At 45.5% G+C, this 137,473-nt stretch overlaps 3 protein-coding genes across 7 annotated transcripts; all 3 read left to right on the forward strand.

The window, feature by feature from the left end:
• Positions 1-6,835: 6,835 nt before the first annotated feature.
• Positions 6,836-27,868, forward strand: WDR44 (WD repeat domain 44). Its single transcript, XM_072336243.1, has 20 exons — positions 6,836-7,016; positions 11,119-11,152; positions 13,586-13,660; positions 14,143-14,773; positions 15,369-15,499; positions 15,599-15,691; positions 16,514-16,650; positions 17,268-17,351; positions 17,618-17,724; positions 18,662-18,813; positions 20,222-20,360; positions 20,456-20,520; positions 21,686-21,799; positions 23,209-23,331; positions 23,906-24,097; positions 24,275-24,376; positions 25,033-25,148; positions 25,435-25,562; positions 26,268-26,399; positions 26,791-27,868. The coding sequence occupies exons 1-20, from the start codon at positions 6,940-6,942 to the stop codon at positions 26,883-26,885; spliced, it is 2,727 nt and encodes a 908-aa protein (XP_072192344.1). The 5' UTR covers positions 6,836-6,939; the 3' UTR covers positions 26,886-27,868.
• A 4,063-nt stretch (positions 27,869-31,931) lies between these two features.
• DOCK11 (dedicator of cytokinesis 11) lies at positions 31,932-99,895 on the forward strand. 5 transcript variants are annotated; one of them, XM_072334671.1, is made up of 54 exons: positions 31,932-32,101; positions 46,114-46,230; positions 46,456-46,545; positions 47,181-47,263; positions 47,638-47,707; positions 49,651-49,746; positions 51,516-51,650; positions 52,608-52,785; positions 53,252-53,331; positions 53,606-53,689; positions 55,629-55,769; positions 57,388-57,597; positions 57,887-58,009; positions 58,346-58,428; positions 59,149-59,271; positions 59,444-59,520; positions 60,366-60,550; positions 60,629-60,694; positions 60,875-60,967; positions 61,372-61,495; positions 62,071-62,192; positions 62,531-62,617; positions 63,583-63,672; positions 65,079-65,197; positions 67,194-67,263; positions 67,342-67,467; positions 68,001-68,072; positions 68,162-68,308; positions 68,772-68,855; positions 69,042-69,153; positions 71,948-72,126; positions 74,246-74,362; positions 74,916-74,991; positions 75,124-75,218; positions 77,543-77,654; positions 77,793-77,859; positions 78,193-78,240; positions 79,186-79,328; positions 79,517-79,632; positions 81,048-81,185; positions 85,453-85,635; positions 86,343-86,456; positions 87,825-88,040; positions 88,123-88,180; positions 89,649-89,755; positions 90,721-90,843; positions 91,483-91,596; positions 92,950-93,096; positions 93,709-93,919; positions 94,231-94,421; positions 95,042-95,142; positions 96,612-96,750; positions 99,267-99,279; positions 99,375-99,512. In XM_072334671.1, exons 1-53 carry the CDS (start codon positions 32,000-32,002, stop codon positions 99,270-99,272), a joined length of 6,090 nt encoding a protein of 2,029 aa, XP_072190772.1. In that variant the 5' UTR covers positions 31,932-31,999; the 3' UTR covers positions 99,273-99,279; positions 99,375-99,512. The 5 variants fall into 5 exon arrangements, with proteins under 5 accessions (XP_072190772.1, XP_072190769.1, XP_072190770.1 ...); XM_072334668.1 differs by lacking the exon at positions 99,267-99,279 and having other exon boundaries at positions 99,375-99,895; XM_072334669.1 differs by lacking the exon at positions 99,267-99,279 and having other exon boundaries at positions 75,127-75,218; positions 99,375-99,895.
• A 5,737-nt stretch (positions 99,896-105,632) lies between these two features.
• On the forward strand, positions 105,633-118,495 carry IL13RA1 (interleukin 13 receptor subunit alpha 1). Its single transcript, XM_072335910.1, has 10 exons — positions 105,633-106,271; positions 109,404-109,561; positions 110,909-111,044; positions 111,978-112,098; positions 113,570-113,754; positions 114,107-114,258; positions 115,528-115,660; positions 116,072-116,168; positions 116,650-116,734; positions 117,121-118,495. Exons 1-10 carry the CDS (start codon positions 105,674-105,676, stop codon positions 117,238-117,240), a joined length of 1,785 nt encoding a protein of 594 aa, XP_072192011.1. The 5' UTR covers positions 105,633-105,673; the 3' UTR covers positions 117,241-118,495.
• The last annotated feature ends 18,978 nt before the right edge of the window (positions 118,496-137,473 follow it).

A 137,473-nucleotide genomic window follows, 5' to 3' on the forward strand; every position in this document is an offset into this window, starting at 1 on the left:
CACTTTGTCTCCTTCAATCTTGAGAAAGCTTGGCTTTCTCAAGTGGTGTCATTAAGAAGTATCTCCAGTCTGACGTTCTCTAACATTGCTGCTTTCTGCATCCCCATAAAAGGTTGTTTGTTGTGCGCTGCCAGAGAAGTTTCTGCTCCTCTGTAGCGTAAGCACAATAAATCAGGTTCTTTTTAGCACAGCCTCAAGAGTTCCCTGGGCAGTTTTAGTCCTGCAGGCCCAGGGCAGGACTCAAAACAGCAAATGGATAGCCAGGCTTTCCCAGGCAACCTCTGTTTCTACCCAGAAGTTATTAATGGGTACCATTTGTTTTCAGTTCCATGGTGGTTGGTACTGGAGATCTCCAGCCTCAAGGGTAGCCTCTCTGGGCACAGCTTTGCAAGGCAAGCAGAGGCAGTGCTGGCAGGCTGTAGGATGCAAGAGTTCACGAACAGCACAGGAAGCCTAGGGAGAAAGGAAGTAACCCCACCGGGCTGCAGCAGTTTGGAAGCAGCTCCATGCAGGCAGCTGTTGGGGTGGGAAATGGAGTTTCCCCACTTGGGCTTGCTCAAGCACATTGGTCCCTATGGGCAGGATACAGCTGGGTTTCTGCACTTCCTAAATATCTTTGGGTTTATTATTAGTTTTTAATTGAAACGAAGTTGCAGGAAATTAAGAGAGGTGAGAATGAAAGCGCAGGTGTCAGCAGAGGAGCCGCGTTGCTGTTTCTCATCTCAGCAGGGATCTGGAGCTGCTGCATGAACCTCAACAATATCAACACCAGGTTCTGGGAGCTGCTTCTACAAATGACCAGTGATCTCTGTTAGCTTCCATAGCAGATATCAACACTGTAGAAGGAAAGAGATTTATTCCCACTAATAATGCATTCTCTGCCAGCAATGGAGAATAAGTTAAATAGTGCTTGCTTTGTCTAAGAATAATGGATATAGGGCACATAGTGCCCTTTGGAAGCTCAGAGGTGCTGTTGCTACTAATCTCACTGCTAGCAAAACAGACAGATTGCTCTCCTGGCTGTGAGAGCATGCAACAAGGCTAAACGTGGTGCTCAGCAGATATTAGAGGAAAAGTAAATACTGACTCATTAAGCATAATAGCATATAATAACCTGATATTCATTTACTTAATGCTCATGGCATTAATAGATCATATTGACCCAAATGTCAGAATAACTTTATCCAGCGTTCTATCACCTACCATTAATCCTTATCAGCTTTGTAGTCATGCTTAGAGATCTCCCTTGGGTATGTTTCCTGGAGGCTAGTAAACAAATAAATTGCCTCTGCTGGCTGTAATTAAAGAAATATATCCAGAAGCAAAGTGGGATCCTGCGTTATCCTTCAAGCTAAGTGCAATGGCACTCTCCCTGCTGGCAAGGAAGAAGCAGAAAAGAGAATAAACACAAGAAGGGCTCTGATCTGTCTTGGGCACCTTTGCTTTGCATTGCTGTCATCCCAGCCTTACTTGCACCTCTCTTTGCCACCTTTCATGGACACATGGTACCACCTGGCTGTCCCTGCCCCTCTCTGTCCTCTACCAATGTTGCTCCTTGCACCAGGGAGTGCGGCTCACCTCCAGGACAGCGACAGGTGATTCAGTGAGCAGTTCTTTGGTGGATCCTTTCCAAACACCAGAAAACCCCAAAGGCCCATTTCAGATGGTTCTTCCACATCTGGCCAGGCAAGTTCGCAGATATTCACCATGTGCTGTTTCTGGGCACTGGAGAGAGCAGTAATTTCATTCCCTCTGGGACCTAGAATCCATCAAGACTCCATGAAGTAAATAGTAATTATCATCAAAAGCACAGATATATATAAACTGGGGTTAAAGTAATGCTAAGGTTGAGGCAGAAAACCATGAAACCAGGAGAATTCAAGGCTACCATGGCAACTCCGACTCACCCAATGTGGTTGGGCATTGCAGCGTTTCATGTTCAGCACTTTATGGATGTTTTTGGACAGGTAACAGAGCTGCTGGCCAAGGTAGCCAGTGGAAGAGGATATAAGTTTTGAGGAGAGAACTGGAAACTTGGAGTTGGATGGTATACAAATACAAGTGCTGGAGGACCCAGGCTCTTGAGTTAGGTTCAAATACCTGCACTGGTAGACCAAGGCCCATGAGTTAGATAGCACACAGAGTTCTGAGCCCCCAGCCCCAGCAGGACATGGCACCAGTAGATGAGTCAGGAACAGAAAGCAAAAGTTTTAGTAGTGAAACTTGGAACAATGAAACCCTGGCTGCAAGCCTTCAGTCACAGCCAGCTCCAGCACTGGACCTGCCAACAGAGCTACTGACTTCCCCTTCCCTCTACGACCAGCAGATATCTCTGTGTGACAGGAACAGCTTTATTTTCCTCCAAGCAAAATTGCTCATAGCCATTCCTCTCTTTGTGTGGTTTAGAGTAGGGGTGGCAATTGTTCTGTGGAGGAAAGGAGTCAGATAGAATCCCAATTAAAGAATAGCTTGACTAATTGACAGACTGCCCAGGGAGTGCTGGGATCACCATCACTGGAGGTGCTCTGGAACTCTGGAGGTGTGGCACTGAGGGATGTGGTGATGGGCATGGTAGGGATGGAGATGGGTTGGATTGGGGGATCTTAGTGGTCAGTTCAGACCTTAGCTCTCTTAGTGGTCAGCTCAGACCTTAGCTCTCAGTTGCCATCAAACAACTTGTGGTGTTTTTGTACCTGTCAAAATCTATCTGGCTGAGTTTTTAGTTAGTTAGTTAGTTTGTTTTGATGAGTGCTTGTAGAATGCACTCATTTTGGCTTAAATGTGTCCAATGCAGAAAGTGTACACAATGTACTTCGTTTGCTGCATGTCATTATTTTTTCTGTTCCTACTTTTCCTTTCAAAAGTGACTGTTCTGTACAGCCACGTCAGTAAAAGCTACTTGTAATTTTGGATTCTCTTTTAATCTTCACAAGTTGCTAATTATCCTTTCAAACCTGACAAAATTCAGTTCAAAGGAAGCTGCTCCCAGTTCTTCCTTACAGGAATAGCGAATGCGCTTCTCTTAGCGTGGATTGCTTTCATCGTGACTTTCGGTGAGCTGCAATGAAGAACAAAAGCGGATCTCCAGAGGGAAGCATAACTCATGGCTCCGCAGCACAGTGATGTACCAACTCTGATTCATAAACTAGCAGCACACTCCTAGGCACTCAAAGACGGAACACAGAGCAAACCAAACTGTAACGAATGCGTACGAAGGCACACGCATTCACTGGGCGGCTTCAGGCAAAAATAATACGTGGAAATTTGGAGGATGGAGCATTTGCATTGGCAAAGGCTGAGACGCAATGCATCTGCACAAGCAGCAATTGTCAGTATGCCAGGAAGAATGAATAAAGAGCATGTCTTTGTAATTAAATTGGTTTATTTGCGAGAGCAGATGATGTAGTCCAAGTCAGAGCAGCAGGAGAATTCTGCTGTGCACAGAGAGCTCCAGGAGGGCGCCTCAGGAGGCAGCCAGGGCCCTCTTAAGCCATTTAAGTTGAAGGAGGGAAGATTAGGTTGGATGTCAGGGGGAAGTTCTTTACTATGAGAGTGGTGAGGTGCTGCAAACATGGAGGTGTTCAAGACAAGGTTGGATGGGGCAGCCTTATCTAGTATTCAGGTTGGTGGGCCTGTGTGTGTGGGATGGGGAGAGGGAAAATGTGGAGCTTCATGATCCTTGAGGTCCCTTCCAATCCAATCCAAGCCATTCTATGATTTCTTATCCCACATAGCTCTGCTACCTCCTGTTTCACATTCTGGATCACTCCCCATGAAAATAACAAGGTTATTTCTCTTCCAACAAACCAGCTTGATGCTCTGAGTCTGGAAGCAAGGGGGAACCCTCCCAGACATTGCCAGTGTTGCTCAGTTTCAGGCACCACACCCCCATGCCCATAGGCTGGAAGCAGGGCCCATCCTTAAGCGGGGGAAGTACCCCCTACTGGGTTTCCCCAGGGTGGCACTGGCCTTTCCAAAGGAAAATGAAGCCAACAGCTTCAGCTGCAAATCAAAACTGCCTGCTGAGCATCTTTCAGCTTGGACTGACTGCTCTGCTGTGGTGGTGGCCGGGCTGTGCTGGAATACTGAAGGACCAGACATACTGTGCCACAAAGAAATCTAACATCACACATGCTTCAAGTTCTGCCCTTCAAGCCCATAACTCCTGCAGCCTGTTGCCTCTGGAATATAGGCAGCAAACAGAAGAAAAGTAGCATGGGAGGAGCTGAGTAGGGACAGCCTGCAAGGTGCTGCTCACAGCCTGAACCTCCCAACACCACCAGCTCTGCTGTCAGAGCACCTCTCCCTTTGAATCACAGCTGGAAAAGATGCCATCCATCATGGGATAATATTTTCCAGAGGAACTATACTGCATTTTGCAGTGGTATATTTTCTTTCCTACAGTGTGACTGCTACCGAGCACTTTCCATGCTCCCAAGAAGGAAAGGCACATGTTAGAGTGCTGCAGAGCCCTTGCATGAACACAAACCCGTTCATTGCTGCTGGCATGAACAGCACAGCCATGACATCTACCTGGTGTCACTCAGTGACAAGCAGCCAACAGATGCCTCTGTATGTTTGCTCACCCACCTCAGACAGCAGCATCCACAGCCAGCATCACCACAGCTCTCCCTTGCCCCATCTTCAGCAAACACTGGGTGTGTGATGTATGCCTGTTGGCTGATCTGATTTACTACTGAAGGGGGTTTTGTTGCTGTTGTCACTGGGATTCCTGTCTGGAAGCCCTCGGCTGAGCATGTGTTTCCCAGCACAGGTTTTCTTCTCCTCCATGCCCAAGGGCAGGTATTGGACCATATACCACCAGTTCTCCCCATGTTTGCATTTCTTGTGCTACTCCATCCCTCTCAGGATTATTTGAGTTCTCCTGTCATGTCTGGGCTCTCTGCTTGCTGGCATCCTCCCTCTCTGCTCCTATTTCCCTCAATTCCTCTCTCTGATGAAACTCTCCAAAGCTGTTTCCTGCTTGCCACCCTCCCGCTGCCTCTCCTGGATCCCCAGCACCATTCTGGGTGATGACAGTTTCTGGAGGCTCCACCACAGCTTGCATAAAGCAGGTATGTCAGTGCTCTGGGATGATGGCAGGGAGCAGCACATCCACTGGGACCACAGAGGGGAAAAAGCAAAAGGAAGCAAAAGGAGGTAAAAGTGTTGGAAAGGAAATATACTCCAGCATGCATGTGCAAGGTATTTCTCCTCCTCTTGGGCCAGCAAAGGCTTGGTGCTCAGGACTTTAACCCAAAGAGAATCATCCTCCTTTAACTGACCACTGATGCCACCCCCAAGCCCCAGCACAGTTCCACACAGACATCACCTCTCATCATCTTGTTGCTTGTACTCTTACCAAACACCGTATCCTGGGGAATACAGCCACGCAGACAAGCATGTCAAGCTCTGGAATCAGATGCAGGAGGCCTTGGAGTGAATCTTAGGTCAGCCATATGTTTTGGGTTCAACTTCTACCTCCCCACCCCATGGGTGATGAGAAATCAGCACTTCTCCCCTTGACTCTCCATGCAGTCCTGAGGCAGGCAGGAGATCCCCCACCGGCTGTGGAGGTAACCAGTTCAGAAGACACTTCTCATCCTTAGTTTTTAATGCAATAATAATAATAATAATAATAATAATTCTACTTTAAAAGCCTATGTCCCTAGGTGACTAGATGAATCGGGAGACTGGTAATGTTCAGCTTTAAACCGACACTGTATTGGTCTACAGTGGGTATGTTAAGATTTAGTGGAAGGAAGGCCTATCTGCCAAGGTCAGCACTGCTAGCAAATGAACTAGGAAACAACGGAGAGAGATTCCTGTCATTCCTGGGCCTCCAAACCAGGAAAGCAGGAGCACACTCAGTGAAGCATACACAACTTTTTCAGCTGGAAGGCAGCCTGGCAATGGCCAAAGGCTGGGAACCTTCCAGTGCTGCTCTTGGTAGGATGGTCCTGCTGACACCACGGGGTGCTGGGGACAGGCTGACACGTGAGCCCTGATTCATGGGAGGCCAGGGGAAGTTCACATCTAAGCCAAAGGGAAGAGAATATATCAGCCCCATGTCAGGAGGGGAGCAGGCTTGTGGGGATGCAGCTCGTCAGTGCTGGCAGAATAGCCTCAGTGCTCATCTTTGTCTGCAACATGGGAAAGGCTGTGCCAGCCCTAGCAAGAAAACACTCGGGTCATCTGTAAATCCCGATCAACACATTTATCTTCTGTCCCTGAAAACTTTGTCCCTATTACATTCTCTTGCAGCTCTCCACAAACAGCAAAGACAACAGTGCTCTACAAAGCTCTGTACTGAGCTTGAGCTTTGTTCTTGCATTAGCTTCCAGCCGGCACTGACACCTCCTGCTCAGGTTCTGTCCTGACAAGTGAATTTCCTGATGCTTGGAGGAGCTTCACAACATTCTATTTGCCTCCATGGACAAAGCAGTTGGGCTGTACCACAGTAAGCTGTGGTTGCAATGCTCCTGCTCTGGAGGAGCTCTTTGGCTCTGATACAAAAGGCTTTAGGAGCATGAAGGTCAAGCCCACTGCAGTTAGGCTGCACTAACAGCTACACAGACCTGATTAAATCCCTGAGTTTTTTTATTTTAGATTCCTTAATTCTGCAGCTATATCATTTCCTCTGTGTAACAAAACACGAAGTCATGCAGCTGATAGCAGTTACTGAGGCCAGCAGGACGGCCGGGTTGGGGCAGCCCTCCATGCTGTGCTACCCCCATCATCTCCTCCAGGGGGCGCCTGCCGTCACGCGGCTTCCGCCCCCCTCCCGTATTTCCGCCCGGCAGGGGGCGGTGCCGCTTTTGCTCTCGCGAGAGTTTCTCGGCCCCCGCCTGCCCGTCCCGTCCTGCCCGGACGTGGCCGCGGCCCCGCGGCGCTGCGCTGCTGGCGGCTCGGCCCAGCCCGGTGCGGCCCGGCCCCGCTATGGCCTCCGACAGCGACACCGAGGAGTTTTACGATGCGTCCGAAGATGTTCACCTGGCGGCCGCCTCCCCCGCGCCGTGAGTCTCGTGCGGCCGCCGCCCTCCCCTGCCCTGCCTTCCCTTCCCCTCCCTCGGCCCGGCTCTGGGGGAGGCGGCCGCCCCCGCCGTCCCGGAGCTGGCGGGGAGCTGAGCGGGCCCGAACCCGCGTCCCCGCGTCCCTCCGCAGCGGGTGGTGGGGCAGCGCGGTGGGTGGGGGAGAGCCGAAGCCGAGAGGCTGCGGGGTGATGGGGCGGCTGGGCGGGCTGGCATCGCCGTTATCCTGCCGGGGTGAGATGAGCCTTTATCGGGAGGGAGGGAAGCGGGTCTCGGGAAGGATGTGCGATCCGGGCTGGTAACGCAAATCCCCTTTATTTGGGGACGGGAAGGTCTGATTTTTCTGGTGCAGAAGAAGCGAGCGGATCGCTTCTGCACCGGGCTCGCTGTTGCTGCGTGTTAAACAACTTCAGGTGCACTCTGCCGTACGTTTCTAATGGCGTTGCCTGGATGTTAAGTATGATTCCGTGCAGTGAGTTCTGAACAGCGTGTTACAGCGCGGCTCCCTGCACCTGTTAGCTCAAAGCTGCCTCGCTGTATTGTTGCCATTAACCGAACACACTCCCTCTTCTTAAACGGTAATTATCTTCCTGGCTCTATGCTCAGCGGGTTGTATCAGCTCTGGGTTTTTCACACAGTCTGAACCAAACCTTCTCCACGGTTTGACCTTGCAGGATGAGGTGCCACGTAGCTCCTTTGAAGAGCAACGAGATATGGGTTGTGGAATCCATCCGTTGGAGCTTTAATAATTGACCAGGGGTTTGTTTTAACCTGTGTCAGTGGCCATCGCATGCTTTGAACAAGGGAAAGGCTGGACTTGCATTCTCATGCATCCCGTAGCAAAGCTGTTCTTAATCTTAGCTTTTTACATAGCCTGGTGGAAAAAAATGGATCCTGGCACACAGTTCTGCAAGGTGTAGTGAGACCGAGTTAGCAGCATGTTGTTAAAGAAATGTGGTTATGCTCCAGCTTCTTACCTTGCCCAGGTGCTAGTGGTCACCAAACCCTTCTGAGCTGTTTTAACTCGGTGACTGAAAGCAGCTGAAAACAAGGCACAGCAAAACCTCCTCAGTGAGTTAAAACAGCTGCGGCCTGAGAGGATGGAGACAGGGCAGGGTGAAGGTGTGGGATTTGTGGCTGAAAACACAAGTGGGAAGCAGGAAACTTCCATCCTTCAATTGAAGTGAGCCATTAAATCTGTTCCAGCTCCATATCTTGCCTTTTATTTGCTTCAAATAATGCTGTCTGTCCAGACTTGCAGGTTTCCCCCACCTATATTAAGTAGGGCTTGCTATGGAATAAATTAAAACCGAAGTTCCTTTAGGTTTCCTATTGCTCTTCCTATGCATCGCTGGCTCAGATTGATGGCATCAAGTAAGGAGGTGATCTCAGAGGGCTTAGTTTGCAATAAAGGTACTGAATCTGTCATTCGGTCTGATATTCAATCTGTGTGAACAACACAGACAGAGTATTTTCTCTGAATAAGCTTTGGGATTTCCTGAGAGCTAATTTCACGTTTACGTTGGTGCTTCTTGGAAGCAGGCTTGTAGGATTGCAGTTCTGACACCTATATGTGTATAACAGCACCGAGTTGGGACCCATAAAGTAGCAAAAGCCTTGTGAGAGGAAGGGCAACTGAAAAGCGTGTGTTACCGTTTGCGTTTTGAGTTATTTCCTTACACATTCATGTTCTGATTATCAGCAAAAACACGTAGGAATATATATACGTATTTTCAGCATGTGCTATAAAGAGCTTTTTGCAATGATTTGCCTTCATTAAAAGTGTGAGTTGTGTAGTTTCCTCCCCCACTGCTCTGCATGGGGAAGTTCAGTAATGGCTCATATAGAAGTTCTGAAGTGGTGACTTTGCGCTTTGGCTGTTTTACTCATTATTGCTGTGATGTGTGAGAGTGGAATTGTTGTGTGGAAGCTGCCAGGTCCCACTCATAAGTCAGTATCTACCAATGATCAGATCCCTCTCCCAAGGAAAGCACCGTATCCTTAAGTACGTGTACAAGCGGTACTTCTTAAGGATGAATTAGCAAAAATGACAGAATTAGTTACAAAATGTCATGTGATAATTGGCTGAGATGGCTCTCCTGGACTGATGATGCGTGTAAGGTGTGCTGAAATAAAATGACTGCACATTTCTGTATTGCCTGTGGCGAGGCCTACGTCCTTCCCTTCTGCTGCAGGTCTTTTGATGTGTAACTCTGCTTTTGGTATGATGTATGGGCATCTTGTTGTTTACTAGGTCCAAAGCAACGTCTGTTTCTGTAAGCATTTCAGGAAAGGAGATCTAGGTGCCCATGTAGGCAGTCAGTGATGGCATCTGTTGGTCCTGTGGTTAGTGGAGTGGGGGGGGAGAGGCAGCAAGGCAGAAAACATCCTGATTTAACCTCTGTCACCCTGCTGCCAAAAGGCTGTAACTGAAAAAAGGTCAAGGAAAAAAAAAATCTCAGCAATGATTCTAGGCAGGATCAGGAGGATGTCGGTTGGGAGAGAAGGACATGAAGTAAGGCACACTTGTTTGGATGCAGGTACATGACCTACTTTATTTCTTATGAAGAAACACAGTTCACCTACTCTGTAACGAGGAGTTGCTAAATACTATTGTTTGAGTGGGTACTGCACTAGAGCTACTAGTGGGAGAGTGGCCTTCTTTAGGTTGGTCAGTACTGGGATGAGTTCTGCAGTTAAATAACTACAGAGATCTTCAAGTGTTTACTTGGCATTTGCGTTAATCAAACCTGTGCTGTGTTTATGCAGGTGAGATAGGAATTTTCTTCCACTGTTGCCCAATCTATGTAGGTAACTTTTAACTCCTCTCTTTGTTAAACTGGTGTTACTGGTGGTGTCACATAAGGATGCTGAAGTTAGAGGCATTTTACTTGAAATGTAGTCTGCAAAACCTATTACAGAACATTGTAGTGGAAATGCTAAGTCTCTGCTTGAAGCAGTGATGGAGCACCTGGTAGAAGGCAGGGCCAACCCAGGGGAGTTCAGGTGTATGTAATGCACCTGAGTATGTAATCCACCCCTTCCCAGCCATAAGGGTTGGCAGTGGAGGTGAGGGTGTCTTGCTGGAGATCCCTGCATGCCTGAGGCTTTCTGAAGTTAAGTGGCTTCTTTCCATTGTTTCTGTGCCCACAGCTGTAGCATTTGAGCAAATCCTCACTAACTGAAGCCCTGGACCTCGCTGCTCTGCTGTCGTTGCTGTGCTTTCCATCATGTTACAAATACGTAATCCCATCATCTACTGAGCAGTCCTGCATGAAAACGAAACTAAGTTTTTGTGCTCTTCTGTGTTGTGTCAGTAAAGCATCAGAGTGGGATGCTTCTTTGTTGAGTGCAGATTTTCCACCAAGCAAAGTATTTAGGAGTTAAGGAATTTGGGAAGGGCAGCTGCATTGTTTGAACCTCTCACTTGTGCGTTACTATTGAGGGAGTGATCTGCCTGCAGCAGAAGGGAGCGTGCTGGTAGCTGGCAAGTGTTGTGATAGGAAACGGTACAATCTTGTCATCAAAACAAGACTTGGTGTTTAAATAACAGCATTCTGAGAATCTTGCTGAGACCGCAGGTTTGGGATGTAGTAAAAGTTGACAGTTCACTGATTGGTTTGCATGGTGACCTGAAGAGAAGTAATTACGTGATGCCAGTCCCCAGAGATACCTCCTCCTTTTGTGTAATTAGTGAAACGAGGGGTTGTCTCTGAGTGGATGCTAATGCAACTTGGCTGTATCAGAGTACGCATTACTTGTAATGGGAAATGGTCTTAAATGTGTGCTTCGAGTAATATCAGTGCATTAGAAAATGATGATTGAAATATGGTTTCTAGGAGCTGGAGCTGAGGAACTGAGATTAGAGAATCTCCGGTGGGTTTGTGTGCCCTAGATAGTAGGACTCTTAACTCTCTTTGGAGTGTTTTGTGTAAAGGAGCAGTGTGTCAGAAGCATTCACTGCTTGTCTGAATCATTAAGTATACCTCATTATAAGGAAAGACCATTAGAAACAGTTTAATATGAAGCTCGCTGTTGAGATTGCTTTCCTGGAGCTCTGCATAAGTCTGTTTTCTCTTTCTAACAGGTCACCATCAAAAGTTGGATCCTTGGTATTGAAGGTGAGTTTCTTAAAATGAATCAGATGTAAGCATTTCTACTTAACGTGGGTGTGCTGTGGCACTCCTGACATCTCCTTGAGGAACGGTAGGCTTTCCTTGCTGTAGGGAGCAAATGTTCTGCTTGCGTCTCTTGACATTCCAGCTTTGCTTTTAAGGAACATTAACGTGTCTTGAAGCTAATTTTATTCTAAAAAATTAAATTTGCAAATTAATTGAGCTGCACTTGACTGCTAGACAACTGTCTTCTTTCAGGTGATTTGTGAATAGGAGGCACGTTTCCAGGGGACTTGGCTTTTTCGGTCCTGATTTATCTGAAAGACTGACTTTATTCCCTTCAGCCTTCAAAATAAGTAAAATCTGTGCGTGTACTTTGGGTGACGTGAAAATACAACACTATATTTAGCTGATGGAGATGGCGTTGCCTCTTCCTACACAAGTAATTGGTGTGCTGTATCTGTGCACAGCGCAGCTGAATGTGACACCTGTTAAGTAGGTAAGGAGTTGAATATTGTACACATAGACTGATTTGCTGGTCTCCTAAGAGCCAGCAGTGATACTTGTGCAACACTTAGATGGAGTAAAGAAGGCTCAATAGTTTGTCCTGACAAATCAAGTGCTACGTTGGTCAGCACTGTTAGAAAGCAGGTGATATCTTCTTCTCTTCAGCTGCCAGTGAATCAGTCATCTTTTTACAGTGATACCAGCTCCTGTGGCATCTCTTGTGGAGCAGATATCTCTTATTCTGTGTTCTACTTAATTCTTTAGACACATAACATCCCTTTGTTAAACCTTTCAAGAACTGTAGCTGTTGTTCTGACTAAGCTCAGTGCAGCCAAACTAACTTGAATGTCTTGTTGGCTGAAATGTAGGGGATTTTCATTATCGGGTTTTACATGTTGCTTACAGCTCTTTCTTTTTTGTAAGCATCTGCCTAAGTCACTGTTTCTGAAGCTGAAACACTGTTCTCCCTCTGCCTGGTACCCTATCAGTTCTCTGAATGTGTGACTAATAGCATAGTTTGTCTTGGAGCAGGTAAGAAAGACTCCCGCAGTCCAAAGTCTAACAGGTGTGTGAGATTAAATCAACAATATTAGAAATTAATGTAATGGGTTACTGTAGGCACCGATTGCACTCCAGTTCTTAAGCCGTGTCTTTGAAGATAAATGTTTGGTGATTAAAAACAAAAAGAGAACTTCTATTTAGAATACAAACAAAAATGTATGGAAGGTGGAGGAGGAGTGAACAGAGAGGAATAAGATTTTAATAATTACAGCTGTCTCTGCATGGTAGGGAGGAGGACAGTAATCCTGTATCTCTGTTCAGGGATATTTTCAGTCCTGTGTTATGCCTCTATATAGATACATGTACTCTGATGTACCCAGTGTCTGTTGTTTCTGGGGCTACTAATGCATACGTATGATTGATTCAATATTACGCAATGCTTAAGACTCTTACGAGGACTTAAGAAATTATTTTGGCACAAAACTCACTTTTACTGAATTATTCCTTGTTTAACAGGCTGTGCCAAAGCGTTGTTGCTGTTTGTACATTTCTAAACTACACTTGAATTGCAAACTAACTTTGCATTGCTAGCGTAATATCCTAGTCATGTTGATGACGTATATCTAAACTAAATAGTATACCAAACTTGGAATATTCGTGCAGCTTTTCATCCAAATGTTCTGAAAATATTCTTGTGTTTTTGTTTTTGTTTTTTACTGAAGTCCAGTAATTCCATTTGTTCTGCTGCAGTTAATTTAGATTGCAGAAGGATCCACGGGAAGATGACTGATAGTAAAAATAGACAGTGCTAGATGTAGTTGTTGTAGTTGAAGGTAAGGCTCCATCTCAGAACCACAAAGGCATCCTTATGACCACGTGATAGATTTGAACCTGATTGTTTCTAATAATGTTTCTGTGATAAATGGTGACCAAACAGTTCTTGCATCCTTTCCCACAACCTGCTGAAGAGCAAAATATGTTTATGTATCTCTTCTTTGCTCCAGATTCTTGAATGTGTATGTTTCTCTAATCCTCATACTGCCTTCAGTTTTATTTCAGTTGAGGCTGGAATCTCTTAAAGACACAGAACTTACATCATTTATAAAATCCATGGTTTTCCAAGTAAGACATGTTTGTCTTGGAGTCTTTCAACAGACTTCTGTGCATTGCAACAGAAACAAGCAGAAGGTGAAATACCAAATGCCAAATGAATGGCCTTTTGTTTAGTAATGTACACACTGATTTTGTGTGTGCCAGTGTGAAATACTCTTCATGTGTACTGTGCATTACTTCTGCCAGATAGATGCTTATTCCATAATGGCTGAATATGTGGCTGCATTATTTTTCTTTAAGCTTAATTCAGTTTGTTCAAGCTATACGTAAACTTAGTCAAGAACTTCTCAGCACCATCTTCCTATGCCTTTTTTATAGGATGTGGACAGCAAGCTGCACAAAGCTGGAAATGAAACCCTTGTACAAGAAATGAAGCAAGATGATTCAAAAGAGGTTAGTTATGCTGCTTTATGCTTCCATCCTCACACTGGAAATGTGAAATAACACTGAGTTGCCATCCAGAAACTAACAGAATGTGCGACTTTTGTTAGTGAGAATACTCATCTAAAGCAAACATCAAGCAAAAGTATTCTAAAAATGCATTTAAGATGTGATAGCATTGAATTATTTAATATATGGGATCTTATATACTGGTATGTGAAATCTCAAACAGCTGAACAACATTTGATGCAGAGATAGCTATCTCTCAAACTAAAGAGGAAAGAAAATAGTTCATTTTGTTTCATCATTCAGACTCACCTATTCTTGCATGGAGGTTCTGGTCTCCAGAATTTTTAGTCAGAATATGTTTTATATACAAGGTAACTCCTCAATGAAGAGTTTTTCTGGTTACTGTACAAACTGAGTGGTAAGTGTTCCCTGGAAGCACCTACTGTTTAACAGTACAGTGTTGGTTTCTTTTTTTTTTTCCTTAGATTATTGACAGTATTATTGAAGAAAGCCAGAAGGTACAGCAACTAGATGATGATTCTTTGGCTTCTAGAGGGAAAGGACTGTCTGTTCCAACTTCAGGTGCAAATGCTTGGATTGCTGGAGCAGGTATCATCAATAGTGTTCCAGAAGTACCAGCAGCTAAAGCTTCATTACGAGAAAATCCAAGTGAACCGGTGCATCAGAGTGTGTGTGAGGATGCTGAGTTGGAATCTGGGAAGCCTTTATTTACTTCTGAGGAACAGGAATCTGATAAACTAACAAAAGTAACAAATACAACTGACCATAAAAAGGATGAAACTGAAGCACAAGAAGAAACATCAAAAGATGAGGACGTAACAGACAAGAAAGAGGCAAATACTTTAGAACAAGTGACTTCAGATTTATCTACCAAAGACCTTCTTACAACAGAAGAAATGCCTCCGGCAAAACCACCGAGGCAGCTTACTGTGGAACCTGATATAGTTGCTAGCACCAAGAAGCCTGTTCCAGCACGGCCACCACCTCCAACAAATGTTCCTCCTCCAAGACCACCACCTCCTGCACGGCCCGCTCCACCACCCCGGAAAAAAAAGAGTGAACTGGATTTTGAAGTACAAAAACCTGTTTTAGAAGGCAAGTCATTTATTTAACTGGCTTCTGCTAGTTTTGATTTCTGAGTGAAGGATTGTTTGATGTTTTGTTTTCAGCTTAGTTGACCTGTAAGCAAAGAAAAGCTTTAACAGTTCCAACTTCTTACAGTGTAAAAAAATATGTAGCCTTTTGCATTACAAATGCTTCTGACTCTTTTGCAAACTAACATGTTTTACCAAAAGAGCTACTTCTGCAGCAAGGAGAATTGGCCATGTCAGTGCAGAAACTAAGGGGGAAAAAAAAAGAGGCTTCAAATAAAGTATTTGTAATCTGTTAGCTTAGAAATACAAGTCAAAGTGTAGGCTGAGGGCTCATGAAAATGAGCATCCTGGGTTAATAGGAAAATAACCAAGAGAGGAAAAACAATTTGTTAGCAAAACTGAATATGACCAAGTGTGAAATCATGCCTATGTCTCCAGCTGTATATGAAATATATGGCTGTTAGGACAGATTTAGTGATGGATGATGTAAAACTAATGAACAGAAAGTTATTAGATAATGTCAGGACTCGAGTAATCTCTGTAGCCTGTCCGTGGCTCTTGTTATGCTCTGTTTACTGATACAAATCTCTTTGCAGTTCCTCGAGAGAATTTCACAGCTGGTGGTCTTTTAACTCCAAGTGCAGTGTCAGAGGTCATGCCCAAGGATTCTCAGCCTTCTTTGGATTTGGCAAGTGCAACTAGCGGCGATAAAATAGTCACTGCACAGGTATTGGGAAATGGCTTCAAGTCTGAGAATCACAGTAACATTTTCTGTCATTTCATTGTCACAATAGAGATTATGTATCTTTTGTCTGCAAATTTTCAGGAAAATGGAAAAGCAGCTGATGGCCAAACAACAAATGAAGTACTTGGACCACAAAGACCCAGATCTAATTCTGGAAGAGAACTCACAGATGAGGTATTAATAAGAGTGGTCTGTACGCAGTACTTTTTTGTGCTTGCTTTTTCCAGTCTGCTGAGTTAATCGCAGTATTCATACCTTGCTCTTGCCCTCTGACCAATTATAAGCTGCGGTCAGAGGCTCAGATAGAAGGGATGGCATACTGGCTTTGTCCATGTAAGGACTTTGTGGTTCTTGAGTCGTGTAGTAATGTTTTGAAGCATCACTTGTAATGGGTCTGGGGTGCTGTGAATTTGTGCTTGTAGCTGTGCAAACACTTTGCAAGGTTGGTGTGAGGGAACGTTAGCAGAGTTGATAATATTTTCAAGCACAGAAAACAGGAAGAAGTCAGCAGCAAGAACTTCAGTTTATCCCAGTGATGTTATCAAACTGTTGTCAGCTTACTATTTCTCAATGGGTGTATGTGCTCAAAAAAACCTTTTCTATAGTACTCAATAGGTTTAAATACTCTTTATCTGTAGGCAAAGATTCTTTACTTAAATCTGCTACAATATCTGAAAAGGGGGATGCTTCAGAATAATTCCACTATGTGTGTTTGATCTTAGCATGGCATGTATCAGGTAGTGTCTGATGCTTATATTGCTGCATATCTGGTCTATGAAATCAAAGCTTGTGATGACCTGTAATCATTCGTCTGTGTGTAGTGCTCTGTAACATTTGCACTAACATGCTGACAGCAAGATTAGCTTGAACTTTGTAAAACATAGTGAACAACATGATCTCTCACTACTGTAAGTGATCTGTAAGACCACATGATTTCTGTTTTTCTTTTGATGCCTATTTGAGTCAGCTTGATTTCACACCGTATTTTTTCCATAGGAAATTCTAGCGAGTGTAATGATAAAAAACCTTGACACAGGTGAAGAAATACCGCTGAGTTTGGCAGAAGAAAAGTTGCCGACGGGCATTAATCCTCTCACTTTGCATATCATGAGGAGAACTAAAGAATATGTCAGGTATGAATGATGATGGCTTTAAACTCTAACATTGTTTCTGTCATAATTTTTGCATACAGAGGGCTGCTTGTGCAGAAGTCCCAATCCAGCTGTCTCTAATTTGCATGTTTAATTCCCTGTTCTGTATGAACGAGGTTAGTTATTGAGGCAACAGAATTATTTATGGTACTTTTCTACTGTAACCGAAAGTTGATGATAGTATGACAGTGTGTGCCTGCGGTTGTTGTAGCTACTACTGGGAGGTTTTCCTGCTCTGTTCAGAGCTTTGGGCCTTTCTCATCTTTAAAACTGAATGTTTGTTGTTTTCTAAATTGAATTTTACACTTTTAATGATCAGGAAATTATGTCAACTTAGAAGCTGGGCTTATTTCTAAGGCCTAGATTGATGCATATCATAAAAAAATTAGAATTCTTTTTCTTTTTTGCATTGCTGTTTTATTTCAAAGTTCACTTCCATAGAACTGTTTCTTTGGCATCTAGGACATATATGCAGATTTACTATCGAGATTTCTAAAAAATGGAAGATTGGTTTTATTATTTGGTCCTACTTTACTGGTTTTTTACTGTTTAGATACAGTAAAGATTTCATACTGAACAACAACTTCTGTATTTCCTAGTAACGACGCAGCACAGTCTGATGATGAAGACAAAATGCAGACACAGCAGACAGATACTGATGGAGGGAGGTTAAAGCAGAAAACGTAAGATGCTGTTTCATGCCCCTGTGAATAAATGTCAAGTTTCATTTTAAGCTGAAACTCCCCTTCTTAAATCCAAACAAGTTAAGTGGTATCTGAAATTACCTAAGCCTATTTTTCTGCAGTTAAACTGAAGATTACATGACTGCTGGCAAATTAAATGCTTATTTTTAGAAACAGTAGCAGAAAACAATAATAGCTGCATTGCAAATCAAAGCTACCGGTTCATAACAAAATACTGTGTTGAATAAATGCCCTTGCTTTTTAAGGACGCAGCTGAAAAAGTTCCTTGGCAAATCTGTAAAGCGTGCAAAGCACCTTGCAGAAGAGTATGGAGAACGTGCTGTAAATAAAGTCAAGAGTGTTCGAGATGAAGGTCAGTGACATGATTTCTGTGCATTACCCCCCACCCACCAAGTACGTCTGTTTATCCTTGGGCTTCTCAAATTCAAAGCTGACTGAAGGGGGTCATACAGTGCTACCTGAGTACAGTTGGCTTCTTCAAGTTTGTAGCTTAGTAGGCATTCTGAGGTTACGAGGCTGGTTTCTTCTGTAGCAGCTGTTGAGTTAACTTTCAGCTAAGCCAGTTGAATAGTATGATTTTTACTTTCATATCCAGACAGCTTTCTAACAGTGTAACAGTCTTTCTTGAAGAGTTATTCCAACACAGAAGTTGGGATTTTCTTTATTGCTTTACTAAGGTCACTTGGCCTTCTGGCAATCAGTACTCTATCCTCAGACAGCTGAAGCTCCTGGTAGAAGTGTTTCTGAAAACAACTGAGTTGTCCCTTTGTTTCAGCAGTTTTCTGGACAGGTATCTGGTTCTTAAGTAGGCCAGTCTAACCACAGCCAGAGAGACATAAGTGTGACTGAACTGCTGCACTTGAGGATCCTATGTTGCTACTGGCTTTTTGCCCCAGTTTTTCTGCAGTTCTCTTGCATCATGGGCAGTCCACCAGGCCCTTCCTGCATACTGTCAGAAGAAATCAATACAACTCAATCTGTGGTTTTCAGCATGTGTTAAATTGGCCGAAGTTGCTACATGCAGGATGTGCTGAGTGCAAAACCTGGTGCAAGGGTATGGGGTAGAACAAAAATTCGTGGCAATTACTTTGAGTGTTTGGATGTAGTGCAAACTAAAATTAGTGTAGGTTTATTTTTAGACCTTAATGCAACAGTATTTTTGCTTTAAAATCATACAACTGTCTATCAGAATTTGCTGATTCAAGACTGATCTGCTACCAAAAGGTATCGGCACGTATTCTTGTTAGTAGAAACTGTGCTGCAGTGTTCTGAATTTGTTTTCCTCTCAGTCTTTCATACAGATCAAGATGATCCTTCTTCCAGTGATGATGAAGGGATGCCATATACGAGACCAGTGAAGTTCAAAGCAGCACATGGCTTCAAGGGACCTTATGATTTTGAACAAATTAAAGTTGTTCAGGATCTCAGTGGAGAGCATATGGTATGTCTTAGATTTCCTTTCCATCTGTGGTTCTGTTGAATCTGTTCGTCCTAAAGTTCAACTTTTAGACTTCATCTACTTGATGGCCTTCAGAAATGACTATCATACTTCTTCCTGAAGGGCAGTTCCACTTTGTAAAATTAATATTCCAGCAAGAAATGAAAACTTGACTGGTTTGATCAGATTTTTTAGGGATGAGGGTAATCACATAATTGAGCATGAGAGCTTCTCCAGAAGTTTTCCTCAAAAGAATTTGTGTTGTGTGGTATTTGTTCTCCTGATTTCTCTAACTAGAAATGTAAGCCAAAAATAGGCTATGATCCACTAACAGAAGTGAGCGCAGAGCAGCAAGTTTGACCCAGTCAGCAGAAAATGAACTTATGTGCTGGTGAGAAATATAAACATAATTAATGAACCGAAATACTGGATGAGTTCTGCAGGCAAAAATGGGAAGAGATTAATGGGATGTGTGAACTGGAATGATAAGGAGGGAAGAGGCAACTGTGGAGGGTAGGCAGCAAAACCTCCCATCCATCACAGTTTGTAGGGCTGCATGCTCACCTGTGGAGTCTGAAATTCATTCATTCTAGTATTTGACTCCCCAGGTACTTCTGCTGACAGCAGCTGTGACAACAGTTGAAGCTGTCCCTCATCTTAAAGTGTTAGACTGAGGGTAATGGCATATAGCAGTCGGTTTGACTTGGAGAGTTCAAACCTGTCCTCCAAAACAAACGTTTCCAATCCTGAATCTGTGTCAGTTTCTATCAAGCCAGTAGTTCTAAAACCTAGAAAGTTCCTCAAAAGCTTTTTAAAAGGGAGCTAGGTTGGCATGGTTGAATTCCAGGTACCTGTTCATTAAGTAGCAAGGAGAAGATGGAATATTGCTTGCGTGGTACTCTTTGGACTTTGCATTATCTTTGGATAAAGAATTGTCACAAGCTTTACAGAGTCTTTATTTAATGTATGTACGTAGTACTTGTTTAGGGTACCAGAACTGTTGTAAACAAGCATGATTCCTCCAAGGGGAAGGAAAAACTGAAATGATAGCACGGCTTGAGCTGGGATAAACTTCAAGCACAGCTATGAATATTCGCTGCTTTTGCACATCAGCTCTGCCTTGCTGACCATTAGTAAGCTTACCAGTTACACGTAGAACGCTGTGGTGGCACTGAGCTCCCTTAAATCCTCTCTTCTACAGCATTCTGCCCTGTGTGGTCACTCTTTCAAACTTTTTGCAAAGCATGTTACAGGATCCACCAGTTTTGACCATAACCTTTTAGTACCTCAGTCTGCAGTTTGATTTTGTGTGTGTCCTGGATCACATCTGTTGATATTATAGAAAAGCATTTTTTTTGTATGGAAAGGCTACTTTATGCAGTTTGAACCACGATTCTCTTTATTTGAACAGGGTGCTGTTTGGACAATGAAATTCTCTCACTGCGGTCGATTACTTGCATCTGCAGGACAGGACAATGTAGTGAGAATATGGGTTTTAAAAAATGCTTTCGACTACTTCAATAATATGCGGATGAAATACAACACAGAAGGTAACTTTCCATGTACTGCTAGAGTTGTAGAACATCAGAAATTCTAATGATGTAGGAACTTAGTGCTGATGATGAAGCTTCTGCTTCTGTTCTAGGCCGCGTCTCACCTTCCCCGTCTCAAGAGAGTCTCAATTCTTCAAAGTCTGACACTGATGCAGGGGTATGTACACTAGATATTGAGAAAGGAAGACGGGGTTGCACCGTTCAGTAATGCCAGATCTTCCTCATTGCTTTATTCATTTTAAATTGTTCTTGGCTCAAAGCGTAGACAAAATGTTTTGTCAATATTCTTCAGTCAAATACTGTTATCCCACATATCTGGGAAGCAAGCAAGAAACCAAGTCACTAAATGTAATACATTTTGAAGTCTGCATTGCTTCACTGTGGCCTTCTGCAATTTACTTATTTCCCAGAGTAGATTTCTGGAAGAGGTACTAAAGGGGAAAAAACACTATTGAACTACCTGGCATAGTATTTTGCCTTCAGAGCATTACTTACAGTTAACATCCAACTTCATATTCTCCTTTCTGAGAAAGGCCAAGCTGAACAATAGCATACTCATACGGCCGGTAAAGCATGATGTTGTTTACACATCTGCATAGAATATAATGGAATGTTACAGATCAGAAGTGTTAAGACATTGTTACTTATAGAGCGTTCAGATACTTTCCTAATCTTGCCATTAAAATCATTGCGTTCAGGATGTTTCTGTTTTCAGTAGTGTAAGAAACAAATGATAAAACTGGGGTTTAATAAAAGATTTTTAGCAGCAATATTATTTAATGTATGCTTTAGGTGGGGAGGGGGAATCTGCCCTTACCCTTGGGTAAGTGAATGTGCCGTGTACATCAGTGGTGTTTTAAATCTGCTTTTACGTGAGCTTTTGTATGGGAAATTCTAGTTTCTGTTTTGCCACCTGTGTGTGCTGAAAGGCCCTTTTGTTAGGAAGCCAGCATTCTTGATGTGTGTTAAACTTTGAGTTAAGCTTCAGTGTTTTATTTTCTACATTAAAATACACTTTTCAAATTTGGTGCGCTTGATTCCAGAAGATTCTTTGAACATTTGCTTAAACTGCTGTCAAGTTGATCCCATTGAATAAAAGCTGTATTGCTGGACAGCATGGAGCTACTTGGTTTCGGCATTTCAAGGCGATGTTTCACAGTCTTTGTGCTTTAAAGCTACTGTGTTTATTAGTGCAACATTATTTTGTATAATGTAAGAGTTCTTCAAACTGTTACGGGCCCTATGCTTCATGTAAGCAGTGACTGCTTCCTTTAAGTTTTCCAGCTAACATCTTCTCGTGTTTCCTTACCTTTTTCTGACAGATTTGCAGTGGAGTTGATGAAGACCCAGATGATAAAAATGCCCCATTTCGTCAACGGCCATTTTGCAAATACAAAGGGCATACAGCAGATCTTCTTGATCTTTCCTGGTCTAAAGTAAGGCACCTTAATACAGGCTGCACAGTTCTCCTGTGTTTTCATTGTTCTCTTATATCGAATGCCATTGGAGCTATGTATCTGAACATTAAGAAACAATAATTGAATGTAAGAAATTTGCAGAAACATCACTCCGTCTGGAATAGCTGCAATAAAAGGAACCAACTTCCTGAACTTCTCTAAATAAGGTTTTTAAATAAACAAGCTGGTAATACAGTTACAATTTTGTATCATTTTTTGGTACTGAAGTAAAATGTTTAGAGTTGGAGGAAAGGAGTTTTTACTGAGCTATTTTGTCGTTTCTGATTTATGGTGTTAATGGCTTTTCTTGCCTTCTGTATGCTTCACTGTTTTTATGCATAGCATACAGATTCTTAACTATCAAAATCTTTCACGCAGTCCTCATTTGGGTAATTCTCCACCTTGGAAGACTGTTGCCATTTTGTTGAAGGGTGCAGTCTGGTTGAAGGATCTTAGGAGAGGCTCTCAGCCCTTCTCTGGAACTTGTGCTGTTTTTCTCGTGACTGCTTTTCTAAGTACTCATTTCCACCGAGATTCCTCCAGAAAGAGTTTTATAACTGTGCTTTGGTGTTCTGGGCTTAAGGAAAGCACCACTCAATAATGGGAATTTGGATAAAACATTTCTATCTGAAAGAATAAAATGTTGAATTTTGTGGAAAGGGAGGAATTGATGAGACCTGTTTCCATCTCTGTGTTTCACCCAGTGGGTGGTGACGCACTGGAACAGGTTGCCCAAGGAGGTTGTGGATGCCCCATCCCTGCAGGCATTCAAGGCCAGGCTGGATGTGGCTCTGGGCAGCCTGGTCTGGTGGTTGGCAACCCTGCATATGGCGGGGAGGTTGGAACTGGATGATCATTGTGGTCCTTTTCGACCTAGGCCATTCTATGATTAGCATTTAGGATACCACATTAAAAGAAACTTGATTTCTGAAGAGTTGCCTTTCCTGCAATGTGTTGTGAATAGATGGTTTTTCTTGTATTTGCCTGTGAGAGTAGGCAGTCCTGATGGCATGCTGCTGTTGCAGGAGCTTCAAAAATCTTCCCTGCAGTCCCACCCAAGTTTGTTCTGTCGTGGGGGGTGGGGAGCCTGTTAACGTTTGTGTTGTAGTGCATTACAGTTACAGTCAGTGCCCTAGAAATGTTGTGCTTAAGAGAAATGGCAGCATCTCAGCAAGTTACATAATTTAGTGAAACTGTGTTAAATGAAAACTGGTAAATATATTCATCAATGATCAGCCCAACAAAGCTTTTGTTTGCTGCTTTTTGCAGTTGCAAGAAAGCTGTGTAAAGCATTATAATTCAAGCAAAAATGCACAGTATCAGTTTGCTTCTGTATTTTCTGTTACTTCTGTGCCCATTAGTAACCATGGAATTTTCCTGTTCCACAGAATTACTTCTTGCTTTCTTCTTCTATGGACAAAACTGTTCGTTTATGGCACATATCAAGAAGAGAATGTCTGTGTTGTTTCCAGCATATAGACTTTGTTACTGCTATAGCCTTCCATCCAAGGGTAAGTGTAATCCTCTTGTTTCTTCTAAAGGCAGAATTTGAGATTCTTACCCCTTTATTGATAACTTTAAAAACACTTTGAATAATAGTTTGTGTGGTTTAAAAGTATCCCATTTAATAATATTCCAGAACAGTGTTTTCATGTTCAGTGAATGTAACCAGGAGTTGTCCACGTTTCACCATTTGTAGGAGTAAGATGGAAAGTGAACTGTCTGTAGGCTAACAGCATCTCAGCTGGATTGCTTTTGAATAACTCAGCTGACAGGGTTAGCTTTTCTGCAGCTTGTGCTTGGAAGAAAAGATGTAATTGTTGTAACAGTGAGCAGTGCTCCAGATTGAGGTGCTTTGTTCTGAAGGCTGCTTATGTGTAATATTGTAAAAAATCTAAGAAATTTAACTTGATTTTCCTGTAACTTTAATACCATCTTTTCAGTCATCGTAAACTTCATAATCAACACATTCAGGGGATTCTGCAAAGAAGTCTGGAAATTATGTGGGATGGGTTTAAGGAAATATGAATGCTCATAGGCCTTGCTTATAGCACAAGCAGAGATTAATGCAGTGTGTTTTCTCAGGACGACAGGTACTTCTTAAGTGGCTCATTGGATGGGAAACTCCGACTCTGGAACATTCCTGACAAAAAAGTGGCATTATGGAATGAAGTGGATGGGCAGACAAAACTGATTACAGCTGCCAACTTCTGTCAGAATGGCAAATATGCAGTAATAGGCACATATGATGGAAGGTGCATCTTCTATGACACAGAGGCAAGAAAGCTTTTAGATTGTTTTCTCATCTTAAGCAATAAACAGATTTATAAAAGTCACGCTTGTTATTTAAGTATCAAGAGACAAAGCCTGTTAGAACCTGAAGCAAAATAGTGTTTTAAATTGAAGTTTTCACCAAATAATTTGAAATAAGCATAAATTTTAATTTCTTTTCAGCACTTGAAGTACCATACTCAAATACATGTGCGTTCTACCAGAGGCCGAAATAGAGTTGGAAGGAAAATTACTGGCATTGAACCCTTGCCTGGAGAAAATAAGGTACTGTCTTTCAGTAAAAGCTTGACTCAATATTGGAGTCTTGCATTTGTATCTAATGCTCATTAAGTTTGTTTTGTTTGCCATAACCAACTTAAATCGGGATTCTATTTATACTCTTAAAATGAAATTGCTCTTGCCCCTGTTATGCTGTAGAATACTGACTGGTGGTGAAATATGTTTAGTTATATTCTGTTCTGATTAATGTAAAGCTGACAAAATGTTTATTGATCAAATGGCTTTCAGCCAATATTTCTTTGGCATAACTAATGTCTCCAAATTTAATATTCACTTGGAAACATTCTTCATTCTTCACCCTGGAGGTGTTCAAGGCCAGTTTGGATGGGGCCCTGGGCAGCCTGGTCTGGTATTATATGTGGAGGTTGGCAGCCCTGCCTGTGGTGGGCCGGGGGGGGTTGGCAATCATGATCCTTGAGGTCTCTTCCAACCCAAGCTGTTCTGTGATTCATACAGAAGCTGAAAAAATACTGAAAGCTCAAGGTAGATAGTCAGAAAAGTGTACGCTATTCTTTGGAATCAGTCCTTCTGCTTGGCTTTGCTCTGAAGTCTTGTGTCGAAAGGTAGAGAATGAGCTCTGTTGCTCCTTCGTGGACACGCTAATTACTTCCACTTCTAATTTTTCTTTCATTTCTTTCTAGATACTGGTGACGTCTAATGATTCCAGAATTAGATTGTACGACCTAAGAGATCTGTCTTTGTCTATGAAATACAAAGGTTACGTCAACAGCAGCAGCCAAATCAAAGCCAGCTTTAGGTAAGACAGTAATAGGGCAAGGCTGTTGTTGAATTTTGGTGGTACAGTGGATGAAGTACAGAGGCTTTTGTTTGAATAGTTTGTATACCTTGGTACAAATCTGAGCCTCTGAAATGTCTTACAGCTCGGAATACAAAGGTAACTGAAGGCTGTAATTCTACAGTAAGATTCTGTGAACTGTGAACTTAATCTGACTGCACTTGCAAAGCTGCATGTGATCTGAAGAGCCACTGTAACACTTGAGCATCCAATGAAAGTCATTCTTTTTCCTTCTTTCTATCTTAAGCCATGACTTTACGTACATTGTAAGCGGTTCAGAAGATAAATATGTTTATATTTGGAGTACCTACCATGACTTGAGCAAGTTTACATCTGTAAGAAGAGACCGTAATGACTTCTGGGAAGGCATTAAAGGTAAAAAGTCTTTTTTTTTTATTAAAGATTAAAAAATAAAAAAACTGGAAGACAAATATTTTTCTGAGCAGGACTGTTCATTTAGTTTGAATCAATTATTTACATTTTAAAAGCAAGGTGCATTGTAATTTTGGGGTTCTTAATAAGTGAACTCAAAAACCTGATCCTCAGGAGACTGATATGTGTGATTAGGATGAATGGTTGGGATGGCAAGTGATGATGTAGCTTGGAGCTTTTCCAGCTTCAGTCAGATTCTGAATGAATATCATGTTTCACTGGCAGAGCTGAGTTGTGTAAGTATATAATCAAAACACTTATCAGCCCTTAGATCCCCTATGGAAAAGTGACTTTGAAAACAAATGCAAACATTTATTTACTTCTTTCTTTTTTGTGTGTCATGTAATGAAAGAAAAAGAGCGGCTCTTCTGTTTATCATCATCATTACGCAGGGTTATTGGGAAATGCAGGACAGTGTTTATACTGAATGTGCCCTGGAGCTCTTGCCAATTAGTTGTGGGCTCTTAGAGGAGCTTCAGAGGAGCCTCAACATTGTAAGATAATGATAATCGTTCCTTGAATTATGAATGTACTCAATGCAGCTAACACTGGCATTCTTGGGTGCTTGCTAAAATGTACGCCTGCTGATCTTGTCAAATGAGCAGTCTCTTGAAACAAGGTAATCAAAATCGGATTGTCTTTCTGAAGCTCACAATGCAGTGGTCACCTCTGCAATTTTTGCTCCCAATCCTGGCTTGATGGTGTCACTGGAAACTTCTGATAAGCAAGAAGCTGAAAGTAAAGGAGAAGATTCTGAAACAGCAGACACCATTCCCTCCGGTAAGTGTTCAAGGTGGCCTCTGATTGATGCCATAATACAAGAAGAATACTTTCAGTTTGGGAGGGATGCATCTTTGGAAGAGGAGTTCTGCAAAGGGCAGAATGTTCTGGATGTCTGTACTGCTATTACACTGTTAAAATCCCAGGACAGGAAGTGATGGTTGTAGTTGTTGCCCTGTGTATTTTGGCAGTGTTTTTGTTAACTTGAGCTGTCAGGAGGTCCAGCTCTAGCTTGTCTATAATACGAAAGTCCCTTTCTTAGAAATGTGGATGTTTCTTGAAGAAATGGATAGATAATAAGAGTGTGCTGGAGAAGGAGGAGCGTCAGCAATTCTTTCAATGAGGGCTTGATTTATTTTTAAGAAATAACAGATTATTCTCTTTCCTTAAGGAGCACTGAAGACAGATCACACAGAAGTGCTTTTATCGGCTGACTTCACTGGAGCAATCAAAGTCTTCATTAACAAAAAGAAATGTGTACCTTAATTGTTTTGCAACTGACAGTATAAAACCATGGTACTGTGGGGTTAAAATTCCATAAACAATGCAGGTGAAAGCAGAGTATCTAATATAATAATGTTACAGGCTGATTTATTTTGAAAATCTTTATTTTATGGCTACTCCAATATTGGATTCATGGAAAGCAGCGTCTACCTAATTAACGCTTTGGCTTGTAGAATAGAAGGGAGTGTGTAAGAATAATGCTGCCAAACGTTAGACTCTAAACTTTATGAAAGGAAGTATTTTGCGATATCGTTGTGAACCTGCACAGGTTTCTGCACGAAAACATCTCCACATCTGTGTGTGCCTTTTGGTTCCGTGCACGAAGCTGAAAATCCATTGGAGATGTTGGCGGCTCTTGTGGCCACCAGGTGTTGGGAGTGGTGAAGGTGGAGGAATGGCTGCGAAAATGCCGAATGATTCGGTCTGATCTTTGCACAAAACCCCATTTGAGAAAGTTCTTGAATCTGTAGTAGCCGTTGTTCAGAGTTTTAAGTTATGCAAGTCTTTTTGATGGGTCAGCAACAACGTGTAAATGTTTTTATAAATTTCTCAACTTCAGGACGTGAACTTTTTTTGTTGTCTTTTAAGTGTTGTGGACTTTAGATTCCTTTCTTATATATAATTTTTTGCACACTGGAGCACAATACTTGTGTAAAGAATCCTCTCATTCCTTGTTCACGGGCACCAGAAATACGTTCACCTTCCAGATTAAAATTAAGCTGCATTAGCAAACTTCTTCTATTTTACAACTGTGTAAAATAAACTGTTTACATTTTTTAAGCATTGTAGCTTAAAGTTTTAAGTTCTTGTTTGTTTGTTTAGTGCCACTGAATTTTGGAAGTCTTTGTAAATATTCATATAAAACACCTATGAAGTAACATTCTGGGCACCGTAACCCATGCAATGTTATTGATGGTCAAGTGTTTCAGAGAAAAAAATGTCATTAAACTTGGTCACACACTTGGAAAGTGTTGCTTCTTTTCCATTTTGATACCTGAATTTGCCGTTTGTCTTAATTCTGTTGGCTGCTTTATGAGATCATTGGTCTTGCATGCTTGTTTTTCTTTTTAGTTCCGTTTTGTCCCATCCTGTCACTTTTTAACAGCTATGTCATGGGAAATGGAGTACTGGGACCTGCTATGGAGCAGAATGAAAGCTGTTGACATCCATGTAATCCAGAATCCACTTATAGTTGACAATTTCCAGGAGACAGAAGTAAGGATACGTATGAATTAAGGCAAGCGCTTCCCAGGAATCCACTGCGTGAGCTGTCTGTAATATCAAAAACGATACAAATGCTTCCCTTTAAGACCTAATTTCTACTGTAGCTGGCTCCTGTCACTGTTTATTCTGGCAGCAAGCAGCTATGACTGGAAACAGAGTTGTTTCTCTGCTACCTGAGTCTCTGAGACACTTTGTCTCATCAAGCTGGTGCATGTGCAGAGAACAGAAACAACAGTATCTAGAGCTGCTCTGAGAAAGAAGGCAGCTGACTGCATCGGATTCTGTTGTGACAGGATGTGGAGGAATGGCCCCAAACTAAAACAGGCAAGATTTAGAATTGGCTACAAGGGAAAAGTTGGTTATGCTGAGTGTAGTTAAGCTCTGGAACAGGTTGCCCAGAGGTGGTGGTGGTGGGTTTCCTGTTGCTGGATGCAGGGCTGGATGGGGGCTCTGAGCAATCAGATTGAGGTCTATGTCCTGTTCATTGCAGGGGAGTTGGGATGGATGGCCCTTAAAGGTCCCTTCCAACTCAAATTAATTTGTATTTTGGCAATGTGCATCTTCTACATGTATCTTTTCCCTCTAATTATAGGTAATTATAGATTTATTTATTTTTTTATATCTGCATATAGGCACATTGGTTTTGATTTGTTCTGTGAATATAGGAACAAACTGCATGGCTGTTGGCAGCTGTTGACTGGTTCTTAGTACATGGTGCTGGAGCTGTGCTTCAGGGTTCTTTATGCTAATGGCTACAGCTGCTAACTGCTTTCCTAGTATTTTCCTAATAGTAGTGGCTTGCTACTGGGATTCTAAGGCAGCTTTTCAGTTCTCATGATTAGAAAGTGGCCCTTTTGCTATGTGCGCTTCAATGACAATTCAGGCTTCTGTGTGGAAATGAGATCAGAATATAATGCTATATATGTGGAGCACATAAAACTCATGAATTTTGCCTTCCTTCCCCTCCTCTGCTTGGGGGTACAGAAATCCTGAAGCAATGTGTGGTATTTGTGTTCCTCTTGTCCTTGAGGAGCTGTGGCCGTGCAATCCTGGCTAAGTCAGCAGAGGGCAGCCCTTTAACAGCAAGGAGCTCTTAGCCCAAAGGTAGCATCGATGTGCTGCGACACGGCTGGAATATGCTCCCAGAAATAGTTCAGTGAGGAAAGTGAAGATGTAATGGTACTTATAACTGTTCTTCCCAGCAAAAAGTCATGCCTGGGTCTGGGTCTCTGAATCATGCTGGCTCAGTGCAGGAATGCAGGCCTCTATCCAGTGAAGTGAAGCAACGGGATTAATCACCTACTTACAGTTAATCACTTAGTTAAGTGTTTTTCTGGGATAGGCCCATTGGAAGATGATAAATAGGCACACTAATAACCAGCGAAGGCAGCACAAAAGAGGATTATTAGCACAAAACAGGATTATTTTCTAATGATATTACCTGTCTTTTTTTTTCTACCTTGGTTGGCTTGTGAGAAATGAAGCCCTAAGCCTGCCTCTAATCCTACAGCTTGTTTGAGGGGTTCTCAGTGATGACCTAGGAGCCTTATATGTAGGGTTTCAGATTTTCTGTGGGGGTCAGCTGCAAACTGGTGAACTAGGCAAAAAAAAAGTTGGTTGCTTTAGCTCGTCTTCCATGCTGTGGTGCTACCAATAAGTGGGTAAGGTTTTGCTGTTGGTCTTAATGCAGTGTATTTGCAGAGCTTGTTTTCCTGTAGCCTGTGTTGTCCTGAAGTCAGCCTGAGCTTGCAGCAGGCTGTTCCTTCAGAGCAATGTGTTCACTGTGGTTCCTTTGCTCCCAGGAAGTGCAAATACCTGGGAAAAGGCCCGTGGTTTCTGTCCTTTCCTGGCAACAGAGCAACCCTGGTGGTGCCCTGAGCAGTCCCACAGCACGTCCAGAATCTTGCTGTGTTCTCACGTGTCGCTGCAATGCTTTTATACTATCCCTGACCTTTTTCCCCCCCCTGTGGTAAAGCAGACTACAGCTGCAAGCCTTGCAACCTTGGGCTTCCTCTTGTAGTAATGCTGTGGCTGCTGTTATCTGCCTTAGTGCTTGTTGTGCTTGAGACTTTTATTCTGATGTTCAGCCTTCCTGTGATAGAGCTTTCTGCATGTTGTTCTCATGTCATGTGTCCTCACTGCTTCTATTTTCCTTTTGTTTCCATGCTTAGCTGCACAAAACAGCCTCAGTTTGCTGGCTCTTCCTTGGCTCAGCTGAGTGGGATGGTGACTGGGCACAGCCCCTTGCAGGCACTGCATCAAGCTCGTAACCTCACTGGGAACTTCTTGCTTCTGACTGCATAAACAAGGGGTGGGTACCCAAGGGACCATTTTATTTCCTGTCAAATGACCCATCGTGGTGCTGTTCTCAGAGCTTTCCCTAATCTAACAAACCAAAGGCAGGAAGTAGTACTACAGTGAGTGCTGGTTCCCCATCACTGGTGTTGCACTGGTTCTTGCTCTCCCACAGGGCTCAGGCTGAGTTCTCTCCTGCAGGCAGGGGGTGAGCAGGACAGCCCTGCTGTGGGGCCAGCAGCCACATAGAAACTGGTGCGATCTCTGCAAGAGTGCCTTTGGCAGTAGGGATAAGGAAGTGAACCTCAGTGCTCCGCAGCTGGAATCGCTTGTCACAAAGCTTTCTGCTTCCTTATAACTAGTTTAGACAGATTCTGAAAAGCCTTAAGGAGAGACGTTTGTGCAAATGCTAATGCTCCAGCTATTAAACTTCCTCCTTTTCTGTCCCTCATCGAGATATTTCATAATCAAGTATAAACTGTTAGATTTGTTTTGCCTCTGCTGTGAAAGATCAGAGCGGTGTTTAATATGAAATGGTGTCTGCTGCCCCTTCCATGAACCGCTAAAAAGCAGAACAATAACTGGCTCGTATGCTTTTGGAGTCCTAAATAACAGATTCTGTGGTGTGGATCATAATAGCTGTATTCATTGGCTCTCATAATCTAAACAGTTTCTCTATATGTTGTGTGACTTTACAGCGTGCTGACAATTCCAGCATGGTGCTTGTAAATAGGATTCAATCAGCCATAGCATACAACGTGCAAATTCTATAGGCACATAGAGGGGCCTGGGTTGAAAAGGACCACAATGAGCATCCAGTTCCAACCCCCTGCTATGTGCAGGGTCGCCAACCAGCAGACCAGGCTGCCCAGAGCCACATCCAGCCTGGCCTTGAATACCTGCAGGGATGGAGCATCCACAGCCTCCTTGGGCAACCTGTTCCAGTGTGTCACCACCCTCTGGGTGACGGTAGGGCAGCTCTATCCAGTACAATATCTGCATGTAGTACCATTGCACTATAAAGCAATTTAAAAGTGAGGCATTAAGGTATGGGGAATACATGAAGTGAAACAAAATCAAAGGTTCTCTGCAGTCAAGTCGCCATCCTCGGGACTGTGCACAAAGCTGCGGGGACCAGGAGCAGGCAGTGACTCCTTCCCCACCCTGACTTCTGGCCGAGCAGCTAGGCAGGGAGCTGGGATCGTACGTGCTGTGATCAAGACGCTTTCCTACAACAGGCCCCGTAGACTGGAGATGCTCAGTGGTAAGATCTCGCCCTGTTGGATGCTTAGCTTTACAGGAAGGCAACAGGGGCGCACTTCGGTAAGGGCTGCGTGCGGAGCATCAGCCCTAACGGCACGGAAACGCCCGTAAGCCCGGCTCTTTGCGGCCGGGGAGCGCCCAGCACCTGCTAAAGGGACAAAGCGGGGCCGGGCCGGGGCGGGGGCTGAGCTCGATCCCTCCTTTTCCCCGCCCGCCGCTCAGCGGCTCCGCCCGGCCCGGCCCCGCCCGGCGCTGGGAGGCAGCAGCCCGCGGCGCGGCCCCGCTCGGCTCGGCTCGGCTCGGACCATGTCGCCATGTCGGAAGTGAGGAAGTTCACCAAGCGGCTCAGCAAGCCGGGCACGGCCGCCGAGCTCCGGCAGAGCGTCTCGGAGGCGGTGAGAAGCTCCTTCGTGCTGGTGAGTGGCAAGGCGGGGTAACCCGGTTCGGTGCGGCGCGGCGGTACCTTGGGCAGCTCCCAGCCCGGGGGAGCGGCGGCGGAAGAGGCAGAGATGGGCAGGGGATGCTCAGAGCGGGGAAGGAGGAAAGGGATGGAGGGGGTGGGGAGCGCTGAGCGAGGGATGGAGGGCGCTGGGCTGGGGAGAAGGGCCGGGCAGGGCGCGGCTGAGCCGGGCAGGAGATGGGGGAGGGCGGGGCAGGAGCACGATGCCCTCTTCGGGTGCTCCTTCCCATGGGTTGTGCTGTATTCAGCCCCGCTTGCCGCCTGCCATCGCTGTGCCCACCTGAATATGCTACGGAGGTGTGAGGATCGCAGGAACCGATGCTTCTGTCACCTTGGGTTACTTAGGTGGTACTTGTTTGGTGGGAGCACGAATCAATGATTGGGGGTCAATGAGCAAACAGATACTGGAGCTCATGCTGGTAGGATGCAGGCATGGTGAAGCTGATAAACAAACAGGGTGGGAGTGAAGGGTACAGCCTGGCAGGAGCCACGGGCATTGCTGTGAGCATCCTAGGAACTGTGCCTCAGCATCTGGGATGAAAGCCACGTGCTTTATCGGATGCGTTTCATCCCTCCATGCGGGATGCTGCAGCAGGTTGTCTTTGTTGTGTGCACAGCTGTGCACATGTTGGCTGCGGTACCCCGGGGGGATGCTGGGGGCACTTCAAAGCTTCCCTGAGCTCTGTTGGATGTGTTTCACTGTTGCTCATTGAGTTACTCTAGCGTGCAATCACACTTGACCTTGACTTTGATGGAAGGTTAGGAAACAGGACGCGCAGAAAGTGCAGTGCAAGTTGAGCGAATGAATCCTGTTCATTCTCAAGTAGTGCATTAAGTGGTGTGTGAGACAAATAGATGGAGGGTTTTGAAAAGTTCTTAATGAAATAGAATTTTCGTGTAAATTTACTCATTCCTAAGGCCAAAGTCATGGTGACAATCCAGCCTGGTTTCCTTGTGCCAATGCTGTTGTTTCCTACATCCTTACAAGCTCCCATGGGGTCTGCTTTCACTCTTTTGTCAACAGTACATACAGATAAATGCTTCGTAATAACTGATGGAGCCTCTTGTTTAGAACCTCAAGAGCTTTGGTGTCCTACAGGCAAATGGTGGCACAATGCCTGCGCCGTGTGCCCTCTGTCTGGAGGGATGGGTGGGATTGCAGATGAAAATAAATGAAACCCTGACAGCAGCCTACGGGAGCTGGCAGGGTTCAGCAGCCACTCTCTTTCCGAGCCTCTCCAGGGTTTCATTGCCTGCACCACCTCTGCCAGCTCTCTCTCATTCTCTCTTTGAGAACGGCAAATCCCCAGAGCTGCTGCTCTGCTTGCTGTGTTTGCAGCCAAGCACCAGAGGAGGATAGGGCAGGTGGCTCTGATTCCTGCTCTTGGCAGAGTTTCCTGCTTTTGACAGTTCAGCAGCAAAGGGATAAATCCCAGCACTTCTGCATCCCTAGGAAGAGCCATAGGGTGCTGCAGCCTACGGGGAGTGGGAAAGGAGGTGTGAGCTTAATGGACTGTCTTGGTTAGCACTTCAGAAGCCCTCAGTGATGATGGCTGAGGAGCGTGCTCCTCAAGTTGCTCCAGGGAAAAGGTGGTTCCTCTCCCTCCACCCTTTGTAAGAAAGGGATGGGATTGGTGTCCATGATCTGGCTGTAGCTGAGTCCATAGGAAACTACTAGGGGGAGTATGGATGGGAGCAAAGTGTGGGACACGGATCTGTGTGCACCAGGGCACTCATCTTCCTCCCAAGAGAGAGTGGGTGCCACGAAGCTCCATCACTGTGTGGTGGAGTTCAGCACTTTGAGCACCCAGAGCACTCCCTCAGGAGGAGGAGCTGTCTGGAATAAGAAGCCATTTGCAGTCTGTGGATGAAATACTGCTAAATGAAAACGTCCCTGTGAGGAAAACCTTTAACGTCATGGAAAAGGTCAGTCTGCATGGAGCTGTAATTTGTGCGTTAGAGGAGATGCATCTCCAGGCAGGAACACTGCCATGCTGCAAGGCAGAGAGGCAGCTCCCAAAGCACGGTCCTGCAGGTGCAGTGCAGCTCGTGTTGTGCTCTTTATGTTCCTGGTTCCCCAGTTATACTGGTAGAGCAGAAAGAGAATGTTTATTCTTCTCTTTGGTGTGCAAACCTGGAGTCAAGTCAGTCAGGGCTTGGATGGTAACTTCACTCCTTTGTGTCTGTGAAAGAGATGGGATGAAAAGAGGAATGGAGATCTGTCCCGTGCTTCACTCCAGCCTTCCCCAGGTGCCCTGGGGTACCTGTGTCCCTCCTTTGCACCAGCTACTGGGGTGCAGTCAGTGCTGCTCTTGTTACAAGTGGGGCTGTACTCCTGATCTGTAGCATCCAGCTGTGGCAGGGAGCCCAGAGACACCTCAGTGCCTGTGAATGAAGAAGGATGAAGTGCAGCTTTCACTTGGTGCCCCTCTGTTCCACTTCCCATGCTGCTATTCCCAATGGTGTTCCTGGCTGGCACTCTGGCAGTGTTTGCAGATGAACTGGAACAGGTTGCCCATCCCTGCAGGCATTCAAGGCCAGGCTGGATGTGGCTCTGGGCAGCCTGGGCTGGTGGTTGGCAACCCTGCACATAGCAGGGGTTTGGAACTGGATGAGCATTTGTGGGCCTTTTAACCCAGGCCATTCTATGTTTCTATGGCATGCTGTGTAGAGGAGCTGAAGCTTTTTGGCCTCAGCAGGAATCCTTTGAAAGCACACACAGCCCTACAGAGCAGCACCACAAGAACCCTGATTTTTTTCTGCCCACTCTTCTTTGCGAAGCTGTGGGGCAGATTGTATCAGCTTCAGCTTTGACTGGTCCTTGATGCATGTTACAGGTTATAAATCAACGGATGGAAGTTTGGCGGAATAACCAACAAACAAAGTCGTTGTTTCAGTAGAGAAATTTAGCATTAAATTGGTGGGTGAGATAAATGGCATACAAAGCAATGAAGGAAAGTTTTAAGATTTGGTTAGAGAGAGGAACAGGCCTAAGTGTGGTAATTTAAACCATTCTTAGCCATGAGATTACATCCAGTTTGAACCTTGGGGCAATCAGTAGTAAAATACTGCGTTCAAACTACAAATTCATAGCTACAGTGTTGAATTCCAGGAGAAGGATCCAGGTTGGAGCTTAAGGAGATCAGCCAGAGGACCTTTGGCAGTGAATGGACACTCGTGTTCTTGGCTCAGGTCTTCAACGAAACCTCCTTCCTCCCCTTCTCTCCACACTTGGGATATTACTGACTATTATGGGAGGAGGGTGAGGAGCCCACAGGGAGCTGCCAACCAATGTTGGATTTGTGCAGCCACAGCAGTGCCATGGGATGGAGCTCAGCCTATGCCCTGTGCATGTGGATGTGTGCTCTGTGGTCTGGTGGAGGAATGCCTGCACCTCTCCTTTGTGTTATTTTAGCTTCCCTCATTATTGGGGTGGCACAGAGTTGAGCAGAATGCACATAAATGAGCGCCGTAATCTTGTGGTGCTGCAGCATAGCAAAGGCTCTGCCTTCAGCCTGGGAAGCCAGACCAGCTGCCTGGGGTGACTTGTTTCTTTGGGTGAATCATAGAAACATTAAGGTTGGAAAAGACCACTAAGATCTCCAAGTCCAACCCCAACCCACCCCCACCACGCTCATCACCACGTCCCTCAGTGACCCCACCACTCCCTGGGCAGCTGCAGCACTGCAGCACTGCTCTTTTGGAGAAGAAATTCTACCTAAGATCCAACCTGAGAACATGGAGCTGGGCCTCCCCTCCTCGCCACGCAGTCAGCAGTGGCTGAGGACCAGTGGGAAGGGGTTGTGTTGTGAGCTTTCTGAAGGTGTCATTCTCTGAGTTGTGACAGAGAGATAAAATGCGTGGGAGAGATAAGACCAGAGGGGAAAACATCTGACAAAACACAGCTGGTCCGTTTTCCCACCGTGCTGCCAAAACAATTCATCTGGTGGCAATTTTTGGTCTCTCACAAGCTCTCCGCTTTTCTGTAGATCATTTCTACTCAGGTTAAATGAAGATACCTTCACAGCTTCACCAAAGGGCACGGAATGGGAGCACCATATCTGAGCAGCAGGCTTTCCCCTTGCCGAGTGCTGGCCAGCTCAGTAGCTCTGCTTGGTGATGTGCGTGCCGTGCAGTGAGATGTGGCTGCAGGATTGAGCCCCATGCACCCGGGCACGCTCCCAGCTGCAGTCATGTGTCTGCCAGCACATCGGCTCCCAGCGACTGCAGCGTGGGAGATCATCTGCATGCAAACTGAGCTGATTCTTGCCATCCAGATGTGAGAGCACCTTCTCTCCTGTGTTACACGCTGCTGCTGGCAGCTTTGGCATGAGGCTGTGGGCTGCATGCCAGGAGGAGATGGGTTCTGTTTGATCCGGGCTGGGCTGGGCTTGTATGTACCACTCGGTTTCAGGCAGACACCAAGCAGGAGATAAAAAGCTTCCAAAGAATGATGTTGGGGAGATTTTGACTGGAAGCAAAAAGGTGCTTTGTTCTCTCTGTGTTTTTCTAACAGCTTAATCTATATTATATGCGACTGAATTTATATTCCTGCAGAGGAGATCAGCTTTCTGCATAGAATCCTCCTTTAATGAGCTAAGTTTGCTTTGATCAGTGCCAAGGCTGTTTACGTGCAGTGCTTGTAGTGATCTCAGTGCTCAAGAGAGACACGGAATATATGCATGTTCCCCTTTGGGTGCAGTCGATATGCTGTGTTTGCATAACTTCAGTAGCAAAAGAGACGTATTGGAGACATGGGAGGAAATTCTGCCCTTGCTTCAGTGGGAGTTTTGCCTCTGGAGTGCCACCACCACATGCTCGGGTGACTTCTGTGGAAGTGCTCACAGTGAGGTTGTTACTCAGAGAAGACACTTAAACGCCTTCTTAAAACTAATCACTTGACTTCCTGAGTTGGTGCTCTTGCTGTCAAGGACTGCATTTAGCTCAGTGCTAAATGGCCCCGGGTTGTGCGTGCAGTGCAAGTGGTCAGGGCTGCTCCTGCCTGAGCGCACAGCAGTTGTGCTCTGGGTGAAGAGCATCGCTTTGCAGCAGGCAGCAAGGCCTGCACATCTTGCAGCCACACAGAATTGCTTCCTACACATCTCCAGAGCATCTCCCACTGACACCCAGTCTGGGAGAGAGAACAGTGCCTCCTTATGCTGTGAAATGGGGGCTGTAGAATGAGCCGTGCTCAGTGCAGCCACTTCCTGAGGTTCACGTGGACAGTAAGTCTTATCCTTCCCAAAGCATCCTTGAAGTAGGTTTCCTTGAGCTCATTATAGGAAGGCTCTGAGGATGTGAGCTCTGTGCACGCACCTCTTGCCACATCTTGTGAGCTCTGTGGCTGTGCTTTTTGTGCTCCTTGGGCAAAGCTGAGAGTGGTTGGTTGTGTTCTGGAGGCAGTGCCATGGAGATGCAAGTATCCCTGCACTGACAGCACTGACCTGCTGCCGGCCGAGCCCAGAGCAGATGGTTGTCAGCAGTGCTGGAAGCCGACTGCCAGCAATGCGGATGGAGATTTGGTGTGCTCAAGAATCCAATGAGGGGATGGCTGTGGGGATTTGTTTCAGCCCTTTCCTGGTGATATTTGCAGTGTGCCCCTCTCCCCCCCAAGGACAAGGAGTGTTTGAAGTTGGGCTGCTGGAGTGCGTATTATAGCATCCTTTTATATAGGCGACTTGGTGGCTCTTACGTGATTCCATTTAGCTCTTTGCACACCGATTTATCATCTCTAATGATGTAAAATTAACAAAGCATCTGACATTTCTATGGCCTGAGAATGCAAATCACAATCGCACACAGCAGCTGAAAAGCAACCGGTCTTAGGGCTGTGGTTTTAGGTTTCCCTGCTTAATTGGCCTCCTCACTGCTGTTCTGGCCAAGGAAGAGAAGGATGGGTTTGTGTGCCTTTGTGGGCACTGCTGTCATCTTAGAAATACTGGAGTATGATTCTCTGACACCATCTTCCTCCATCTCTTTCATTCCCTTAAAAACTGCAAATCAAAGCTCTGCCTTGCTGGCTGTTCCCTTCAGTGCAGCCCTGTCTCATCTTTACAGCATTTCTCTGCCTCCCGCTGCTTCTCTAATGGGGTCAGGTCTGCTTGTTCCTAACCCCTTTCTCACCCCTCTCTCCTTTCTTGCTGAAATGCAATTTCTTTCTCTCTCCTATTAATAACTCCTGTCACGGGGCTGTCCTTGGGGAGTGGCTGTGTGGAAGGAGACCACTGCTTGGGTCCAGAGTATCCTTGATCCTTTCTTCTGCCCTGACTCCATACTGAGTGACATCCCCACTGCAGCAGCCTGGCGTCTCTATGCCCTGAGTAGGGACATGGCAAAGGTGCAGCTAGAAGGATGGCTTCTGTCCTGGATAGAATTAGGACTTGGTCATGTTGTGGTGCTATAGCTTTTTAGAGTTGTATTTTGGTGGTGGTTGGGAGCCTGGGATGTAGGTTGGAGCTGTGCTGTGCTAGGAGAGCACAGATGGAGGGCAAGATCACATCTTGCATGCTGAGTGCTTGGGGTGGATAACGATGGCTCAAAGTATAGCAAAAGCTGTGGCTCACCCTTTTCTCAGGTGTTTGGTGAAAGTGGTGAATCCGTGAGTGGTGCATTTTTTTAATGCAGTTCAACCCCATGCATCTGCAGAGCCACTGAGTCGGGAGAGGTGAAAGGAGCCTTCATCTCCTGGAGAAAGGCAGAGGAGGAGGGAGGGCTAAATGCAGCACCAAGTTGGGTTTCAGGAAGGCAAATCCCTCTTCTCCAGGTCACCTCTTCATGCAGTGGTTTGGAAAGTCTTCATTTTGGGGAAGCTTGGACGTATCTCCACCAAGAGCAGCATTTCAACTGGGCTGAAGCACCGCAGTGCCTGCCCAGCAGCTATAGAGCAGACAGCCACACAGAGCTTACCGGGGAGAAAGCCATTTAACTTTGCAGCTACAGCAGGCAGAGCTGAGGTGGGAGCTACACAGATAACTTCCTGAGCTGTTTCAATCACCACTGACGTCTCTGGGGCTTGACTTCACTGTTGTGGCTGTTCACCTTATTGCTAAGGCAACCCAAAACCCGTCTGTGACTTCCTGCTCTGATTCCCCTGCAGTAGTGCTGCAGGGACTGGGGTGAGCCCCCAGCCACAGTTTGCCTGCAGGAGTGGCTGCAGGGCTGGCTTGGCCCAGAGTATGTGGTTTCTTGAGTGAAAAACAAGGAGTTTTGGGAGCAGGCAGGAAAGGGAGGGGTTCTGCTTATGTGCAATTAATCGTTTTAAGATGTTCTGAAGTTGGATCTTCTGGAGCTGGATGCTAAATATAAAACTCGTACTACATAAATAAATGATGAAATAGCAGTGACATCCGAAAATCACTTTGGGGTGCTCCAGTTAAGAGCTTATATAAATAACGAGTGTTATTGTTGTTGTAATTACTAGTTCCCCCTTTTTAGCATGCCTGTGCTTACAGAATGCTTTGAGAATTCACATCTGGCAGAAACTCAGCTGTCCCATGGAAACCAGCAGCTTATTGCCAGTTTCTATTAGTGCTATTATTTTCAGAGGAGAAAATCAGAGCAGCACTGCCTTTCCATCTCTCTCACTCTCTGCAGCAGATGGTCCGCTGGATGCTGATGCAGGGATGCAGTGAGCTCTGTTCTATGGGCAGCAGGGCTGGGTTTGAGCCAGGATGTACCCATGCATGCAAAGAGAAGTGGGATTTTGGGTGTATCTGGGTACTGGGGATGCTGTGGTGTGCCCCAATTACAACCAGCCTCTGGTGTTGCATTTCCTATTTGACTGGGGTGCTGTTTTCAGAGGTGACGTGCACAGGTTGGCTGCAAACCCACCACTGTTAAACAGCTGCTTCCTTTAGTTCAAGTGATTGTGCAAGTTTCTCTGCTTTCAGGAAAAAAGAAACAAACAGCATCTCTGGCCCTTGTGGTTACAGGTCTGAGCTTAAATATGTGATCTCCTAATGACTGTCAAGTGTGGAGTCCACTTCTAAATAAGTGGAAGGAAGATGAAGGTTATCCTGACTTTCTATCATCTCTAGACCAGTCTGAAGGTGCTTTAGACCCTGACTCACTTTTACTTGCCAGGACTGAGCAGTAATAATGGGTAAATGTTTATGTGTCTCTCCTGACATCAACTTGTTAACCATTTTGTCAAGCTTTCTCCAAGCATTTATCTGAAACTGATGCTCTCAAAGACAATGCTGATAGCAAATGTTTCCTTTTTAGTTAAAGAATTGAGCATAACATTGAAAAAGGGGACATCCAAGTCCCAGTCAATGCATGGTTCTGATCTGGGTTCATCAGCTTGGATTCAGTCACAAATGAGTGCAAACTGGCAACATGCAGCAGTCCAGAACCCAGCCTGTGCTGGCCCCAGTGCACACAGCAAGAGGGACCAGAGGTAGTGGGGAGAGGAAAGGTTGCAGTGATTTGATCTGCTGTTTTTTGGGTTTTTTTTAGAGTTGTGTTTTTGTTGTTTGTTTGTTTTGTTTGAGTAATCCATCATGAAAGTCTTTCACTTGGATGCCAAGATCTGCCTCAGAGTGCTCAGCTGAGGCCTCTGCCCTGTGCTTGCTGAGGGAGCGCTGGGGATTGGGGAAGGAAGAGTTTGCTGTACCTGCCTAGACCACAGCTGGGGTATGGCTGTTTGCAGGGTATGAGATGAGCAGCATCAGGTTACCCTGCAGAAGGCATCTCCTAGCATCGCACCAGAGAGCCCACACTGAAAGAGGGAGGACCTGTTTGCTGCTGGGACAGGAGCAAACAGATGAGACGAACCCTTTCCTTCCTCCCTGCTCAGTGCCTCCTGGGCCCTGCTTCTGTCCAACCCCTGTCTCCAGACTCAACTCAGCCTTCCCAAGAGCTTCTCCACAACAGCCATCCCCTCTGCCTGTAACCCCCTCATGTCCTTCATACAAAGCCCTCTCAGGGTTTTGAGCCAAAACTGAGGCCAACTCTTCCTAGGTCACAGGGCTTTGTACTTCCAGCACAGCTAGGATTTCTGTCCGGATATTTGCCTTGTGTTTTTAAACCTCCTTTTCTCTGGACAGTGTAAAAATAGTCTTGGCCAGCTCATACCCAGCCGTGTTGACTGTTTTTCATCCCTGTGGTTTTACCGTAGCCCATGTCTGCCCAGCTCGCCCTGGGCCCTGCAGTTCCATCCAGCTGACAGCCGTGCTTGCAGCACCATCCCATGGGAGCTGCATCTTTGCCTCCCTCCTGGCTCCTCCTCTGAACGTGGCTGTGCTGAGATGCCTGCAAACCACTTGGCAGCAGAGAGGCTGCGCCGTGTTGTGCTTGCTGCCATCTGTGCTGACTAACGCTGCCACCCTGCTTGCCCTTCCTCCCCTGTTGCTCTGCTCCCACCTCTTTCTTCTCTCCTCTGCTTCTGAAGGCATTGGGTCAAAGACACTGTTTGGCGCTGTACTGGGTTACGATGGTTCCAGATGTTAGATAGGCAAGCAAAGTGTTTCTCGCTTTTTGTTGTTCTTCCTTCTGCCCAGGCTCCTGGGATGATGAATTATATATGAATCTGGGCTTTTTTAAACAAGGCACTCCAACCTTCCTGCAAGCAGGAGCTAGAGCCTGCAAACGCGATCAGATGGCAGTGCTGGAGCTGGGGCTGAGAAAGTGAAGAACCACAGATGTGCTACTTAAATTAAAAACTTCTTTAGGGCTACACAGTCTGAAAGTGCCATGACTGGTGGTCTCTGAACCCCCCTGCCTTTGGAAAAGCTTTTCTATGGAGCGAAATCCCTCACTTCCATGTGCCCATGAGGGGTTGCCAAATGGGTTTCTTGGTTCCCAGACTCCATATAAACTTTCCCATGACCTCCAGGTTTCATGAGCAACACCCTAACTGGGGAGTTTTATTCTCTGAGTGGTCTCTCTGCATTTGCAGGTTATGTATTGTGGTAGGAAAGGGTCCCTCCCTGGGCTGATGCTGCTCTCGGAAGCACTGTGTCTGTGGTTGGTATGGTCAAGGGGTGTGTGCTTCCTCTTTTTTGCCTCTTGAACTTTGAATCAATTCCCCATTTTGAATTTGTCTCCAGTTTTCTGTGTATTTCACCCTCTTGGTCCTATGGGATTCATTTTAATACCTGTGCTTTGCTGGGTGTTCCACCTAAGCGTATTACAAGGAAGTAGTAAATGGGCAGTAAAATGCTCACTAGATTTTGGGAACAGTCTGAGACAATACACTGATATGTACGTATGGTCCGTGCTGTTTCCTGTTCTTTCAGACACTTCAGAGTAGCATCGCTTTCAGTATACAGGTCACTTGTGTTTCTGGTGGGTTTGTGGCCCTGGGTCAAGCTTCACTTCTGAGGAAATGAAAACCTACCATGTTGCCAGGTGATGCCAAGCCCTGAAGTGTTTTGGTGGAGGCAGGGATGGCCAAGCATTGTACCCACTGTGGACTACTATAGGGGAGAAGTGAAAGCTGAGAGTGGTGCATTCACTGTGCTCTGGGTTCTTTCGGGGCTGCCTTCTGCTGAGCAGGGGGAAAACTGAGCCGTCAGCCCACGCGGGGCGGGTGTCAATGCAATGAGCAAACTGATTAACGCAGAGCCAAACCAGCTGGGTTTGCCATCAGATTGCTTTCTTCCCTGGATACTGTTTAATTTAAATGAGAGCCAGCCTGAAAGCACTGAAAATACACACGTTTCTGATCGTTTTCCCTAGGCTGCTGTTTTAAAATAACCTCGAATTAACCATTTTCCCTTCAGTTTCTGTACAGTAGTGTCACTGCGGTTTTACCTGTAGCAATTCTGGGAGAGCGCGAGCTCAGAAAAACATTATTCACATCATAAAAACGATACCACATTTGTACAGTTTAAATGCAGGACAGTAGAAGGCAGGTGGCCGCTGTGTTCAGAGCCGTAAAAGTTGAAAATAGAAATGCCCTTTCCAGTTGAATGTGTGAACCCTTGTGTATAAAGCAAACGTAAGGATTTTTATGGCTACAGACAGGGCAGCGAGGCTGGGGACACTTCTATGGGGTTTTCCTGGGGCCTGGCTCTTTGTGCTGCCTTGCGCTGGCGTTTGTGGGCATGTTTCTGTTGAAGCAATTCAATTGAATTTCCTGTTCAAATGCCAGCCAGCTTGCTTCTTAGTGGAGAGTCAATAGTGTAATAGATGGGCTGTTGTTTTGTGTATGCCATTGTCCAAGAGCAGCTCGTGACCCAGCCAGGCCCTGCTCACCACCCATCCCTCATGCAGGACCATGCTTTGGCAGAGCAGCCCCAGAGCAGGCCTGCTTTGGCAGCACTGCACATTGGGTTTGTTGCTAGACTAGTAGCATTTCTTTGCACTTGAATATTGGCTTTCCCTGTGGAGGAATTTGTGGTTTCTCAGACTCTAATTGCTTTAGTTGTAATAGTTCTTCCTCTGCTTTCATAATGGCTTTGGTGGGTGCCATCTGCTGTTGTGACAGCACTGGGCGGCAGGGCCGGGTCTGCTCCAGGCGGTGTGCTTGAACCTTGCTCATCAGAACTAAGACTTCAAAATCTCCTTTTCAGGGCTTAGTGTTTTATCTCCTGCCCTGCTGGGGCCAGTGGGGGAGCAGGGGCTCCCTCCTGCTCTGCAGCTGTTTGCAGGGCCCCGACAGACTGACGGAGATGTCTGTGTTTCCTTGGCAGCAGGCAGAGGCCACACCACATCCTTTCCTCAGCAGTTGCTCTGCTTGCATATGGCTTGACCTACATCCTTTGAGACGTTGCTGTGGTTCCCCTCGTGGCCTGTGACAACTGACTCCGTTATGTCACGCAGTGTGCACTGCATGCAGTGTTGTCTTGCACTCGTGCTGCAAAGGGCCATCACACAGCTGAATTCAGAGTGCCCAAAACCACTGCTTAACACCACAGCAATGCACAGGGAGGAATTTAATTCGCCCTTAACTTAGGGCAGGGTGAGCTGGTGTGAGTTTAAGTAGCTCATGCAGGGGGTGCTGGTGGAATTGCTGTGGGGATGGCAGCAGAGCTGTTGAGATTTAAGGACACCAGACCTTACACCCACAAATGGAAGAGCAGTTTGTGAGCATCCCGATGTGTTAATTCACATTAATGTGCCAAGCTTGGCAAATCCGCAGCAGCGCATGGCGTTGTAATGAAATAAGACTGGTGCTTCAGATGATTAACCAAATTCAATTAAGCATTTAAGGAGTGTGAGGGTAACTGAGGAAAAGCTGGATCCCTTCTCCCCATCTCCCTGCTGGGTTTTAGGGACTCCTGTTTTTCTGGCAGTCCTTTTCTTTTACGTGAGATCCCTGTGCAACTCAGATCTTAGAGCAGAAGCAGTGCTGGGGCTGGCAGCTCTCACATCACAGCGTGGGCTCCCTTTGGGCCCACACTGCCCTTCCCCAGCTGTAACCCAGTTGGCTGCTCCCTGTGATGCTGCAGTGCTGCTCAGTAGGCTATGGAGTTTTCCTTTAGGACTGCATTAGGAGTGAGGTAAAGATTTCCAAAGAGCGATTAAGAGGGAACTGTTTCAACTGAGCAAATCCCTTCTGGATTCCTGCAAGCGTGGAAAATAGTCATTTTGAATGCAAGAATGCCTGAGGCAGGAGGTGTACTTTCCCCAGTCAAAAGTAAGACGTTCTCTGCAGACAGCCAGAAGCGGGATAGAACAGGTGCCCCTGAGACATTGCTCATGTTGGTAACACAGGTTAGATTGCACACAGGCTCCGTGCTGCCCTCCCTCAGCAAGCAGCTGGGATGTCATCTTGCTGCTGGGATGCAGCCCTGAGAAACACGGTATGAGAGGTGCCCTCCTTGCATTTCTGAAGCGTTTTGGGGGAAATATTTGACCTCTTATTTCACTGGGCATATTATGAGCTTGCCAGGTATGTGCCTGGAATGGAGGAACAGCCAGGGAGCTATGGGAACAGTTCATCCAAGTGAAAATATTCGGTTAAGTTTGCTGATGATAAGGAGATTCTGACATTCCTTTTCTAAGAGTGGGCAGCTCCACCTGCAAGGGCATGCTCTGCCGTGGGTACCTGCCAGCCTGGCATCACATGTTAGAACCATCCGTAGCATGGCCAGGCATCAGCAGACTTTTAGCTGGAATTCAAACAGAGGCAAAACTGATGTATTGGAATTTCCTTCCTCTTTTATTGCAACTATATATGTGCGTACGGTGTCACATGTTTGCTTTTGGTGTGCAGAGTAACTTTCACAACTGCAGTGCCTGATTTGTGCTTACAGATGTTGGAGTCTAGGGCTGGAGAGCTGAGATGATGTTTTCCTGCTTTGGAAGTTGCCTTTGTGGGGTGTGTTGTTGTTTTTTCTTAAAGCTTTGTTTTCTGCACTTGCAGCATGAACAGAAGCAATGCAAGAGAAAACGTGCTGGCATTTTCCTAATAGGTTTTATGATGACACCAGGGATTTTGGAGAAGTTCCTCTTGCTGCCCAGAAATGTAAATAAGAGCAAAGCCAGGCTCTAGAGTTTTCCAGCCATGGGTGTGGTTTATGCAGAGGGATCTTCCTTCCACAGAGAGAGATCCCTGTGCTGGAGTTGCAGGTGGCTTGTTCCCATCCTGCCAGCAGCACCTTTCCAAAGACTCTCATCAGCTCATCTAGTGAAACCAGCTTTGTGCAGGAGCCCGCGTTGCTTCTGAGCTGTGCTCATACTGGAAGAAGCTGGAGCTTGCAGCTGTTAAAGCTGCGGCCTGTCCAGGAGGATTTCTTGCTCTATTAAGAAATTAGAGTCTGTGCCTAGGCAAGAGCAGTACAGTACTTGCTTTCTTCCTTTAGTTTATAACCAGACCTGAATAACTTAACCCCTTGTTTCCATCATTGCAAAGCATGCATGCCAGTGCTTCCTTGCATCATGCGTGCATCCAATCGTTGAGTTAATGGGCAATCCACTGGTAATGTGGCTTGAAGACATCTGACTAAATTATGTACAAGGTGTTGGCTACTAGTTATTTTATATATGTGCAATTGTTACTCTCTTCTGTTTTTCCTACAGGAAAAAACCAAAGTGGTTGAACCCTTGGACTATGAGAACGTGATCCTCCAACGCAAAGTTCAGATCTACAGCGATCCCCTCCGGGACCTGCTGATATTTCCGATCGAAGATGTGTCTGTGAGTTCGTGCTGGCTGTTCTTCCTCTTTGAGGCTCATTCATCTCCAGTCCTGCTTACCTTGGAAAACTTCCACTCTTGGCCACACGTTGATTTTGGCTGTGTTACTGACACATACAAGTGAAATGACCCCCTGCTGATTTGGGCCCACTGCGTTTATTCAAAACAAGCATCAAACCCTGGAGACCCAGTTTGCACTGAAACCATTTTCCTCTTTTCCCTGCAGCTCTCAGTCATCAGTCGGCAGAGAAGGACTGTCCAGTCTACAGTGCCAGAAGATGCTCTCAAGAAAGCGCAGAGCCTCTTCGTCAAAGAGGTAGGGGCAAAAGTCCACCCAGTCCCTGCCCACAGCACCTTTTCCCTTAGGCAAGATGTTCTGCTGTAGATGCTGGTCTGCAAGGTTGCAGATTGTTTTTTCCTGCATGGGAAGAGCTGATTGCTGGCACTAGCTAGTTCCCACATGCACCACTTGTGCTTTGCTTCTTCACAGCAGGTTTTGTACTGAGACAAGGTGTGTATTGAGTTGTGAGGGCTAGACAGCACAACATCCTGAGGGCTACAGGTTTGTTCTGCAAAATGCTGCTCTCTAGGACCTTTCCCCTCCAAGAGCAGTGGAAATAAGTGCAAAGTGACAGTCAGCACTGACTGAAAGGCACTGCAGTTCTGAGGGCAGGAAATCGGCTCTTTCTTGGGAGGCAATCGCCACCCAAATCACTGCTCCTTTTCTAAAGTCTTGGAGCTCTGTAGATTCAAAATCAGTAGCTGTTTCCAGGCAGATGCTGTGCGATTTCTGTCTCCGTGCTGAAAAGTTCTATGAAGATCTGTGTGACAGCACAAAATAAGTGAAGCAACCCTGCTTAACTCACGCAGCAGCCCATAACCTTCTGGACTTGTGCATGGTTTTGCTGTGCTTGCTGTAGCTCTCAAAGAGCTCTATTGTTTTCCTTCCAGTGCATTAAAACCTACAGCTCCGACTGGCACGTGGTAAACTACAAATATGAGGAATACTCGGGAGACTTTCGGATGTTGCCATGGTAAGTGTCACGCTCCCTTGGAATACTAATGTGTGGTCACAGGGCCGTGGTTTGATCAGGTTGAGGAGAAACAGTCCAAATAGGTCTGTTCTGAAGAGCCTGCAGGGAAGTGAGGCAGAAAGGGAGCAAAAGTGTTGATCAAATCATATTAAAACTTGTGAATAATCTTGCAGCCTGATCTGGCTTCTCTTTTAGTGAGATGGAAGGCAGATGGGCCTTCTGCATCCCTGTGCTGCGCAAATGCAAGTCAGCAAAATGAGTGGAGGTCTTCTAGCATCTTCTGCAGAACTTGCTAGTGTAACTGGCATGGGATAGCTGGCGTAGAGGATCTGTGTTTCCCAGTCATTAACAATTCCAACGTGTTGTGATTTCAGCAAATCCTTCAGGCCCGACAAGATTCCAAGCCACGTGTTTGAAATCGATGAAGACTTTGAAAAAGATGAGGTAAGGAGAAAATGTTTTACGTATTCCACCCTGTTAAAAAGCTGATTTCAGAAGGCAAAGTCAGAATTCACTTCCCAGCAGTGGTGCTTCGTACTACAGGTATGGGGCCAGAACTGAGTCACTGATGTGATTGAAAGAGGGACGAGATAATCTGCTGGAGCCAAGAGTCTCCTAAATTAGGTGGAAGATGAGCCATCAAGTTTTTCATGGCTTTTCCATTTGATTCAGTGCAGTAATGAAAGAGAAGGGGAAAGAAAAAAGAAGCCAAGTGACAAACTAAGTAAAATTCTTCATGGCCATAATTTAAAGCAGGCAGTTTGGTTTCCAGCCACATGATACACATAGATACAGCTATATCAGGGTTCTCCAAAAGGTTTGTGCTCTGCCTCATCATCTGCAGTTCTTACTTACTGCGTATATCATGTTTTCTGCAGAAGGAGGGTAGCACTTTCCTATGTGAAGTTTTAATTCACACACTTGGCATTAAGAATTCTTAGATTACAGTGTAAGAAGTTTAGTCCAGCTGTTTTAAGATCTGCATGGCACTGAGATGCTGCTGAGGAGCAGATTTAGGAACAGGGGAGTTTCTTTCTTGCAGCGCTGTAGTTCTGGAGCATTATTTCAGCGTGCTTTTAGTAAATGTTATGTATGTCCCAGCACATTTCTTGTCTGGGCTGAGATGGCTTTTTCCTAGATGGAAATGTATTGTCAGATCTGGCTTTAATTCTTTAATCTGGTTGTGTTGGTAGTATGCTGTTCACTTGAGCCGTTACCTCCTTAATAGTATCTACTTTTGGCTGGAGACAGAGCTGTGTGATATCTTATCAGCATGCCCCTGAGAAAGCAAAGAGACCAAGATATGCTATCCAAATGTGGCGATCTTGGTTTCTTCTGATCAGTGTCCCAAATACACAAACAAATGCAGTTACCGATGTTGGTAATGGAAGAGTTTTCCAAGTACCTTGGCAGATATTTTGGCATTTATGTCTTTTGGCTTGGCTGTATCTAAAGGATTCTGTTACAGTTTCCTGACAGAACATTTATGTGAGGATATGCAATGGAAATTCATGTAAAAGAATTCTCTTAATTCTCTGGATGGATAAAAAAAAAGTTGAAGCATTATGAAGGAGAAACTGTGGGTTGTTTTACCCCGGGAAATAAAGCATTAGAAACTTTTCTTTGGAAGTATGGCAAGAAAAGAGTTGAAAAGCAGCTGTTTTGGATGCAGGAGATGATAATAAAGCAGTGCTTTGATAGCTCATTGGCAGATAGTCCAGGTCCACCTTTGCTGCTGAGTCACTGGAATGGACAGGGAAAGTTTCTTTGATCTTATTTCCCTCTGTCCCTGCTGGAGGTCATTGCCAGATGTGGGTGGAGGGCTGCTCTCCCTTTCTGGGAGCACAAGGCAGGACCAAAGGTAGAAATCCCAGCCAGTGTGCCAAGAACAGTGCAGCTGAGTCGCTTGAAACTTTCTGGTTTGACAGACGCGAAACAAGTCAGTCACATTTCAGCTATTTGAGTTTGGCGTTCTTTAGCCTCAGTTGAAAATGGAAAGTTGATTTATGCAAAAGGAAATGATGAAATAAATCCGAAGTGCTGCATTTTGCAACTGTCCAAACAGACCATCTAGAAAACGTCCTACTTCCCCAGCTATTTGAGATACTGCCTAAAGACCAACATGCATTTCCTCACTGCAAAACCCCTGTGCAGCTCTGCCAGCATAGATGTATTTTTACCTTTGAAAGGTGACCCACACTAGCTTGTTTCTTTGTTGGAAAGAGATGACTCTGTACACGTTAAGTGTGCATTCTACACTATGGGGTTAACTATGTCACTGTGGTCAACAGTATTGCTTTCCAGTGCAGACTTGTGTCCCAGGGGGATTTTACATGGGAGGTAATGAAGCTGACCTTCTCTTTTTCTGGTCTTTTTCTCTCTTTCAGGACTCCTCATCACTGTGCTCCCAGAAGGGTGGTGTGATAAAGCAAGGCTGGCTGCACAAAGCAAATGTCAACAGCACAATCACTGTTACCATGAGGGTGAGGCTTATCCTGTGTTAGGTTAATTGTGAACAAGACGCAACCTCTTTTAAGTTCGGATCCCATCTCTAAAGGCAATGGGAGTGCAGGGGTGGTTTCAGGTTTGGGTGTGTCCACACCTCTTGTAGGGCATCCCAAGAAGGGCTGGAAAATGCAGACTGGAAACAGCTTTTGATCCTTCCCTTCTCAGAATTTAATCCCAATGCGCAAGTCCATTCACAACAGGCAAGCTGAGCAAGAAGGCAAAGTGTGCTCAAGTAAGCCAAGATTGTTTTCATAGTAAGCAGCAGAGGCTAGGAAGAGGAAGGCAATTTAAATAACAAACAGCTGCCCTGCAAAGAAGCCTCTGCAAATTGATAGTTTCCTTACTGGTAGGAAATATGTTCAGACAGCAGCTTTAAACTGAAATGACAAGTCTTTGCTCTGAAAGCAGGGATGATGTCACTGAGGAGACAGAGCACTACTGACCTCAAAGCAACAGCTGCCTTGTCTCTTGTTCTCCCTTGCACATAATCTGGCCTGACATTGCTTAGGTTTTGCAGTGGAAATTTTCAATAGCCATGGCAAGAAGCCTGTCTGATGTTCCACCATGCAGCTGCCTTCTTACAGCACAGAGAGAATTCTGTGTAGTTATCCTCAGCTGTGCAGCTGAGGGATGGCTGCAGTGAGGTTCTTTGCTTTGTTGGTAATTACAGTCTCTGCAGTGAGCTACTCATCTAAATGATGCCAGAGGATACCATTCAGAGGGGTTAGGCACAGTGCCATGCCCTTCCAGTTCCATGCAAGTGAGCAAGTGGTTTTATTGAACATGTGATTGTGTCAGTGGTGATGGGGGAACACAATTACTGGTAGTGGGTGAAAAATGTTGTGTTCTTTTGTAGCTATTCCATGTATTCAGAACAATGGGAACACTAAGAGCTTTGCGATGCTGCTCACCCTGAGGTGCTTTGTGGTTCTGCTAAGAGTGATATCCAGCCACTGTGAGACGCACTCTGTGCCTCACATACCTGCCAGCATATGGTGCTGCCTTAACTGCTGCCAAAATGCTCTCCTGAATTATAGTCCGGTGCCTATGAGCTGACAAGTGCAAAGGAAGGTATTCTGAGAGAAAGCTGGAGAGTGTGTTGGCTAATTAATTAATTCAGTCTTCATAACGATAACTCAATACAAATACCCCTCTCAAACCTACTGAATTTGAGGTGAGAACTGAACACGCGAAGCCAAAGCCAGCTCATGGAAATAGATGTGTTAGGAAAAAATGGCAGAGCAAATCCACAATAAATGAAACCACGAGCACTTGCATGGATTGCAGTGTCCTTTGGCTTGCATTTGAGTGCTAGGAATTTCCTCGTGTCTGTCCCAAAGTCTTCTGGAGACTTACTTTGTAATTCTGAGGTCTTCATCAAGAACAAAGCTCTAGAAACACCTGCTGGAGGGCGGGATGAATCAGTTGCACTGATCTGGATTTGCCATGTGCAGATAACTGAGGCTGGAGATGGCTGAGAGAGAAGCTGGAAGCCCTGGGGCTTTGCTTTAGCTGGACAAAGTCATAATAACAACAAAGACATTAAAATTGCAGCAGCAGATGACAAAATCTCTCATTACAAAACCAAGTCATTCTCAGAGGGGTGCATCTACAACACTCAAGGGTCATCAGTGCTTCTTGTTAGTGATATTTTCTCAATGGCGGGAGGGTAGAAACTGAGGCTGTTGCTTGTGATATCCAGCAGAGTGAGTACTTCCACGAGTGAGACGTTGTACCTTTGCAGGTATTCAAGAGGAGATATTTTTACCTGTCACAACTCACGGATGGCTCCTACATTCTTAATTCCTACAAAGATGAGAAAATCTCAAAAGAATCCAAAGGCTGCATTTTCCTGGATGCTTGTAATGACGTTGTCCAGGTAGGTGTGCCTGTAGTTGGGCTATTGCTTTGCGAGCTCAGAGATGGAAACGTTCACTCTGTGACACTGAGAGGTGAAAGAAAGGACTAACCAAATAACCCAAATGTGCAGTGCTTTGGGTGTACCACCCCCAAAGTGCCTGGAAGGTTGTAGAAGAAGGTGTCTGTACTGAACTTGAACTTGGGTTGAGAGCCAACTGCTGTGCCTTCTGCTGTTCCTGTCAGTGCTGAAGCTCCAAGCACCAAGTGTGGCAGAGCTGGTACACGGCAGCTTGAATTACTTTGGCTGTTTGCTTCAGCACAGATGAGTCAGAGCTGTGCATTTCCATTTATCTTTCTGAATACAGCTAACACAGTAGGGAAGATGTCTTGGTGGTGTACAGGATGTACTGCCCAAGCTGCATCAGATTTGCCTGGGTTTCTCATTGGAAATGCTGTTTAAAGACAGAGATCAGAAAATTACATTGAACCACTTTCCTCTAAGATAGATTGCTCTAAATGTGCCACATTACTTACTATGTTGGACAAATCCAGCTCCTAAATGTGCCACATTACTTACTGCGTTGGACAAATCCAGCTCCTAAATGTGCCACATTACTTACTGCGTTGGACAAATCCAGCTCCTGGCTTCTCTGAGTAAATATTAAAGGTCTAATGACGTAGGAGGGAGCTTGCTGCTGTTCCTCAGCGCAATGTCTGTGTTTCATTCTGGCTTAATTCCACTCTCAGAGTAACTCACAGCTGTGGAGCTGTATTGCATGTGATTGCAACCATGCAGCCCTGTGTGATTACTGCAGCAGAGGTGCCGAGGTGGGTCCTCGTGTGGTGAGGTGATTCTTCTTCCTGCCATGGTATTTCAGTTCAGGTTGTTTTTTTCAGAGAGGAGCTTTGCAGAAAGTACTGTGCTGATTTATTGAGGGAGGTGTAACACAAAACTTGCCCTTTCTTCTCTGTTCAGTGCCCCAAAATGCGCCGCTATGCATTTGAACTCAAGACGATAGATAAGTACAGCCACTACCTTGCAGCTGAAACTGAGCAGGAGATGGAAGAGTGGCTGGTGACTCTGAGGAAGATCATTCAGAGCAATACGGAGAGTTTGGTGCAAGAGAAGAAAGATACCATGGAAGCTGCACAAGGTCAGTTTATAAATCAATACCTGCCTTCATCCCTCTCTAACAGGAAGCAAGAATGCCTGCAGAAGCATCCATTTTTCTTTCTGGATTAATAGCAAGAATTGTGGCTGACAAAGGATGTTATGCCAGATGGCTTAGTGTAATGCAGACAATATTCTGCAGGATAAAAGTGGAGAGAAACATGACTCTTGCTCTGGATGGGGAATCCACAGCAATGTTTCCAGACTCCTGGAAAGTTGGATCTGAGCTGAGGTTCTGCTTTGGAAAAACCTAGCAGGCTGTTAATAGTACATTCTGCTATTAGTAACGTATGGAAAAATCTTACATCCAAGTGGAAAAGTCTCCATAAATTATCAGTAAACTATTTTTGTGCTATTGTAAGCAAATATTGCGGGATGCTTTCTGGCAGAGGAAAATAGAATGGTGCTCCTGCAGCCGTTCTGAACATCTGCTTTTCATGTCCTTGCAGATGATGAATCAAGCACGCAGGGAAAATCAGAAAACATCCTGGAAAGCCTGGAGAGAAGCATGCATCCAGAGCTGATGAAGGTATCTTGTTTGCAGGGATCGCTCTCCCAGCCCCATCTCTAGCTCTCCCAACCACATCTATCTCCTGCTTGAACCAGAGTGTAGCTGCCTACTTCCGTCTGCTTTCTCAATTAGAGCTGCGTTGCTTTACTCTGAGTGGTGCTGCTGGATACAGCTGGGAAGCCTTGCACCATCACAAAGGATACCTGAAAAATATTCGTATTATTCCGCTCCCATTCTTTCATTTAATGGATGTGAGGCCGGGCAGTAATATCAATGCTTTTCTTTGTCCTAGTATGGAAGAGAAACAGATCAGCTGAACAAACTGAGCAGAAATGATGGAAGACAAAACCTCTTTTCTTTTGACCCAGAAGTTCAGGTAAACATTCCCCTGTTGGCAAATGTGAGGGTTTGCTCCCTTGGCATCGTGCCTCCCCTATTTCCTTAAACAACCACAGCATTTGCCTGCAGATACAGCATGTTTTTTTGGCAGGTTGGAGAATAGGAGTTCAGCCCACGTCCCTGTCAATGAGGTCTGAACAAATCAATGCTCACCCAATAGCTCAAATAAAAGGAGCACTCGCAGCAGCCCCACACGTGGCCTCCCCCCAGCTTTTCTGGATTCTGCAATGCCTCTTGTTGTTTCTGCATCTCAAACCCATCATTTGGGCCTCTGGGAGGGTCCCACAGTAGGGCAGAAGCAGTAGAAGTGGGATTGCAAGGCGAGCTGCTGTGCTCAGCACGTCTGGAGGAGTGAACAGTGACGCTAGAGGCAGACTGCAGAGTTGTCACATGCAGGGAGGTACAAGCAGAAGAAACTCCACGCACTGTTCTGATGCCCAAAGCAAGGGATTGTGCACTATTTGGTTTGTTTTCTGCTCAGCTTTGACCTCTCTGCTGAGCTCTCTGCCAAGACCCAGCTGTGGGATTTCAGTGGAATGAGATGCAATTGTTAACATGGTTGCAGAGAATCAGAGAATCCTTCCAAGTCCTTTCTTAGTTTCTGGTTCCCTTTCTGGCACGTTTTTGCTTGTTCACACCTGTGAAGAAAAACATCCTGGTTTAACAAGGAAACGTAATTAGGCTTTAAAAAGTTTAATTGTACCAAATTAGCTTGTTTCTTGGCACTCCTTTAAGGTATTTGACAGACAGTCCTGAGGCATCCAGGAGAGATTTGGATGTTTGTTTGTTTTCTTAAGAGAAGCTGTAAGAAGTTTCCTATTATTTAATCAAATAATAAAAATGAAAATATCATTCAGTGTAGAGCACAGAGATTTGCTGCCCACACAGCTCTGCATTGTGGTGTGGGTCAGTCAGATCTGCTCTAAGACAGGACATCCAAAATCACCTCCCCAGTCAGTGCAGTGTGTGCCTGCTGCTGAGGAAACTGGGAGCAGGAATATACACCTCCTCATAGAAGGGAAATGGAGAAAACAATAGGACGAGTTTCTCAGAATCAGGTTAATGATTGCATCCCGTTTTGCACAAATTACTTGACTGTGAGATCTGTGTCCCACGTTGGCAAGCAGGTTCTGCAGAATTTGAGGGAGAAAAAGCAAACAGAACCGTGCCAGATTGGCACTGAGAGATGTGCTGGTGTTTAGGGGGGTTGGTAGCTGTGTCCCTGCTGCTCAGGTCAGTGGGAGTGGTGAAGGTTATGAGCCTTTCTCTGGCTGATGGTGTTTTGATCACATATGTGCCTGCCTTCTGAGAAGGATCGGCAGTGAGGAAGTAACTAGCCATGGGTGTGCTGGGTTTGGAAGGATGTGATTGTAACCAAAGCGGTTTGGATTTCCCAGCCAGCTCTGTGGGCAGCCCTTGTTGCTAAACATACCTCTTATTGCCGTGCATCTCGATATGCCTTCAGTTCAAGATGTTCATGATCCCAAAAGCATGTGCCTTCTCTCTATTTCAGGCACAGGGACCATCTCTTAAACTAGTCAAATCTTCAAAGTGGAAGATACTTTTCTGAGGGTAACGACGGCTTATATTCCGCTTTCTTCCCCAAGCTCTAAATGGTGTTTTGGGAAGATCCCCAGGGTTACAGCAAAGCAGGAAGGAACTGAAATCATTCTGAGGTTTAGTTTTCTGTGCTTTACAAACCAGACTGCTAAAAAATGATACATCCCCATGAATTCATGTCTTGAACACATTTGTGTAACATCACAAAATGGCACCCATTTGTGAACATCTTGTACTACTCGCACCGCTTAAGCAAAAATGGTCAAGGTTGTGCTGGCTGCAGTGTGACCCCTTAACATTATTTGGAGGTATATTTTCTTTTTTAATGAGATTGGATTTGTTTGTTTGCTGTCTAGAGGCTCGACTTCTCAGGGATGGAGCCGGATGTGAAGCCATTTGAAGAGAAGAGCAGCAGGCGCTTCGTGGTCTGCTGCCAAGATTTGTCTCTCAACCTTCTTGCTCAGCTCAGCGACCAGCCAGAGGAAGGACCCACCAATGTAAGGAGAGCTCTGGCATTTCCTGCTTTGTCTTCTGGCAACAAAAACACATGGCAGGTTGATCTGGATGGATAAAGGAGTCCCATCTTGCCATGAGCTATGGTGGGGCCTCGGCAGGTGGTGTCTGTTGGCCCAGGGTCTTTGTGGGGTTTGCCTGCCTTGGTATTCTGGTATATGTCTTGGGATGGAGTTGCCCTAACATACCTTGATCTGCCAGGAACTGGGACTACTAGAAAGCCAGAGGTTCAGATGCATATGGAACAGGGAATGTGTTTGCAATGTTCTGGATCCCCATGAAAGTCCTGTTGGTAAAAAATTAAGCTCCATCCCCAAGCCACCCACTGCTGTGGTTTATTTCATTTCCTCTAATGGCAAGGGATTTCCCTGTTCTGAAATCTCCTGTCTCCCAGACCAACAGTATTTACAGCCACTTTATTATATGCATTTGTTATTGTGCCAAAGCTGTGCCTTAGCCTAAAAAGCTTTTCCTCGTATCTTTCGAGCCTGCAGCTCAGAAAATTATAGTTAGCAATTATATCTCTCCCCTGCCTTTGGTCTGCCAGACTTGAACAGACCAGTCTCCTCCAGTCTCTTCTCTCAAGACATTCTCCCTGTTACCATGTCCTGCATCAGAGTCAGCCCTTGACACAAGGATGCCCAGAGCAGCACATAGTATTGCAGGGCTGAGAGGCAGCAGCACCAGCTGACCAGTCCTTCACTGATGATATCACTGTCCTGGTGGGATCAGCCAACACACCAAACGTGTTCTTCATCCCTCCCAGCAGATGAATGCATTACTGATAACAGTGATATTATTTGATTGATATTATCAGCCCAGTGCTAGACCTAATCAGCATGTTTTTAGTATTGAGGTAATGCCTCCAATTTATGCTGCAACATCTCGGATGTGCTACAGCCTCTCTTCAGGCCTTCGCTTTTACCCTTATGTGGACAACGCCTACTGGGATCATTGAACTAAAAACACATGGAATTGTTGCCTCTTGCATTGTGCTGTCAAGGTCAATAGCTACAGAGCAAGCTGAGCTTGGTGCAAGACAGTCTTCATCTGTAGAGCAGCTCCTGCGATGCAGACTTTGCACATAGAATTCCCAGCCTTGTGCAAGCTCTCCTGGCTGGGAGGTGGTTTGCACCTACTTTGCTTCTGTGCCCTTGTGTGTAGCAGCAAGGGAATGTTCTCAGTGTCTGCAGGTGGGCCATCCAGAGCTGATGGACTTCAGGCAATGTGTGGTGTTCTCTAGCATGTGAACATAAACACTCTTTCTGTCTCATTACCAGGGTTAAACGGCTCTAACTGATCAATTTGGGTATTTTTTTCCCCAAACTTGTAGTTTCTCATTTATAGAAAACCCACTGCAGTTTTCCATGAGAGCCTTTTTTAAAATTCATTAGATCAAAACATAAGATAATGAAGGGGGAAAGTGGATTTATGTATTTAGTAAAGCAAATAAGCATAAATTGGAAGAATCCTGGAAAATTCTGATAGACAAAACTAATGGAACAAGTAGATACAAGAGGCACGCCTGGCAGGGAGAGCAATGCATGTGAATGACCTTCGGTTGGTACCACGCGCTTTTTGACACACGGATTCCATTTGCAGGTTGAGCCCTTTTTCCTCAGCTTGGCATTGTTTGACCTGAAAAACAACTGCAAGATTTCTGCTGACTTCCACGTGGACCTGAACCCTCCATCTGTCCGTGACATGCTGCTGGATACATCAGCTTCCAAGGTGGAGGATGGGAAGGGGCGTTCGCCAGGCGAGAGCCTCGTGCATGGCATCCCTGAGTCCTGCCTGCGCTACATAAAACGGGTAAAGAACTGACTTTGTCCTCTTGTTCTGTGTCTCTGTGAGGCCATGGCTGTTCAGTAGCTTCATGTTTTAGTCATTCTCAGGCTGATTGCTACTATGGGCTCACAGGCACCAGCTAGAGTTCTTCAGGAGCTGACCATTCTCAAGCCTTGAGAGTTCCCATGGCCCATCCATGGCAGCTGCTAGAGCAGGGTCCGTGTCCCCTCTGGGAGGGGACAATCATGGCCAAACCCAATGCTGCAAGTAGGGTATCCCACTTGCTGACAGCCTCCTGTCTTGTCTGTTGTAGGGTGTTTTCTCTGTGACTGACCCACATGCGGAGATCTTCCTGGTGGCCCGAGTAGAAAAGGTGCTGCAGGGCAGCATTACACACTGTGCAGAGCCATACATGAAAAACTCGGACCCAGGGAAGGTGAGATGGGGCTTTGGGGGGGGTCTGCTTAGCGATACCACATGCTGCTGTGGGCAGTAGCGTGGTCTGTAATGTGGGATGTTTCTGCCGCTCTTTAGCTGCTTTCTGGCTAAGTCTGGTCTCCATACATTCTGCTGCCTGTGCTGTAATAGATGTGCATGGTGTGAAGTGACAGGGATTTTCTATCAGCTCCTCAAGCCATGCTATGCTGTGTGTATGCAGCGCTGTGCACTGTGAAATTCAGAGCATCTCCTCCATGGAGAACACAGTCCCCTCTTTTCCAAATGCAGCATGAAAGTAGTGACACATGCTCACCTTCTCTCTTGTGTTTTACAGACAGCCCAGAAGGTCCATAAGGTGGCCAAGCAGGTGTGCAGCCGTCTGGGCCAGTACCGGATGCCCTTTGGCTGGGCTGCCAGGTTAGTGGCCTTGGATCGGGGTTTTGTTGGGTTGGAAGCTGCTGCTGTCAGTGATCTGGGACAGCATCAGGCTGAGTGGGCTAAGGGCCAAGCTGCTGAAGTCAGTGAGGCTGCGTGGAAGCAACAGAGGGCAGAATCTGGCCCTGACTTCTCAGGCAGAATGTAGATTGGCCTGAAATACTCCATCTAGAATTAGAAACAAAATATTAAGTAGTAAACAGTGCTGGGAAGACCGTAACCTTCCTGCTGACCTGCAGCTACTGATTTCAAGGCAGAACATCCCTGTGGCTGGGTAACCCTGTCCTGTGCTGCTGTGAGAACTGGTGCAGAAATTACCCTCTGGCACCATACATTGCCAGGGAGGGGACAAAATTAGACAATCAGCAGATTTATGTCTCTGACTCTGCTTTAATTGATGTTCTTGGGAGCAACTGGACATAGTGGCTGTATTCCATTGCTGTTATTTCAGTGTTAACTCCCTTAAAACTCACGTCAAAAGAAGACCCTACAGGCAAGTTCAGTTCTCTGCCACTGCCTCCTGTAGCTAAATTGCCATTTGGTGCTGACACAAGGGACAGTAATGACATGGGAACACCAGATGACTGTCTTAGTGGACTGGGATTTGGTGGTGTGCAGCTCGCCATGTGTGTTCCAAAGCTTGATCTTCCTGTGCCTGCATCTTTACCATCATTTAGAGAATGTGTCTTTTCTCCTCTGTAGATCCGTGTTCAAAGACTCCCAGGGCACTCTTGATGCTGAAGGAAAATTCTCCCCCTTGTACAAGCAAGACAGTGGCAAACTCTCAAATGAAGATATGCTGAAGCTATTAGCAGAGTATAAGAAGTAAGACTGGTGCAGAGGCCAAACAGGCCTTTTAACATACATTTTTAAGCAGTAGGTGTAAGCATGAGATAACAATTTCTAAAGCACTCAGGAGGTAACTAAAAGCCCTGGTGATGGGTTCAGCCCTTGAACTTTCAAGATTCACCCTCTTGTTCCTTTCTTCCTAATGCAGACCAGAGAAGACTAAACTGCAGATCATTCCAGCCCAGTTAAATATTGTCATCAAAGACATCCCCCTGGACTTCACAAGTAAGGATCTCGGATCTGAAAACAAATGCTGGTGGTGCTAGCCTCAGGAGTTAGTGCTTGTATGGGGAGCTTTTCTGTTTCATTAGCAAGAACAGAATGGGGTTGAAATAAGAAATCAGTAATTAAACACAACCACTGACTTGTTTTTATTTGATGGATTCTGTGGAGAGATGGGATCCAAGTGCAGAGGTTTACCTGAGGGTGTCACATTCTGCTTGGCTGTCACATCCTAAATCTGAAGGAAGCCACCTGTCTGCTTTTGCCATTATTATTACATTAAGTTCAGATAACATTTTCGATCCATAACATTACATGATCAGTTTGATTCTCCACACTTGTGGTGTGCTCAGTGTCACATCACAAGCTCTTCCCATATCCTGTCATGGACTCTGTCATCTGCTTCCCCGTTTAAAGGACTTTTTAGCAGGCTGCCTTTCTTCTCTCTTTCTTCCAACATCATCACTTGAGATAGAGGTGCTGAGTGGATCACCACCCTGCCCAGTGGGAAGATCAGAAGGCCTTTTGGCTTTCTCTAGAGCTTCAGCAAAGTGACATTTCTGCAGTCCCCTCTGGCAAGGAGAGCAGAGCCCTGTAGTTCCTGTGCACCCATCAGTGTTGCTAGTGCAGCTGGGGACCTCAGATGTTACATGATCGAGATTATTTCCCCCTATTTGTTCTTATGGAGTAGGCCATACCTTGCTGCCTGGTCACACATGCGGTCCTCTGGCATGGAGAGAACTGAGTTCTTGGGAGCAATGGCAGTTTCAGACCTGCAAATTTCAGGACATGTGAGCTGTGCTTCCCATGTTTGTGGAGCATGTGCTCATCCTTTCCTTCTCTTTTAGACTGTGTGACAGCTTCTTATATTCCTATAAAGCCTTTTGAGAAGAGCTGTGAGAACATCGCAGTTGAAGTGGAGGAGCTTGTCCCAGAAGTTGCAAAATACTGTTATCCCTTCACTGTCTACAAAAACCACCTGTATGTGTACCCTTTGCATTTGAAGTACGAGAACCAGAAGGTGTTTGCAAAGGTGAGTGGCTCGGTGGGCTCTGGAGTGATGCTGCTGACCTGCAGATGTGGCTCATCCTCTTCTTTTCTTCTAATTCAGGCGAGGAACATTGCTGTCTGCATTGAGTTCAGAGATTCAGATGAAGCTGACGCCAGGCCATTAAAGGTGGGTATCTTTTCTTTCTAGTGACCTGAGGCTGACATTTGTTTGCGGCTTTGTACCATGTGCCAACCAGGCTGAGCAGAACAATAAGAAAACAAGAGTTTCCATGCTCACTGTTTCCATTCGGTCTTCTAATTCAGGGTGGAAGCAACCCTGAATCCAGCTTCTTGTTTGTATTTCCAGTGTATCTACGGCAAACCTGGAGGCCAGCTCCTGACATCCAATGCATATGCAGCTGTGCTGCATCACAACCAGAGCCCAGAGTTCTACGACGAGGTAAAGCAAAATGGTGGGGAAATAAAACTTTCCTGGGTGCTACAAAGCCACGCAGCTTTTCAGGATGTGTCTGTTTCCAGGGATGGGGGAAATACAGGTTAAAAAACAAACATCATCTCTTTGCCCTTCAGTAGAAGAACCCAGCAGAGCCAGAGATTTGATCAATGTTTAATGCCAGTCTGTTTTCTGCTGTCTTTACTGTCACGCTTTGTGCACTCCAATCACACACCACCATTAATAAGTAATGTGCAAATGGGCTGAAAATGTTAGTTGGGAGTTATCTAAGATGGCAGGAGTCTGTCTTGTATAACTGCGTAACATGTGACATTTGTGAAATAAAATAGTACTTACAGGATTATTCCGTGATTAAAAATACAGCCTTACCTATCATGATATCATTTTAGATTAAAATTGAGCTTCCAATTCACCTCCATCAAAAGCATCATTTGCTTTTCACCTTCTATCATGTCAGCTGTGAAATTAATACAAAGGCAACATCGAAAAAACAGGACACCGTTGAAACTCAAGGTATGTTCACTGCTTACATTACTTCTGCTGGAGCATAATATTTGACTACAATACTTGTCTATCTACATTTTCTTTTATGGGAGCACCCTAAGACAAACTATGGGTTTCAGCTGTGTATAGTGAAGCACAAGTTTTGCTGCTGGTACCAAACGTTCATGCATGAATAGGGCAATTGTCAGTCAAGTCAGTAGCAAGCACTTGGCACAAGATCAGGGCCTCAGGGGCTGCTCCTGCCAACCCTGAGCATGTGTAGAAGACTGAAGACCCCTCCTGGTTAGGACTCCTTCCAGCTGATCGTTGGGCAACTAAAGGACCTTTGCCACTTTGCTCAAGGCTTACACATCATTTCTGCTCCTCAAACCCATTCCTGATCTCCGTTGTGCTGAATTTTATTCACTGAGCCAGCAGGTAAAATATGTTTTAGCAAGGCTGATGTGATTGATCCTGGCCTGGCAGGAGCCACTTGCACAACTGTGAGTTGGATTTTTGTCGGGTGAGAAACAGCTCTTTTTGAACTTGAGCTCACCGTATATCACCGTGTGTCTGCTAACTTAGTCCATTGGTTGCGTCTGCAGTGGGATACGCTTGGGTCCCGTTGCTGAAGGATGGACGGATTGTCACCCTGGAACGTCATTTGCCTGTTTCATCCAACCTTCCACCTGGCTACCTGGGTCTCGGGGACACAGAGTCACGAAAGGTAGGGAAGACATTTAAAATGGGCTTAAACATAAAGGGAAGAGGAAAGCTGAGCTTTTGCTGCCCCTGTAGGTTCTGGGCTTGTGCATGGCTGGAAAGATCAGCACAGCAGTGTAGCCCTCAAAACTGGGGGGTTGGACTGGGCTGTTGCACATGGTGCACAGCAGGAGAGTGGACATGTTCTCATGTGGACAACTCTGCCCAGCTGTGGCTGCAGTCATGTCACTTGGGGTCCCCATTCCTCCACCCAATCTTACCTTTAGAACCACTGTCTGCCTGCACACAGCTACCTTCTTCCCACAGTCTGAAGCCAAGTGTCTGAATGTTGTCTGTTCACAGCAGTCCAGCACAGATGCAAAGTGGGTGGATGGAGCAAAGCCACTCTTTAAAATCAGAATCCACTTGGACTCGACCATTTACACCCAGGTAGGCTGAGCATGTCATCCTTGTAGACTACTAACACGAATGCTGAGGAAGCATTTGCTGTATCTCTGCTGCTTCTCTGCTGTTTGCAGAGCAGTGATTATTCTCTAAAAGCAAGTCTGGGATTCATTGCTGGAGTTTGCTGTTTTGTCTGTGTGATGAGACAGCTGTGTGAGTGAATGAGCACTGGGAGGTGCTGGTGTTATCTTGGCCAGTGGCTCTGTAACTAGCAGGACAAGGGAAACATTTGAGTAAACGAGCTGCTTCAATGTTGTGGAAAGGAAAAGAACTGATGGAGATGAAAGAGTTCCTCCAAACATCGGACTCTTCATTGGCATACAAAAAAAGTAGTTTTCTGACTACAGCAGGCACTTTTCACAAGAAAACTAGATTCCTCTTTTCTCTCTGAAACCCCTTTAGGCTGTTTAACCCACTCCTAAAGTGTTCTGCTGACTTACAGTGGTGATGGACTTCCCTAAGCTTCACATGACGTGCAGCAAAGATTCCCAGCAGAAGCTCCAGGGCACCGCCTGTCTGCACTGCTCACAGGGAAATGCCCTTGGCAGGGCTTGTTGTCCTGTGCTGGATGTGGTCAGCTGCATTTACATTCACTGCAACTTGTTTTCAGTATAATCTAAACCTGGTTTAAGGTCTTACTGATTTTGTACAGCACGTTATCTCCACTTCCCTTTAAAATAAATGACCTGGTAATTAATTTTAGCCTGGGAGGAGGAGGGAAAAGAATGGAGAAGCAGCGGCAATCGTGAAGAGTTGCAGCAGTGCTGTAGTCCTGGGGGGAGTATCAGCTGGGGACCAAGAGTGTCAGTGATAATGACAGGGAGCTTGCTATAGATGTAGTCCTATCTTGCTGCTGTGGGTCTGTCAGTGAAGTTTCAGGTGTAAGCTAGAAAGCAGGGACTGACAAAGAATGAGGCTGCTGCACTGAACTTGCTTTTCATCTCTTCCAGGACATGCACTTGCACAAATTCTTCCAGTACTGCCAGCTGGTTCAGGCAGGTGTGAAGGAAGTCCCTGGAGAGCTTGTTAAATACCTGAAGGTGAACAATGCCTGTCAGTGGGCTTTGATTATGTTTTTCTGCATCATCAGTGAATACCCAGAGCCCTGTTCTGTAGGAACACGCACTTGGGCAGTGCTGGGATCGGTTGTGCAAGATCCTTCCTTACCTTTGCTTACTGACGTGACCTTCTGCTGTCTGTGTGCTTCCTGCTGCCTTTCTCAGGAGGTGTAAGAAGTCAGCATCACCCTGCTGACAGCACAGCCTCCTCCCAACAGACTTGTATGTGTCCCCCCTTCTACATCTGATTGAAACTTCTCGTGCTATAGCACGACTCCTCTCTTTCAGGAATAAATCCATTCAAATCAGGGCTTTTTTCAGGCTGAAAAAGATCAGTGAGATTGTAGCTTGGTGAAGTTTGACCATAGATGGGCTGTAACCCCAGACCCAGCTTTTCAGCACTCACTGCAGCATGAGTAAGGTCACCCAGCAAGGCTTCTGAAGGGGTTGTGTTCCTTGGTTCTTCAGCACCCTTGCTTTGTTCCATAGCTGCCTGTGTTTGAGATTGCTGCTGTAGCAACAGCTCCACGTCCAGTGGTGGAGATTTATCATCACAGAGTTACTGGGTGTGTTTCACGTAGCGTACAAATAACCTAAGCAAAAACAGGCAGGTTTGGAAGCCAAGCATTAAAAGAGCAGTTGCTTTGACCTCACTGCAGTCTGCAGACAGGGAGACGTTTCCGTACTGACCACAAGTGGGAGCTTCTTCCTTCTGTGACATCAGTAATTTCAGTCATTTAAATATTTACATACAGATTTAAGATTTAGATTGGCAGTTTAAAAACTGAAAATTAAAGCACTCATGTCTGGTCATGCACTGGACTCATGTCACGATACTCAGGCAAAAGAGGTCTATGTGATGGGTGAATGGTGCATGCACCAGATGATCTTGACCTTCACCAGATCACTTAAATCCAACTTCTGATAGCAAGCTGTGCCCCCTAGAGAAAGGTCTCACTGCAAGCTATCGGGCATCAGATCTCTGCAAAGGTATTTGGGAAAATGGGACTTCATGCCATCAAATGGCAAGAAGAGTCAGCAGCAAAACTTCAGCCTTAGGTTCCGGGTTACTGGGGTCAGCTTATAGCATGTGACCTCTATTTAAGTCACAGCTGCCTTGGCACATCTGAGAGGAAGATTAATACCTGCCAGGAGTGATTCATGCTGCTCCCTGCGGGTATGCAGCTGGGATCCATCAGTTGGAAGCAGGCAGCGAGCACTGCTCAGGGTCTGAGTCCCCCCCCCCGTCCTCTGGCAGGCTGACACCCACACCCAAAAGCATTTTCTAATGCCTGTTGTACTGCCCCAGAAATGTCTGTGGACTGTAAATATTTGACATCTGCAAATTGTTGAACTAAAAGTGTCTGTGTTTTGAACATTTGTTTTAGTGTTTGCACGCCATGGAGATCCAAGTAATGATTCAGTTTCTACCTGTAATTCTTATGCAACTATTTAGAGTCCTTACAAATGTGACCCAGGAAGATGAAGTAGCTGTCAACTGCACCATGTGAGTGTCTAGTAAACCATCTGTCTTTGGTTACGAATGCAAAGCCACAAATTGCAGTGCAAGGCGGGGTGGTTTCCCAGTACAAGGTGTTAAGTGGCAGTGCTGGCTGTCCACTGCTGCCTGGTGGTGTGGTTGTGCACCGAAGCACTCACATGGCACATCCAGGTGGCACAGGGTAGCGTGAGGTCTGGGAGCTGCCTGGGGGAAACGAGTGATCTTAAATAAACTGCCGAGAAGGAGTGGTGGGGACAACGAGGAGGTGAGGGCACACACCTGGGAGCAGGGGTTGGATTAATTGATTGATTGATTTGTGGCTCAGAGGCTACATTGCAGAGGTTTCAGGTCTTCCTCCAGCAGGGTTTGCTATTGGTGTTGTGCGGTGCTGCTCGGCAATGCCTGCAGCCCCCAGGGGGCAGTGCTGCCTTGTGCCCTGCTGCTCCTTCAAGTGGTGCTTGAGCTGCTAGAGCACCTTTCTGTCCTACTCGTGGTCCCTGTGCATGTGAACTGGTGGTGCATTAAACACATACATTTTCCTCCTCTGGCACTTCCTCCATACTGCAGTGCAGAGGGGGATGCTGGATGCCGCTCCATGGAGGTTTTGCTCCAACTCCAGGTCACGTGCAGCTAAAAGCATTTCCCTCCAGTGAATCCAAAGGTCAGAGGCTGAGCCCTGGGTCCCCAGGGACGTAGGGCACGTTGTAGTCACAGTCCTGTGGCATGGGCAGTGGTGGCTCCTCCTGCGAGGAACACACTCCCACTGCTAAGGACAGAGGACCCCTCCTGGCTGATCAGTTCCCACTTGTTCTCAATTTTTTTCAGAGCTTGGCTTGATCCTTTCCCATTTGTCAATAGCTCCCTATTAATGACAACTGTTTTTCTATCTGGGATTTCAGAGTGGAATTTCAAACGCCGCCGTATCTGATAAACGGCTTGTAAACTCTCTGTGGTTTGGCCCGCGGGGTCTGTGACAGTGTGCAACAGTTTGTTGTTCACTCTGACTTGGACTGGAATGTAAATCTCTGATATTGGCTTGGGAAACCAGGCTCTTGCTGCCTCCGTCAGCTACCTGGAGTGCTTCCAGAGGGCTGGCATATTCTCCAGGGGCTTTGTGTCCCCTGTGAACTGTCAGACAACAGCTTGAAAATAATCCAGAGCGTGTAACTAGGATCAAGAGAAGATATATATTCTAGTTCAGTAAAAAAAGAGCTTTCAGAAATAGTAAATTTGGGAGTTCAGGAAGAGTGTAGAGTTTGGGGATTCAGAGTATAACAACCATAGAGAATTTTTCCCCCTTCTCTGCACAGATTTTGTGGGGTTTTTTTGTTTGTTTTGTTTATTTGCATCATGTTTGTTATTATTTATTTGACGTAGTGTTGCAGCTGTAATAGTCATTCATACCATTATTAGGACGGGGCCCACAATGAGGAGAAACTAAGTATGCCATGAAGCATTGAGTGTGGATGAATCTGCAGCATGTGCTTTAGGCAAAATTGGGTTTGTTCTCCTTGTAGCTGCTCTGGAGATGCAGCCACTGTTGGGCAACACCAGCCAAAGAGAACTGGCTGAGAGCAGATGAACTGCATTGTTTTTGTTTTTGACTTACCTAACCCCTCAGTGTTGTTCAGGTGCCCAGTGCTCACTGCAATATGGGTGTAAGTAGCTGCAGGCTTTCATGCTGGCATGCATGAAGAGTAGGACGTGTCCCCCGCAGGGAATCCTCCACCTCACCTCCTTGTGCAGGGAGCACTGAGCACTGAAGGCAGCAGGGCTGGGTGACCCCAAAAGAAGAGGCTTTGAGTGCTCAGTGAGGAGGCTGAGCTATGGCAAGGATGGGGCAGCCACAGGAGCTGTGAGGGACCCTGGCCTGCAAATACTGGCTGAAAAAAAAACAGTGTTGAGGCTTTTGGGTGGAGCAGAATAGGGCACACGTGGTGTCTGCTTTTGTGTGTGGGAGGAACTTGCCCTCACGTTGCATGCTGAACACGTTTCTCCCCAGGGTTCTTCTGCACATCGTGTCCAAGTGCCACGAGGAAGGCCTAGACCACTACTTGCGCTCCTTCATTAAGGTCAGTCACGGCTCGCTGCTCCATGCAGCTCCGTGCTGGAGCAGGCACACTGCTGACACTGTCCTTCTTGCCTCCCAGTATGTCTTCCGAGCTGAGAAACCCAGCGTGACACAAGCAAAGATGACCCATGAAATCCTGGTCCTTTCCATGGCCACGATCTTGAAGCAGTCAGCAGATTTTCTTGCCATCAATAAACTGCTCAAGGTGAAGTATGGGCAGTGCTTGGTTGCCTGAGGTGGAAGGAAGGAAAAGGGGATCTGATACAAAGCCAAACATTTCCATCCATCCAATCCCACCACAGGAACAAAGCTTCCAGAATAGCTCCTTGTATCTGTGCCCATGAGGTTCTCCCCTTACAACAAAGACAAATTCTGGCAGGGAGCTCACTGTGTTAAGTCTCATGGCCAGCCATTACCAAGGGCTTTCCATTTTGCCAATTTTACCTCTTTTCTTCAAGCCAGACAGGGGAGGAAAACTGAGCTGCTGCCCCTCTGGGCATGGCTGGCCCCCCAGATAATGCTGGCTCCTCGCAGGGGTGCTGTGGGATGGAGCTGTTCCTACCCCAGGTAGCAAAGTGTGCTTCCAGGTGCCTTCCCACGCTGAGCTGGCTGCTGTGCACAGCCACGCTTGCAAAATGCCATCTGAATGCAAACTCTCCCTCCCACACTGCTTTTTTTCCCCACGTAGCGTGTTCGATCCTGTTGAGAAAAGTAATAGTATTTTTTTGTTTGTTCCAGTACTCGTGGTTTTTCTTTGAAGCACTGGCAAAGTCCATGGCAATATATCTACTGGAGGAAAACAAAATCAAGGTAAAAACGAGTCTGTTCAATGCTGCAGTACAGAACCATCACAAACAAACCCTCCTGTGAATTTTTTCACCCAACACTTTTGCTTTCAGCTGCCCAGGGCCCAGCGGTTCCCAGACTCCTACCAGCACGCCCTTCACTCGCTGCTGCTTGCCATCATCCCACATGTGACCATACGCTATAATGAAATCCCCGAAGAATCCCGAAATGCCAATTTTAGCTTGGCCAACTTCCTGAAGGTCAGCAGTTTCTTTCATTCTCCCAGGCTTTAATCAGTATTATAGAGAGAGAGAAATAAGTAGCACACAAACATATGTGTCCTTTACTGTCTCATCCCTTACGTTTCTTTGGTGATAAAAACTTCAGGGAGTTTCTTTCTTCCCTAGGAAAGACACTTAATCTTTCTGATAGACTATGGCACTCTATATGCTACGCAGGGCGTTCAGTCCTGCCTAGCAGCTGTTCAAAACCTGAGATGAAATACACATGTTCTCGTTTTACATATTTCTGTTGTCTGCTGGAAATTTAAGTGAGGTCATCTAAATAATCTCGGGGAAAAAAATGGGAGCAAATGAATTTTGGAAAGTCAGCAGCAACCCAGAAGATCAAATCTGGCTGCTGGCAGAGTGGTGGCATGGAGATGATTTAGGGTGATTGCTTTCTCTTTTAATCACTGGTGACGTTCCACTTTGTCTTCTGCAGCGCTGTTTGACCTTTATGGACAGAGGGTTTGTTTTTAACCTGATCAATGATTACATTTCTGGATTCAGCCCTAAAGACCCCAAGGTGAGCGATACATTCCTTGGAAGTTTGTATGTGTCTGCACCAATCAAAGCTCTGCAGTGATTATTTCATGCCATGAAATTCTTGCCATTAATCACAGAGTTGCACTGAATTTGTGCAAGAAACGCAACTAGAAGCAAATAAGCCAAGCTGAAAACATTGCTCGGTTTGATTTCTTTATTTTCTCAGCTGCTGGTCGAATACAAGTTTGAATTTCTTCAAACCATTTGCAATCATGAGCACTACATTCCTCTGAACTTACCGATGACCTTTTCCAAACCCAAGCTGCAGAGAGCTCAAGGTATGTGTTTTCTCAAGGGGCTGGCTAGAAAGCTATGGTGTGTCTTTCTCAATGGCTTCAAAGCAGGCATAACTTGGTTTAGCGTCAAGGAAATGTTATGCCCAGGTTAGCCTGATTGACGTTAATTTCAGGAGAAGATGCTGTTCTGGCAGTGCTGCCTTAGTCAGCTCCAGAATGGTCTGCAATTGGTCTGTACAGTATTTCCTACATTTAAGTTAGCAAAGGATTAACAATACCCAAAAGAAACTGCCCCTATTTCAGTCTGTACAGACTGTGCAAGTCTAATCCTTTGTACCCACAACTGTCAGCGTCAGAAGGGTGTCCCATCAGGCAGAGTCACAGCAAACAGAGGCACAGGAGAACAGACTGCATTCACTGCTCCACTCTCAGCTCTTTTTGTGGCTTTCTGCTTTCGGTTTGAACAGGAGCAGGGCTATGCTCAAGCCTGGGCTAAACGTAGCCAGCAGAAGTCTTGAGCCTGTGCCAATCCTCAATGCATACCATGCTTATACAGTGGCACCGTGCACACCCAGCCCATTTCCACTGTCACACCACACCTCCTCCGCTCCTGGTGTTGTTCTCAGCAGGGCAAACGAGGTTTGCAAAGTACTTAAACTGAAGTGTCGTGCAAATGTGGATGGCTGCAGCCGTGCAACCACTGTGCTGAGTGCAGGACACACCTTAGCAAACTCCTGAGGTTTACATAGACCGAGCTTTATGCTCTCTGGGTCCTGGTTTCTCGCCTGTGCTAGATAAATAGAATGCAGATTGTCAGCCCTGGATGCATGTAGCCTGGCCAAGTACCAGAGAGGAAAGTGAAGTTTGGAATTCCCCATGTGAAAGCCCAGTGGATTTCTTTTGGTGGAGGTGAGGAAATGTCTGGGTGTGCCCCCATGTGCAGCCATGCAAACCGTAGAGTGGTTCCCTTTGCACCCAGGTAGCAGAAGCAGCAATATCTCTCAGGTTTCCTTAATTCTGGTGTGTCTCTGATTGCTCTGAGCTTTCTCTGGGCCAGCTGCTGATCTCTTACATCAGTCTGGCTATTTGATTGGCGCAGTTTAACAAAGTGCACTGCTAGAAATGGCTGAGATAGAGAAAAGCACACAACCATGGTGCCTCCCCTCTGCTTGTTAGCAGCATGTTAACACAAGGGTGCCCTTCCTGGGTTAACATTCACCTTTGTGTTTGCAGTGGTGAAACTGAAAACTGTAGGAGCAGCTCATCTTTCCTCCTCTGTATGACTGTGACTAGGACCTGCCAGTCAAGGTTTTGTATTAAAATATCCTCAGGTATTTGTGCCCTTGTGCTGGTAGCAAAGAACCCAAGAGATTGCAAGGAGTTGGAAGTTAAGGAAGTGCCTTGGGGAAAAAAAGCATGTAAACATGACATAGTGTCCAATTTCTCCAAGCCTGGAGAAACTTTACTTACTCCTGCTTACTTTTGCTGTCTGTATATTTGCTCCTTTTCTTTTTACATGCAAATTAGATATTTTTTCACGTGCTGTGGAGCAGATCACTCCAGTAGGTGGGTCCAGTTTGGATCACTGAGTCCTCTAACGTCCAATTAAATATCCAGTCTGCAGTCAATTAGCTTGTATCCAGCTAATGAAGTAACCATGATGCGTGACACTTGGGCATTTGCTAACATGACTAACAGTGAAAGCGAGATAATACTCCAGATTGCTTTCTCTTTCCTCTGAATCAGATTTTCACAAGCCAGTAAGGGCAATTTATGAATCAGCCAACAATCTGAAAGTATTTTTTTGTGTGGAACATTGCTGTTGGAGCCTTTTGGCCGGGACTTCCAAAGCTGTGTGTGTGCACCACAGGAAAGCTTTCACACCTGTGGGCTTTTCAAGGAGCTGAGCACACGGGGTTTGTACCGTCTGGGGGAGGAACACGCAGCTTTGAGGTTGTCCCTCTGGGAGGCTCAGTGCTGTAATGCAACAGTCAAACAGTGCCTGCTGCGGCTCTGATTAGGCAGATGGGCTGCCTGAAAGAGATAATGGTGTCAGGGCAAGGTCATCCGTAGCAGCCTGAGTGCACATGCAACCCACAATGAAATCTGTGTCTCTGTCGCTTTTCCGCTGCATTATCCGAGCGAGTCAGTGACACTGATGCCTTAACATGTTGCAGCCACCCCTTTGATCACAGCATAGATACGGCCCAAGTCCATGTGAGATGCAGAGTGCGAGTCAGTTCATCAGGATGGTTTGGTACTGAGCTGCTTTTCTCCGTGGAGCTGTGCTCAAGAGTTTGCTGGCAGGGAGCTAACGGAGCCTCACAGCTCCTGGCACACAGCTCTCTGGAACCCTGCCCTGCTTCCCGAGTCCTACAGTGGGGCTGTGTAAACTACTGGAGGTCACTTGGCACCTCGTCTTTGTTTGCATCCCTCACTTCAGCAGTGTTTGCCTCTGCTCTGCGCTCTGACCCTGGTGATAGCACGGGGTTCTTGTAGCTGTGCTGCCTTTCCCTGTTTCCTCCATCTCTGACTTTACAACCGATCCTCAGAGCACTGTGCCTTGCAAAGCATTGCGCTGCACAAATCCTTCCTCTAGCTGCTGCTGAGATGGTGAGGGCTGGAATTAATGCCTCGCCTGAACTGGGAGATGACACATTCTTAGTGGTTGAGAAAGCTGTCATCAGTTCAGGCTTCATTAAAAGATCCCTGCACTGTAGAAGAGAGTGAGATGGACTGTACCCATGAACTGCTGTGACTTACTTGACCATTCTGTTTCAGTCTGAACAGATCTTTGGAACAGTTCCCTTAACCATTGCTTTGCTGTTTCTTTCAGATGTAAATCTTGAATACAGTTTAACTGATGAGTATTGCAGGCATCATTTCCTGGTGGGGATGCTTCTCAGAGAAACCTCTGTTGCCTTGCAGGACAACTATGATATCAGATATATGGCCATCACGGTCTTAAAAAATCTCTTGATAAAGCATGCCTTCGACAACAGATACCAGCACAAGGTCAGGCATATTTTCTTGGCTTTTAAATGTAAAGGTCTCAAATGTTATGGAAAAAATGTCAGTTTTAGGTTATGTATGGTGCACTGAGGGTGCTCTCATTACTGTTCAGGGAGCCGTTTTAAGTTACAGTTGAGGCATTACAGGAATAGCTCTGAGAAATGGTCTAGGAATACAAATAATGTGGTGTGATAACTGCAGAGCTCTTATCCATGCTGAGTATTTACATAATAAAGCCCTGAGCCATTAAAGGACTTGAAAGTGCCCCTAGCCAAGAGGCTGTTCAAAGTTAAGAAACGTCAATGGTCTTCTGGACTTGGACTTAAATTAATATCCTGCATTAATGTACTATAATTAGGAAGCAGGGCTGATCTCTGTTACAAGTCAGCTGCATGTTTTGCCAATTAGTGAGCCAGAAGAGAGGATCTGTGGATTCTCACGAGATGCTGGATTTCCACTGGGGAGTTTTCAGCTTCCTTTGGTCAGAGACTCAGCCTGTGGTATTGCTGAGAGCTTGGAGATGGGCTTGTTTTCTTTCTTGATACTGATCCCTGCTGAAACATACGTCCTTGAAAGTGCTGAGCTACCAGCACAGACACTACGTGTCCTTGCTGTAGGTTGTAAACATGCTTCTGTTTAGAGTTTAGCTCTTCAAATTGCTCCTAGTTTACTACATTCAGGGTTTAACCTTGGAATATGGATAGCATCCAGGACACAAAAGGTGGGAGGCACGACTCAAATGCACGAGGGATTCCTGCCCCTCTGCATGGACTGGAGCCAGCTCCTCTCTTCTTCCTTCTCTGCACCTTCAGCAGCATAACTGGAAGGGCTGAGCAGAAGGTGGTCTTGTTTCTCTCTGCAGCAAGGATCCCCAGTGACTGGCACAGCCTGGAGCAAACCATAACATGCGGTTGTTGCCCAGACTTGGTGAAACAGGAGAGATTTGCCAACTCTCTGTCACAGCTGGGTTAGGGGCAGCCTAACCCAGCTCTTCTGGGTACCCAAAATCCCTTGTGCTAATTCAGAAACTGTTTGCTTCATCAGCATGCAGCACCCTCCCTGCCTCCTCAAAAACCCCAATGTCTTAAAACTGCCCTGTTGCATTCTGGTGTGTGTCCTGCTCTGGGCAGCATGGCCAGGAGCCTGCATGGAGCAAGGGCAGGATGCTCAGCTGGCATCCTAGGAACCAATCCCATTGCAGGCAGCAGACACTGCTGCAGTCTCACTCCAGCCAAGGTAACTTCATCAGTGGCTGAGAGAAGGTTTGCTGAGCCCATGGGCATTATCAAAGTTTCTCATATCTTTTATCATATGGAATCAGAAGAAAATCTTGGGTACTTGTATGAAAACATGCCATTCCATTCACAGCCCTTAGATAACTTCTAATCTTTCTGTCAACTCCAGGATAATCATTTTTTAACAAGAAAAGAACTGGTTGTTGAAGAGCCTTGCATATAGAAAAGGCCAAACAGACTGCTTTTGATCATTTCAAAGCTTTATGAGCAATCTTTAATTCAAGTTAATCCCTTCCTCCAAACTGTTTTAACTAGAAGTGTTTGCTGTGGAGAATTCCCAACTGGAAGCAATAGTCAACACCTCTCAAGAAGCAAATGTTTTTATTTCATTACTGCTGGGTGTTGCACTTCAAAATGGATCTGTGAAGTGCCAGTTAAAGAGTTAGGAAATCCGGGACTGTGTGTCCAGGCCTGGGGCCCTCAGTGCAAGGAAGCCATGGAGCTGTTGGAGCGGGTCCAGAGGGAGCCATGATGATGCTCAGAGGGCTGTAGGTGCCCCATCCCTGGAGGTGCCCAAGGCCATTGATAGGGCTCTGGGCATCCTGAGCTGTGGGTGGCAACCAACCCATGCCAGGAGGGTTGAAACTAGATGATATTTAAGGTCCCATCCAACCTAAGCCATTCTATGATTCATTCTATGATTTGTTTGTCATACTTCCTGTACAACTGGGAATGTCATTCAGCCCCCAGAATCCCTCATTTCGCAGAGCTCGTTGCCAGAAGGGTAATACCCACTGGTAGCATATGCACACTTTGGCTGAAGAGTTTCCTTTTTTCACTTAGTGGAATCCCTGAGCTCTTACCTCTGTTCCTTCCCCCCTTTGTAGAACCAGCAGGCCAAAATAGTCCAGCTCTACCTGCCATTGCTGGGACTGCTGCTGGAAAACATCCAGCGTGTGGCCGGCCGTGACGTGCTCATCTCCTGCACGACTGCCTCCAGCCCTGTGAGTACAGCCCAGCCAAATGGGCTTCTGTTTTCTTCCCCCATCCAGTAATGTGCTTGTTTATTTCGTTTGACCTTTTTCCTGTGACGGTTCTCTATCTGCTGCGTCGCTGTTTTCTTTGCTGTTGTGTTCCTCTATGGCACGCATCGTGCTGTGCGGAGAGGTAAGTCCCTCCAAGTGTGATGAGCTGGAACAGGACTCAGCTCCCATCTGCCTCCCAGATGGGCTCAGGCTTGCAGATGAGGCTTCCCTGTTTGTTTAGGACAAAGCAGCAACAGGAGAAAAAAAAATAAAATAAATAAAGTCTGAATAAAAATAGCATCAATTCAAGTGATGAAAACTGAAAGGGAACAAGCTGCCATCACTTCCTTTAACGTGCCTTGCTGTTCTCTGTTCTACTCCCAAGTGTGTTTGTTTCCTTATTTAGGATGTGAGGAATTTTCACCTGCACTTTAAAAGCTGCTCCAATCTTCCTTCTTATTCCATTATTCTCTTCTATAAAAGAATAGGTGTCATCTTCTGTTAGTCACAAAAACCTCATATTGCTTTGCAGGCATCCAGGGATGAATTCATCTGCAATTTTGCATCCCCCTCAAACAGATCCAGCCTGATTGCGGACAAGGATTCAGGTAAATTCAGTCTTCTACAATTCTACTTTTGCTTTTATTTTCACTGTCGCTACCACCAGTCCTTGGCAGTGTGACGTGTCGAGGAGTGTGGCTGCAAACTGCGTCACTTGGGGTCTGTGCTTTTTTTTTCAGCAGCACTTCCAAATGGCCACGGGATGAAGCGAGAGGACTCAAAAGGATCCTTGAACTCAGAGGGCGCAACTGGTTCCCCGGATCAGAGTGAAAATGTAACGTATCCGGGGTTAGAAAGGACAGCGCTCATTGCACCTGCCTGCGGGCTGTACACAGGCTGTGTTAGATAAGGGAGACAGAAAACGGTTGGCAACAATAACAAAAAGAGTTTGTAAATACCAGGGATACCTCACTGTGGCCTTCCAGTATTTGAAAGGAGAGTATAAACAGGAGTGGGAATATCTCTTTACAAGGGATAGGTGATACAGTGATAGGACAAGGGGGAATGGTTTTAAACTGAGACAGGGGAGGTTCAGGTTGGATATCAGGAGGAAGTTTTTCACCCAGAGGGTGGTGACGCACTGGAACAGGTTGCCCAAGGAGGCTGTGGATGCCCCATCCCTGCAGGCATTCAAGGCCAGGCTGGATGTGGCTCTGGGCAGCCTGGTCTGCTGGTTGGCAACCCTGCACATAGCAGAGGGTTGGAACTGGATGAGCATTGTGTTACTTTTTAACTGATGCCATTCTATGATTCATTTTATGATTCTATGAAATACCTCTGTTTGGAAACAAACAGATTCATAGTAGCAGAAGTTTGGCTTACTGATCTGGTGTGCTTTCCCTCTTCAAAAGTCTCTGAGACAAATATGTTAAGTGTTGGCAAATTATTTATGAATGACAAAATCCACAAGGAAATTCTCTGCTTCCACAGTGCACGTATCCTCACACAGATGTGCTCCCTGTGCTGGGATAGGGCTGAGCCCAGTCAGCACACACTGAGCGGTGCTAGGAACTGGTTTCAACACAGCTGGGAGGCAAAGCACCATGATATGAGAGCTGGTGGCTGCTAATGTGAGAGATGAGATATTGGTAGGAAAATCAGCACAGGGTAATGCCCACAGTCATAAACTTGCAGAAGGTGACACCACACAGAGGTCTGCCCGCAGTATCCAGATGGCGTGTGCTCTCCTTGTTGGCAGATTGCGCTCATGGAAATCAGTATTTGTGCAGACCAGCTCTTGGTTTGCCTTCAGGTGCTCTCCAGATGTGTTGGGTTGGCACGGATCCTTGATGCAGCTTTACAAATATTGGCCTTTCCAATGAGCAAAGCAAAGCGATGCTTATCCGGGCTGCTGCTGGCTGTGTCCTGACACGCTCAGGAGAGGTGGGGCTCCCCCCTGCAAGAATCACAAGGCTACAGAACCAAGCACAGCCAATCGCCTGAGCATCACACTGCTCACATTCAGCAGAGCTCAGAGCATGTGCTTCCACCCTGCTGGCAGCAACACCTGGCTGGGTTTGCAGAAAGCATTTGGCTTTCAGCTCACCTCATCCCCACAGTCAGGCACACTCATCCGTGTCCTTGAAGGTTTATTTTTCAGAGTAGTAGAAAATAACTTCTCTGTCAATGCATATCACTTCCTCGAAGCCCTGTAAGAGCAATGCAGTGTGAAGGAGCACGGCTTTAAGGCTCTGTGTGGGAGCAGACATTGTTTATTGCGGTTCTGTTGGAGTGTGCGCTGTCTGGACAGTTTGGCATGGTCAACAGCACAGTTCTGGTCGTAGCACTGTATCTCCAGCCCTAATCTGAATGTTTAATTCTGTGTTCTTATGAATCACGTCCATAGCCAGCCCCAGAATAAACAACACATACGATCTGCGGGTCCGTTTCCAAACATGTGAGGCACAGCTTTAAGAGAAGCATCCTCCTTAGAGCTTAAATGTATCCGTTTGTCAGAGGATATGACTAGGGCAAGCACAGAGAATGCCAAATGACGTGGTACGACTTTAAAAGTACCCTCTTTCCCATTGCAGAATGCCCAAGCCTTCCCTTCCCTCAAACACTGACAGCAGAGGCTTTCACTTGTGTTTGCCTAACTCTTGAAAGTGGAGGGGGAAAAAGCAAAAGACACTCCCAAAACTCAGGAGGAAAAAACAAAATGGTTCTGAAGTGGGAAGTTCCTGTTTCTTTAGTTACTGACATTTGGGTTTGATGTGTACATATTTAACAAAAAGATTCCTGCTTTAAGCCATAAAAGTGAATGACTTTTGTTTGGCAAAAACTGACTTCAGAAATCTCACAGAGCTCAGATGCTGTAGCGAGCCAGAGCAATAGCAAGGCTGCCACGCACTTTGCTGGATAAGGCATCCTTCTCCACCCAGACGTTTGTTTTCTGGGCAAAGAAAGCTTTGGCTGGATTTCCAGACTGCCCATCCTTAGATGGGATGTGTCCAAGGCATCTCCTGAATGAGTTGCTGTTGAGGACAGGAGGGGAGTGCTGGTGCATCCGGCACATGCCAGATTTGTTGTGTCTGTGCTCAGGCACAGCCCAGATGCCCGTGGCCACTGGGCCTCCACGTGACATTCCTGTCCCATTAGATCCGCAGAAGCTCCACGAGGAGCAGCGTGTCTCACTGCAGCCGCCTGGACCAGTTTGAGATCCGCACGCTCCTGATGTGCTACCTCTACATTGTGAAGATGATCTCTGAAGGTTGGTGGCTCTTGCTCCTTATGGGGTGTACCAGAGGGCAGCCAGAAAGACAAGAAGCCGTCATGGGCTGCTTGGGTCTGTAAGGTCCCTTTTCTGTTCAAAGAAAAGAATCTCAGTGTGTTTCTTTCTCTCTCTCAGATACACTTTTAGCCTACTGGAACAAATTCTCACCCCAAGAACTGATCAACGTCCTTGTGCTTCTGGAGTGAGTATCACAAAGCTTCAGTTCAAACCCTGCACCTCTGCGCTGGCAGCGAGGAAGAAGTGAGTGCAGCTGCCTCTCAGGATGCACAGGGCCCTGCAGAGCACTAGAAGGGTCTGGCCAGGGTGCGAGGAGGTGGCACAGCCGCAGATAGATGGGGAGTCAGCAGTGCACCAGTGAGTTCAGAAGCAAGGGTCTGAGGTCACGCAGCACATGGATATAGACCCCAAACTCTCACGTGTGGAGGAGTGTGTCCACTGACAAGGATCAGGAAGACTTTCAATGTTCTGATTGTTCCTGAATCTGTAACATTTTTCTTTCTTTCTTTCTTTCCAGAGTGTGTTTATTTCACTTCAGATACGTGGGGAAGAGAAATATCGCCAGGTACTGTGCACTTCAATCTGGGGTTGGGGGCCCTCCCCATGCTCCCTGCTGCAGCTCAGGCAGGAAGGGAGTATTCACACCCACACTGGGCAAACCCTAGCAGGCAGGAAGTCTGTGGGGCCATGCTGGGACTCAGCTCAGTGCCATGCAATGAGCAGAGTCCTCTCCTTGTAGCACCCTTTCTCCTTCCCTTCCCTCTAGCTCTTGCACGAGACTCCCAGCCCCAGGCACTCTCAGCTGCCAGCACGGGTTTGCAAAGTACCCTGCAACTGGCTGCAGGTGAGACGTGAGGCATGGCTCCATCCTAGCCCTATGAGCAGCAGCTCTGGTGTTCTTAGCTCTAAGGCAGGTGAGAGTAGTTGAGTCAGTATTGGGATGAGTCACATTAATGCATCAGAGAGAGGACGGGTCTCCAGGTAGGTGCCTCAAGTGTCATAGAATCACAGAATGGCTGAGGTTGGAAGGGGCCTTAAAGATCATTGAGCTCCAAACCCTTGCTGTGGGCTGGGTGCCCCCCACCAGCTCAGGCTGCCCATAGCCCCATCCATGGCCTTGTGCACCTCCAAGGATGGGGCACCCACAGCCTTTCTAGGCAACAGTGTCAGTTCCTGGTGAGTGTCAGTGCCCTCTGAGTAAAAAATGTCTTCCTAACATCTATCCTATGTTTAGTTTAAAGCCATTTCCCCTTATCACTGTTAGACCGTGTAAAAAGTGCTTGCAATCTCTCCTCAAGTACTGAAAGGCCACAATGAGGTCTCCTTGGAGCCTCCTCTTTTCCAAGCTAGTTCCCTCAACTGTTCTTCATGGGAGAGGTGCTCCAGCCTGCTGAGCACCTTTGTAGCCCTCCTCCAGACCTGCTCCAGCAGTTCCATATCCTTCCTGTGCTGGGGCCCCCAGGCCTGGAGCAACCCTTGTCCCATCCCACAGCCTTCCTTCCCCTTGCAGGGTGCACGACGCCTGGGTGTCCAAGCATGTGGCAGCTGATAGGAAATCGCAGACGATGCCAGCCCTTCGCAGCAGAGCTGGGGGGATGCAGGCACGGCTTCAGCACCTGGGCAGCTTGGACACATCCTTCACACTCAACCACAGTATGTACAGCAGAGCAAGGTGTGCCCGTGCCATATTAGCCTGTTGAAAACTGCATGTGTCCATTGGTCACTTGCTCCTTGTTGCCCGGGGATGTGGGAAAGGAAAACCTTCTCTGTAACAGCATTTTGATTTTGTGGGAGCCGGAGTGCTGAGCACCATTTCCTCCTGATTTGCTTTCTATTCACAGACGCAGGCACCTCAGAAGCAGATATTGTGCACCAGGCATTGCTGGAGGGCAACATAGCCACCGAAGTGTGCCTGACAGTCCTGGACACCATCTCTTTTTTCACTCAGAGTTTCAAGGTCAGCTTTGAAATCAAAAGTGCCGTAGAACAGCGTGTTGCGTGCCTGTTGCTTTCAGTGATCCGTTCTTTTAGACTGACAGATTGTGGAGTTGTTTACAGAAGTAAATCATTTGCAGCTTGTTGCGTGGAATGTTTCACGAGCTTGCCAGGCAATTATGCAAGACCTCCTAATTCCTTCGAAAACACAAGACTGGAGAAAACTATGTGGACATTATGTCGTGATTGTACACGTTAGCAAAACAGGCAAAAAGGAAACCACCATATAGAAAGGAGGGATCAGTGGAAAGGGAAATGAAGGTCTGGCATGCTTTGAACAGTCACTGCTTTCTACCATTAATTGCTTAGATTTAGATTTCTGCATATTGCTGTATGTGGTTGTTTCTGGGGCTGAGGCATTCCAGCTGTGCTTGACAGTCCAGATAACACCAGTGCCTCTGGTAGAGGTCTTCCCCTCCATGTAGTGATTCACATTTGTGGCAGTCACTGACATCTGCAAGAATCTGAACCTCTGTGATGGAGAGAAGCCCAGGCAGGCAATCAAGTACTGACATACTGGTCCAGAAAAGCTCTTCCTTGAAGGTGGAGGAACTAGTGAGCAGAGATCCTCCAAAGAGCAGCATGCTTTGCGTGGTGTTGCAAGAACAGCTCTGTATTTCAGAATATGCTCCACCAAGATTTCATCTCCAGATGTACTGAACAACGCGAAGCAAATCGTATCCTCTGCTTCTGTTACAGAGCGAAAAGGCCATCCTGGTGCTTTCATCTGCTCCATAGCAGTTTGGCAGCAGCAGAAGGATTTAGATGCAAGAGTTGAAGCGTGTTTTGTTTTGACAGTTGCCTCTTTTTTAATATAGCTGGACCACAAAACAACGTGATTTTCAAACCACAGGATAGGCTGCATTCCCTTCTGCTTTAATGGGCTTCTGCTTTGCTTTTACGGACATCCAGTGTTACCACACAGAAGTGTGCTGCAGTAAAAGTGCTGATGCTGTTCTTATTGACAGCATAGATAATTTCAATTAAAAACACGTGGATCGTAAATAAAACACTTCTTGAGACTCATAAAGCAAAGTGGAGAAAATGGTGTGCTGTGTTGGTAACTGCCCGCTTCATTTAAAGCGTATCTAGGCCATTGGTGAACACTGGATATAACATTGTCCAAACCCTAACTTGCTTTTGGAATTAATGATGCAGTAGTGACAGTGTGGTTTTATTCTCTTCTCTTAAAGTCGCCTCTGGCCAAATACTGTAAGTTTGTACTGATTGTCACAGTTTCTGGTTATATTTTTACTGAAGGCTCTGTTCCACATCTGGGTTAAGAATTGATATGATTAATGGCGCAATATTATCTCCATCATTTTCACCTTTCGGGCACAACGTTGCTGCAAAGTAAATTCTCTCATTGCTTTCCAGGTCCAGCTCTTAAGCAACGATGGCCACAATCCCCTCATGAAGAAGGTTTTTGATATTCATCTTGCTTTTCTGAAAAACGGGCAGTCAGAAGCAGCTCTTAAGCACGTATTTGCCTCCCTGAGAGCCTTCATCAGCAAGGTACGTAACGCACGCCTGTGGGATTTCTGTAGGCACGGCTGAGGAGACCAATATCTCCCGGCCTTGGCTGCATGTGGGAGAGGGTAGCATGGCTGAACCAATCCCTGCACTTTGCTGAGCTCAGAGCCATGGAGCACAGTGAGGCTGTCCGACTCTCTGAGCTCAAAGCCACAGCTAACCACACCAGAGCAGTGTTTGATGCTATTGCTGGCATTTCCTTCCATGTTTGTCACAAGATGCCACTTCTCGTAAGTACGTTTTCGATACCAGAGGTACACGCAAGCTCCATTGCTTCCAAGCTGCATGGTTATAATAAAATGAATGAAAAGCTGTGGAGCCACTGAACGCAACGCTTTGTTAATGAGGTAAATTTGTGTGGCTTGAGATTGCAGCCAGGCAGCCCAGCATGTGATGGATATGCAGCAATCATTTCCAAAGGAGGTCTTGCACAACTCGCTGAACAAAGTTTGTTACGAGACAGAGACATCTAAAACTGTTTTTCAAAGATGGAAGCAGCCTGTGCTATGAATATTTTCCTGTAACCATACAGCAAAGCTAAGAGCTAATATGAATATGTCTAGGACTGATGTTTGGTTTGTCCTGAGCAGATAGACCAAAAGCAGAAAATGCAGAAGTCTCACTAGCTGGCTGGCTCCAGACAGCACGGTTTCCTACTTGAGGTTTTCCACAGGGCTCCTTACATCCTCCCACACTGGCAGCTGGCACCAGCAGGAATCACTGCATTTTTCTGCAGGGTCTAATTCACGATTATTGCTCTGCCTTTCCCTGTGTCCGTCAAGTTTTCTATGTCTGACTATGATCTGCATAGCCTTAAAATGCAGCCTGCTGCAGATCTACACACAGCCCACATGGACGCAGTCTGCCTGCTCCTCTCTCTTCTTAATTGGCTGAAACTTCATTTAGCCATCAAAAAAAAAGAAATTCTGCCTGTAGCAAATAAGAGATCTTCCTTGCCTTATTGGCAAATTCTCTGTTTAAGTGTGCAGCCAAATCTACACACCTGTTCCATCTGATATCACCATCAGCCTTCACAGCCTGGAGCCCTGTGAGGGTTACATTGCTTGCTTTCCAAAACCAATGGCAGCAGTGCAGGCTGCACTCTGGGCTGCTGCAAGGATGGGGGTCCGTGTGTTTCCTTGGGTTTCTGCCAGCTCAGACCCACAATGGGTATGGCATTTAGGATGGTGAGTCACTGGTCTGGGCTGCCCAGAGCTGGGGGTGCCCCATTGCTGGAGGTGCTCAAGGCCAGGTGGAGTGGGGGGCACTCAGCCCATGGCAGGCATTGGGGTTGGGGTTGGATGGCCTTTATGGAACCTTCCAACCCAAACCAGTCTGTGATTCTGCCATTCTATGATTTTCTGGTCCTGAGATCTGAAAGATTTCTTTCAGTTAATTTCTCACATTTCCCCAATGACAGGACATGGTGTTGCTTCTGTAAAAGCAAGATATGAGCCCAGCAGATGGTATCTATAAGGAAGTGATTTCTTTGCCAACTCCGTAACCACATGGGTCCCAAACTTCCTTTTAAGTCCTCTGAAGGGCTTTTCTAAGACACAAAGTGACGATTAAATAACTGGGAGCGAGGGTTGCATTTTACAGCAAGTGGAAGGATGGCTTGTTTTCCTGCCAGCTTGTTTTGAAACACAGAAATCATGCTGTTTTGTTCCGAGTTGCATATCATGGCTAGCTATAAATTAGTGTTAACTTTGAGAAAGCCAAAGCTGCATTATACCTTTGACACAGCTGGAATAGACAGTTTCCCATTTCTTATGGCCTTCTTCAGCCAATAATTATGATGAAAAGAATCCCCCTTTTATCTCGTGTCACAGCAAATGAATGTTGGAGGGGAAAACTGAGAGCTATTTCACTTCCTAATATCTGTCTTAAAAATACCCTTCCTCCCTCACTAAACCTGGTCATTTGCTGGGCAGGAGGCTTTAAAAAAGATATGTCGCAAGAAAGCAAAGAACAAACAAGGTCTATAATTGTTTGCATGTTTGGTTTTGAGTCTAGAATGAATGCTGCTTGTGTGCATGTGTGCTGGGAATTTGGGAAGGGTGCGCTCTCTTTGCTGGCTATGATAACATGTCGGAGGCATCACCAATCCCAGGCCCTGAAGGAGCAGGGCAGCACAGCCTTGCTCTTTTTCTGCAACAGGTGATTGTATCCAACTACATCAAGTCTTGCTTTCTCTCCCTGTTAGTGCAATCTTACAGCAGGAGGGTGGAAGTTTCACTGTCTTCTAGGCTGGAAAAGGCAGGAGGGAGCATAAACCCTGCTTTAGTGGGGTTTATAATGGCTCCTGGCAGCTGTAACTCAGCAGCTGGCCAGAGCTACAGCAAGCACAAACCCTTTGAGTGCTGCCTGGGTGCCAGGAGTGATAGAATGTGCTCAGGATCAGTCTCTAGCAGGGAGCTGCCTAGGGGTGCAAAGCTCGCTGTGAACAGGACACAGGAGCAACACAGGGAGAAATGCACAGGGAGAAGACTGGGGCTTGTTCTCCAGCAGGTTCCCAGGCAAAGTTTTTCCCCTTAGCACTGGTTTGGAAGTGTCTGATAAGTCTCTGCAGGCAGTCAGCGATTCATGCTGAGAGTCAATGCCAGCTATATTCCTTTTGGTATCCCTGTGCTGCCCATGCACTCCCAATTTCACATCACTTCAGCCAGCTCTGCGCTAATCCAAATTCTGAATGTGACCCCATCTCGCAATGGGGGAAGGACTGAATTACAACAGGCAGCAGTTACTTAATAGCTCCTTGCTCAAGTGCACACTTGATCCTCTTGGCCCCATTTTATTCACTTCTTTTCTCCCTTTTTTCTTTTTTTCCCCCCTGTAATTGTTTTCAGCAAGAGGCAGAGATCACCAAGTACTGGAGCAGTGTCTTCACACTCTTTTAACCTATGTGGCCCTGTCTAATGGTGTACTACACCCAGTGGAATACTCTTGCTAGACACAACTCCTTGTTTCCCATTTTAAAACCTGTTTACCAGCATGCCATGGTGGTGGTCCCCAGCAGCTCGGCTTAGTTTGGAGGGGATCTTTTCTGAATCACATATATTTAGCATAAAAGATAGAGGGCCAAGGTGACAGCTCCAGACTCTGACTTGGAGAATGCGAGTGAATACTTTGGCAGTATTTACTGTCATCTCCTATGAGGAGAAGGTGGTAGAACAGAGAGTTGGCTCGTAGACCATGCCCAGGATGATATGAACTGAGCAGACCTCTCCCCTGCATGGATGAGACCCCCGTGGTTATGGCTGTGCTAGGAAATCAGAGTGCCATCCCGCAGTACCCCAGCAGCCTCCGCTCCCCCAGCAGGCTCTGGTGTCACCCCTTGCGGAGGTGCGGAGGCGGCTGCATGTCAGCACCAAACCCTTCCTTCTTCTGCTTCCCTGTGCCCAGCCCAATGCAGTGGGGGTGGAAGGAAGCAGCGTGCAGTGTCCCCTCCCCACCAACCACCACTCCGACCGCAGGTGGATTGGCGTTCCAGCAAGCCCTGCACAGAGGTCTGCAGCTCTGAAATTGGTGTTTGCTTAGGGAACAGATGTGCTACAAGAGCGTGGGCCATTGGTTTTCCCCTTCCATTGCAAATCCCCAAGCCCTGCTCCCAAATGAGATGACTCGCACTGCAGTTTGGCTTTGTTCTGCTGCTTCCTGGGGCTAGCTCAGTATGGGGGACCAGGTCATGAGTCACCGTGTGTGTTAGGGGCTCTGGGACAAGCGTGTGCCTTGTTTGCATACTGGAACTCCTGAGAGAAGCCATACTTTTAGGTATTTTTTTCTGGGGTGTGTGGAAGTAGTGCTGCAGGCATCCAAGGATGTGTTTGCCAGCGGGCCTGTCGGAGGGCTCTGGCAGATATCTACCACAGCAGCCATTGGTAGGACCTCTCCTCTCTCTCTGACTGCCTATGTTTAGGGCTTTTGTAAGGGCATAAGACAGAATTCTGTCTGTTTGATGTGTTGAGAATCTGCCACCAAACCCAAATATTGTTTGGGATAGGGATAGATGGACATGCACAAGCACATCCCCAAAAAGCATGACAGCTAAGGATGGCAAGGAAATGTGGTTAAAAATAGGCCCTGAATGTATTCCCACAAGTCAGTATTGAGCACAACACTCTGGCAGAAGTTTTGCTTAGGCTTTCCAAGCTTCAGCCCAATGTACCACCCTATGCCCTTGCCCATCTGAGCCCTGTAGGTATAATTTTGTGGCGTATATTTGAATGTTTGCTTGTCTCTTGTGAAGTTTCCCTCAGCGTTTTTCAAGGGAAGGGTGAACATGTGTGCTGCCCTCTGCTACGAGATCCTCAGGTGCTGCACTTCGAAGGTGACCTCCACAAGGAACGAAGCCTCTGCTCTTTTGTATCTGCTGATGAGAAATAACTTTGAGTTCACCAAAAGGAGAACGTTTCTGAGAACACACCTTCAGGTGAGCAGCTGGGGAAAGGAGGGCGGTGGGATGCCTCACCTGTAGTGAATGGGTCTATCAATGTAGCTACGTCTCAGCTCCTGTCTATAGAGGAGCTCGTCCTTTATTTCTAAAGGGAGTGATCTGATATATGGACAAAAAGCTTCTGGATTTCCTGGCTTTGCCTAATCCCTGTTTTCAGTGATTGGCCCTGAGCCCTTTGAGTGCAATAAGATGCCATTAAGCACTCCATGTTGTTGTTTTTATGGAATTCCAGCTACAAGACACACCTCTGCTTTGGGTGCTGGCTGGGGTGGGGTGTGAGGGTGGCATAAGAGACACCTTCAGGGCAAGAGGAGGGATTTTGCTGGAGCTGCTTTTGCAGTGTTACTTTTTTGAAGCAAGTTTAGGTACCTAGAGGTGCAGATGGACGCTGTCTGGATTGCGATAAAACAGGGAAGGTGATGATAACTGGAGTACTTACTTCTGCATCAGCATTTGTATTAAGACTGTTATCTCATTAGTTCTGTCAACTTGCTGTTCAGTAAAGCATTTTGGCCCTCTGATGAGTGTTTGTGCACGGAAGATGAGACAGTGAAGCCACAACAACAGCCCTTGCTTACACTGTGGGAAAGATACGGTGTTTCATATGAGCTTTTTATGTACCTGTGACAATAAAGCTCTTCTACTGGGCTCGTTTAAGTAGTGCCCCTTTGCTGTCCCAACAGATAATAATTGCAGTGAGCCAGTTGATAGCAGATGTGGCACTCAGCGGTGGGACGAGGTTTCAGGACTCCTTGCTCATCATTAACAACTTTGCAAACAGTGACAGGCCTATGAAGGTAGGTTGGAGAAGTCACATCATGTGCTATCGGCCATTAATGCGAGATGGGGGATGTGCTCAAGAAAATCATGTTTAGTGTGAGCCTAATTAGTTCTAACTGTAAAATTTATAAGCCTGCACTGGTAAGTAATATTAATAAAGTCCTCTTTTGTAGACACTGATGGTTGTATTTCTTTGGAAAATAATTGTCTGCCTTTGTGCTGGAATAAACAGCTTCTATCCAATTCACTGAATAATAAATGATCACTACCATTTGCTCTATTGCACCCAGTACAGCTGCCAATGCTGGATTGAGAAAAACAGGAGAAGTTTTACAGCTCTGTGAGCTAAAGGAGTTGTAGCCTCAGTTAGGTGTTGAATTGCGATATAACAAACATCTATTATATATAGCTGAAAGAACCTCTGTTCCCTTCTGCACACAGATGTTGATAGGGGTTTCACTAATCCTCATTTTGCTGATATTATTTTACATTGTGCAACCACTGTTATATCCAGATTATGTACGTACATAGGGGCAAGAGTACGGGAGATTCCAGGACACTGAAGATGGTGCTGTGCACAGACACAGGCATCGCTGAGGAGATGGCACGTGGGCGAAGTGAGCCAGGCTCAGCACAGGGAAGAGAAAGATGAGGGGGCATCCAACTGGAGGTTTTAGAGAAGAGGAAGTCAGACTTGTCCCAGAGGTGTAGAGAGACAGGACAAGAGGCAATAGGCACGAGATGCTACAAGGGAAATTCCAACTTTACATAAAGAAAAATGACTTCCCAGAAATGTTCCCTTTTTGGAACAGGGACCAAAAAGGATGTTAGATATTTTTCCTTGGAGATTATCAAAACTTGGCTGGGCAAGCCTTGATCTAACTCGGTGCTGATCCTGCTTACAGCAGTGGATCAGCTGGAGCCTGTGTTTCTTTAATGCATTCCTGTGGTGAGGATGCCCGTGGGACTTGAGGAATTAAAGAGTGACCACATCAGACACTAACAGTCCAGATGGTGAACTCAGTGGAAAATGCTTCAGAAATGGTTTATGGTTCTGTTCTGTGGCGTTTGCATGCAAGGAGCACTTCTGTCCCACCCTCACCCAGCTTCTCAGCTTGCAGAAGTACCTGCTGCAGTTCAGCATGGGAATAGCCAATGTCCTGTGCATGCCCAGGTGTAAATACTTCTGATTGCATATTAAGGACTGTATTCTGTGTGTACCCTGAGTTCAACAGGTGAAACTGCAGTCAGTGTTATCTCCTATACTTTGCTTTTTAGATTGGCAGTAAGTGGAGTTTTGGCTCATGGGTAACAACAGTCACTGAAAAAGCCTGCCACACCTTTTGCCTCCATGTTTGCTTCTAATTAGATTTGTTTTGTATCAGGCAACTGCTTTTCCTTCGGAAGTCAAAGATTTGACGAAAAGGATTCGTACAGTGCTTATGGCCACTGCCCAAATGAAAGAACATGAAAAGGATCCAGAAATGCTGATAGATCTACAGTACAGCTTAGCTAAATCCTACGCAAGTACCCCAGAGCTACGGAAAACATGGCTGGACAGTATGGCAAAAATACATGTGAAAAATGGAGACTTCTCAGAGGTAATTCACATAATTAAAAACACGGTGCTTAGCAAGACAGATGTGGAGATGACACTTTGATTTTTCCCTTTGTGCTTTGCAGGCAGCCATGTGTTACGTTCACGTTGCAGCCCTCGTTGCAGAGTTTCTGCACAGGAAAAGTAAGTGCTCGCTGTTTGAGAAGCATGTGGCAATGCAGAGATGAGTGACAGTTTGACGAATGGTTATTTGTATATATCTTCTGAACAAGCTAAAAAGGAAGAAAAAAAAACCCTAATGTGTTATGGTGTGATGAAGGTATAAGATGATGAATATTTTCAAAGAAAGTAATCCAGGTGTTACTGAGCTGGTCAGGTCTTCTTAGGTAGTCACGATGGCGCTTCTCTGAGTAAAATAAGAACCAACACATCACATCTTGGTTTAAATGTTTGGATGTGTTTCACACCGGGAAATGTGCTCATGGGGGAAGCCCGTGTTAAAAACTGTCTGCCAGTATGTTCATCAGAAGTATCACTAGAGTCAATATGGGAAACTATAGGAGAAAGTAGTCAAAATTTAGTCAGAAAATGAGGCGATAGCCTAACTATACAAATGTGTAACCTAACTATACAAATATGTAAAGAGCAACCAGGAAAGAAAAAAAAAAGGGTGTGTTGTGGTTTAATGCAAAACAGGAAGCAGGGACAGACTCACGTGTTCTCAAGTGGCAACACAACAATTTTGCAGGTTTTCTTGTAAATATCAATTCTCCGGTTGATACATTGACCACATTTCACATCTCTGTGCGAGGATGTGGTGCTGAGAGGGACTTAGCCTCCCACTGCTTTTCATGTTAGGCTGCACAGAAGAAGACTGCAGGCACTGCCTTGGCAGGAAAAGTCTCTAAGGGCCTTGCTCAGGGGGCTGGAAGTCCCTCCACGTTCTGTACTTCGTGTTGGCTAAGTGGGAAGAATCAGAGCATGCTTATTTGATACGTATACAGACTTCACATGGCTGCAGAGGGGAAAGCATTGAAAGTGGTCATTCTTGATGTGTGCACCAGAGGCTGCCGACCACAACCCCCATGTGATCATAAACACAGAGGAGAACTTGTTTAAAATAAAAGGAACAAGTCAAATGGAACATCAAGTGAATACCTTGAGTTATTTCTGTCACTGACGCTCTTTACGTATATGTATGTGTAAGGCTGGAATTGGTTCAGTACAGGCTGAACTACTCGAAGCTTTGGGGTGCATCAAGAAGTGTGCTTTTACTGCTAGGAGTGCACAGCTCAGTCACTTCCTACCCAGCTTTCCAGTATCTCATCTTCTGTGCAAAAATACATCCTTGTTATTCTCTCCTGGCTTTCAGTCAGTTGCAGGCCATTAGGTTGGTCAAAGGTGACTTTGGGTAGCACGCTGAAAGATCTGTTGTGCTTGGTGTTAATCACATATCAGAAAAGACTCCTGTGGCAAATGGCTGGGGAGATTCTGATGCGTTCAGTCCTATCATAGCAAATGAGCAGCAAAAATGGTAGTCAAGTCCTCTGGTGCTTGTAGGACTTCATTATCAATGGCTTCCTTAGCCATTGGAGTAAGATGTATTTGAAATAAATTAGTCCATGAATCCGTTTGCCTTTGTCTACTACAGAACTCTTCCCCAGTGGATGCACTGCCTTCAGGAAAATCACTCCTAACATTGACGAAGAAGGTGCAATGAAAGAAGATGGCGGGATGATGGACGTACATTACAGTGAGGTGAGGTCACGTAGCACAGACTGCAAGAGTTCTGATAACCAATTAAGATTTAGTTTTAGACTCACCATGAGCTGTAACAAATTATAATTGCACACTGAATTCTGCATAAAAGACTGTTCCGTGGCAATTTCCCAAGGGAAATCTGCACTGGTGGACTTTTTTTGTGTGCAATTCAGATACGTAAATCTGGTATAGCTTTTTGGTTCCTTTGAAAGGCTTTTCTGGCCCTGAGACTGAAAAAGCTATACCACAAACTTTGCTTGCCATGTTATGCAAATGCTAACTCTCTCCAGCACAGGACAGCACAGCATAGTATTTTCAAGGAGGTACAGAAGGTTAGCAGTCAAGCTCTGCTGAGCAGGAAGTCAACTCAGGTTCCCCTTGAGTTAGGGCTGTGCTGCCATGGCAGCAGAACAGTCAGAAACCAAAGCAGGGCACGGGGGAAGTGAGAAGATCCTCCTGTAAGTAATAAAGACTCACAATTGCTTCTGCACCAGCCCTATGCATTGGGTGAGCCGTGTGGCTGAGCAAGGTGGCTCTTGAGTGTGCATTCTGCTTGAATGTCCGTTCATCAGTGCTGGGCCTGGGGATCCCCAGCAGCATATCTCACTGCTCTTGTACACACGTTCCTCAAGCGTGTTTCTTAGACGTGTACCCTCACTCTTCCAACACTGTCACCTCCATATCCTTTCAAAGCTTTGGCATGTTCTTAGGAGGTACCTAAATAACCAAGGGATACTTGCTTACTATTGTGCAAATGAGTTATTAATAATTAAGCTTTTTTAAAATAGGGTGGTTCTATTTTTCCATTCAAAACTTACAGGATACCTTTGAAAAGGCCAGGAACACTCAGTGTTCAGACTTCTGTAGCTCTGGCCACAACATTGGAACTTAGTAAATGATCTGAAGCTCAAATGATCTATCTTCTTTTTGACTTCACATCACCCATTCGGTTGCTCTTGTAGGAAGTCCTAGTGGAGCTGCTGGAGCAATGTGTGGATGGTCTGTGGAAAGCAGAGCGTTACGAAACAATTTCTGAAGTTTCCAAACTGATCATTCCTATTTATGAAAAGCGGCGTGAATTTGAGGTACGCGTTTTGAACTCGTTGGCGTGTGTCGGGTTGTTTCACAGGTTGCTAGGAACAAAGTGAGGAGCTTGTATTTCTGATGTTGGATTAATTGGGACGGCATCAGTGTAGCACACGCTGTGCTTCAGTGCTGGTCATTAAACAAGTCAGTGAAAGATAATACAGTGAAAGGAGTTAAAGCTTTGCTCCTTCCCAGCACCTGGTGTGATCTGTGCTCTGGTAAGGTTCTGCTGCTGAACAGTGCTTCCCTTTCCCTCCCTCTCCCATGACCTATCCACATCAGGACAGCATCCAAATCTGCAACTGAAGTTTGGAGAAGTCTTGATGTATTTTTTTTTTCATCATAAATCTGTTTATAATTAGAAAAAAAGAAAAAAAAAAAGAAAATCACTGAGGAGAATACTGCAAGCTTCTCTACCCTTAAAGGCTTAGTCAGGGAACGTGCTCAGACTGTAGGTCCAGTCTTCTCTCTAGGGACAGCAGTTTTATTACAGTTTGTGGTATCTTTCAGGGCTGAAGCCTGAAATTCTGGTTTGAATCCTCCAGAGGATTGTGTTCAGATATTTCAGTAGCTTCCAGCATTAGTTAGAATTTCCTACTTGAAGTTCTGCTTTAAAAACATCAAATTTTGCTTTCCAGAAACTTACTCAACTGTACAGAACACTTCATGGGGCATATGCTAAGATACTGGAGGTGATGCACACCAGGAAGAGGCTTCTTGGAACCTTTTTCAGAGTGGCATTTTATGGACAAGTAAGTATAGGCACAGGCTCACCAGCTACTGCTCACCTGGCATGCTACCCCATTCAGCTGCTTCTCAGGCAGGTCTTAAGCTGAAAAGCCCGATAGCACCACAGCATGGGCTGCTGCCTTTAGGGTACCTTCCAACCCAAGCCATTCTGTGATTCTGTGATTCTAAGTAACTGGAAAAACTGACATCTAGTGCTTGGAGTCTCAAGGAGTGTGACCTTATCACATCTTCTGAGCCTGAAGGCGGTTTTTCCAACTAGCCTAATGAAGTGTGTTACATCTCATCTCCCACGTGTCTTTGGATGTTCTTCTTCAATTTGTGGCCCCATAACTCTGGGGGAAATGCAGGTCACCTCTCTAAAAAATGCTATATCAATGGAACTAGCCCTGCCTTTCCCAGTTCCTTCTTTTAGAGCAATTGATGTGTACCCCTGAAACCATCCTGGGTTTGTACCTTTGAACACCACTGTCACTTGAAACGCAACATAGCTGATCACAGACTTCTGCTGCAGCAAACATTTGGTTCCAGACTTAGTACTCTCGATACGTGAAACAGATTTAACTGCTAATTTGGTTTTCTAAAATCTACAGAAATACCCGGGTTAAATTACGGTGGCTAACATCATCCTGACAGCCAATACGTGATCCAGTTTTGCACTTTACACCTTTGCCAGCTTTATTTTGTTAGCTGCACCGAGATCCTTTTAGCAGCCTGTCACAACTCCTGACCGAAGCAGCTTGACGAAGCATGAGGCTTTCCCACTGTTTCCGTTACAGGAAGGACTGGTGATGCAGGCACAATCTTTGCTGCAAGTTTTTCTCTACTTACCACAAATATTCAGAGTTCCACTTCCCTGAATACGAGAGAAATCAAAGCAGCGGAAGCACGTTTCTTGATTTATTGCTTGGAGTCCCCGTTGGCTTACACAAAACCCTCTTATTTCCAAATTTCACATGGCTCAGCTTTCAGGCCTTACAAAACTTTGTTTTTCTACTTGTTCTGTATGCTTTGTTTTTCTGCTTTTTGTCCTGGTTGCGTCTTTCCAACCTTTCTCAAAGACAACCTCTGGCCAAACCCCTCTGCCACACTGTTTGGATTTCTTGTTAGTCATACTCAGGCCTTTGTGCTTAATGATGATGTGTTTGTATTGGTCGAGGATAAAATTTCTTTACGCAATATTTGAAGGAATCTGTTAGACAGACCACACAGAGCCTGTGCAAACCGTAGCCTTGTAAGCCTCACTGACATTCTGAACTGTTAGTAGGAGGTTGCTTTCAAACCAGCAAATCTGAAAGAATGTTTTCCAAGCAAAGAAACTCATCTATTCCTCATGACTTGTCTGTGATTAATGCTAGACGTTCTTTGAAGAAGAAGATGGGAAGGAATATATCTACAAAGAGCCGAAGCTGACAGGCCTTTCCGAGATCTCCTTCAGACTTCTTAAACTTTATGGAGAAAAATTTGGGTCGGAAACTGTAAAAATTATCCAGGATTCTAATAAGGTAAAATTAAACTGCATGTACAAGCTAGTGAAATGCAGTGAACGTCAGGGCCACATACCAGATGAGTGTGACATAAATATTATTCTCTAGGGTCTGGGACTACGTTGGGCATAGAATATCTACCTGTTTATGCTCACTGCAAAGGGCTGTACACTCCCTTGGGTTGCAACTATGGATTCATCTGGGTTACTAAAGGCAATATTGGAGACCTCAAAGGTTTTGTGCAAGCCTGCAGATTTGCATGCTATAGCACAGTGCTGCACGAGTAGTAGCTTGTGGCCTGGAACCAACATGGTTGTATTAGAAGGCCTGAGTAACATGTGAATGTTGCTGCATTGATGGGTAGCGTGATATGGCTTCTTCCAGGTACACCTTTTTCAACACCAGATGAGGTATTTTTTGTGCTGCAACCTCACAGCCTCTTGTGTCTGCTAGCTCACAGTCTAGCCATCCCTGCTGAGGTCAAAGGGGGTGCTTGATGTGTCATTCACATGCATGCAATGGGGCTGGGACAGGAGGGAATCAGAGTATTCATCAGGTCCCAGGAGATAAATTAAACAATTGTAATTACTAACCTTTGTTTTTCTAGTGTCTAACTCTCTTGTTTCACAGGTCAACATTAAGGACCTTGACCCCAAGTACGCTCATATTCAAGTGACTTACGTGAAGCCCTATTTTGAAGACAAAGAAATTTCTGAAAGGAAGACTGAATTTGAAAGGAATCATAATATCAATAGATTTGTATTTGAGACTCCTTACACTTTATCTGGAAAAAAGCACGGCAGTGTGGAAGAACAGTGTAAAAAAAGGACCATTCTAACCAGTAAGTTAAAGCAATAGGTACCAGCAACTAATTATAGACTTATTTTAGCTCATAAAAATGTCCCAAAAGAGTCAGAAATTCTCTCCAATTCTTATTCAGAATTGTGGTATAATAATCTGGTTGGGAGGGGGAATTTATCTTACATTTCTATGGGCAAGTTTTGATAAATGCATAAATGATGCTGTTAAATTAGAGCTTTGTTCGGGATTTCACCCCCACCAAGTAAAACTGAGGGCAAGGATCTGTCTGTATGTACTTCTGTTTACTGAACAGCTTTTCAATCCATAAACTTCCTTTGCTGTTTCTGCCAGCTTCGAACTCCTTTCCATACGTAAAGAAGAGAATTCCAGTCAATTATGAGCATCAGGTTAATTTAAAACCAATTGATGTTGCAACTGATGAAATAAAAGACAAGACAGCAGAGCTGCAAAAGCTCTGCTCTGCCGCTGAGGTTGACATGATCCAGCTGCAGCTCAAATTGCAAGGCTGTGTTTCTGTGCAGGTAAGACTTGATAGCTCTTGGGCATTACACTGACAGACACATCTCAGAGAGTCATCTTTTCACAGCACAACTCGTTTGCTTTCCATAAATGATTAACTGCCTAGTTTGCAGCCATCAGCCATCGGCCTGCCACTTACACCAATGAGTGGCTCGAGACAATAAGCATTTTGTCCAGTGGTGTTTGCAGTGCTAAGTGTTACCGTACATTAACTGGCCTTGGAAGTGTGTTGAAATATACTTGATTCTTTAAGATTGCACTGGTAAATATCAGGCAGAAATAACCTCTCTGTGAACCTGACTTTTTTCCAGCCGGATACATGACTTTAAGACTCAGACCATACTGCTTGCCAAGCAGAAGTATGAAGAAAGTATGAGGAAACAGACTCCCTTCCTCCTCTCTATCTCCATTTATCTTTTGGGCTTTCAAAACCTAGATAGAAAAACTAATAGTCAAATTTAGAGACTTCAGCTTGCGCTGGTGATACTAGTAGTGCAGAACTGGTGGCATTCAAATAACATGATAATGGTTTTCAAGTCTTAAAACATGGTTCTAACCTTCTGAAATGCCCTTAGTGACTCACAGCTGTGGCACAAATGACTTTTTACTTCTTTGGTTCCAGGTTAACGCTGGTCCCTTGGCCTATGCCAGGGCTTTCCTAAGTGACAGCCAGTCCAGCAAATATCCTGCTAAGAAGGTGAATGAGTTGAAAGAAATGTTCAGGTAGGATTTCTAATGTAATAAAAAATAGCAGCTGGAACACAATGCTGTCTTTTTTAGGTGTGTTTTTGTATGTCCCCGAAGTCAGCAGATGCTGCATGCTCAGGAGTTTCTTACAAAGATCCGTGTGTCACAAGCTGCTCAGACACAGGGAAAAAAAACCAATATAACAATATATGTCAGGTCTTAGAGTTGCAATTTCCATGCTTGAATGCCTTATTCAATTATTTGCATCGGTATTTGAGGTGGTAGTGTGAAGAAAGAAAGTTTGAAAACCAGAGGCCTGATAGTCGTGTTCAGGGCCCTTTCATACTGTGCATAGTTTTCCCATCTCTCCAAAGGGATTTTTAACTACATAATGATGAAGTATTTTGAAACAAATCCCATTCCAGTTTGTGGGGAACCATCGTTCTTGATTCTGTCTAATTTTGGACACTACACAACTTGCACATGCATTTTTCTATCTCTCTCCAGCCCTTCACAGTAGATGCTTTGAACGTGGCCTTTTACCTCCCACTTGAAAGTGTCCCCCAAGACCCAATCAGGTGTAGCTCTCGATTTACCTCAGGGCTATGTGTGTCCCCATGCTTTGCCACACTGCTTTCTGGACCTCCCAGCAGCTAGCAGTTGCCCACCAGCTCCTATATTTATTGCTTGGGGCTGGTGGTTCCCATTTTACCCACTGGTAACTTATGGACAGAGCAGCATTTGGGTCAATCCTGTTTACCTTCATCAAGTGACCAAGCAAACCATGGGAGGAATCAGTAAATAATCTCTGCAAATCTGCCATGCACGGCTGCAGAGCAGAGGTAATATTTTTCTTTACTTTCCAAGCCTGCTCTGCAGCCAGAAAGAGAAACCAAACGAAATGTGTTTCTCACACACATACACACACACACACACACACACACAAAACATCCTGGAAAATCCCAGAAATGCTTGTGTTTTTGTTATAGCCTCAGTTAAAACAATTAATTAATTGATTAGAAGGAGAATTATGCATGTGAAATAAAGAGAAGAAAATGAGAAACCATGAAATGAGTAGCTGTGAAAATAGTATTAGAGCTCCACGTGATCTGAATTTCTTCCTGGAGGGTGTGCCTGCTGTTAGCAATTTGACCTCAGATGGACTAAACCGTGTGCACCTGACCATGGCCTGCCTCTGTGACCCCACTGGCAGCTGGTTGGGCTCCCCTGGGATCTGCTCGCTGTGTGTGATACACAGGCTCTGGATTAGGTCAGAGACCAATGTGTTGGACTGCAGGTGTGTGCCCCATTTGGTGCCTATGTAGCCTCCAAGGAGCTCCTTCAGAAAGCATAGTCCTGCATTGCAGTCCTTTCCCATTCTCTGATCCACTGTGCTCAGGATGGCCCTCGAAAGTGACTTGGAGAAACAGGAAGATGTGGTTGTCTGCTTCAGTAGAGGACTGGGAAATGGGTCATGCCTTAAAGTTCATTCTTTTCCTCCCCAGGAAGTTTATACAAGCCTGTGGAATTGCTCTGGAGCTCAACGAGAGACTCATTAAGGAGGATCAAGTTGAGTACCACGAGGGACTAAAATCAAACTTTCGGGATATGGTGAAAGAGCTTTCGGACATCATCCATGAACAGGCATGTACTGCATGTCAGGAGCCCACAGACGTGGTTCTCTGTGCTTGAAAACTAGCTAATGCTGAAAACTCACTGAAAACTAATAGAAAACAGCTCATGTTATCAATGACACGATTAGTTTTCCATTCCATCTTAGCTGCATGAACAGCAATAAGCAAGGGTGACAGAGCATTGGAACAGGGGGGTTATGGGGTCTCCTTCACTGGAGAATATTCAAGACCCACCTGGATACTTTCCCATACAACCTGCTCTGGAGAACATGCTATAGCAGGGGGTTGGACTCAATAATGCCCATTCCTACCCCCACAATCCTCTCGTTCTGTGCCAGAAAGTCTCATCCTGGTGCTGGTATGAAATTTGGAGTCTCCAATGACTCGTGTCGTTGGTTTCCTGGTCATCAGAATTCTTGTGCCATGTTTGGCTTCGTGTTTTCTACGTTGCAGGAAAGCTGTGATAAGTCACAGATTGAAATTCTCTGCCCAAATTTCCATTTCCTCAATTATATCCTGCTTTCCCCTTGTTGTTTTTAATCCCTTTAAAGGATACTTTCTTTGAACACTGACCAAATACCAACCATCTGCACACACTGTGGAGATATCTGGTGCTGCCTTCCATCATCTGCTTCAATGTTCTTTTGGATCTTTCTAGGAAAACACATTTGGAAAGTAGCATCAGAGAGGTGCACACCTTCCTACTATCGTGCTGTGAAATACAATGAGAGCTCTCTGAAGTAGCATCTGCTTTCCTATTTTGCCTTCATTATGACCAAAAGATTCATGGTCATGGTATTCAAATGGCAGCAAGCACGTGAGACGAGCATTGCTGACTGTTGTGATTCATAGGTCTTGAAAGTTAGGAGAGAGTTTCCAAAGTCTCCTGCTGATGTAATGTCTTTTGTCTTCTTATGGCTTTGATGATATACAGCTAAACTTTGCTTATTTGCTTTTAACACAACAATCCCGTGTTTGACAGTTAATTAAAACTACAGCAGTCCCTGATAAGAGGTAAATCCCACAGGAATTGGAGCAGTTGTTCGAAGGAACACAAAAAATAACCAAAGTGCACCGGGCTGCTTTTTCTAAGTCAGACTTATGCACAGTAAAACTATGGTCAAAGGCTTAAAAATTAAAAAGGACCATACCATTTCAGGGGAACAGGATATGGAGTGTCATGATGGGGCTGAATTTTATTGTAGAGATATAAAACAGGATGTGTTTGTGAACAGGTGATTGCTGTGTCCCCTCTGTGTTGGATTTCCCTGCTATTCCGCTCAGACCACCTTTCTCTTAGTGGTCTCTTCCTTTAGCACGCTCGTTTTTTTTCACATGCATGGCCTCCCTTGTTGACTTCGCTGCTGAATTTTGTTGAGAACTGTTTGTTATAGGAGTCGCCACCTGCTTACTCCGTGCTGTTTGCAAATGCACTCCTCCAGGACATCAGATTTGCATGCAGCTGCTGGAACTTCTGTGGTTTCTGAATTCTGCAATAGTCAAATGGGAAACAAATCACTCAGTTCTGCACTGTGGCAGCACTACAGTTAAAATTATCCCGGAACAAAGAAGTACCGTTATAGCACGCCCAATGTTTTTTACATATTTACAAATGCAATTCTGTTCTCTGATTAATGTGCAGAATAGTGCAGCAACTGAAATGTCAAAGTGATTTGCTCATTCGGAAGGATATATTTTCACTTTCTTCTGTGGGTCTGTAGTATTTTGTGTTAAAATATGGTGTTTACGAGCACTGTTCTTAATAGTAGCTCTTACAAGATGTGGATAACCGCTTACTTGAACTTTGTACTGCCATCAAATGAGCTCAATGTCTGACAATTTAAAACAGCGTGCATTCCTCTCCTGCAAAGTTAGTCAGTTAAACATGAAGGTACATTATATTCATTGAGGGTTCTTATTACAAACAGGTCCTTCCCTAAGTGTGTTCAGTGCCGCAAAGCACAGGCAGCGCACTTAGTGAAGGTGACGGGGCAGAAGGGTCAGTCTGTGACCGTCCTACTGATATTTTAATTAATGGAAACATGAAAACAACTGGTAAGCTGCAACCAGATGGGCACAAGAAGCCTCCGAGTGGAGGGTGCCCAGAAGCTGTCGCTGATGGCCCATCATCTCAGTTTGCTGAATGTAAATTCAGACAAACTCTGATGAATCACGGGGTAAAAACACACTCAGCTCTAGGACAGCTCTACTGTTGCGCTAAGATTCAATACTGTAAGGCTTCTTTCGGGTTAGAGAGTACAGAATCTTGCCACGTGGCACAGATGTAGTGGTGTTTGCTGCACTTAGCTGCATATATCCCCCATGCTAAGTATTTAGATCTGATTTTTATTGATGCTAAGACATAATTTAAAAGGTCTGTAGGAGAAAATTGTTTCTTTCCTAGACTGGATAGTCATAACCAAAGGCTATCTGGTAATGTACAGAAGGGTGTATATATCTGAATGCCACAGAAATCGCTAAATCACTGTTCTTTCTCATTTTTGTTATGCTGCCTTTGTGAAACAGCTCTGAAGACAAGGTTGGATATCTCTTTTCCCATACCTTTTTGAACAACATCCTTATAGTAACAAACTGAAACCTATAGTGTGCTTGTTGCTGTTCTGTTCTGTCTAGATGTACCACGAAGACCCGATGCATTCGCCGTGGATGCACGACTCCTTGCACGTCTTCTGCGCCATCAGCGGCACATCCAGCAATGGAAGCTACTGCTCTCTCAGACCCACTGCTGAAATATAAACGTGTTGGTGACATTGTACAGAGCTTTCTCAGGAATATTTGGAACTGTCTAAAGGATTTTTTGAAATCCACCATGAGCAGAGGTTTGGTTTTTTTCCTCCCCCTTGAGTTTACCGTGCTTTCAGACAGGGTTCTTGCTGCTTCTGCTGAGCGACATGGAAAGTGCCTGGACATTGCACCACTGTGCTTCTTTTTTACCTTTTTTTTTCTTTTTTTTTTAAAGCTAAGTCTATAACCGGACATGGAAAGGCAGTTACCCAAGTATGCATTGAACTGCAGAACAAGGAATTGAAACGATAATGGTTTATGTAAAGTTGTACAATGGGATATAATAAAATGTAAAACTACTTTGTAAATAGAAGGAGCATAGAGTATATAGACATTAGCACTGTATAATATTTGCTGCTAAAAGCTTTTGGGGGTGGGGGGGAGGGAAATGGGAAGGAGAAACTATAGTCACTGTAAGAGATCTTCCCCTTCTAGAAAGGGACCTGGGGCCCAGATGTCCCCAGTTGCACTCTCACAATAAGAGTAAAGTCAACCCTGGTCCGGAATAGCTAAAACTTAATTCAGAAATGATAATTGTTGTACATCCTCTGGGCAGGTGGTTGTAAAGTAGCCTCCACAAGGATTTCCTCTAGCTGGTTTGAATTCCGGCTAACCTTTTCACATCTACAAAAGGATGGATTGTAGCCACTAAGGACAACCCGAGAGCTTTGTCATTTGGTAGCATTTTATCCTCTTTATCATTCACGGTCTCACACAAATATAAACTCTGAGGACACCTGGAAGTGGGTTGGGAATTGCAACATTCCAATAAAATTCTTGTTATCTGTGAGATGTGTAGTTTAACAAAGTGCGGTGCATTGAAATGAAATAGCTCAGACCTGACTGGTGTTAACATCACATGACGTGCATGATCCCTCCCGTGGAGCAAATCTGGTTTCTGAAAACATGTTATTTTTGTCCAACAGGTGTTGGAGAAAATATATTCGCCATCATTCTGTTACTGCTTTTTCTCCTCTCCACAGCTTTGATAACATTGGCTCTGTCTCCGTAGGGAAGGAGAAAACATATCAGGAATTCTTTTATCCGACAACATTTTTGAAGTCTGTGTTTTTCAAAATCCCATCAGCTGTAAATACGGTTGCAGACATTCGTATGGGAAGATGTGGGGTTTTTAATGAGATGTAACAAAATGCCATAATAAAAGGACTCCAGCCTAGGTATTTAGCTTGGCTACAGTGCTGATAGAATGCTAAGCTGCTCATTTCTGTCACAAAAATCATCTTCAAGTAGTAAAAGAGCCACATTCCAAATGTTTATTGAGTGTGATTCAAAGTATCTGAAATTGTCTTTTGAGAAACAAACATTGTGATCCATGAATCCACCCGTGAGTTATTGCAAGCAACACACTGATCTGGCAACATGACCAACAGGCCACATTTCTGCTTGTGTGTGCTCTCATGCCAAGCAGGCTCTGCATTTAGCTTGCAAGAAAGAGGAAGAGAGATTAGGACATGTGAGTATGGTTTCCTACCTTATTGATATGAATCTTTCAGCAAAGGACATAGAAGGGCAGAGAGTTTTCCAGCTTTCTAAAAGGTGATGAAGCTGTTTTAGTAGTGGATACGTTAGAAGGTTTTTTTGGAGCTAGTAATACTCCACACACTGGTACTGAAGACCTGTTTGGAAAATACCAAGAAATGATGAGATTTGGACATACTAAAACTCCTGAGCTGTACCTCTTAAATAGCACAGAGAATCTAATTGTTCTCCTGGAGTTGCAGTGAGATCCTTGTTCACATCTCTGTATGTCTCGGATGTTCCACATTATCATGCATGGATGAATTTTCAATTGTTATTCCTTATTGTTGCTGAAATTCCAGCAAAATTCTTGCTCATGTCTCTGGATGTCTCTAAAGTTCCAAGCTGAACTTTTGTCTTCTAATTCTGTTGTTGGTCTTGGAGCTGTCATTTCAATGTAATGTTAATGTAGAAAGTTGTAAATCAGCCAAAAAAAAAATGTCTTTGATTCATGTCCAATTAGCACACGTAGAGCTAATGAATAACAAAAACACTCATTCCTTAGGGATTTGTCCCCTGTTCCTACAGCTAAATAATCCAACTGGATGTAAAGCAGAAAAATCTCAAAGGAAAAGGTGCCTTTTTGACATGGGATATAATGACGCTGTTGACAAACCAGCTTGGCCTTGCTTTGTGTTTGTGCCAATCTGAAAACAATAGGGAGTGATCAGTAGACTGCAGGATGCTGCGTCCGTCATTACTCCTATCTTTGGGCAACCCTGCCCGGAAGGTTCTCCCATTTTCCCTTCCTATCCTTTTCGTAAGTAATCGTTACCATTGAAATAAGTCCTCCGTTGTTTTTTCTTATTTCTGGTTGCAGTAACTTAATTCACAGACAGCTTTTCTAACATCCCTATAGCTGCACGTACATATTCTACCAGTAGAACTCTAACGACTAATGCTGCATAATTGCTGTCTAACCTGTCAAGTTTCCAGAACAAATGCGTTGGTCATTTTGCAATCACTCTGCTGTTTGCATAAAGGGAGAAGAAGTGAGTAAGGTTCCTGGCAGCGAGGACTGGGAGCACCATTCTGTGCATTGGGACTTTTTTGGATCGTTGTGTGTTAGAGCCAAACAGTTTAAGGCATGTAGAGCCGCCCAGGGTCTGCCAGCACTCGGTACACAAGAACATACCTTAGAGATTTGTTCACCTGCATGAGATGGAGCTGGCAAAGCATCAGTATTTACCGTTGCCTCCGGCACGCGGCTTTTCTCCCTGCACACAGGTTAGAAAGTGGTATCTTAAGACATCTTTTCAACGTTTCTTTCAAAATATAAAAGCCTGGGACACAGAATTTCCTGCAGCTGAGGATATTTCTGCACCCTTCTTAATGGTCTGAATTTCTCCCACGATTTCCCATCTTTCCACGAGATGGGGTAACAGATGGGAAATCATGGCTGTGAGGATGCCTGTAGTGTGTGACGTGACCACCTTGCTCATGTGGAGCCAGTGATGTCAGACGCATAACATTTCAGTTCTTCTGGATGTAATTTACTCTCTTTGTATGTGATTAACACCTGATGCTGGCAAGTCGTAGCAGAAGGGCTTTTATGGTGTGTGTTGGATGGCCGTGTCTTGTACAACCCCGGTTAACTCCTGCGATGACAGAGCAGCACCTCCCATTCACCTCTGTTGTGACCCAGAGTAACTTTGGCACTGAGTAATACACAAAGCAACTCCAGAGAATCCTGAGGTGTTCCTGCACCACTCTTTTTGTCCTTGTCTTGTTCTTGGAGAATCAATAATTTCAACAAGAAGGGTAAATTCATGTTCAATTCAACCCAAGCTTACTGGACACTTTATTCCAGTGCACTCTCGAAGACTACAAAATGGAAAAATAAGTGTTGCAAATGATATACTTTTCTTAGGTTCCTTTTTTTCCTCCCCCTTCTCTGAACAACAGAATGGGAGAACTGAAGCTGACAGCACAGCTAAGATGCTGGGGACCAAAACCCTTCAGATGTGCCATTGTATGCACTGTCTCCAAGGTTAAAAAAAGCACTTTCAGATGTGTAAGCGCACAAAGTCTTAAAAGGACTAAACTGAATTATTTATTGGGAAATGGAAGAAGTTGACTCAGAAATACCACAGGAGCACAGATGCCACGCGTCCTTCTCCAAGGATCCTAGAAATGTGATTCTTCAGGAAACCAATGACTGAGACATAGGAATGTATACAGATTTAGAACAAAGCGTGATTCACCAGTGAGGAAATAAAGTGGCAAATCTGCCTGTTTTCCTACAAAAGTGTTCGGTAAGTTCACGATCAGGGTTTTGCTGTGCTGTGTAGTTCCAGTTCTCAAATCAGGACTCGTGCTCTTTGGGAACACATCTCCAGTCTCTCTTCTCCCACTAACTCAGCTGATGGGTAGGTTCAGTTGCCAGGATATAAGAAATATACCAACCCAGGCAGTTGCAGCAGCTATACATGGGATGCAATGGGAGTCAGTAACAGCACTGCTACCACCTCACTTCTATTGCTGCTTCTGCTGCTCTCCCGTGCAGGATTCTTACAAGTCTTGGCAAAACAGCTGCAGAATCATTCCCACCTGTTTGGGAACAATGGGAGCTGAAGGAGCCACTCCCTTGCCAAATACATAGGTGAATCAAACAGAGCTTGAGCTGAGCAGAGAAGTTGCATTTATAGTACCAATGTTTTGGAGACAGATATGATTTTTTGGCACAAGCATGCCTGGTTCCACATCTACCCAAGAGGGCTCTTTGAGGGATTTTGATTTTATTCCACATCATCTCTGGATTCTATAAATACTAGTAGCAGCTTGCAGACAGCTCACAGAGTTATGAGGCTGTTAGGAGCACATGCGCTTTGAAACTCTTGGCCTGACCCGAAGAATACTGAGGTCAAAAAGGGAGAGGCACGCTGAGTCAGATAGGGTTTTTTCAGCAGTGTTTTTTTGGATGTTTGTGCCTCCGATCCAACTGCGTTCTAATCAACCCGGCTCTTCTTTGAATTGACCCCATCCATCTTTTGAAGAGCCTTTAACTACATCATCTGAGATCTGAAGTATCCACAGAAGCTGCTGCAAGGTCAGACAAGATGAGGGAAGAACTTTGTGATCGACGTGGGGCGACTGAAGATCTCTGCTCTCAGAAAGGACAGTCCCACCCTGCCCAACGCTGCTCATCACTGCTGCCTCTTCTTGCACCCAGTCACCAGGCAGCCACACGACGTTACACATCTCATTCACCTTTTAACCTGATTTAGAGAATGAGTATGGGGGGAAACAAAGAAAGGAAAAGAAAAAAGCAGCACTGTTGATTTTTGGAACTTGTCAGCAAAGTCACTGTGCAGCCCCATGACTGCATGGCTGGACATGGCAGGAGCACGCAGCCAAGGGCAGCTCACCTGTGTCATCTTACACTGATGTAACCAGAGGTGATGCCATGTGCCAGATTTATAGAGCACATTATATTATATTTAATAGAGCCTTTCAGAAGTACATCAGGTGTGTCGGCATGAGGTCCAGGCACCGTGACGCAGATTCATTAGCTCAGAACATCAGGAAGCACGGGGCTTGCAACAGCAAGATGCGGGACGGGACTCACTGAGATTGGGAAACAGGGAGTCTCAGGGAGGTGGTGAGGATCAAAGCGTTCAGCAGGAGCTCCAGTTGCACTGAGACATGGACGGAAAAACTGATAGCAGTAAGAGCTGGGACAGGGAGAAACATTGCTTCTGCCTCTGACTGCAGGCAGGCAGCCAATAGGCTGAGCTGAGCCCCGGCTGAGTGCCTGGTGCCGCGTCCTGGGAGATAGAGTGGACAAAACAGAAAGAGGGAAGGAAAGAAAACATTGAGAAGGAAACTGAAAGCAAGAGAGAGGTCACTGAGTCTGACCAGCCGTGCTGTGCAAAGATCATCCGCAGCAGCCATAGTCCACATCAGCTACAGGCAGTTCTACAGCCTGACAATATCGTCATGTCCTGAGAAGTGAAGTGGTGACTTACATTTGTTTATAACCGTAGGTCCGTGGATGCCTTCTAGCAGCAGTGAGAAAACTTGCTAAACCCTCCCGTATTTCCAGGACTATCCAAACAAACAGGCAGAAAAGAAAAATCACAGCAGTAGCACAGGACATTCCGCTCCCGACCGTAAAAAGATTCTCTTCCCTTTTTCTAAATGAAGCTCTGAAAAGCAGATGAGCTCTTGCAAAACTCGATTTGCTGAAGGAACACTGAACAGTTGGGATGAGTGGAGACAAACGAGCCTCGCTAATCGGTTTCGGTTTGCCTTGAAATTTAGCCAGCGTCTGCTCTCTGTTCCATGCAATTTTCTATCTGTGATAACCAGGAGCTGGAAAGCTGACCACAACAACACAGGGTCAGAGGCAAATGCCTTGTCCCGAATGTTTTCTTATCCTGGGATGTACCAAGAGGTCACTACAGGGTATTTCCACCTCTGTGGAAAACTGGGAAAACTACAGCCACGTCACACCAATAAAAGAGAGCAAAAAGCGACCTTGATCTTGATTGCAAAACTGCCGGAGCGGAGGAAGCTCGGGAAAGTTTGCATAAGGAAGAGCTGGCGTAGCGGGTGGGAAAAGGGACCAACGCACGTTTTTAGTACAGATGGCAGCTTCAGCAATGGCACGGAATTGCAGGAGGGATTTGGAAGCGAGGGGTTCTGCTGTGCGGGGAACCGAAGAACTGAGTGTAACATCACGAAAGCTACCAGGGGACTCACTAACGTGCTTAATTTCGACGTCAGCATCTTGGGCACGTTTCAATAGAGGTCGGAGCCAAGTTGTGGAAAAGCACTTTTACTCCCCCAGCTGCAATCTTTCCGAGCTTACGGCAGCGCTGATGCCTGGAAAGGATCCCTGGGAGGCACAGCAGAGGTGCGGGGCTGCCACGCGACTCCACAGCGCTGGCGCTGGAAGAAGAGGTACCAGCGGGCAGCAGGCACGACCAGGGGCCGCCCAGGTGGGACCGGGTTGGCCACAGCCGCCCTCCGAGGCCGCTCCCCCTCGGCTCGGGTTACCTGGGCGGGCCGCGGCTCGGCTCTTCCCGTCTGGCCCGGCCCCCGCGACGGGAAGTGGGAGCGTGCGGCAGGGCTCGGACGGACGGGGCGGAGGAGAAATGGAGAGCGGCGGCTCGTTCGCAGTTCCGATGCGGTGTCGGCTGCTGTTCTTCGCCGCGTGTTGGACGGTGGCAGCGGCGGCTGCAGGTGAGCGGGGCCGAGCCGAGCCGGGGGGCGGCGGGCAGAGAACCGGGTTCGATGCCGGCGGCGAGCGGCCACCAGCGAAGGGCTGCGGGTGGACGGACCGACGGATGGCTGGCGGCTGGTTAGCACAGCCCGCTTCGTGTACCGAAATCAAATGCTTTCGTTTCGTGGCTGGATAAGCTTCAGCGTAAGCGTAAGCTTCAGCGGGATCGGTGCTTACTCTTACAGAAGCGGGGAAAGGAGATGCTCGGAGTTCTGCATCTCTTTCCCTACGGGGCAGCATCGGATACTGGTGGGCAGCTGTCTTTAAGCTCGGCGGTTCCTGGGGCTGTCGCTGCCTTAACAAACCAGAACCGAAGTGGTGCGGGCATTGCGGCGGATCCCCGGGAACAGCGCGCGGTGTGCGCTGCGCTCCGGGCAGCAGCGGTACCCTGAGCTGCCCCTCGGCATCTCGGCTTCGTTCGCTGTTGGAAGGGCGAGCAGGAGAGCGGTGCGGGTGCGTTTTAAGAAGCGGGGGGTGTTAAGAAGCATGGGGTGAAGCCCTTTGCTCGCGTTGATGGGCCCGTACGGCCGTAAACGTTTGGGAATTGCTGCTTTATAACCGGCTGCGATTCGCTTTATAACCTTGAAATGCTTCTCAAGATAATCAAGGAGGACTAGGAAAAGTTGTTGTTCTTTCTGCGATATTTTTACAGTAATTTATACAAAACGTTCGTTGATGCTTCCACTTTCTGGCTCTTCAAACGTGTTGTGAGGTTTTGGTGCTGTTGGCTTTTGCTTACGTGCAGGATTGTTTCAGCTCTGCCATTCGCGTTACTGTTGTGCTCTATTAGGAGCTGTCACTGCGCTGTTTGGGGTTGGTTTTTTTTCCCTTCTCTTTTAAAGATTGAAACTAAGGCTATAGAATGGTTTGTGTTGGAAGGGATCTTAAAGATCACCTGCTTCCAACCCTCCAAACAGTCACGTCTTTCATATGTTTTGTGTTTGGCTGTTGAGATGTCCTGCCAAATTGCTTTGTCAATGAGATTTGGGTAACAAAGTGTTAGATTGTCCCTATACTATATATAATTGTATGTATGTACGTTGCGTTGGATGTTCAAATAAAAGCAAATTTTCAGCTGAATGAATCCACACAATTGTTAAGTTTTGTCTTCAATTTAAGGCGTTTTGGATTTAAGTTTCTTATGCCGATGCATTTTGTGTATTTATAATCCATGAGTGTTCCCAGTTCTCACAGCGGGCAGTCAGAAATTCTCACCAGACCTTTTAAATGGTGGTCACTGAGAAAACTCACTTTTTCTTAATGCCTCGTGGCTTTTGCGGGTGATTTTAAATAAAGCTTGTGAAAGGACATTGCTCGGAGCATGGAGTCGTGTTGAATAAATATTTGGTGGCAGGTTTTGTTTCCTTTGCATTATCTAAAGGGCCTCCATGAAGCAGCACTCGGTGCTGACAAGCTCAAGCCCTGCTGCTGTTTGCGAGGGTTTTGCTGTGGAAGAGGCAATAGGGAAATATATTCTGGTGTGGGGCAGGTGATGGGGATGGTATGGGGCAGGTAATGGGGATGGTGTTCTGGCTCGCTGCCTTGGTTTGCTGTTCCAGAAGGAGACAGTTGTTTTGTAAGTTTGGTGATTCAGAATTGCTGCGTATTCTCTGCTTCTGAGATCAGCTGCTTGAAATAATAATAATAACAATCCCACAAGCTTTGTCTGCTCAGAAAAGCCAGGAGTGTTTGGGCTAAGGCAGCAAATCCTGGTGACTCTTCTCATTTTTGTTCTGAATGTGAATTATCGTGCACATGGATGCACAAATGGTAACGTCTGAGCTCTGCTGCTGCCTTTTCCTTGGCTGTGCAAATTCAAAAAGCCCAGTGGCTGCTGGATGCGTTTTCCTCGAGCTGCAGCAGAAATGGCTCTCAGGACATTTAAGATAATGATACGGCAGATACTTGCAGCAGAATTCTTCCTGGAGGACCCATTTTTGCCTTTCCATTCTGCTAGCAGAAGCAGATGTGGTTGCACGTTCAACTGGATGGCAGATCTCATACCTATGCCTTTGTTTTCCCTTTCCACTCACGTTGCCCCATATATTGGAGAGGGTTTTGGGACACGTAGCACCAGTTGGTATCAGTTTCAAGTGTTTGTGGAGCTGCTGCATAGCAGGGACGCTCCTTCCACAGTCAGCAAGTAGCAATGAGACCTAAATGCGATCGAGAAGCCGTCTCATTTAGCCTCTTATTAACTATCTTTTAGTAGCTCGCAGAGGGTTTCTTAGGGAGTTACCAGCTGCTGACTTTCTCTAGAATGCACCACACTTTAGTTTTTCCCAGCAGTTTTCTACTTTCTGTCTCGTTTCCTTCTCCATCTGACCTTCGAGCTCTGACGGGCTGTTAGCAGGCAGTGACTCAGTGCCAGGGTCTGGAAGGTTGGAGGCACAAATGGGCTCATCCCAGCACCTCTGAGTCACTTTCCTCTGCTTTCCCGTGCTTTGGAGGAGGCAAAAAGCATTTACCACTGAAGCGCAGCCGCGGTAAATTACTACTTCTCCATGCTTAGTTGGCTCACTGTGTGAGAGCTGGGTGTTAAATGTGACTGATTGAAGTGCTGTGGGGTTTTTTTGTCTGTTTGACTAACAGATTAGATTGATTAGATTGGGCTCAACTGTGGTTCTAGCCTGCAGTTGTTGCTTACGAGTGGTGACGGCTTGTCTCTTTGTCAAGTGCTCTTTCTGAACCTGTACTGATGGCTTCACTGGGGGTAGGATAAAGTATTAATGGCTTCACAGACTTGACATATATTTGCAGAAGATTTGGTGTTTGTGGTGCGAACTCGCTACAGGAAAGAATTGGGAAACACAGGCACTGAGGTTCATCTTTCCCTATAAACATTGGTTTCTTTGCCACAGGCACCATGTGCTGTGATTTCCTTGGAATTACTTCAAAATATTTTGTGTGTTTCTTATAATAATTTAAGCCATCAGTGGGCCTGGTTAATGGGAATGGTGGAAGTGTTTTGGTGGACAGCGGCTTATCTGGTAGCAAATAGGAAAGAAGGCTCTCTGTCTTCTGTTGAAGAGCTAATGGTGAAATGTGGAGCGGTGGGGTTGTCATACCGATAACTTCTCTTCTCTTTTTAGAAGAAAAAGCTCTTTCCCCTCCATCCAACCTCAACTATTCCTTTATCCAAATCTGCACCTTGAACTGGACGTGGAATCCCCCGGAGAACATCAGCAGTAGCTGTGACCTGGAATATTCCAGTGATATCCTGATCGATGAGGTCTCTCAGCACAAAAACGTGAGTTCCTCTGGTCCTGCTGCTCTGCTGTGCTCTGGTGAATGTGTCATTGTGATGAAGCTACGTCAGTGTATGTTGTATTCTCATGTATGTGTAGACATGTTAAGAAGGGCAATTGTAATAGAACTTCTAATTCATGTCGTGGGGTCAAAACCTCAAAAATGAGTAATGCCAGCATGTGGAATATGCAGACAGAAGAATCTGCCACTCTCTGATAATGGAAATGCTCCTGATAACACAGAAGTACCGCAGTAATAATGTGAGAGTGTGTGTGTGTGCCTGCCCTGCCCCAGCGCCATGCTTACATTTGCTCGTGGGCACAGTCTTATGAAGACAGCATGAAAAATATCTTTTTCTCTTGAAAATGATGTTTGTTTGGGTCTTCTGCTTTTCTTTCTGTGCTGGCTGTTTTGCATCCTCCCAGCTGTGATTCTCGGTGTGTCTCACTGTAGGTTAGCAACTCTTTGATCACAGTGACAAGAAGTATTTCTTTGACACCGAAGGAACTGTAGGAGAGCTATCAAGATCATTTTCCATCCATCAGTAGTTCCATACAGTCAGAATTTGAAGCGTGGAGCGCACACCAACCATGGGACCAGCAGGGCTTCTGTGCTGGGCATGGTTCAAATGAATGCAACGCCCCCAAGGATGCATACTGAAGTAGTCCCTTGTTGTTGATCCCCAGATGTTGTTCATATTCCTGATGGCCTTTGCACTGTGACTGCTGTGTTCTGTCTGAGAGCCCCAGCGTGTGCTGGGATTGGAGCAAGGCTGTGGTTTCACAAACAGATGAGCTGATGAGGATGGCTGGACACTGCTAAAAGGGTTATATGTCATCTCTGACACCCGCTCCGCTAATGATCGCCATCAGACCTTTCTATGAGTCAGTTGAACTTGCTAACTCAGCAGGAAGATATTTACTTCCTTAATGGTTTCAGTAACTGGAAGCCTGCTTGGATTACAAGTGGAATGGTTTGTGGGAGGGCCTAACAAACATTAAGGGCAGCAGCAGTGAAATTGCTGTTAGGTCCATGCGGATATATTGCTGTGTTAACTCTTCAATCCCTTACTCCCACTGTGGTAGTGTTCCTTACTCCTGTTACAACACACATGAGCAAGCACGCAGAATTCTCCTGTGCTGAGTTGTGTGCATGTCTGATAAGGAAAACAAACATCTGAGTGACATCGGTCCTCCCATGTGTGGTCAGACATTGGTGTCATTGGACTTTGAGCTGCTTTTTTTTTCCTAATGGACTCGAATGTATGTTAGTATTACTATTAATTTCTGTGTGTTTGAAGCCATATTCCAAATGATCTGGTTTTCTTTTCCCCCCCACCTAACCCTAGGAGTGGGGAAAGAGTCTCTTTCGTGTGACTGATACGGTCTTGAATAAGGAGATGCGTTTCAAAGTGAGAAGTGAATGCAAGAACAGTAATGCCACCGATCACAGCCAGTGGGTGGAGACCTCTGTTCCACCAAAAGGTAATGCAGAATGGCTAGGCCTGAGGCTGGCGTGCATCTCTGGGGTGAGGAGATGGAGCATTATCTGCGCTGTTGGAACAAAGTATCTTAGAAAGAGATCAGGGCAAAATATGTCTGAGAGAGATACTGGGGTAAAGGGGAGGTCAGTTGGCAGAGCTTAACAGAATGGCACACTATGGCATCTTTTGATGCTTAAAATCTCATGGACAAGTTCTTCACGTTTAAATGTGTTTTCAAGGTGTGATCACCGTCATTAATCTTCTACCTGACATCTTGTGGCTGTGAGATAAGAGGAAACTTACGTTGACTTAAACCTGCTTGTTAGTCACTAACATCTAACTTTATTTCTATGATTGGATGCTTAGAGGTATCAAGGGAAATTGCAACTTATCCCAGCATTGCATTTGTCTGTATTGTCTGTATTTAGGAACTAAAGGTATTTCTATAATCACAGAATTATTAAGGTTGGAAAAGATCACTAAGATTATCAATTCCAACCATTCAGAATAATGAGAAAGTAATAAAGGTAAATATAATTGACTGTTTTTAAGGTAGGTGTCCATAATAACGATGATAAAGCTCAGTACTGTGCCTACAACCGTTGTGTACTTTAATTCCTTTCTAAAGTATCTGTAGCTCAATAGAAACAAAATGTTTTCCTGACTCATCACCTCAGGTAACTGAGTAGTAATTCACATGGGATGGAAACTTTGAGTATCGCTGTTATAATCAGTGGCATTCAGGATCTGTCCTGGCGAGATGTCAATGAACCACTGGAACTGATGATGTGTTGTGCTGGAGCAACACGAGTTGGGATGTTACTTCCCTTTTGCCTTTTGCACGTTTTCAGTTACGTAAAAGGGAATGTTTGATTTTTGGAAAGCAGTGAGAAGACTTTGCTGGTGAAATGAAACTTTCAAACTCTCCTTGCAGGTGTTCCAGGTACCGCTGCTGTTGGCTTGAGCTGTGTCTGGCACAACCTGCAATACATGCTTTGTATGTGGCATCCTGGAGAGAATGCAAGTAGTGATACCAATTACACTTTATTCTACTGGTTCGTATTAACTTTTTATTACCAACCCAAAGCTGCTTTAGTGCTAACCTGTAGTTCTGCATTGCTTAATGCATTTTATTTCCTGTTGCTCTGAAACATCCTGAAAGCACTGTGTACAAGGGTGTCCTGTCCAACAGAAAGCTCAGCTGCTGGCGGCTGCAGAAGTTGCTACGCGGAGTCCAGGGTATTGACATGTTTATTATGTGAAGGATTTGCTGCTTCTGAAGCCCTTTTACTGCCATTTCTTTGTTTTTCTAATTATGGATTCAAATGAGGAAAAAGAAGAACTGCACTGAAGCTGTATGTTAGTTCCTCTCCTTGCAGCCCCGTAAGCGTGGGCGATTTAAGTCAGAATCTCTCACTGATGCACACATTAGCTCTTAAATCACTGGAAAATGGTATGGAAGCATTAACATTTAGTAGTTCTGTTTGTATCTTATATGTCATAAATAACCGATTCACGCTGCAAGCAACGAAGAGCATCTTTTTATCATCATCTGCACTTGCCAGCTGACTGCCATAAACAGACTCTTGTTCCAAAGGGGGAGGGTTGGAGTGCAGTCAGAAACTTGGCTGATGGGGCTTGTGGGATGCCATGGATATAATGTTAGCTGAGAATAAACAAATCGGGTCAGCGCACTGCAGTCGTTGCTGAAATGGAGGCTTACCAGAGCAGGTTGATGCGCCTATATAGCGCTGTCTGCTCTGAATGCTTCTCTTCTTTCTTAGACCCAAATTAGTGATAAGAAAAACAGATACAAGAGGGAACCAGAAAATAGGATGGGCAGTTCTGCTTTTGGCAGCCCTTTGGTAGGGCAGTGTGAAACAGGGGAGCATCATTCCTAATGTGCTCTTAAACAAAGCCCGGGTTGCTGGTTTGACAACAATCCCCTCATTTACTGTAGAGGGAAAGTTGTTGGAATGTTTTCAGTGGAACTTGGGGACACAAGGAAGAAGGCAGTCATCACCTTGCTGCTTCTGGAAGGGAATATGTGTTGGAAAGCAGATGCGTGCAGTAGGTGAAATGTGTCCATCTCTACCAAGAACGGCCCTACCATGGGCACTGCGGAAGGAGATTAGTCACCTCGTCCTATCACAAGTGAAGCCATTGACAGGAAGTGATCCTGATTTGTTTGCTTTCTAAACACTCTTCTGTTTTTTTTCCCTTGAAATTGTTTTCTCATGGAGAAAACAAGGACTCGATCTGAAAGCAGTCATCAATCTGATGCCTGGCAATAAAAACACTGTGACCTGTCTCTCTTTCAACTGCTGGACACTCCTTATGAAAACAATACTCTTCCTGAAGCATGATATGAGTGAGAAGGTTCTTAGATACAATTAATGCTTAACAGAAATACGCTATAGCACAACTTAACATCTGCCCTTAGGATTTGCAACAGATGTCTAAATAAGCTTGCCCCTTGCTCCCTTCTCTTTAGAAGTTATAATTTTTTTATTATTATTCCTATAGGTTTGATGGTTTGGAAAGACGTAAGGAGTGCGAAAATTATTCTGTGAGCCAAGGAAACTTTGAATGTGCCTTCAATTTTACCTTCCCTCGGGCTGCCAATAGGTACCCACCGATCAGTATACTGATTGGAGATGACTCTGAAAATATTATGCCTATATGTGTGACTGAAAATCCTACCACCCTTGGTGAGTAGAATGCCACGTAGAGGGGGGTGGGGGAAAAAATGGTGGAGGAAAAGAAATTTGCTGGTATGTCAGTGTGGTTTGAGAAACAGTGTGATTAGATGTTCCCTTCTTCTACTGATCTTTGGTTTAGAAATCATATAGATAAGGTTTGGTTCTCGGGAAGAGTTTTCACTCCTTTCTAATCTTACACTTTCTTTCTTCTGATTCTTTATTTTTTGTTGATATTTTTTCCCCTTTCTGTTGCTAAACCGATATATGTGTAACATTATGCAATGTAGGACTTCTGTTCACATCTGTAACCAGTGCAATATCGTTTTTAATGAATTCCTTTTATCTCTATTTTGTATGACAGTAAAACCCGCCACACCAACAATAGTTAAACTATCGTATGTTAACGATGGGATACATCTGCAGTGGAGCGAATCGGGTACGATTCCAGCAAACTGCCTCAGTTATGAAGTGAGGTATCACAGTGGTGATTTGACCGCTGCTCAGACAATTCAAGTAAGTTTTCATTGCTTACATCTAGCAGTTGTTTTTTTTCCCCTGCGCATAGAATTGTAGAAGAGTTTAGGTTGTGTGTGCCTTCTATTACTGGTGTTGACGATCATAGTAAGTCATGCTTTGTTGTTTAGAAATGAGCAATGGTATGTGCTGCACATGAATGGGTTGGTTGCACTAGCTGAAAGCTGATAGATTTTTGTCCCATACAGTAGTTTTCCAGTAGCAATATCTGTAAAACATGATCCATTGTAGTCTTCTAAATCCATGCCATTGTCTATTACTAAGCAATAAATTGTAATAACTCTCTGATAAAGAGCTGTGTTTTCAACTAAGTGACAACACTCACCAGGAAATATACTGCAGTGCATAAACTTTCTTCTCTTTGATCTGGAACTTTGGTCTGGTGACACTGAGCTTGCCTGTTATTGGCCTTCTCTCTGCCAAGTGACTTGTTTGTCCTTGGATGACATGGCTTAAGTACCATGAAGCAAAATGAATTGCACACAGAAAGACACAACCTTGTACAGAAAGTCGTGGGGGATTAAAAGTGACAGCAGAGGGTGGGAGTAGAAAAAAAGTTGTGCAGTCTTAGATATACTGATTTAGACATATGTATAAAAGCCAGTGACTTCAGTGTCTGGATGTACTCGTGCCTGAATCTGTGTAGTCAGACTGACTGTGCTGTCTGAACATAATGGTAAACAACAAGATAAATTTATAAGCAAGGTGCCAGTCTCGTCCAGCAGAGCATCTTGTTGTTTGTCCTACAAAAAATTCAGCAAGCTCAAATTATGTTAACAATTCTCGGGGAACTGGTCTCTTCTATCAGAAATATGTGAAGTTCGAGCCCAGCTCTTTACAGAGGCATGGCAGAAGAGTTTTTCATGGTCAGAGTTAAATCAACACTGTTGCCCTGTGGGTCAGGCAGTGCAAACCGTGGATGTTTTGCCAAAAATAAATAAATAAAATGCACCATGCCAGACACTAAGTCTTAGTTGAATCATTTTTTGCCAGATGCTGTATGATAGATACAGCAGTGAGTCAGCTTAAATCTTAGCTTTGGAATCTCTGTTCAGGCACTCTTTGCTGGTTAGATGCTATTGTGTCTTTTTCTATGAAGTTCAGTATTCGTATGGAAAGATCTTCCATCAAAACATTCGTATTATAATGACTGCAAGAAGGAAATTGAGTGGCTGTTGTTGTTTCTCTTAAGAAACAAAACTATATTGGTAATTTGCTTTGTATGATTACCTTTCCCTTTTATGCTAGGTCAAGTTTAATTCTACGTCAATTCCTCGTGTTGATCCTAATAGCAAGTACACCTTCCAAGTGAGAGCTCAGCCAAGGGTCGAATGCTACAGCAGCAAGTTCTACAGTGAATGGAGCGAAGAAAAGAGCATTGGTGAGAACAGTTCTTCCTTGAATCTGAGTTTATCTGTTAGGAATCTCATACCTTGCCTGATGAGTTAATGGCTGGCTCATCCTCCTACGTAGGTATTTAACTTTGCATGAAGAGAGATCAGGGGAGTTCTGTTATTGCTTATGCTTCTGCATTATGGGTTGCCATCCATTTAGGTGACTGCACGGCTCTTTTAAGTGCTGTCACTTCTTCAGCTCTGAGTCTGTTTCTCATTTTCTTGCCAGCTGTATCTACGTTACAGTATCACATTTTGAAAAATGGGTCCTCGCATATCTAAGTATTATTGTTTGAAAAACTCTCTGTGGGTTAATTAGACTTAATTTATTCATTGTCATGCTTTTCCAGAAAAGCCTCCCAAAACATCCCTAACTTTCAACAATTTTTGTCTTCCAGGTGAGAATCCAAACTCTGCGTTCAATTTTCTTTTAATAATCACCATTCCATTAATAGTGACAGTGTCCACAATAATCCTACTCGTTTACCTTAAAAGGTAAATAATTCTATTGCTTTATTTTACGGTCCATTAACTTCTGACTGGTCTTTGATTTACACTAAAATGCATCCGTCTTCCAGTTAATTGCTCATAATGTGACACGTTCCAAAAGTAGCATGCATCAAATAGCACAAATAGCAGCACCATTGTGCCTCATCTATTGGAATTAGAGTAATAAGCCAGATAGGTTCTCTGTTTTCCCTTTGGTAACGTTGCTTTTATCTGCTTACAGTTAGATTCTTGTTGTTGGGGTGTCACATCTTCTATGAAGTCCAAATTCAAAAGTAGTACGTACGAAGTGTATATACAAGTGTGGAATTAAAGAATGGGGCTGCAGTTGTGCAGAAGCTAAAAGCAAGCTGGTGGTATCGAGGCTGACCTCACACATTTTCTTCTCTGCACCCAAGAGTGGCTTGGAAATGACGATTTCTCTTTTGTAACGAATTCATCTGAAGTTTTTCTTCTTCATTTTCTGTAGGCTTAAGATATTAATTCTTCCACCAATCCCAGACCCTCGGGAAATCCTGAAGCGCATGTTTGGGGAGCAGAATGAGGATCCCCAGGTTGGTACAAAGCTACTTGGTGAGCTTATCTATGGAGCTGGAATCTGTAAGCTTCCACTTTTTCTTTTTTGATACCATCCATCTCAAAACCAACTTCATAGAATCATAGTATCACCGAGGTTGGAAAAGATCTAAAAGATCATCCAGTCCAACTGTTCACCTATTACCAATAGCTTCCACTAAACCATGTCCCTCAACACAACATCCAGTCGTTACTTGATATACATAAGTCCAAGTAATTGCAATGGAAAGAGCTGTATGGAAGCAGTTACCCAAAGCTTAATGTTGTGAAACTGGTCTGTCTTCTGGGGGGCTGAAAAAACAATTCTCACAATGAATGAAAAAAAAGAACAACCCTGCTAAAAACATTGCTTTTTCTCTTCCAGAGCTGTGCGAAGGAGGACTGTATGAATGGTTATGACAGGTTAATCAAGGAAGAAGAAATTCATTCTTTAATTTTAATAGAAACTCCTGAATCCTCTAATTCTGAAAAAGAGCCTCGATAAACTGTTTTCACAGTAGAGGATAAGGGAAGACTTCCAGAGTTGCTCCTTTAACTCAGGTGACAGTGTGGATGTGAAAAGGCCTGTGGACCATTCACCAACTCCTACCTTATGGAGTCCTTCCTGAGCCTTACTTCTTTGATGCTTAGAAGATGCATCACCAGTGTTGGCCATTCTTCCATCTCTGCTAACAAAATTCATCTTGGATCCTTGGAGATGGACGTGTACATAAATTTCTCCTGACTGCGTTGCAGCATTTCTTGTTCAGTCTCCAACCTGCTCGGCCTCATTACTTGTCATCTGCACCTGTGTTTGTGCCACGCAGTAGTTTGTAAATGCTGGCTTCTTTTTATCAGGTTCTGTTTGGTTTTGGAACCTCACGTGCTTTGAGTTCTCTGAAGTGTTTGGCTTTGTTCCTCAGCAGGTGAGGCAGGGCATGTTTACAGCAGGTGAGTCACTGTTGTGCTGCACACGGAGATGCCAACAGATGGGATGCAGAGCAGTGGCTGTTTGGGTGCCCTGAGCAGGCGGTCTCCAGGGGACATCCATGGACTAATCTTCACAAGCTGTTCTTCAGCCATGGGCTGAATAAACCCAGCATGAGAGTTGCTTTTTCTTTAGATACGTGCGAGATGCCTCCTCACCTTCCAGCTGGTATCCAGACTGTTCACAGAAGGCTCGCTTTGACTTTTTTATCCTTTCAAGTGCCTTAGATACAAGGCCTTCATGAACTTTGAGTGTTAAGTAAACTTTTTAAGTGATAACCATTATCTTTACCTCTGTTGTGCAGTGGCTGATGACTGTCACCAGGCAGTCATCCTGCTCTGGCCATATTGGCCAAATGACTATAGAAGCTGAATCATGGGGAGTTTATCCAGCAGAATGTCCAGGGTGGATGCGTGAACCACAGAGACTGAAGACAAAGACTTCAAGATTTGCCTGTACTGCTGTGCTGTCGGATTTGGAGAAGGAGATGATGACAGCCTTGGCCTGCTTTCTTGGGGCCGAACTTTGCTGTTTCAGTAGCGATCATAGGATTGTTAAGGTTAGAAAAGACCACTAAGATCATCTGCTTCAACCATACGATGACATTTGGATTCCAGTTGAGACTTTGCAGTTTTTTTTAAAAAGGTGCTTATTTGACTTCAAAGCAAAAATTCATGAATGGAATTTGGAATGAAAAATCATGAATTAATCTTTTTTTTTTTTTTTTTTTTTCCTTCACGTGGTTTTATTTTGAGGTTACTTTACCCCAGCAGTGCCCAGCAGAAGTTTTCTGGCACAACTGTGATGTTTCTCTGCACTGAGTTCTGAGCATTTAGATTGTGAGCTGTGCTGCAAGGCTGCAGACAGCAGCACATGGTTTGTGCTGGAGGCAGAGAGATGTGGGGAGAAAGGGGCTGTGGAGGGAGCAGGTTGGGGGGCTGAGGGGCTTCTTGCTCCTCCCTCAGCATCACAGTGTGGGTTGTTGAGACCCTTGTAGCTGACTGGGAGATCTCCAGAGGTTTACTAGGAGCAGCTTGTTCAGAAACCACTGATGTTTTAAAATCCAGCCCTATCCTCAAGCTCAATTCTATCAAAATCTTGAAACGAAATACTTTTTTTTTTTTTTTTTTTTTTTGAGTATACTATTCTACAAGAAGTAGAACTAACAGGGCTATAAAAGTGCATCCTTTACCCTCCCGTGTATTTTCTTCCCCTTGGTAGTTCTCAGTCCCCAGTGAATACTCAGATATGCGGTTCCTTTCAATATCTGCCTACCTCCAGCTGCTGGTGATGGAAAGGGAAGAAGTGCAGCAGAACTAACAGATCTCATACTACCTTAAGTCTTCTACTTACAAGCATGCTAAATATACATATATGTGTGTGTAATTGGTTGATGATACAATACAAGATGTTTCAGGGATTTCAGTGCGATAGAATGACACTCAGGTTATACAGAGTCAGCTAGAAGCACTGTTTGGTATTCCAGAGGCAAAAGAATAGCATGGGGTGAAAGTTATTAATTTCGTTCATCAACTTAATTCCCCCTGCCATGCAATGTTCATGTCATTATAGAGAGATAACGATTTCTCACAACTACCTCATCTCAAATGTTGCTCATTGTAGATCGCTAGACAAACAAATGTATGATTTCAGTATCAGTAATCGTAACATAATATCAAGGTTTGTGGCTTTCGGTATATCAGTCTAGGAAGATAATCCTTGGTACTTTACCCCGAGTTCTTTTGGCTTTGTTCTGGTGTTTATGGTAAAACCAAAGTGTGTTTGTTTGGAAAACAAACAGAAATCCCTTAAGGAAAAGGAGGGGGTAAAAACAGACTTGAAGTTCTAGGCTGAAAGAAGAGCTTAAATACAGAGGATGGTTTATATTGACAGAGAAATGTTTGGGGTGATCCTTTGTTTCCTGTATGATAGCAATTGACACGCTTCCCAATGGATGGGTGCACTTCCTGAGCTTGTGTTTCAGCATGCAAAGTGTCAGTTGTGTGTTGTGGTCTCCAACACATCTTGTTTACGGTGAAGGTTTTCTCCCCAGTTTTGCTATTGTTTGTGTGTTGTTTGTTGCAGTTACTTGAGCTGTACGTTTGTTTAAAGACTGAATAAATACAGTGGAATATTTTTCAATACAGGTGTGTGGCACTTCTTTCTTGGCTTGAGAGAAGCTGGCAGTGGTTTGGTAAGGAAGCATGCTTGAGGCTGCAAAACAGAAGAAAAGCAAAGTGTTGCTTTGCCACCTCTTCTCTCAGTGAGCCCAGCCTGTGTCATCAACGGGCAGTGCTAGGGCTGTTGGTTTGGGGATAAAATAGTGAGGTGGAGATGGAGCTGTGCGCACAATACACGCTCTTGCTGTGTGTGTTCTCATTCCAACGCCATTTTCTTCCATTGGTGTGTTGTTCCATAACAGTGAAGTAATATAGAACGCCTTCTCAGGGAGTAATTTGTCTTGCTTTGCTGTAACCTTAGGAGTAGTTTGAGTATTTTATGTGCCTGTTAGCTGCTGAGGTAATTAAAAAACGTCAAGTTGCTAACCTGATGATAGCCATTGCTTGGCTGCTTAGCCCCGCGTGTGCTCAAGTGCCAAATCAGCACATCAGCAATGGCTTGTTTGAAAGATTCCCTGAAAGTACACGTTGTTCCCTTCAGTTCAGTGGGCAAATCATTCAAATTTAAAGATCAAACTGGGAGGATAAATAGCAGGGCTATTTGGATTTTTTGTTTTCCATTTCTGCAGTTCTCGTGGCAGCAATGAGCAATAACAATTTTAAACACTCCCCAACAATTGCTCTCTGTTTTTAATACATTGTGCTCAATACAAAATGATTGAAGCTTTCTCTATCTGACATGTCCAGAAAAATCCAGCACCTGATTTACTTGTAAATTTTCACTGCTCTCAGTTAAGGTATGACATGACATAGTTGGGTAGCTTAAAAGAAATCAGTAGGTGGATACCTCAGTTGTAATTTCATTTCAGTGCTTAACAGGTACAACCATTCACAGACGGAAGACTTTCCAGTGAATGGAAATACCCAATAAATTTAGTTTTGAATGAGCACTTGCAATATTCAGAATTTCCACTGGAAGGAAAAGGTTTGATTTTTCTTTTCTTTTGTTAAAAGTCTTTCAGTTTTGGAGGGATTTTCCCCTCACCCCAAGAAAGAGGTGGGTGACTGGGAGGCCAGGTATGGCCACGGTACTGCAGAAACCCCCCAGCACTGCGCCCATCTCTGGAGTGGGTGCAATGGGGGTGGGGAGAGCAGGAGGTCAGCCAGCACTATGGAGAGCTCGTTGAGATGGTGACCAACTACTTTGGTTTTGCTTGCTTGGTTTTTGCTGCAGGCATCCAGTCAGAATAACCCCCCAGTGAACGTGTTGCCAGCTGTAGAAATGTGGCTTCTAGATAAAAGCTAAAATTCAAACGCAAAATCAGATTAAGGTCTTTCAATTTGGACGAGTTTCCTACGAGCTCTGTTGAATCATGGTGAAAGTAGATGACTGAAAATCAAGGTGATGTAACTGAATCCACGCTATCACCACAGCAAAGCGATATGGGTTTGGGTGGGAGGCACAGGGGAGAGAAAAACTTTCTTTCAGGTCCGGAAACGTTGCACTCAGGTTTGCAGCGAGAAGGTCTTGAAAGCTTATTGATATCTTCTGGGTCTTCTGTTGTGTTGCTTTTTTTTTTCCACCAGTTGGGTTGGTTTAGGTTAATGAAATAATTTCTCTTTGCTGCAAACCTAGCGTGCTTATCATTAAGGTATCCTCTCTACAGCTGTGCTGTAGTTATTTCCAAGTGGTGTTCTTAAGATAATAACTCAGCAGGGAAAGCTAATGACTGCTGTCACTGCAGAGCTGTAACCCAGCCAGTGTATTCTAGTAATTTCTGCTCCTTGCTTTGCTTTTGCCAAAGCACTAAAATTATTTTGACTCTTGCACAAAGCATCTACAAAGAGATGATGGTTTTCCAGCTAACCAGCCTTTCAAGTAATTATCCTCTTAGCCTCTAGCACTGAAGTTTTGTTGTATTCAGCTTGCCCTAAATGGCTGAAATAGTCTCGACTGAAAGCAAGAGATTAAAAGCAGAGACGAAGAGGCTTTTTCTGCTCAGGCAATATCACTTCTTGGAACTCGGACAGATCAAGATGTTAGCAGCATGCTGAGCCAAAGTTAAATATTTGTTGTGCTTTTAAGAAGATAATGAAGTTGAATGTGTGCTTCATCCTGGAAAACATACTGTTTTGGTTTTTTTAATTTATTTTTTTTTTTAATTATTTTTTAGGTTGTGCTTTCCCACCAAAGGAAATAATCTAATCAAAGATGAGTTAGACTGCATATTATCAGCTTTTTCTCACTGGTGCTATTCTGTAAAGTCCACAACATGGAGGTCTAGTGCTTCCCTACAGCACTCAGCATGGTACTTCCCCTTCTCCTCTGCCAACTCGAGCAAGTTGAAGGGAAATCGTTGTTTTCTGACAATGGCAGTGGGAGCACTGAAATTGGCTCCTAGTCATCATGTTTTGCCTCTTGGAACCTTTCTCCCTCCCACACATCAAAGCCTCTGAGCATCACCTATTTCCTTCCTTTACACAGAATGTCAGTGTAGAAACTTAGACAATACCGACGCAGTACTTCTAAAAGCTATGAAACTGCTCAGCCCTTCAAATGTCAACGTGTCTGCTACAAGGAGCGTTACAGTGAGGCTACTTAATTTTTAATTTACCTTCTATCACAGAATTACCAAGGTTGGAAGATGCCTACAAGATCATCCAGTCCAACCATCCACCAGTAACCAATAGTTCTCACTAAGTCATGTCCCTCAACACAACGTCTGAATGTTCTTTGAATACCTTCAAGGTTGGTGACTCCACCATCTCCCTGGGCAGCCCATTCCAGCACCTGACACTCTTCTGGAGAAGCAATATTTCCTAATGTCCAACCTGAATCACCTTAACGCAACGTGAGGCCATTCCCTGTAGTCCTATCACCAGTTACACGAGAGAAGAAGCTGACCCCCAGATCACTACAGCCTCCCTTCAGGTAGTTGTATCATCTTTCAGGAGAACATTCAAATGTAGGTAACCTTGCCTAGATTGGCAAATACCAGAGCAGTATCAATAGCTGGTGTTTTTCCAGAGCTGATTTTCGTATCCCTTTTAATGCATGAGCAGGGCTTTGTGGCTTGTGTTCTATCACCCATTGGCAGTGGCTTTTTGGAGCTGGAGGGGCTTTCAGGGCACTACTGTGGCTGTTTGCTTGCAAAAGAAATCTCCAGTGAAGGAGGCTCTCCCAGGCTCCTACTCTGCTGTATTTGACTTAATAAGAAAGCTCCCCTAGTAACTGACCTAAATTGAATTGCTGCAAATTGAGTTGATTACTTGTCCTTCCTGCCATTGCTGGAGTCTGTGGCTGTTCAAGCAGCTGTTCTGCACTCCTGGATGATGCCCTGACTTCAGTCTGCTTTGTCTTCTGCTTTGAAAAGAGCATGGATCCTTCAAACTCACTGCCTCAATCCTATTTTCTAAGCAATCTGTCATTCTTTTGATCTTTTATAGTGCCTGTGCTGTGTTCTAAGCAAAACTGCATCATCACTGAAAAAGAACGCTGTCCTTGTTGGTCCGTCAGTCCAACAGCATTTCAGGTGGCCACAGTATTGAGGTAGTCCTGTGCTTAGGGAATAGCACGGCCCTGCCCACCCAAAGGCATTCACTTTTAGTGCTCTCCAGCCTGTTCATCTGGATGTGTCTTTATTTGCCTGCTGAAGTGCTCTGAATACAGATAAATATTTTATTTTGCAAGGACTGAAACAAAAGGAAAATGGAATGCACCGAGCTTCACTGTCTGTTCCAATCCTCCCCATTGGGTCATGCACCTCTATTTCATCTTCTTTTATCTTGCAGGGTATGCACAGGCTCTTTTCCTACCTGCTTCACCCTCTGTTACAGGATGCCCTTAGCCTTAGTACAGAGCAGAGGCAAGGCATGCTCAGAGGGAATGAAAAACATCAGATCTTCCTGAGATAGTGACCACAAAAGACAACATACACAAAGCAGGCTTCGTTACCGCTGCCCTGCCAAGCCAGGCTGCTGCTTCTTGCCTCACATCCTCGTTGCTCTACCAAATATGGCAGGAGGATGAGGTCTGGTGCCACCTATTGCTGCACATCTGTCAGTCTTCGCTCTGAAAACACGTGGAAGTGGATGCAGTGTGGATTTTTGCTCTGTTGCAGTGTTCTCAAAGTAGAATAAGAATGGGAAGTGCACTATAAAAAACAAAGTGCTGAGGTTCTGGTCCTGTCTTATAAAATAAGCTGTAATTAACAGGTTTCCTTCTTGCTAGTACCCACCTTTGTGCTGCTGGTCTTTATATCTTTGTATTTATAGCTGCAACCTTTTATTTTATCTGTATGTTGGGAAGCTATATAGCATCTTCTAAATGCATGTGGACTTTGCAGTGTTTTTGGTCTCTTTACTTAAGCAAAGCCTTCCAGAGTTGCTAATTTACAGCACAAGTGTGGCCCCTGTGGATTTGTAGATGGCTGTAACAGTGGGATTAGAGTACATGTCTCTCCTGGGGTGACTGAGGTGTATCTTTCACAATCTGGGGTTGACTCAGCACTTGTACAGGTTTTCTTCCTCATGAGGAAATGTAACATCTTGCCTGGGTTGGGAAACGTGACTTTTTTTTGAGCAACTGGGAAGAGGAAGCAGCTGAGAGCTCAGTCCCCAGTGCAGAGCAGACCTTTAAGCTAGTGTCCATCCCACAACCACATACAGTCCTATTCCAGATGTTCTCCAGATTAAGACTTATCCCATTTTCTTCATCACAGACACGAGTAAAGGAGATTCTGGATGATTTTGTGAATGTGCTGCTGCTTATCTTGTTCTCCTGTTATCTACCTCCTGATTTGCCAATGGGTTATCCGCTTTTCTTCCCCTCAAGCCCAACACTATGGTTTGGCCCCACAGCAGTTTCAGCAATGCTCACTCTCTTCTCCCACATTGGGATGGGGTGAGATTCAGAGAGGCAGAACCCACGGCTTGACATAAAGGCAAAGAAAATCCACAGTGAGAGCAAAGCAGAGCAAAGCAAGCATTTTGTTCACTGCTTCCCATTAGCAGCTCAGTCCCTTCCGAGAAAGCAGTGCTCACTGTGCCTAAGCTTCTTGGAAAGATGAACCCTACCACAATGCATGTCCCCTCCCTTCCTCCTTCCTCCCCCCCAGCCCCTAGTGCTGAGCTTGCTGTCACACAGGATGGGGCAGCCCTTTGGCCAGCCAGCTTCAGGCTGTGCCCCCCCGGCCCCTTGCTGGCAGAGCAGCACGTGAAGCAGAGATGTCCTTCACTCAGTGTGAGTGCTGCTCAGCAACAACGAAACACTGCTGTGTTATCACTGCTGTTTTTATCAGAAATCCAGAGCACGCCTTCTACGGAGGGAATTAACTCCATATGAGCCAACACGACGACATCAGACAAGCAGAATAAGCGATGCAAAGCAGCACTGCCTTCAGCACATGCAGCTCATGGTAGTGAGCAGTGCTGTGAGCAGATTCTCATCGGAAGGCACCTGCCTGGGAAAAGTGAGTTGTGTGCGGCCTCTACAGGACCAGACACACACTCAGTGCTTTCATTGTACAGCTGAAGTGCCCTAAAGTGCTTCCGAGCACTAACAAAGTTAAGGTGGAAAGTTATCGCTGTGTTTAAGCTAAAGCCATGTACTTTCTTCAGTATGATGCCTGAATAGTTGGAGTAAAACTTCTCATGTTGCTGGGGGGGGGGGGGAAAGAAAAGCCTCTATTTTTAAGGTTAAATCCAGATAAAATGGAGAAGTTCAGCATGTTGTGTCTCCAAGAGCACAGAACCCAAGCTGGTTTACTCAGGTTGATACAACACAGATACAGATGGGTCACATCACACCCATTTTTTTTCCCCTCTCCCTTGGATTCTTTGCCTTTTTGGTGTAATTGAGTCAGCCCCTGGCTCTCCCTTGATTATGAGGGAGGTTAAAGCTTTCTAATGGAAGCTGATGCCATTTGTCTCCAGGACTCTGAGCTGAGGGGAAAATGTCAAACACTGTAAGATTCACGGCAGGCCTTGGCGTTACTTGCACCTCATTTCCAAACAGTCAGAGGCTCCTGCCAGCTGCAGCTTGAACATGCCTGGAGTTATTAACGCTGGAGGATAACTCGTTCTTAGGGAGAGCCCAAGCTCCTGCTACACGTGCTTTTCTTAGCTTGAAGGCAAATGGAGGAAGGTACCATACTTCCCATGCCAACAGAAAGGCTGTGAGCACTGTGCTGAATGAGGTGTTGATATCTGCAGATTTGTGCCCTGTGCTCCCCGACAGACAGACCCTTGGCAGACAGGGGATGTGCTGTTTTCTCTCACCTGGTATTCATTCACAGGTCTCATCCACCTCTTGCCTTACAAGCTGGAAGGAAAGCTTCCCTTGCAAGGACAGGCTGAGAGCTGGAGCTGTGCAGCCTGGGGAAGAGAAGGCTCCAGGGGAACCTGATAGCAGCTTGTCAGTATCGAAAGGGGGGTATAGGAAGGAAAAGACTGACTCCATAGCAAGGTCTGTTGTGATAGAAGAAGAGGAAGTTGTTTCAAACCAGAAGAGGAGTGATATAAAGGATATAAAGGAAAAGTTTTTTTACCACAGGGGCATTGAGGCACTGGCACAGGTTGCCCAGAGTGGTGGTGGTGATGGTCCATCCCTGAAGACACCAAGGTCAGGATGGATGGGCTCTGAGCACCTGATGGAGCTGGTGTCCCTGTTCAGAACCGGGAATCGGACCAGATGGCCTTTAAGGGTCCCTTCCAACTCCATTGGGAAAGCTGAAAGTGCTCGGAAGTCCAATAGTGACAATGGAGGGGATGGGAAATGATGCTCCCCCCTCTGCACCTCAGAGAAGTCACACTTGCAAGAGAAATGGAAGTGTAAAGTCGGAGTGTAATCCAACATATCGCTACAAGGCGACCAATGAGCAGGAGGGAGCCACAGCAGTTGCGTGCGTTCGTTTATTCGTTGATCCGGTGTCAAACCCACTTTCTGTCCAACAGCGCAGGCGGAGCGGCGGGGCTGCCCGTACAGCTGGCACTGCCCATGGCCGACACTGGGGGGCAGGAGTCTCCCACGAACGGGTCCGTACTGCGCTGCTCCGTCCCTTCCCAGCGTGGCATCTCCGGGCACTGCATTCCCACCCCCAGGAATGCATGCCTAGCCCCCACCCCGAGCACGCCCTGGCACCCTGCACGCCTCCCAGCTGCTAAGGCTGAGTGTTCAGGTGTGCTCCCAGACGTGCTGCAGGGCACGGACTGCATTGGAGGTGAATGGAGGCTGTACATCCCCCCCGCTGTTGGGATAAAACATTAGGGCATGCATCCTTCCTGTCTGAGAGCAGCTAGCAGCTCCTCGGAGCGCAGAGACATTCTATATGGGAATGTAGTCGTTCCATGGCATATTTGTCAGTTCCCCATGCTCTTTCCCCTCATCCAAACTACTTGGTGGGGAGTGAAAGGTCTTTGTCAAGGTGCAGAACTCAGCCCAGTAGTGAGAGGGAGCAGGACAGGTCCTTCGCAGCATGCAGCTGCTGGGCACTGCCTACAGTTCCATTCTGATTCCATGTCAAGTGAGCAAAGTGGCTGTGTTAGCCCAGAGTTACTGTGTGGATAGCGTCTCACATTCCCTTCAGCAAAGAGGGCTCCTGCAGTTGTCTTTCCTGATACTTTAACAGCCTGAAAGCCTGAATTAGTAAAGTACACCTGGGAAACACCCTAGGGGCACAGCATGGTGCCCAGACCCTGTTCAAAAGCCTGAGATGACAGGGAACGATTACATTTTATTAATAAGCCACTAATGACAGTCTCTGGCGTTTCCTGAAAGTGTAATGTGTTGGCTTTGCTTTGCCTTCTGCTCACAGAGCTCTCTGATGTCAGCAGCCAGAAATCCTGCTGAACCGGCCTAACCTGCAAATGAATGAAAGTTGGTGTAATCTGCTCTTATCTCTCCTCCGCCCCCAAATCCATCCACTTCAGGCATCAGAGGAGGGTTAATTGACTGCTGAGCTTCCTTTTGGTGCAGACACCTTGGGTGACTTGGCTATTTTCTCTCAATTTTGTTTCCTAAACAAGTCAGTTGAAAGGCAGCGCTGGTGCAGGTGGTAGTGCTTTGTGATAAGTATCTCTGAAATAACTGGGGGAGAAGTCTTGCTTTGCCAAGTGCTCACAGTTGGTAGTTGTGCTGCCTCTCTCAGGTAACAGCAGTGAGATTTAGCACTGGGAGGGACACTGATTGCTGCTTGCCTTCCCTCTCCCCTTATCCGGTAAAGCAGAGATGGGTGGGGACTTTTGGATTGAAGGGACTGGTGTGAAGTGGCTTGTCAGGACACAGGACCTTTGCAGGGGCATGGCACTGTTCCTCAGAGCAGCTTTTGTAATGAGAAGGGCAGATGTCTGTGGGAATGGTCTCATAGTTGGGGGCTCTGATAGCCACCTAACTTATCCTCCTCTACCCTGCAGAGTGTAGGGCCAGGTATGCTGCATTTTCCGTTCCTGGGCTGAAAACACAGCGGAAACTTGGAGGTGAGGAAGGCTGAGCAATTTGCCCCAGCTTTGTTGGGGAGGCTGCAGAGGGCTCCTGGGTCTGTGCTCAGCTACAGAAGGGGACAGGTCTCAAAAGCCAGCCCAGGGCAAAAAGGACATACATCAAGGTCTGGGGAACCACACAGGGCACATCTGTGCCATGGCCTATGCTTCAGGTCCTTTCCTTCAGCACAAAGCATGGGCTGAGGAACAAAGCTGTAGGGCTGAAGATGTTTACTGAAGGGATGGGGTGCAGGGCTGAGGCCATTCACCTGAATACTTGCATATGTGCATAGGAGCCTTGGTTTTTCTTTTGGTAAAGCACTAGCAGCAGTATCCAGCAGTCACAAACTGCTCCAAAATGTGGGGACTGTGGGTGTACCAGCATGGACACACACGGGGGCAGAGTGAAGTCTAAGAGTTGAGAGAGGAGCACATTAATCAAAGTGGGTTGAACTTATTTACTTATACAGGCAGCTCTGGAGCACACTTAAGGTGTATGGGTAGAAAGCCACCAGGAGCAGGAATGAGGACTCCCAGCACACAGGTGGGTGCATATCTCCTTGGTGCCATCTGCTGCTGCTGGCCGAGTCCCAGCTTCCTCTGCAGCCCTCCATCACAAAGATTTCCACTCCCTTTGCCCATCACCACAAGGAGAAGTGAAAGAAAAGCACTGTAGATGAAGATGTGGCCCTAGAGCTCTTCCTTCCCGTGCTGTCATGCCAACAGCACGCTGTTCATTAGGTTGGTGCTTTCCAAGGGACAAGCCAGCCAGCAGCCACAATGCATCCATTGGGGCAGCCATAAACCACCACATGGCAGCAGGAGGAAATGTGCTGGAGAAGGCACATGGGTAGGTTGGATCTATGTCACCCAAGTGTGTCCTTGCAGGGCCTGTTTCAGGCCTTGATTCTGTCACCAGGCAGTTCACAGTTACAGTAGGGCTGTGGCCAGCAATTGAAGCACAAACCTCCAGGCACTGGGTAAGGCTGGACGTGGGACTTGTCCTTTCTGACCTTATTCCTGCAGATTGGTGACCTGTCTCCTCCTGGAGCTGGCAGGGGAGGAGATCACCCTGCATGGTTTCCCCTCGGTGGCAGCAGGATGTGGGGCAGGAAGGACATGTGAGGGTACCTGCTTACCCTGTCTGCCAGCACCAACAGCCATCCCTTGTTCCCAGGCATCCCAAGCCAGAGGCACAGAAACACACAACATGGGCAGCCAGTAGTGACAGGGATGATGATATTTCTGAAGGCTGGCACTGTGTTTCTTCTTCCTGGCTTGTGCAAACCCTTTCAGGAGGCTGGCTTGTTCCTCTTATCTGTAAGTTGATGTTTAACCAAGTTAAGCGTATTTAGCTTTAATCTTTCTTCATTGGAACTATTGTCTTTGAGCCTTCCTTCTTCTCCCCTGAATTTCTCAGTCTGTAAGAATTGTGCTTGTTTTGCCTTGCTATGAACACAGGCTAGTCAAGGTAATGTTGCACTTCATGTTCATTTTGTTTGGTTTGCACAAACTCCTGGATTATTCCTGGTCTTCTGTCCACTCTCTGGTGATGATGCTTGGACCATGGCTTGATGGTTGGACTAGATGACCTTGGCCATCTTTCCAACCTTAGTGAACCTGTGATTCTGTAAATGGACAGAAAGTGGAAAGCTCAATAGATAACTCACCCAAGGAACTCTATTCTTCATGTGATTCAGCAACTTCCATTGAAACTGAAGAATGGCATAGGCTTGCTTTCCTTTGAGTTCAGAGAGTTGAGGAGAGATGCAGGAAAGGGAGAATGGAAAAAGAAGATGCCATATTGTGCTGCCTGGGAACAATCAGACTGGCACAATGCAAAACTATGGTGTTTCACATTTTCTTATTTGAAAGTGCAAAAACAGAAGGGTTCTGCAAGACACAACTCTACCGTGTTTCCTCCCCAGGGTTACAAAATCTGCTTGTAGGTCCCCATGCAGCTGCAAAGGCAGAGCTGTGTGCCCTGGTGGGCACTCTCCTAGCAGAAGAGCTTACAGGGAGCTGGCGATAACCTTGCCAAGGGAAAGTGAGTCCATCTTTTCACACTGTGTTGTTGTGCACTTTTTCCTATGTGCAATAAATACGGTTTTGATACATAAAATTGGTGAGTGAAATAGGGTTAGTCACAGGACTTCCTGACAAAGCTCAAAAACAAGCTTTCCTCACTTCCTTCTTATGAAAGTTCATCTCCCCTCTGCTGCACTGACTTCTTTGTTTCCCTCTTCTCCCACTTATCCCCTGATTCTGTTTGGTATCTGAGCAAGTCTAGTAACTACTTTGCCTTGCAGCAGCCTTTCCAAACACAGCAGGAGGATGAAGCTTTGGAGTGTGCTCTCAACATGTCTCCTGGGGCTCCTTTAGCATTCTCTGTCAGGTTATTCTGCTGTCTTCCTCGTTCACACATTGAGAAAGAGAGAACCAATGGCCTATGCATTCAGCAGCTCGTTAGCAGTGAATAGTAATGGGGTCTGCAATGCTTCCTCTTCCCTATCTCACTCACATCCTCTGTGTACTTGAACCTTTGTAGTGGCAGTTTCCTGGGTTGAATGCACTGCTTGTAGGAGAGGGTACTTACCTAAGTATTTACATCTCATTTAGAAGCATGGCTACTTTCTTGGATGCTGTACTAGCATGCATTGAGGGTGCACCAACTGCTGTGAGCTCTCTAGATGCAGCTGTCTGTCACCCTCATGCCATTTAGTCTCTCCAGTAGCCTTGCTGGCCTTGACCCACATATTTATGCCTGACTTCCTCATCAGCACAACAGGTAAAACGTATGTAGCACTTGGATAAGATAAAACAGAGCTTCTAATGCAGCTGGAAGAGAAGTAACTTATGAGTCATCTGCTCTTGGTCAGTCCTAGTTGGAAGAAAAACGACTCCCTAAGCACAGGGATGTACTTGAAATTTCCCTTCTCTCCTTCAGTCTCTTACCATTGAACCCACTTAGGCCAGCTCCCAGTGTTGGTGTCTAGGCTTTATCCATTCGCACAGAGAGACCCTTGCACAGAGTTCTTTATGTTTTACCTATGAGGCTCTGCCCATACAAGAGTGATTGCAGAACAGAGACAGAACTACCAGCTCTATTGTCACCTTGTTTGCTCTTCAGCCCAGTTCTGGGCTGATTTGCAGCACTGCTTGAGTCTAAGTTTTCTGGAAACAAGAACTGTGAAGGTAGGAAAGCTTCCAGATCACCTTACTTACACACTTAAATGGCAGTGAGAAGCCAGCAAGCTTTTCTGGTAGACCCATGTTTCCTCTCTATTCTTGTTATGCTTTGCTCTAAAATTAGCAAAACTCTGAACTGTCCTCACTGTCTCAGCTTCCCAGTGGCCTCTCTTTCCCTCTTATTGGCCTTGATAAAGTCATGAGCCTCTCCTGACTTCCCCTACCCAAGCCAGCACCCGGGATGTTTAGCAGCATACCTGAAGCTGGGCACTTGTTATTCTCATCAACTGACACGGATGTTGGGGCTCATTTCCCACAGTGCAGTGCCCTAATGAACATTTTTCCAGAAGATTTTTTCCATACTCCCTTCTTGCTGAAGTCCTCCATTAACCACCAGCTCAACTTCATGTGGCTTTTATGTATACAGGAATTTCCTTCTGAGGCTCCCAGTGAAGGCCATGTTTGACACTTTGTGCTCTGAGAGGAATTTGGGTAAGTTGGACTAGATACAAAAATCTCCCTGTTCCCTCTCCTAGGGAGGTGTCAGCTTCCTGCATACAGTGTGCATCTCTGCTCTAGAAAGAGCTCAGTAACCACAGTATTATCAGGCTGTCTCTTCACATCAGTTCCTGGCTCAAACACATCCAATTCATTCATTAAAAAGATGTGTTGCCATCATTACCAAGTTCCAGACAGATGCTCTGGTGAGTCTCCATGATCCAAGATACGGTGCTGCCCCTGCTAGGGCACTGTCAATAATGTAATAGTTAATAGTATAAATGTTAATAGTAAAGGTATACAAGGCAAATATACCACTGGTAGTCCACTAGCTGCTGCAGTAATACTGTTCCAACTGTTCAAGCTCACTGTTCCTTTTGGACTCAGTTTGCTGGTGGGTAGCACTTTTCACTGCTGGGAAACAGGAATGCAAAGGCAGACATGGAGAGCAAAGGGCTCTGCATTCAGTGCCCTGTTCTGGCCTTGCAGAAGCTGTAGGCAGAGACAAAGGCAGTGGGTCTCTCCCATTTCTGACAGCTCCTTGAGGAGCTGCATTATTCTTTTAACTGAGAGCCACCAGCTCCTGCTGGTGCTCCTCACACAGGTGCCAGGGACTAGTGCTCTTCTACAGCCACATCCCAATGCCTTCTCCCTCTTGCTGCTTTGAGGCAATAAGGAAGAAATTGGCTGTGGGTTGGGGTGATACCAGCCCCATGCAAGAACTCACGGTGCTGCAGTCTCTTCCTGTCTGCCAACATCACTGCAGGGGCAGTGAATTTCTAAGCTGTATTCCTCCAAGGAAACCATGAAGTTATTTCTAGTTTTGACCAAAGTTTTCTCTTCTGAGCATCCCCATGTGTGCTCCCCACCAGGCTGTGGCCACTCCGCCAGCCCGTTTTCAGCAGGTACCAATAGCTGTGATGTGCCAGGAGCCATTGGAGGGCTGCCCGTGCATTTTGCAAGCCCCGTTGCCACGATACTGAACACAGAGCAGATGTTTATTTCAACAGAGATGGCTTTGATTCCTCTTCAACTTTTCTCTTGAGCTGCCACCATGTGTGAATGCTTCTTCCCAGGAGCCAAGCGTTGTCAGGCCCAACAGGCAGCCCTTGTCTCTGAAACCAGCATGAAGGGAAGTGGGCTTGCAAGGCATGTGGCAGGGCAGCACCAAGCAAACTGATGGCCCTGGCAGGCTTTAAGCCTCCCAGGAGGGATGAGATGGGCTGAAAACGGGTGTGCTTATGTATGCATGTGTCTGTATGTGTGCACAGCTGTGTGTGTGCATACAAGTGTTCACTTGGCTCTGGCAGGATGGTAAGAGCTAGGAAAGGCAAGGGAAAAGCGGCCTCCTGCTCTCAGCTGGTGCTCCTAGCACTTCACTGTTCTAGCTTCCCAGTTTCCTTTACCATATCACTGCTGCCTTGCTGCAGGCCCGGACCAGTGTGCATGGGGTGATGAGACCACTCTCTTCTGGATAGCAAGAGAAACCAGACACCAAAAAGATCAAGGATGCAATAGAAAGGTGAACAGATCCATTTTTTTTTCTTTGACAACAGCAACAAATAATAACCAAAACAAAAAAAACAATTGCTTTTTCGTAAAGAAGTTCTTTCCCATCCAGTTTCCTGTTGCTATTTCCTTACATAGAAATGTTTTTAATTCTATAAATACTGCATGTATTTTACTTATATATATATATATATGTCTGAGACAGCTACGCAAAGAAGCTGTGCTGATGGGGTTGGCATCTTGTTTGCCCACTGGCAGGGCCTCTCACTCACTTCCTTAACCCCCTCCACTGCTGTGGCCAAAGTATTTTTGGTATTCCAAGTGCGCAAGCTTTGCTGAAATTTTGGTTTCCTGCTATGGGGGGAAATTAGAGCAGAGAAGAGTTATTTAAAAGTATAAAATATATTTGCAAGCAGGGAGGGGAGCATGTGAGAACATTCCTTCCAGAAGATCTCTGTTCTATGATGTTAAACTGCCGAACTGGATATAATTACATACGTGTGTGTATAAACACACTGTTTATTTTACAAATGAAAGCATAAGTAAAGTGTGTTTGTAATGACAACGTCAGAAACACATTTAACACTATCTCACTTCTGCACAGGACTACCTTACAGAGGACCGGCTTCTTTAAGCCAAATACTACACTGAAACGTGAAGGTCACCAGGACAAGGATCTTTTTATGACAGAGGTAGAAAATTTGCCCTTGAACCTATGGACAGCTCGTTTGACTTGTCGTAATCTTTAGTCACATAGTGACTCAGCGTTCAACACACGGGTACAACAAGCATTCACTGTTAGCTCAGCACCTGCGTAAAGACAACTTACTGCTATTTTGATTAGGTCAAGGAATAACTCCCAGGAAAAAGATGGTGAAACTGAGCTGCAGGATTATTTAGGGCCGTGGGCACCATGTCTCCCTGTTCTGGCAGAGCAAGTAGCTCTGCCTACAATGGCAGGAGGGTTCTTTCATTCCAGCTGTGTACCGTTTGGCCAAATGTTAACTCTCCAGGTTGAGACTTGAACGCAGGAACAGGCAGATTGTGCCAGACTGAGTACCTGTCTGCCATGGCAGCTTGCCTGGCTGGAACCAGTGGCAGCGGCTTTGGGAATAGTGTGAGAATGGAGTTTAGCCTGGGCAGTGCTTGCGCACACCTGCAGGGTTCTGCAGCTCACATACTTCCTCAACCAGAGGTGCTGGTTTTATAAATAGTGTTTCCCAACATTTTTTTTTATTCCTTCTTCCATTACAGTGTCCAGTCACTTCTGGCCTGTAGCAAAGAGTTCCCCAGTGTAACTATACCCTCTGTGATGAAGTACCTACTTGTTTTGTTTTGAATTTGGCACCTGCTTGTTTGATTTAATGATTGTTAGTCTTTGCATGGAAGGAGATGGTGAACAAGCATCCCTCACCCACCCTTTCCATTCTAGGTGTTTATCTCAGCCTGATTATTCTCCTTAAAACTCCAGGAAGTGGCAATTAAAAAATACTTCAGCTATTTCTAAGAAGAAGACTGCAGGAAGACGTGCCATTTTGCCCCTCTAAGAAGAAATGCATCCCCTTGCTTTTGAGGGGAGGATGCAGAATGTGGTAAAGCAATCATCGCCGTGTCAAGGATGTGCCAGTGTTGTCTCAGGGATGAAGTGCACAGTTTGGACACATCACGTGAGAACTGGAATCTCTAAACATTCAGCTGATGCTGGCAGAGGTGGGCAGCTGAACTCTCCCTATAATCCATTTGTGCTGTAGGAGCTCCAAGCACTTGCTGCCCAGGGAAACTCAGAGCTGGAGAAGGCTTTTCATAGCCAGTTGTTCTGGTGGCATCAGGCTGCAGTCACTGTGCTGGGAACAAGGGGAACCTCTACTTTGTGTCTTGGCACTCACCTATGTGCACGTAGGCAGTGGGAGGCTGGAAATAACTACACCAGATCACAGAGGGAATAGAGGAGGGTGGATGCTGCAGGAGCTGGAGAATGGGGGGAGGCAAGGAGCTTGGATGCAGGGTGTGAACAGGGAAGTCAGGGGAAGAAGTGGATGTTTCTAGTCCAGTGACAAGTTTTAACAGTTTTAAAAGATGAACTGGATGTAGAAATATCCACATTGGGATTGATGAGATCTACGTCTATCTTCCACACTAGGGACTACCAGCTTTTATTATGAAAAAGGTTTGAGGAGTCCCTGGAGCCCACAGCTATAAAACACAATATTTTTCTGCTCACCAGTGTAATTACATTCATTTAAGTTTGGAACTGTGAGAGAAATCTCTGCTGTGCTCTATGGTGGGTCTAAAGCAGCTGATGTGGTACAGGTAATCCCAAAGAGCCTTGTGTTTTTACCAGCTCCCTGCAGTCCTTTGGCGAGGAAGCTGCTTTCACACCAGCAACGCCAACATGGCAGCTGAATGCATGATACAATGGAAGGTCTGATTTGGGTCTCATTGCTACTGTGGGGCCCTAAAAGTTGTCCTGTGTGGATTATAGACAGAATGCAAGCCTTAGAAAATAGCAGCAACAGGCATTTACGGGGCGGGCTGTGACGGGGCAGGGAAGGCCTTTCATACAGCAGTATCAGCAACTGACCATCTGTCTTTCTTAATAAACAAATCAGATCTTGCTAATTACAGAGTGGCACACAGTATTACAACCCTTTTCTTAGATGTTATGGTGCCAGTCTACCTCACTCCTCTGCCTGGCTTGGTGATTCAGTCCTTACGTGCCTGGCTGATTTCTCAAGATTCCCTGGCAGACTTTCCTCCCTGGCTGTGCTCCCTGTATCATCCCGGGGTTTTCTGGGTGTGTGTGGCATAAACACTTTGTGCCCCGCATCCCAATAGTCCTATTCTTACTCTGTTAAATACATCTGTTGCAGATCCCTTGTTGTACGTGGTTTTGTGCAAGCCTGAAATGCATAAAAGGCTGAAAGTCTCAGCATATGGCCCTAGAACAGGAAGCATGAATTAGTACTCTCTGATTTAAAGTGAAGAGGTACCTTTAAGATGGAGAAGATAAAATCCAGGCAAGGCTGAGATAACTGGTTAGCAGGATTTTAGGGACAAAAATCAAGGTAACTAATGGTTTGAGAAAGAGAACCAGAGCTTCAGAGCCAGAAGAGGAACAGAGGGAACCGGAATGGTGATGCATCAGCAGCTGGAACAAAACTGCTCTATTTCCTTTGTCAGGATTTTTACAGGAATCACGTTCTAAAGATCAGTACCAAGTAAGATGAGAATTGACTTGGGTATGTTAAATAATCAGGCAGGATTCAGAGCTGTTAGGAGTCGATAGTTATTCATTTATTTACTGATCTGCTATTTAATAAGCTATCCATCAGTAGAAATCCTCTTTTGGTCCCAAACATCCGTTAATCAAAATGTTTCTAAATTCAAGTGTACAGTACAAACTTTGAGAAAACGAAATACTCCAGTCATTAAACCCATCTCCTGATGGCCTCCCAGTTAACCTGGGCGTATGTAACTTCACTCAGAAGCCTTTTACAGCTGTGTGTCTTTCAAAGAGGAGTTGTAGTATTTTAATAACGGTGAAGGCTGGACAAAGTGGCAAGTCAGAAAATAAAGTAATACCAGCACGAGCCACAAGTCTGTCCTTAGCTAACATCACTGCGAGTTGTTTTCTGGTTCAAACCACAGGGAGTTAAGGTTGGAAAGGCTGCCGAGCGTTGAAATTCCTGGCGCTAGCATAACCTTACCTTAAACAGAGGTGTTCTGTGCTCCTTGCCATGCTGCAGCATTTCTCCATGTTGTAATGGAGAGAGACCTCCTTTGATCACACCCTTTCCGAAGGGAACCACCCTCTGGACGGGGTATGGACAACAGCCTGCTATCTCCACTGACCTTTCGATTGCTTGGCTTTCAGGCCCATGGATCTGTGGATTTGAGCAAAGTCCTCAAGGATGTTTGTAGCTGAGTATGAATGTGACCACCGCTCGTGATTTCTG

Source organism: Excalfactoria chinensis, chromosome 4, assembly GCF_039878825.1.
Source record: "Excalfactoria chinensis isolate bCotChi1 chromosome 4, bCotChi1.hap2, whole genome shotgun sequence".
NCBI lineage: Eukaryota > Metazoa > Chordata > Aves > Galliformes > Phasianidae > Excalfactoria > Excalfactoria chinensis.

Bases quoted from the DNA above. Each gene is read 5' to 3' on its own strand.
- WDR44 (XM_072336243.1), top strand. From the start codon at position 6,940: ATGGCCTCCGACAGCGACACCGAGGAGTTTTACGATGCGTCCGAAGAT. The intron at 17,725-18,661 runs GTCAGTGACATG...TTTTCCTCTCAG, and splicing joins CAAGAGTGTTCGAGATGAAG to TCTTTCATACAGATCAAGAT. The intron at 23,332-23,905 runs GTAAGTGTAATC...GTGTTTTCTCAG, and splicing joins CTATAGCCTTCCATCCAAGG to GACGACAGGTACTTCTTAAG.
- DOCK11 (XM_072334668.1), top strand. From the start codon at position 32,000: ATGTCGGAAGTGAGGAAGTTCACCAAGCGGCTCAGCAAGCCGGGCACG. The intron at 63,673-65,078 runs GTGAACAATGCC...CATTTGTTTTAG, and splicing joins AGCTTGTTAAATACCTGAAG to TGTTTGCACGCCATGGAGAT. The intron at 72,127-74,245 runs GTCAGGCATATT...CCCCCTTTGTAG, and splicing joins ACAACAGATACCAGCACAAG to AACCAGCAGGCCAAAATAGT.
- IL13RA1 (XM_072335910.1), top strand. From the start codon at position 105,674: ATGGCAGCTTCAGCAATGGCACGGAATTGCAGGAGGGATTTGGAAGCG. The intron at 106,272-109,403 runs GTGAGCGGGGCC...TTCTCTTTTTAG, and splicing joins GGTGGCAGCGGCGGCTGCAG to AAGAAAAAGCTCTTTCCCCT. The intron at 114,259-115,527 runs GTAAGTTTTCAT...CTTTTATGCTAG, and splicing joins CCGCTGCTCAGACAATTCAA to GTCAAGTTTAATTCTACGTC.